Here is a 133,404-nt window from a genome sequence, read left to right on the forward strand (position 1 = left end):
GTAAGAAGGCAGCAATGCGGAAAGATAGCCATGTGAAAGCACCCAAGTACATGGATTAGGGGCACATCAAGATAAACCTCCTGCTAATGGATTCCAGGTTACATGGATTAGGGGCACCCAAGTACCGTGCCTTGGACAAGATTGATGATGTATGAGAGTATTTCAAACCGTTTAAAATGTGCAAATCAAGAAGTTGTATTTTCTTAATAATGTATATATAGATTAGTATATAGATATAAATAATAATAAAATATTGTTTCCTTCCCTAAAAGTTATTTAAAGTTTGTTTAAAATGTTCTCTCATAAGTTCCTAAATTATTGAAATATTACATCTTTTGTCATTCTATTTATTCTCATTAAACTTTATCTTACATGTTTACTAGGTCCTATTAGAGAATTTAACACTTAACAGGTCTGACTTAGACTACCACATAAATATATATATATATATATATATATATATATATTAAGAAAAAAATTTTATGAAAAAATAAGGCTTAAATGTAAAAACACACCCTAGAGTTTGGGTAATTCAAAAATATCCCATGAGGTTATAACTTTTTCTTTTAACTCCTTGAGATTTTTATATTCACCAAATTGACCTTTAGGACTAACTTTCATTAGCTTTTATGAACAAAAAGATCATGTGACCAGTGACACAAATCAATTGTTGAGTCTTCTTAGGGTGTGTTTGGATATCACTTATTTTGCTGAAACTGAAAAATTATTGCTGAAAGTACTGTAGATAAAGGTAAAAGTTAGTTGAAATAGTACAGTAGGGTCATGAATAGTGCCAAAAAGTGCAGTGAGGCCCATGAATAATAGCAAAAATAAGCTGAATAGTGAAATAATTTTAATTTTTATTCCTAACCCAAACGCACACTTAATATGATCATGTGATTTTTCCATTCGTAGTCAACACAAATTCTAAAATTAGCCTCTGGGGTCAAATTGGCAAATATGGAAACCTTAGGGAGTCGTAAAGAAAAACTAAAACCCTATGAAGTGTTTTTGCAACTACCCAAACCCCAAAGGGTGTTTTTGCATTATGATCATAAAGCAAAACAAAACAAAAAAGAAGAAAAAAAAGACACACATGAAGTGATCACTTGTCATGCAGCTATTGGTCACGTGTACAATATGAAAATTTTCTCTAAAGTTTAGGGATGGAAAAAAAGATAGTTACTTTAATAAAATAAAAAAATGTAGAGTTTTTAATAGCCTTGGGACAAAAAAAAAAAAAAAAAAAATTAAAGCTTTTCCTTGTAAATATGATATGATTTAAATTTTTTTTTTTTTTTTTTTTAAAGTAAGTAGTTTTCCAATTTTTGATAAAACTATTACACTTCCTACCCATGAAACATTTCAAAACTCCATGCACTAATAGCATGGTAAATAATACTTCGGACCTTTAGACTCTCTCCAAGTTTATGACACATCTTTTAAAGGATAATTATATAATACTCTCAGAGTACCATAAATACATACTCTCCCCTCTTATATAATTGTGAGTTCCACTAATTAAATTCATAGTGGAACCCACAATTTATGTGAGCGAGAAGAGTATGTATTTATGATACTTCTAGAGTATTCAATAATTTTTCCTCTTTTTAAGTCTATTGAATCAACTATCCAAGTGTCCATGAACAAACATATATTATACCATTTAAACTTATAACATGGCACCACTGCACACATTTGGTGTAATAGTCACTCTACAAGTATAAGTATTTATGGGGTATAAGGGGCAAAAGTTGAGATTTAAATCTCTAGAAAGAAGTTTCACATGCATATACACTAATATAATGTAAGAGTAAAATTTCTATCTTGTATAAATAAAATAAAATAAAATAAAAAACTTATAACATGGCTTCGCAATTATTGCTTTTTAACCAAACTTTCTGTTGTATTCATGGTTTAATACCATATTTATTCAATTTGACTGCTTCGAAGTTCAAAGCCGTGTCTATGACTAAAATATTGGAGTATTAAGAGAAGTATTTCTGAAAGAGAAATATTTCTCTTTCATATATGGCCTGTCCGTAAATCACGACTATGTGACGACTGACAACAAGCCAACATGAGAAACTGGGACAGCCTTTATCAGTAATCACTCGCAAAAGTACAATATTCTGGCTTCGCTGATACGTAATAAAATAAAAGGATAACTAAAAAAAAAAAAAAAAGACTTGAATTAAAATTTAGCTGGGTAACTTATTTGGAAAAGGAAAGGAGCAAGTTATTATTATGATATTATCCAACATTTTTTTTTTTTGCATAGTGTATCATTGAATCTTTAATCAGAGATTAATCACTGTTCACGATAGGTGGACCCATAGTGGAGTAAATCATTAGCCCAAGGAATTTTTTCAAAGTGCAGGTAGCCAAGTTCGAACTAGAGAGCACACCCAGTCAAACTCAGTACAAGCATCTTGAGACCGAATATGTAACTTTATTATTTAATGTGACTTTGAACTATTTAGTGTGACTATATAAAGAATTGAAATTAAAAAAAAAAAAAAGAGGTTATCAACAATTTTTTTTTTTTTTGAAAAATAATTACAACATGTTGCTAACCTTATAGCTCGAACCATTTCCCCCCAAAAACCCCAAGCACTTTGTGCATGAAGAGATGTCAATTTAGCTATAAAGCCTTTGACGGTTATCAACAAATGTGACATTGTTACTATAAAATGTAAATATATAGAGAATATAATCAAAAAAAATATTATACCACTTATAAGCATAATGCAACTACAATATGTGACATTATTACTATCTAATGTAATATTACCGTGTTCGTGACATATAGTTACTATCAGTTTCTTAACTGTTCTATATATCTCCGGTCTTGGTCTGAATATCCTCACCCCTTGATTTTTCTCGGTCTTTCTTTATTTCTCCTTTGAATATTCCTTACCATGGAATTTCATTTCTACTTTGGTATTAACATCTTTTAATTCCTTAATGATATTTTAAAAAGAAAAGAAAAGTCTCCTTAAGAGCACTCATAGCAGTGGTGCTATATAGGTATAATGCTATTTTTTAACTCAAAATATCAAAAATCCTCCACGCAGCAGAGGAGCTAAATCTAAAAAATTTAGCTCCTCAGCTACAGTGCACATTTAAAGATAGATGTGCACTATAGCTCAAAGCTAAAAAAAAAAAAAAAAAAAAAAAAAAATTTATTACACTCTCTCTCCTCTCTCATTAAAATATTCAATTCCTTTTCTCTCTATCTCTCTCTCTCCGGCTTCTCCTCTTTCTTCTTTCTTCCTCAATTTTTTTTTTCTCTCTAGCTCACCAGTCTCTCATCTCCCTCATCCTCAGCTCGCCGGTCAATTTTTTTTTTCTCTCTAGCTCGCCGGCCTTCCTCATCTCCCTCATCCCTCATCTCTCTAGCTTGACTGCCCAGCGCCGACCGAAGCCCAGCCCAACGTCGACCACTCCTCACACTGGGCTGGGCTGGGCTTCGGTGGATTTTTGTGCTCGTGCTCATTCCTTGTGCGCCGACCAAAGCCCATTCCTTTTGTGCTCGTTGTGGATTTTTTTTTTTTTTTTTTTGCTGTGGACTGCCGGTAGTGTGGTGGTGGTGGTGTTTTCCGATCTGTTGTGGGCAAGTGGGCTTGTGTTTGTGTTTGTGGCAATGGGCTTGTGCTCGTGTGGGTTTTTTTTTTTTTTTTTTTTTTTGATGTGGACTGCCAGTAGTGGTGGTGGTGATGGTGGTGGTGGTGGTGGTTGTGCCTGTGGTTGACGGTAGAGGTAGTTGAGGTTGTTGGTGTAATATTTTTTTGGTAGTGGAATATATTATTTTATTGTAGTGGTTATAATATTTTATTGTGATGTTTATATTATTTTATTATGTTGAAAGTTAAAATAGATCCACTGCTGCAGCATGTGTGTAGGTAAAATAGATAAAGTAACTTTTGGTGGAGCTAAATTGCTAAAAATTTAGCTCCACTGCTGTGGATGCTCTAACGAACAGACTTTCAAACGTGTAGTTTCAGCACCTAGTGAAATTCCAAACCAAAGGCAAAAGTGATGCCTATATAATAATTAATAAGAGAGAAGCATCCACCATTTTCAGCACCATTGAAGCTCATGAATCTTCTAACTTTACTCAGCTTCCTCAGCCTGTGTGTTTCTCTATTACCCTCCTTTGCAGTCTCAGAAATTCTATTTCAGGTAACTGTATGCACCCACTTACTATATATATCTTTTCTATGTACAGAGAGAGACGTATATATATCTCATGTATGATGCATTGGATATATGCATCTTCCTAGAGCTATGGTACACTTGGTACATGTGTTGCTATGGCATGTAAATTAATTAATTATGAAAATGACAGGGTTTCAATTGGGATTCAAGTAATAAAGGAGGATGGTACAACTCACTGAAGAATTCTATACCTGACCTCGCTAATGCTGGAATCACTCATGTCTGGCTTCCTCCTGCTTCTCAATCTGCTGCTCCCCAAGGTAATTCTTCTGCAATTTCATTCCCTTAAACTGGGACATAATTTGGTCCCACTTGTAACAAGTGATGCCATATATAATGGTACTACAGTTTTGGTTATCTTTTTTTTCTAGCGTAGGTCTTCCAACTTAGGCTTGGCCTGGTTAATTATTTGTTCATAACTGCAACGAAGTCCTATTAATTCCAATATAATGATATATATTCCAAGTACATGTTGCTGGGTTGGCCTACATGAAGGGTTGCCTATCTGCTTGGTGTTGGCCTTGTTTGGTCCAAGCCCATAAGGACTTATTAATTTATATTTGGCCTCAGTTCTTAAGGCTATTATAAACTAAGTTGTTGGATTTTTTATAACTAAGAGGACACTCAATGGTGAGAGATAAGGTTTTGAGTGTGAGCTTTTCTTGCTCAGGTCATTGAAACAAGTGTCTAACAGGTGTTTAGGAAGTCTTTCAACGAGTTGATTGGAAGATACCATTGTGGTGGAATTGGGTTTTGTAGAATTTCTTGAGGTAATCTCGTATTTCTCCAAGATTGTTGTGTAAGCTCAAGTTGTATAATAGAACTTGAATAGTAGACCATTGTAACTTTTTGACTATAGTGGATTGTTCAAAACTTAACCCGAGGATGTAGGCTTAATGCCAAACCATGTAAATCTCGTGTGCATTTTGTATGCCTTGCCTTCTAATGATTGATGATTTGTCTCTTAGATTCCATATTGCATATCTTGCTAGCTTAACTTTGGTATTTGTTGTGGCTAAGTGAATTCACACTTGGTTGACAATATTGGTTGAGATTTTGCTCTCAAGTGGGTAGTCTTTCCCTACACTTTGTGCGTCTATCACATTCCTGGGGAATGCATGATTGTCTAATTAAGTTTTAAAAAAGGAACAGCCTGAGTATGGATGATGTTTGACATATGGAAAATGGTCATTTTTATCATCTACATGTTTCCCATATTTTGGTCTCAATTAAGAGGACAGATAAGATATGCTCAATCTAAATGTATGTTGTTTCCTTGCTTAATTTATTTTAGGATATCTGCCTGGAAGGCTATATGATCTCGATGCCTCAAAATATGGATCTAAGGATGAATTGAAGTCACTGATTGCGGCTTTCCATGAGAAAGGAATTAAAGTCGTTGCTGACATAGTGATAAACCACAGAAGTGCTGAGAAGCAAGATGGGAGAGGAATATGGTGCATCTTTGAAGGTGGAACTCCAGATGGACGTCTTGATTGGGGACCATCCTTCATTTGCAAGGATGACACAGCCTATTCTGATGGCACAGGGAATCTTGACTCTGGAGGGGACTTTAGTGGTGCACCTGACATTGATCATCTTAATCCACAGGTACAAAAAGAGTTGTCAGAGTGGATGAATTGGTTGAAGACTGAAATTGGATTCGATGGATGGCGTTTTGACTTTGTGAGAGGATATGCCGCCAATATTACAAAGATTTATATGGAACAAACTAAACCAGAATTTGCAGTTGGAGAGAATTGGGATTCCCTTTCCTATGGGAATGATAGCAAACCTAATCCCAACCAAGATGCACACCGTGGTGCGTTAGCTGATTGGATTCAGGCTGCTGGTGGGGCTGTCACTGCCTTTGATTTCACAACCAAAGGGATTCTTCAAGCAGCTGTGGACGGAGAGTGATGGAGGTTAAAGGACTCTAATGGGAAGCCACCAGGGCTGATTGGAATAAAGCCAGAAAATTCTGTGACTTTTATTGATAATCATGATACCTGGTCTCAAAAGACTTGGCCATTCCCCTCTGATAAAGTCATGCTGGGATATGTTTACATTCTCACCCATCCTGGGACCCCAACCATAGTAATTTCTATCGTCTCATTTTTTCTTTTTCTATTAATGTTTATACACCTTTTCATTATATTTGATAAAAAAGAATAAATGTGACTAACTTGATTTTGTCTGATGAGAATTTATAGTTGACCTCAAAGTTTTGGGATTAAGGACCAGATGTTAGTGTTGTTTGTATATACTTTTTCATTCTAAAGATGGCTAATAATCCATCATGGTATTATAACTACTTTGTTGACTAAAAGTGATTTTTTTTATGTTGTCTAGTTCTATGATCACTTCTTTGAATGGGGTCTAAAGGATGAATTAAGCAAATGTATTGCGATTAGATCAAGGAATGGGATCAACACCAAAAGCACTGTGAATATTTTAGCGTCTGAAGCCGATTTATATATGGCTAGGATTATGACAAGATCATTATGAAGATTGGGCCAAAGTTGGATCTTGGAAACCTTGTTCCCTCAAATTTCCATGTTGTTGCCTCTGGCAAAGACTACGCTGCGTGGGAGAAAAAGTGAAGACTAGAAACGACTTTTTACAAAATCAGAATGGTTCATGGAGCCTATTATTGTTAGTTTGTTACTAACACATTTGTCTCTATGATGAGTGTAAAGATCTATATATTGATAGAATAAAATTTTACAGAAGCTTATAATAGATCAATGTTCTACTGTCCACCTTTTCTGCACAATTTCTCAGCCTTTTTACTTTATTATTTATGCAAAAATAACATTAAAGTTGGTAGTATGAACATGGGGAAAAATTTTGTTGGCTGAAATATTTTTCAAATAGTCTATTCATGGTGGAGAAGATAAAAAGAAAATAAGTAGGTCGGATATGAAGTTGATTATCTCAAGCCACAGATACTAAAAAGGAATTGAACAAAAATCTGTTGTAGTAGTCCAGTCTTGGTATGAATGGCTTGGGAGTTAGAATATCCCCATCTAAAAGAACTGCCATAACATTATATGAGCCATCGATAATACTCTTATGTTTCAATCTTCATTTCACTGTCTTGATTACTTACTTGAGACACATTTGAAACCGAGACCTATAGGGTGAGAAGGCACATGTCATCGCACCTAAACTTGACACTCATGTTAAACTTCAAATATGATATCTATAAGACCAAAAAAATCCATATCTATATTTATATAATATCTAAAAGTTGAAGTTTAACATTTATTATTGCTATGTTCCTTTTGAACCACATGAGCGTAACATTTCGGTCTATTTGGTCCATTTCAGGTCACTTTAGTCCACTTTGGTCCATTTCAGTCTAATTTGGTCTATTTAAAAGGATAATTTTTTCTTAATTAAAAATAAAAGGATAAGATTAATTCAAATAAAGACATGAACTACAATATAGCTGAGTAACTTATTTGGAAAGGAAAGGAACAAGGTAATATTATCCAACATGAAAAAAAAAATTTATATATATATATATATATATATCTTACCAGCAAATGTGATGAAGTTGCCTTGACATTATTATATGACATTATATATTATCTAATACTAGCCGCAAATCCATGCGTTGCGCGTGATAATTATTTTTATGGTAGTTTTATTAAAAAAAAAATTTACAATTTAAACTAATCTAATAATGAGTAATGTATTTCGTAATTATATTTTTATTTATTATAGGAACAATCATAAATGTAATATAGGAACAATCCAAAAAACCAAAAAAACGTAAACTAAAAAAAATTAATAAAACTTAACAATGATTAATTGAACCAATATTATGATAAAATTTTATTTTTGATAATCCATTAAGGTTATTTTCTTTGTAGAAATTATAATTTCGGCCACCCAAAACATATTATCAAATAAAAAATTATTAGCAAAATCTAAAAATTAAATTTCCTTACAGGCATTGTTATAAAATAATAATAATTAAAATAAAATTGCAAAAGTTAAAATTTGTCACCTATCCGATTATTTTCGTTTGGCTAACCTTTCATTTTCTTTAAATGAATGGCATTATATAGTACTTCTAATACAACTATTAAAAGTACTTTGTCCACTGCAAAGGATTAGAAAATAAACAAAAATTAGTAAATTTTCATAGTTTAACATCTAAATTGAGCACTATACAAAATCATGCTATGTAACAGAATAAATACCAAATTATCCAAATCATGCTATGTAATAGAATAATATTATATTTTTATATGCTATATTTAATTCTTTAGAACGCGATAGGATAACATTTAACAATCGAAGAGAATAAAAAATAAAAAATAAAACAACAACAACAATTTAAAAAAAAAACTAAATCACATTAACCCAAAATAAAGTTTTAAAGAATATAAAAAATTATCAACCTAAAGTAGATATGCAAGAAAAATTAAAATAATCCACCAAAAAATTGAGAGAGAGAGAGAGAGAGAGAACAATTTTTTTGGTGAGGGAAAACTATGCATAGAATAGAAGAGATAGTGACAAATTTATAGTAAGAGGGTGTGAATAAGAAGAGACAAAAGTTAAGGAAGATGAAGGGAAAGAGGAAGAATGATATTAATGTAGAGGGTAGTAGTGGGGAGATGAAAAGGTAATGGAGGGAGAAAGATTGAATAAGTAATGGGGAGATGAAATGGTAAGAGAGAGAGAAAGGTTGGAAAAGGGTAAATATTAAAAAAATAAATGTTAAAAACAATTATAGAAAAATTGAAAAAAAAAAAAAAAAAAAAAAACCCCTAAAGCTTGAAAGGCTTCAACGTTGATGTTGATTTTTTTTTTTTTTTTTGAAAAGGCTCACACAAAACCCTAAAGTTAAATTGAAAAGGCTTTGGGTTGGGCTTGATAGTAGAACTAAATAAATAAAATGTGGGTTGGATTAATTATACAGATTTATTATAGGGTGATAGTGGAAGTATATAAATAAGTAGTGGGCTTTATTTATAGGGCTGAAAATTGTAAAAATCATTTTAAAATTGTAGGACAAATTATATTTATAAAAAAAAAAAAAATTGACGTGACAGTTGATGTAGCGCAACATGAAAGCAGTAGCATTAAATACTACGCTTCAGCTTTTAGTAATATATAGATATAGATGATGATGACACTACACAATGTAACTATATAAAAAATTTAAAATTTAAAAAATTAGGTTACCAACAACAATTGTGATGTAGTTATTAATACTATACTATTATAAGTAACTTTATTATTGTCAAAGTGATATTTGTACTATCCAATGCAACTATATAAAGAATTTTTTTTTTTTTTTTTTTTTGAGAAAAGGCAAAGCCATGTGATTTTATTAACACGCAAAAACTTAAGAGATTACATCAATGTGAACTAAAAAAGAAATGGTTGGTGGAACAGATTTCATCCACACTAAAAGCAGAAAAGATTTATTTGCTCTCCTAGCTAAGGCATGGGCAACCCCATTGCCCTTTCTTTTGACATGAGAGAAAGAACAGGATTGTAGTAACCCCATTATCGACTTACAGTCTTTAATAATATGACCAAAAATAAAAAGAAGTTTCAATAAATGTAATGTAGTTACCATTATATGTGACATTGTTACTATTCAATGAGACTTTATAAAGAATATTGTAGGGTCACAATTTGGGGCCCAAGCCCAAAAAGTATGGAGTCTTGGTCCAATGAGCCCAATACAATTAATTTGTAGAAAATGGGTTGGAAACTTGGATCTTGGCGGATTAGATAATCGATCGATAAGTTTTGATGGTAAAAAGAGAAAGATGACATAAGTTCACTTGTGAAAGACATCCTTAGATTTTATCCGAGGAGGTTGATTCTTAAATATTGTTCTTAAGGCTTTGTTCCAAGTCTCCCCCTCCATTGCCCACCTTCCTCCTCTATTTTATACTGTTTTCCTCTCATTTCCATCGTCCACGTATAGATTTAGATTGATAGTGCTGACACTTGTCCCATCAGCCCCTCCCTAAAGTCATTGGGAGTGGTTGTAAAGGCTGAAAAGCATGGTTTAGCTAGTTGCAGAGCATTTAATGCAATAGTAGCAGCTTTTTCTTAGATATTTTTATGCCTTCCTTTGTCCTGCTCTTTCTTACTACTTATCCTCTGCCCTGAAATGGCCTGAAGTGTCGTTCTTAATGGTGGACCATTCCCTTTGTCCTCGACCTTGCCTGGCCGAGGAAGAGTTCTCCCTCGGACCGAGCCCTTGGCCTAACATATACATAGATATGGGCTCCCTAGCCTTTCACCCCCACAAATATATATATATATATATATATATATATATATATGCGACGTTGTTACTATCCAATGTAATGTTACAATGACATGTTTTACTAGGCTAACTACTTAAAATGTGTAGGTAAAATTATAATTTTCCTCTTTTGAACACAATTATAAGAATGTCAACTAAGCGTGCATTTGAATTGGGCGTTTGTAAGTAAATGTTGCGTTTGGCATTTTGGAGCCCGGGATCCACACACTGTTCATGGACCAGCAGCCTAGGGAAAAACTCAGCGAGTGTTATACATAGTGTTTTCAGATTTAAAAATTATTTTGTTACAGTGTTTTTAGCAATAAATTTTTATTTTTCAACAAAATAAGTGGTATCCAAACAGACCCTTAAATTTTTAGAAAATATTTGTTCTTCATTTGTCCCTTTGATTTTTGTTCATTTGATCAATATTTCCTTAGCGAGAATTTATCATAGAATTTCTAAAACCCACTATATCCATTTAATTGGATGGAATATATTTACCATATCCTCAACATTTAAACAAAGGTTAACTGGTTTCTTTAAAAAAAAGGGGGTTTCTACCACCAATTTCTTATCTATTCAACATATCTCCGGTCTACGGAATTTCATTTCTACTTTGGTCTTAACATCTTTCCTTAACGATATCAAAAGGGGAAAAAAAAAATCCTTAACGTACAGACCATCAAACGTGTAATTTCAGCACCTATAGTGAAATTCCAAACCAGAAAGTAATGCCTGTATAATAAGAGAGAAGCATCCACCAACTCCAGCACCAATGAAGCCCATGAATCTTCTAACTTCACTCAGTCTCTGTGTTTCTCTATCACCATCCCTTGCAGTCGCAGCAATTCTATTTCAGGTAATTGCATGGACCCACTTACTATATATATCTTTTCTATGTACAGAGAGATGTATCAGATACATGCATCCCCTCTTAGAGTTGGGACACTCAGAAAAATGATGTATATATTCGATAAATAAGATAATTATTGGTACATGTACATGTTGCTGTGGCGTGTGATGAGTTAATTTTTATATGGCAGGGTTTCAACTGGGAATCAAGTAATAAAAGAGGATGGTACAACTCACTGAAGAATTGTATTCCTGACCTCGTTAATGCTGGAATCACTCATGTCTGGCTTCCTCCTCCCTCTCAATCTGTTGCATCCCAGGGTATCTCTTATTTCTTCTTCTGCAATTTCATTTCCTTAAACTGGGACATAAGTTGGTCAAATTTGTTTTGCTATAAGGTTAGTTGATCACATGTAGTAACAAGTGATGCCATATATAATGGTACAAGTTTTGGACCTTTTGGTTATCTTGTTTATTAATTATTAGCTATAGCATCTTGATTAGGGGTTCAAAATTTGGCTTGGCTGGGTTAATTCTTTTTTCATTTCCATAGTACATACCTGCAATGAAGTCCTATTAATTCCAATATAAAATATCTATTCCAAGGACATGCCAAAAATCTGCTTTGTGTAGGCCTAATTGTTTGGTCCAAGCCCGTAATGGCTTATTAATTACTTTTGGCCTGAGTTCTTGAGGCATTTATAAGTTGATGGAATTTCCAGCACATATAGATATACACAAAAGCTAAGTTGTTGGAATTTTTTTTAACTAACAGAACACTCAAGAGTGAGAGCTCTTCTTGCTCTAGCCATTTGAAGCTTATTGAAGCGTCACATAGGTGTTTGTGTTTGGGGTTTCTTTCAACAAGTTGTTAGGAAGATTCCAATGTGGTGAAATTTTTCTTGAGGTAATCTTGTATTTCTCCAAGATTGTTGTGTAAGCTCAAGTTGTGAAATAGAACTTGAATAGAAGCCATTGTAACTATGTCTATGGATGTAGGCTTAGTGCAGAACCATGTAAATTTTGTGTGCATTGTGTATGCCTTCTAATGTTTGATGATTTGCCTTAGATTTTATATTACATATCCTGCTCGCTTAATTTTGGTATTTGTTGTGGCTAAGTAAATTCACACTTGGTTGACAATATTGGTTTAGATTTTGCTCTCACCAAGAAGTGAGTTGTCTTTCCCAATATGCTGTGCCTCTATCACATTCCTGGGGAATGCATGATTGTCTAATCATGGTTATTTTTATCTTCCATATGTTGCCAATTTTTGGGTTCTGATTATAGAACAGCTAAGATATGCTCAATCTAAATGTAGGTTGTTTCCTTGCTTGATTTATTCTAGGATACATGCCCGGAAGGCTATATGATCTTGATGCCTCAAAATATGGATCTAAGGAGGAATTGAAGTCACTGATTGTTGCTCTCCATGAGAAAGGAATTAAAGTCCTTGCTGACATAGTGATAAACCACAGAACTGCTGAGAAGCAAGATGAGAGAGGAATATGGTGCATCTTTGAAGGTGGAACTCCAGATGGACGTCTTGATTGGGGTCCATCCTCCATTTGCAAGGATGATGCAGCCTATTCTGATGGCTCAGGGAATCTTGACACTGGAGAGGACTTTGGTGCTGCACCTGACATTGATCATCTTAATCCACAGGTACAAAAAGAGTTAACAGAGTGGATGAATTGGTTAAAGACTGAAATTGGATATGATGGATGGCGTTTTGATTTTGTGAAAGGATATTCCCCCAGTATAACAAAAATTTATATGGAACAAACTAAACCAGAATTTGCAGTTGGGGAGAATTGGAATTCTCTTTCTTATGGGGATGATCAAAAGCCTAATTTCAACCAGGATGCACACCGTGGTGTGGTAGCTGATTGGATTCAGGCTGCTGGTGGGGCTGTCACTGCATTTGATTTCACAACCAAAGGGATTCTTCAAGCAGCTGTGGAAGGGGAATTATGGCGGTTAAAGGACTCGAATGGAAAGCCACCAGGACTGATTGGAATAAAGCCAGAAAATGCTGTGACATTTATTGAAAATCATGATACTGGGTCTACTCAAAACCATTGGCCATTCCCCTCGGATAAAGTCATGCAGGGATATGCTTACATTCTCACCCATCCTGGCACCCCAACCATAGTAATTTCTATATCCCAATTTTATTTGTTTTTATCTATTTTTTCATTCTAAATGATAGAATAGTGACGTAGGACAGTCCGCACCAAATAGTCTACATGTGGCCAACCGGATTTAGTTTGTTAAGGATTTATAATTGACCCTAAAGGTTTTGGGATTAAGGTTTAGTTTCATTCTATAGATGGCTAATAATCCTTATGGAAATATATATATACTTTTGCTGGCTAAAAGAGATTGTTTTTGTGTTGTGGCAGTTCTATGATCACTTCTTTGATTGGGGTCTAAAGGATGAGATAAGCAAATTGACTGCAATTAGATCAAGAAATGGGATCAACACCAAAAGCACTGTGAATATTTTAGCTTCTGATGCTGATTTATATATGGCTGGGATTGATGACAAGATCATTATGAAGATTGGGCCAAAGATGGATCTTGGAAACCTTGTTCCCTCAAATTTCCAGGTTGCTGCCTCTGGCAATGACTACGCTGTGTGGGAGAAAAAGTGAAGACTAGAAATGATTTTGTATAAAATAAATGCCAGAATGGTTCATGAAGCCTATTATTGTTAATTTGTTACTAATACATTTGTCCCTAATGAGTGTAAAGATCTCTATATGGATAGAATAAAATTTTACAGAAGCTTATTATAGAACAATTTGATCCACCCAGTCACTATTACTTCTGTGCTACAGTCCACTTTTCTGCACAATTTCACAGCCTACTCACTTTATCATTTGTGCAAACATAATATTAAAGTTGTAGCATGAACATGGGGAAAGAAAATTTGGCTAACGATTTATTTTCAGGTAGTCTATTCATGGTGGAGAAGATAAAATGAAAATAAGTAGGTCGAATATGAAGTTGATCATCTCAAGCCCCAGAAAAGTGGAACTAAAAAGAAAGTGAACAAAAATCTGTTGTAGTAGTCCAGTCTTGGTGTCAATGGCTTAGGAGTTAGAACATCCCCATCTCAGAGAACTGCCATAACATTATATGAGCCATTGTTAATTCTCTATGTTTTATCTTCATTTCACTGTCTTGCTTGCTTACTTGAGACCCCATATTTGAACCTGTGACTTGTCGCGATTGGTGGAAGACAATTGTCAAATCTTTATTCTGTAAAAGAGAGGTGTAATGATGTAGCATGGTTGAGGGAGATGATGAGAGACACAGGAATGTCTGTTCAATACTTAGCATCATTGAGATGACTTCATTCGAGTTAATTAATAGAAACTTTTTTTTGAGTTAAGTGAATTTGAATACAAAATTATGGCAAGTTGGCAACCTTGGTCTTTATATATTGATTTTTAAATATTGATATCCTGTATCATATTTGTTTTCCCCAAAATAAGCAGACTTCTTCCTGATTCCATTTTTGAGAGGGCACAACTTGGGCTTGGGCTTGGAAAATACACATCATTCCAACTTAGGGTTTGTTTGGATACCGCTTATTACTAAAAGCTGAAAATTGAAAACACTATAGCAAAATAATTTTTAAATGTGTAAATAGTGCTGTGGGATCCAATTTTAAAGTTAAACTTTAAGATGGTCTCATTAAATATTTTATTAATACTATAATTTTAGTTATTAACCATTTGTTTTTCATTAGTTTTTATGTTAATAAAAACCTTAAATATACTTTTTTTTTCCCCCTTTATACACACACACACAAACATATACAGTGAATCTTTACACATACTTTTAAGAAAACTCTATATATTCTACTTTTTTGGATGTGTAAAATTATAGACTACTACTCCATAATGATAGTGACTAATTAATTTTAGATATTTTTTTTAGTAATCTCATTTATAATGCTTCTTACTATTATCATATATTTACTAATTGATGATTTGCATAACAAAGATGATAAATGAGAGGTAGCATTGTTCATTACATTTTCGAAAGTAATAGTGTATGAAAATTTTATATATATATATATATATATATTTTATAAATAAGGTTAAATGAAATGTCAAAAAATAGATTTTTAAATTTTCTAACTTTATTTCTTATGTAATTTCTACTATTATTAGAGAACATCTCTTTTTTAGTTATGATTAATATGGTTTCCATAGTTAGAGTTTGATTAGTTTTAAATTTAAATTTAGTACTATGATTGTATTTAATTGTTGATTGTTGATTTAATTTTTTAAGTGAATTTAACAGTTTATGTTACTATACTATAAAGTTTTTAATGTTCTCCACACGGTAATCTCTATTTTATTTTTTACTTCTCCTTACATCCTCTTTGTTTTCCAATCAACGATTACTAATTGACTTTTTTTTTTCTTTATCTACTCTTAATTACTTTGTATTGATTTTTTTTATACCACCTCTCTCTCCCCATTGGCAACCTATCGTTTTCCAAAATTTGATGATGATTCTATGACATTAAATATGCATTATTAGTTTTTTTTTTTTTTTAATTTAGTGTTTCTAACTTGATTTGTTTTGTATTTCATTCTTCCTTTGATACATTGGATGTGAGAATGAGTGTTTCCCTAGCATTACTCCACTTAATGTCAACAATTTATTTATTTAATTTAGGCAAAATATTATAATTTAAATTTTTTAAAATAAAAAAGGAGTGAAAATATAAATAATTTAATGATATATATGAGGGATGTGGCTGAATTTAAATGTTAAATAAAATTATATGATAAAAAAATAAAAATAAAATACATAACAATAAACACTAACTTATCTAAATAGTTCTATGTAATATAATAATAGTACATTCTTATATACTATTTTTAATTATTTATAATGCAATATGATAATATTTAACAATCAAAGTCATAAAAAAATAAAAATAAAAAACTTAAAACACAAAACTAAATCCCATCAACTAAAATAGAGTTCTAAAGAATACAAAACTTTATCAAGCTAAAATAGAGATGCAAGAAAAATAAAAATAAAAATCCACCAAAAAATTGAGGGAGAAAGAGTGGGAAATAACCACTTTTTTGTGAGAGAAAATTATGTAAAAAATGGAAGAGTGAATAACAAATTTATACTAAGAGGATGATAATAAAAAGAAACAAAATAAAGGAAGATAAAAGGAAAGAGGAAGAGTGATATCTAAGTAGAATGTTTGTGGAGATGAAAAGGTAAAGAGAAGGAGAAGGGTGGGAGAAAGTGCAAATGTTAAAAAAAAAAAATGAGTACAATTTGATGAGCACAATTTTCTTTTATTTGAATTTAAGAAAAATATTACATTTTTTATTTTTTATAACAAAAAGAGAAAGAAAATATAAATAATTTAATGATAAGGAGGATGTGGTTGGATTTCAATATTGAGTAAAATAGAAGAGAAGAAAAAAATAAGAAAAATTAAAAGATATAACAATAAACACTAAATTATCCAAATTATGCTATGTAATGGAATACTATTTTAATTTTATCTACTATCTTTAATTTTTTATAATGTAATCGGATAAAATTTAACAATTAAAGAGCAAAATAATAATAATAATAATAACTTAAAACACAAAACTAAATCGTATCAACCTAAATTAGAGTTCTTAAAAACACAAAAATTTATCAACCTAAAGCAGAGATGCAATAAAAAATAAAAATCCACCAAAACATTGAGAGAGAGAGAGAGAGAGAGAGAGCCTTTTTGTGAGAAAAAACTATGCAAATAATGGAAAAGAATGACAAATTTATTGTAAGAGGGAAGGGATAAGAAGAGACAAATAAAGGAAGATGAAAGGAAAGATGAATAGTAATATTAAAGTAAAGGGTAGTGGGGAGATGAAAAGATAAGGAAAGAAGAAAGGTTGAAGAAAGTGTAAATATTTAAAAAAATAAGTGAATGTAAAAAAAATTATAGGAAAATTGGAAATAAAAAAGAAATATATATAGATGTTAAAACCGACAAAGATGAATATATAAAGTCAATAATCTATTTATAATATTTTTTGTAAAAAAGAAAGAAATAAATAATAAATAATAATTATGTGATGAATGACATGGCGATGAGATGGCGTAATAGGAGCTCAGTAGCAGTAAATACCACGCTTTAGCTTTTAGTAATATATAGAAATGCATTTTTCCCAAGTTACGGGTCCCATGAGCAGTGCCGATAGACCCATTAAAAAAAACGTAGCTGCTGAGAAACGCGCAAAATACGCTTCCCAAACTCACACTTACACTATTTTAAATAAAGATGAAAATGAAATTCCATAATTTAAGGTAAATATTTTTTTTAATTTGTAAAAAGTTTTAAAAAAAAATTCAAAATTTTACGAATTATAAAATGTTTCTGGTATATAGTTTCTCCTCCACCAAAAATTTTTCTTTATTTATTTATTTTTTTGAGAAAGAAGACATCAGACTTTATTGAACCAGAGAGGCCAAATCAACCTGTACAAGATGATAGATGGTAGGAGGAACTTCTTCCATCCAAATTACACACTTTGCTAAATTTACAGCTAATTTAGCCAAACCATGTGCCACTTTGTTGCCCTCTCTCTTTATATGAGAGTAGGACACTTCTGAGAAATTTCTTGCTAATGAAAAAGCATCCCTGATCAGCAAACCATAAGCAGCCAGCCCCACAACTTTTGTTTTTAGAGCTTGCGTCATTACCAGTGAGTCACCTTCCACTATAACATTATCAAGCCTAATATCAGCAGCAAACTCAAGAGCACAGGCAACAGCCAGAGCCTCAATCTCTACTACTTTGAAAGCTTGGTTCAGCAGTTGGGCTAAAGATGCGATCACTAGGCCATCTCCATTACGAATAACCACACCAATACTTGACTTGTTAGTGTTGGAACAGAGAGCTCCATCATAGTTAATCTTGAAAACATTCTGGGCAGGGGGAGACTAAGAGGTCCGCTGCTGTGTCTGTCGAGGATGAGCCGCAGGTTTAATTGCTTTGAACTCATTGAACCTATCCTTTGCAAACTGAGCCAACTGGGTTGTGGGACAACAAGACTGCTGGGTCCTCAATTGATTCTGTTGAGTCCAAATGACCAAACAAACATTGCAAACAATTCCAGATCTTTGTCATTTTTTATAATCCAGGCCATAAGCTCACCAAAGCATTGGAAAGACATATGAGTTTGAAATCTCCACAAAACCATCGCTCCCCAAACCCCATCAAGCTCAGCATAGCTCCACACCGCGTGAAGAATATCTTCACTACCTCCAGAACATCTATCACAGGAATGGTCATTAATAATTTGCCACCGAGCTAAATTCCTTTTAGTAGGGAGGGAATTTTTACAAGCTCTCCAAATAAGGTGTTTTACTTTGTTTGGGACATCAAGAGACCAGACTGCCTTCCACAAGCCTTTTTCATAATCTGGAGGTTCTTCAAGCCAATTGAAGTCCACCTCTTCTCTCAAAAACTGATACCCCATTTTGCATAAGTACTGCCCCTTTGGAGACAAAGGCCAGAAAAGAGAGTCATCAACCTCAAACTGGGACAGAGGGATCTTTTTAATAAGTTCAACCTCCTGGGGGATAAATATACCATCAATCATCTCTTCATTCCAGCTTCTAGTATCAACATTAATCAAGCACTCAACAGTCGCCTCCTCCATAGACTCCAACACTGGGGTAGAGACTCTAGTTGGATGCTTAATTGGCAGCCAATGGTGCTGCCAAATCTTAATGGATCTGCCATCTCCAACCCTCCAGCACGCTCCCTCTAAGATGACACCCCTTCCTCTAAGAATGCTTCTCCATGCGTAAGAACCCGAAGCCGAGTCCTGAGCATCTAAAATGGAACAATAAGGAAAGAATTTGGCCTTGAAAACCTTATAGAAAAGTGATTCCCTATTATTCAACAGTCTCCAAGCTTGCTTCGCCAAAAGAGCATCATTAAAATGAATTAGGTCTCTAAAGCCCAAGCCACCTACCAGTTTTGATTTGGTAAGAACATCACACCGCATCCAATGGACTTTTCTTCGGTCTCCACGCTGCCCCCACCAAAACTTCTTGACCATAGCTTCGATCTCATGACAAAAGACCCAAAGGGAGCTTAAAACACCCCATAGCAAAGGTCGGAATGGCTTGGATTACTGCCTTGATTAAGACTTCCCTCCCAGCTTGTGACAAAAACTTACCTTCCCAACCTTGCAGCTTTCTTCAAACTCGCTCCTTGATGTAATTGAAACTAGCCTTCTTACCCCTTCCCACTAGAGAAGGAAGCCCAAGGTATTGACCTTTGATAGTATCTTTAGTAGCTTGTAGGGTAGATTTACTAAAGAAAAGTGTTGTTTTTTCCTTATTGATCTTTTGTCCTGATGATTGTTCATACACCCCAAGGAGCTTTAGAATATTGCTGCATTCCTCAAAATTAGCTCTACAAAATAACAAGCTATCTTCTGCAAAAAAAAACAAATGTGTTAGTTTAGGACCTCTTTTGCATAGAGAGAAGCCTCTGAGATTACCCAAGCTAGTTGTATCTTCAATCAAACCATGCAACCCCTCCATGCATAAGAGGAATAGGAAAGAAGAGAGGAGATCACCTTGCCTAATCCCTCTAGATGGTGTAATAAGGCCTTGGGGGGCTCCATTAATCAAAATCAAGTAAGTGACAGATCTCACACAAGCCATAATCAGAGATATCCATTTTGCACAAAAACCCATTTTCAACATGAGGGTTTCCAAATAAGTCCATTCGATCCTATCATAGGCCTTACTCATGTCTAACTTGAGAGCCATAAAACCTGTTTTACCAGAAGTTTGATTTTTCATGCGATGTAATGTTTCAAAAGCCACTAGTATGTTGTCTGTAATAAGCCGGTCTTTTGCAAATGCTAACTGGTGCTCAGTAATAAGGTTAGGCAAAAACTTTTTCAGCCTATTTGCTAGGACTTTTGAAAAGATTTTGTACAAGACATTACACAAACTTATAGGGCGAAATTCAGTTACTAATTCAGGACTATCAACCTTAAGGACGAGTAATGAAAGTATGGTTAATGGGAGAGGGCAAAATACCTGAATTCAACCACATGAGGACAGAGCTAGTCACATCCTTATCCACCACAGGCCAAAAATGTTGATAAAACAACGGAGGCATCTTGCCTGGGCCAAGGGCTTTTAATGGCACCATTTGTTTAATAGCATCCAAGATTTCCCATTCATGAAAAACTCCAACCAGATCAGCATTCATTTCTTCTGTTACTACTTGGGGAATTTTGTCTAGAGCTCCACACTGGCTAGCCGGACAAGAGGAGAAGAGCTCGGTATAATAATTGATAAAGGCCTGACCAATATCCTCTGATTGATTCAGCCACCTCCCAGTAAGGTCTCGGATACTTAGGATTGAATTTTTCTGGAGTCTCTTAGTGGCTTTACTATGAAAAAAATTTGTGTTGCTATCTCCTTTACTCAGCCACAAAACTCTAGATCTTTGGCTCCACGATCTAGATTCTCTATGGATCAAAACATTAACCTCGGCTTTTAATAGCTGAACCTGTGAGTTGTTCCCCGATCTCATTGCTTCCAATTCTGCAGCAGCCAATAACTTCTTCTTATCTGCCAATGTCCTTCTCACGTTTCCAAAGCAATTATTATTCCACCAAGTTAAATCCTGTTCACACTTAGCTACCTTCTTTAGAATTGCACTACTAGGATCTAAACTTTCAGTACTTGTTCAGGCAGCTTCAACAGTTTCCCCACATCTATCATCAGAGAGCCACATTTCTTCGAATCTAAAAACTTTCCTTTTCCCCGGAATCTCCAAGCCAGACAAGTTAATAAATAAAGGTAAATGGTTTGAAGAGTAACAGTGTAGGTGGTGGATTTTTGTACCTGGGAACAGTAAAAACCAATTGTTCGTTGCTAAACCCTTATCCAAGCGTTCCCAAATAGACTGACCAGACTCAAAATGTTTACTCCACGAGTACTTTGGGCCCACAAATCCCAAATCCATAAGCCCACACTCATCAATTACGTCTCTGAATAGTTGCATCTGATTAAAACTTCTTAAAGCTCTGCCCCTCTTTTCTTCTTGTCTGGTAATTTCATTGTAGTCACCAACACACAGCCAAGGAATATTTTGATTGCTGTTCAGACTTCTAAGCTTCGCCCATGCTTCATTCCTTTTTGCTGCATCAGGTTCACCATAAAAGCCTGTGAACCTTCATTCGTCTCTCTCATTTTTATTAATAACAGCATCAATGTAGTATCTATGGGAGCCTACTACCTTCAAGTTTACAGAATTTTTCCAAAACAGGACTAGGCCACCCCCTCTGGTAGTTCTTGGTACCACCCACTTTTGATCAAAATTAATGTAACTAAGTGTCCGGTCTAGCCTTACTTCGTCTGCCATGTCTCGGCTATAAACACGACAGAGGGATCTTTTGCCCGTAATATACTTACAAGCTCTTTTTTTATACGTAGGTTCCCAAGCCCACGACAGTTCCAAGCTAAGAGATTCATTGCATCTAGCGGGGCTGGTGACCAGCTTCCGCCAATATCTTAGTTTGAGGACCATCTACCTTGGAAACCTGGCGCCTCTTGCTTGGTAACTCTGAGAGAATTCTACTATCATACTGGTTTCTTTTCCCCAAGCCAGGAATAAGCCCCTCCTCAGGAAGAGATGGGCTAGTACCTACTGTCTTCACAAGCCGAGTCCACTTCCCTTGGAGAGGTGTATGGGTAGGAGGAGATTTGATATTGGTAATATCACATAACACCTGGGGAGCTAGATTTTCCTTTTGAATTATCATAGTAGGTTCAGAAGGAAACATCGGATTTTTATTACCCGTAAGGCTCTGGGGGCAGCTGTAGTAAGTAGGGGAAGCTGCCTCAGATAAGGAAGTAACTCCCTCCACATTATTAACCGAATCAAATTTCCTAATACCCTTATCAATCTTAGCTAGTTTGGAAAGGAAAAGAGAATCATTAGAGACCATCTCTGCGAAATTTGTGGGATGCAAATTCGGGGGTAAGTTAATTCCAACACTCGCTTCCCCTAAAGACTCGTCTTTTCCTAATGTAGTGACTGAATCAAAATGAGAAGGAGAGTTGGAATTAGAGGTGTTACCTCCCAAATCCGTGACCAAAACGGGCTGGGGCACCACCAAGTCTCCCTTTGGCCTACTAACCTTTCCTGCACTTGGAACCGCCGCCTCCCCATTTTCCTTCCCTAGGGTCTCCTGTTCAAACCACCCAGTACATAAAAAACATTCTTACTCCCCCTTTGATGAGGAGTAGGTCTTAAGAATGAACCAAACTGCTGTTTTTCAGTTGACAGTGATCCCTTACTCTAAATCCACAGTTTGCATTGTTTATCGCCATGGTCTAGGCGACCACACCAGTAACACATATTAGGAAGCCTCTCATACTGAAAGCGAACCCATGATTTTTCACCATTCTCAAGTGTAATCACCCTCCCCCTACACAAAGGGAGAGATATGTCAATATTTACTCGAACCCGAAAGAAATTTCCACCATCATCCACAGTGGACTCAGGGGACCTGTGGACCTCCCCAACTGTGTCACATAGACTTTCCGCCACCATTTTCGACATGAAGCTAAGAGGGATATTGTGCACTTGAACCCAGAACCAAGCTTTATCAAAGATCAAATCTTTAACCTGTGAACCTTCCTCGTATCTTTTCAGGACCACAAGGTGTTTGTCAAAAGTCCAAGGTTGGTTTTGATGGATCCTTTCCACATCTTGGACATTATCAAACTCAAATAGGACTATATGGTTGCCCAGATTGCGAATCTTGAAACCATTTTGTGACCTCCATAACTACTTGAAGGTGCGTACCACGGCCTCCATTACTAGAAAACGAGAGGTGAGAAATTTTGCCGCCACAACAAATGCTCTAGACTTTTGGGTCCGTGGAAGAACAAAGCCAGAATTTTCCTTCTCCGAGAGCGAAAACTTACTCCAATCTTTTGTCAAGTCTTCCATGAGGAGAAAAACGTTTGAAAAGAAGACCGATGAGAAGGAGGAACAGAGAATAGAAAAGAGAAAGAAGAAATTAGTGTTTCCCAAACCCCACAAAACAAAGTAACCCACTAGTCTCGAGATACCCCTTTGGATGCTCGAGAGGATAGAGAGATTAGACCGAACAAATACAACAAGACAAGGAACACAAATCTCCTTCTCAGAAGGGACAAGAACTACTACTGCCTAAAGAAAAGGGAAAAAACCCTTCCCTCTTTACGGCAGAGAGACTTTTTGGTTCAGGAGAGGAGAGTCTTAACAATTTTTCTTTAATTGATGTGTACTAATGCTTAAAAGGCAAAGATGCTACTTTATGTGCTTTCATCAACTTAATTACTTAATTTAACTTTGATTCAAATTCAACTGCAGAAATTGTTGGTCTAAATTAAAATGAAGTGACTTCCTAATAGTTGGTAGCAATGATTTTCAGAACATAATTTTGGATGTTGGCTTAAAATCAGACACTCACACTCACTTCATTTCCCTGCATCTTATGCCACCATGGACTTTTTGTAGCTAACGTCTCTTTCTTGTCCATCATGTAAATTTATCTAACAATAGATCTAATAAAACTACATTTTTCATAATTATTGACATAACATGTTACAATTAGTATGTAATCAAATTAGTATCAATAATAGACATATATAAAAGTGACGTAATTCTAATCACAACAATTTCTTTTTTTAAACATTCCAATGACAACATGACACTTTTAACAATTTGTTAAAAAAACTGTGAAATTTTGTCTAAAATTAGCATTTACCTTCACAATAATAACATAAAAAGAGGATAGCTACCTAGTTTTAGTATTAAAAAAAGAGTTTTTCAACTCCGTCTGTTTTGAATGAATCCTTTCTATTTGGAGAAATATCGTTTGCTAAGCCAAATATTAAAAAATGATAAATAAAAATAATGGTGCGATCACTAAGTTGGCAATAATTATTTGAACCAAACTTAGGTACAATACTTAGATTCCCTTTTTAAAATTCTGTTATGTGGATTTTTTCTTATGCAATGGAAGTATATTTTTTAGTTAAATAGCCACATGGCTAAATTTTAAGAGGGGAACCTAAAGAACAGCACCTAAGGTACTGTACTTAGGGTACATTTGAATACAGCATATTTTGCTGAAAACTAAAAACACTGTAGCAAAATAATTTTTAAATGTGTAAATAGTACCGTGAGACCAATTTTTAATATTTTTTCTAAATAAAGTGGTTGTAAGTCCCGTGAATAGTGCACAATGTCTCCTGCACAGTGTAATCCATGTGCATGAACAGTGCGGGTTACTATTCATAAACCTAAATGCACTGTTCATGTCCCATGAACAGTGCAAGAGGCACGAAAAAAAAAAAAAAAATGCAAACGCGAAATCATCCGTATCCAAACCACACCTTAAGTTTTTTCCTAATTCTTTTATGCGTCTTTTACCGTATGTAAACCTATATGATATAAAATACATAAAAATGGGCGAAGTTTAGGGCCACTATTTTAGTGTGCTAAACCTCTACGTGGTCAAAAGTGATCATGTACTATTATTGTGAGAAGATTGTCAAAATCGGGATCTTAATAGGATCGTAAGAGGTAGGTAGGATCGTGGATCGTAAGATCAGATAGTAGATCGTAAGATCCTACCTAGTTTCAAATTATTGAATAATCACGTAAATTATGAATCTTCCATAAAAAATAAAAAAAAATATTTTGATCATATAATTTAATTTGCATGTCCTACATCGCTACATCTATACTAATGAATATACTAATGAAACAAATATATTTAAGTTTTAACGCAATGTATTTAAAAAGTTCAGTGAATGTTTAATTAGAAATCAACCAAGTACCAAAATACTAGCACACTTTTTCCTTCAACAGTAACTCTTGAACCCTTATCATCACCTAACATTGATAACCAAATGATACAATAGTGATCACACATTCACACTATATAACTTTTATTTATTTATTTATTTTTAAATCTATAAAGGAAGGCATTAGACTTGTTACTTCATTATCTTCATCAAAATCTAAACCATCATCTTTTGGTTGACACCTTTTGCTAACCACTCATCATCCGAAGACAAGTTCTTCAAACCAATTTCTTTGCACTTGATGGTTTAGGTATTTTCTCTTTTATCTTCAAGTTTTACATAACAAATATCAACTCATTCTTTTTTTTCTTTTTTTGTTTAAACAATTTTCTCCTTTTTGAGTGTACTTAAAGTTGTACCAATTTGAATAGAGAATTCTCAACTGGGGGATAATATACCAAAGTCATTTGGTCTTACTACTCCAAATGTACTCCAATTATTTTCACAACCTGAAGAGCTATATGTTAAACTCAATATTCTTATATCAAAATTTCTCAATTCAAGAAAGTCATCTCCATATGAGTCCCACCACTTAGTTGATACATTTATGGAGTACAATATCTTAGTCTTGAGATTACAAATTACAACTTATAAAGATGAACTTAAAAAAATAATAATAATAATAATAATAAAAAAAAAAAAAAACTGATTTTTATGTTTTGGTAGGATCGGTAGGATCCCATATGATCCTGTACGATCCTACATATGATCCTACAATATTTACGATCCTTGTGCGATTTTAAACGTTTTGGTGAAATGAGATTGTAAAATCGTACGATCCTACAATTTAGATCGTGGTTTTAACAACTATTTGTTACAGATCTAATACATTAGAACACTTAACTCAAGCCAAGTCCTACAAGATAATGGTTCCTTTTTTTTTCCCTCCCAAACCTGACCCATAGCTTGACTTGGTTGTCAACCAGCTGTAGTCGGTTACCCATTACCTATCCTTCCTCCATTTTTGACACAATCTTCACCTCTAATCAATAACAAGTCTCTACTCTCTATAAAAATTTCTATGCAAAAATGAATAATATTATTAGTAGGTTAAAAAATTGCACTATATTTATATATAGTATATACTCTTCTTTTTCTTTTTTTTTATCAAATATACTCATTTTAGTTAACCTAATTATATATATATATTAACGCACAGGAACTATATTTTATATTTATTGTATTAGGTTAAAATGTGTTAAAATAAAAAGAATGCAGAAAGATATAAAAAAAAAATACAAAAAACAGAGGCAAAAAAGAAAAGAAAGAAAGAATGCATTGAGAATTATCATGATTTGCTTAATAGCCTATGTCTTCAACCAAAAATTCGGAGTGTTTGGTTCATTATGATGTATCATTGATGTGATGCACGTTATGATGATGTAACATTTAGGTTTTGATTTTTTTTTTTTTAACATTACTATAATTTAAAATTAAAAAATATATCAAATCATCTTAATCTCATCACCTTCTTAAACAATGTAATGTTGTATTCTTGTATTTAGATTACATTAATGTAAGATTACAATAACGTAATATTATGGCATAATGTAATATCACAGCGAACCAAACGCCCAATAATGTAATAACACATCATCTACATCTTTGCTATTCATATAAATTATGTTTTACAATGAACCTAAAGTAGGGGCTACTTCCAGACTAACTCTGTGATTGTAGTATATACACAATATAGCTCACTCGTACATCATCCGGGTGTTCTTTAGGCTAAAGGGCATTATCTTGTAACAAAATGTGCCCTCCTATTAGTAAGGACGATGCCTTAGCATATCTAAATGTAGGCGGAAATCACATTTCCGTCCCTACATTTTCAGGCGATTTCCACTTTGGTCTCTAAATTTTATTTTTATTGTTTTTAGTCCCTATCATGAAAAAAGCTTCATGTTTTGGTCCCTATCGTTACATCAGAGATGGAAAATGCACTCATGGAAAATGGCAGAATTAAAAAATATTAAAATAATGTCCACATGTCAATGCAAGCTCCACGTGGCTTTCCCACCCTTAGTTAGTCACATGGCTCTCACGTGACATTCTTTCTAAACCAAAAAACCTCAAACCAGCAAGCACAATCCAATATTAAGAGAAGTATTTCTCCTTTTCATGTATGATTTGTCTATAAATCACGACTGTGTGACGACAAGCCAATAAGTGAAACTATGACCCCCAGCTTCTACTTATCACTCAGAAAAGTTCAACATTCTGGCTTCACTAATATGTAATAAATAAAAATATAACTTAAAAGTATAATTAATTAGGTGAATATGTGACAAGTTTTTATTGGTGGAGTATGGAGTGGAGTAGGAAAAGTGAGACAGAAGATTTGGCCTCGTTCACGCACAGGTTACTGTTCATAAGCCTAAATGCACTGAAAAAAAACGCAAACATAGGAAAAATCATTTCTATCCAAACGTATACTATGGTTCAATAAATTGATACTGCTAGCAAGTTTTCAAATAGATCTCAAATAAATTGATACTGCTAGCAAGTTTTCAAATAGATCTCAAACTTGGCCAATATCAGTCACACGTTTTGTTTTTTGGGCAAATGATGAATTATTGTGCTGCAAAGTAAGAAGGCAGCAATGCGAAAAGATAGCGATGTGAAAGCACTCAAGTACATGGATTAGGGGCAATTCAAGATAAACCTCCTGCTAAGGGGCACCCAAGTACCGTGTCTTGGACGCGATTGATGATGTGTGTGAGTATTTCAAATCGTTTAAAATGTGCACATCAAGAAGTAGTATTTTCTTAATAATGTATATATAGATTATTATATGGATATAAATAATAATAATAAAATATTGTTTCCTTCCCTAAAAGTTATTTAAAGTTTGTTTAAAATGTTCTCTCATGAGTTAATAAATTATTGAAAAATTACAACTTTTGTCATTCTATTTAGGGTGAGTTTGGTTCAGCTTTTTGTAAAAATGTATAATGAAAAAGTTGAGTTTTCAAAAAGTGCATAATGAAAAAGTGCATTTTCAAAAAGCTAAGTGTTTGGTAAAATCTGTTAAAAAGTGATTTTTGAAAAAATTGAGTGTTTGGCTAGCATTTATAAAAGTGACAGTTTGAAGGGTAAATTACCAAAAGTAACAATGTATATATAAGGGAGTTTATTTCATACTTTTTTTTTTTTTTTTTTTATGTGAGTTTAGTTCATACTTAAAAATCAACTACTTCATCATACTTAAATCAATTTTTCTCTTTCAAAAAAAATTATTTTTTTTTCTCACCAATATTAGCTAATAATAACCTACCACTTAAGATTTATTGTGAAAGTATTATGAAAATATTGTGATAAAAATTGATACTGATTTTAATTTTAACATGCTATTAAAATTATGTTTTTCTCTTTCTAAAAAAATTATTTTTTTTCTCACCAATATTAGCTAATAATAACCTACCACTTAAGATTTATTATGAAAGTATTGTGAAAATATTGTGATAAAAATTGATACTGATTTTAATTTTAACATACTATTAAAATTATTTTTTTCTCTTTCAAAAAAAATTATTTTTTTTTCTCACCAATATTAGCTAATAATAACCTACCACTTAAGATTTATTGTGAAAGTATTATGAAAATATTGTGATAAAAATTGATACTGATTTTAATTTTAACATGCTATTAAAATTATGTTTTTCTCTTTCTAAAAAAATTATTTTTTTTCTCACCAATATTAGCTAATAATAACCTACCACTTAAGATTTATTATGAAAGTATTGTGAAAATATTGTGATAAAAATTGATACTGATTTTAATTTTAACATACTATTAAAATTATTTTTTTCTCTTTCAAAAAAAATTATTTTTTTTTCTCACCAATATTAGCTAATAATAACCTACCACTTAAGATTTATTGTGAAAGTATTATGAAAATATTGTGATAAAAATTGATACTGATTTTAATTTTAACATGCTATTAAAATTATGTTTTTCTCTTTCTAAAAAAATTATTTTTTTTCTCACCAATATTAGCTAATAATAACCTACCACTTAAGATTTATTATGAAAGTATTGTGAAAATATTGTGATAAAAATTGATACTGATTTTAATTTTAACATACTATTAAAATTATTTTTTTCTCTTTCTAAAAAAATTATTTTTTTCTCACCAATATTAGCTAATAATAACCTACCCCTTAAAATTTATTGTGAAAAAATTGTGATAATATTTCATTCTTCTTTTTTCCTTTTTTTCCCCCTCTTTTTTTATCCTCCACACACGGCATTTCTTTCCCTTTTTTTTCCCTCTTTTTTTCTCCTCCACACACATACCCGTTCTCTTTTCTTTTTTATCCTTCTTTCCTCCTTTTTTTCCCCTGCCATTCCTCCAAACTCCAGAACATTCAGAGCTCTCCTTCTTCGTCTTTTTTTTTTTTTCTCCCTTTTCTCTTAGCACTTTGTCTATTGGTTCTTGGTAGTGTTGTTGATACAGGATTGTGGGAGAGAGGCCCATTGCTGGGCAAAGGAGCATTTGGGTCTGTGTTTTTGGCCAAACCCACATCCAAGTTTCGCTCTTTTCCTTCGTTGATGGTAGTGAAGTCAGCGGATCAGTGTTGCTTGGTGTTTTGTTGATCAAATCTCTACCTTCAAAATGTATTTCTCATATCAGATTAGACATAAATAAAATTAAAAAAAAAATACAGATCAGTGCACGTTGAAGAAGACGAAGAAAGAAGAAGAAGAGGAAGAAGATTCATGGATGACTTACCATGGAGAGACTTGTAGTAGCACGGAGAGGGCAGAGCAGAGAAGAGATGAGAGGCGTTGAGCATTTGAGAACTGAAGCCATTTATCAACGGTAATTCGGTATTTTTCGGCGGAGCCCAACGGATACCATTCAAACGCGCATTCGACTTTTTGTTTATGGACCTCCAGAGGTCCATAATTGTCTTGCGTGTTTATGCCTTCGTCCAAAATACAAATTTATATAAAAGTTGCGTTTCTGCTTCACCAAACGATGATTTCTGTCCAGCTTTTAAACAAACACGCGTTTCAGCCCCTAAAAGCTGAAACAAACGGGCACTTATTCTCATTAAGCTTTATCTTACATGTTTAACTAGGTCCTATTAGAGAATTTAACAGGTCTGACTTAGACTACCACATAAATATATATTATATATATATATATATAAAATATATATTAAGAAAAAAAATTATAAAAAAATAAGGCTTAAATGTAAAAACACTCCCTAGAGTTTGTGTAAGTTCAAAAATGTCCCATGAGGTTATAACTTTTTCTTTTAACTCCTTGAGATTTTCATATTCGCCAAATTGACCTTTAGGACTAACTTTCATTAGCTTTTATGGACAAAAAGATTATGTGGCCAGTGACATAAATCAATTGTTGAGTCTTCTTAATATGATCATGTGATTTTTCCATCCGTAGTCAACACAAATTCTAAAATTAGCCTCTAGGGTCAAATTGGTGAATATGGAAACCTTAGGGAGTCATAAAGAAAAACTGAAACCCTATGAAGTGTTTTTGCAACTACCCAAACCCCAAAGGGTGTTTTTGCATTATGATCATAAAGCAAAACAAAACAAAAAAGAAGAAAAAAAGACACGCATGAAGTGATCACTTGTCATGCAACTATTGGTCATGTGTACAATATGAAAATTTTCTTTAAAGTTTAGGGATGGAAAAAATGATAGTTACTTTAAAAAAATATATATGTAAATTTTTTAATAGCCTTGGGACCCAAAATAAATAAATAAATAAATAAAGCATAGACTTTTAGGTATGAAAAAAAGAAAAAAAAATTCATGCAAATTTTATGGTTGAAAACAAAATTTTTTCTTTTTTCCTTGTAAATATGATATGATTTTAATTTTTTTTTTTTTAAGTAAGTAGTTTTACAATTTTTGATAAAATTATTCCACTTCCTACCCATGAAACATTTCAAAACTCCATGTACTGATAGCATGGTAAATAACACTTGGGACCTCTAGACTTTCTCCAAGTTTATGACACATCTTTTAAAGGGTAATTATATAATACTCCCAAATAACCATAAATACATACTCTTCTTTCTTACAAAATTATGAGTTCCATTAATTAAATTCATGGTGGAACCAACAATTTATGTGAGCGGGAAGAGTATGCATTTATGATGCTTCCGGAGTATTCAATAATTTTCCTCTTTTTAAGTCTATTGAATCAACTATCTAAGTGCCCCTGAACAAACATATATTATACCATTTAAACTTATAATATGACACCATTACACACCTTTGGTACGATGGTCGCTCTACAAGTATAAGTGTTTGTGGAGTGTGGAGGGCAAAAATTGAGGTTCAAGTTTCTAAGAAGAAACTTCACACACATATACACTTAGAATAAATTAGAGTAAATTTTCTATCTTGTATAAAAATAAAAAATAAAAAAAAAAAAACTTATAACATGGCTGTTTCTCCAAAAAAAAAAAAAAAAAGGCTCCGCAATTATTGCTTTTTAACCAAACTTTCTGTCCGGTATTCATAGTTTCATAACATATTTCTTCAATTTGACTGCTTCAAAGTTCAAAGCCGTGTCTATGACTAAAATATTGGAGTATTAAGAGAAGATTTTTTCTTTTTGGTTAAGATATTAGAGAAGTATTTCTCTTTCATATTTTGCCTGTCCGTAAATCACGACCGTGTGACATAGACAACAGGCCAACATGAGAAACTAGGACAGCCTTTACCAAAAAAGAAACTATAAGACAGCCTTTATCAGTAATCACGCGCAAAAGTACAACATTCTGGCTTAGCTGATACGTAAGAAAATATGGGTTGTTGTCCATTAACAACGCAGTTATTGACAACTTTTTAATTTTTGACATTTTTTGGTATTTTTCTATTTATCTATTTTGATAATTTTATTCTTTTTTTTAAGTAAGACACAAAAAAGGGAATGTTAACAAGTGTTTTTATTAACAACACTCAAAGCATCCAACTCTATAATTAGTGATCTAATTATAGAGTTGGATGCTTTGAGTGTTGTTTTGTTGATAAATAATAATACTGTTAACTTGTTAATGGAACCAGTATTAACCGATTGCAGGAACCTGCTGAGCGAGATCCCCAACAAGCAAATAGTCCACATATATAGGGAGGCCAACCAGTGTGCTGATGCGTTGGCTAAGCTTGATGCTAGTAGTGTTAACTCTTTTGTAATCTTTTTGAATCCTCCGTCTGTGGTGGAAAGTATATTAGTTGCTGACAAAGCTAGCATAAGATGTAATAGACTTATTAATTTTTAAGTTTAATGAAAGTTCTTTTGCTGACCAAAAAAAAAAAAAAAAAACAAGCGTTTTTGTTAACATTTCCCATAAAATAAAAGGATAACTAAAATAAAATAAAAAAGACATGAATTAAAACTTAGCTGGGTAACTTATTTGGAAAAGGAAAGGAACAAGTTATTATTATGATATTATCCAACATGTAAAACAATATTACCTTGCTAACAAGAATAATGCTAGAGATACAACCTATTTTACAAACTGTTGATGTGATAAATGATTATTGGTAAATAAAAAAGTGATATTAATGGTGGACCTAGATGAAAACCAATAAGAGGTTGACCATATCAACATTTTGTAAAAATGTTGTAAAATAGTTTATAACTATAGTATTACTTTGCTAACAAACGTGATGTAGATATGGAAGTACTAGTATGTAACTTTATTATTTAATATGACTTGGAACTATTTAGGTCATGTTTGATAACAGTTTTTGTTTTCTGTTTTCAAAAACTTGTCTTTGTGGGAATATGAAGAAAAAATCATTTTCTTGTATTTTTGAAATAAAAAACATGTTTGGTTAGTTGAAATTAAAAAGAATAGTTTTTGAAGAAAAAAATAGAAAATACTAAAATATTTTGTTACTAGGATTTGAATTCTAATGCTAACTCATTAAATGAGACAAATCCATTAAATTAAATGCATGTTTTCATTGACTTTTGAAAATTAGAAACTGAAAACAACATTTTACATGTTTTCATTTTCCTTCACAAATTGAGTTTTGAAAACAATTTTTGTTTTCTGTCCATTTTGAGTTGCCAAATAAGTTTTTTAGTCTCAAAAATATAAAATTGTTTTTGAAAACAAAAAATAAGGGAAAAAAAACAGTTACCAAACATACCTTTAGTGTGACTATATAAAGAATTGAAATTAAAAAAAAAAAAAAAGAAAAAGGTTATCAACAAATGTGATGTAGTTACCATCATATGTGACATTGTTACTATACAATGTAACTATATAGAGAATATAAACAAAAAAAATATTATACCACTTATAAGCATAATGCAACTACAATATGTGACGTTGTTACATATTGGGATTGTGCTTGCTAATTTGGGGTTTTTTGGTTTAGAAAGAATGTCACGTGAGGGCCACGTGACTAACTAAGGGTGGGAAAGCCACGTGGACATTATTTTAATATTTTTTTAATTCTGCCGTTTGCCACGTGTGCATTTTCTGTCTCTAATGTAACGGTAGGGACTAAAACGAGAAGCGTTTTTCAAGATAGGGACTAAAAGTGATAAAAATAAAATCTAAGGACCAATGTGGGAATCGCCTGAAAATGTAGAAACAAAAATGTGATTTCTGCCCTAAATGTAAGGGGCCTCTCATTCGCACCTACTTGCTGCTACATCTTTTTTCAAGTAGCAATGATGGCTTCCTCCGCAATTGCAAGAACCCAACCAATTATAATTTAGCTTTGTGTATTATTTCTGGAGAAAAAAGTAGTGTATCAACCACGCTGAATCACGGGTTTAAAGATAATTTTGTCCTCATTAATCCTTTATGGGGCAGATATTATTTTGATAATCTGTCCATTGACTTGTATCAAGTACATAAGACTCTTGGTCCTTATATACATATACATTACACACAAACATATATTTCCCTACCAATTAAAATCAAGCAATATGCGATCATGACTGGTGAATTGTTCTGAATTGCAATATATGCGATAATGCGAGCAGAGAAGTTCCTTGCAAGTTCTTATATACTCATGTAGTAATACTAGTTAATATATAAGAAACAGTTGGTTACAAATTTAAACAAACTTTACTAGCTATTGAGTTTTGTCCAATGATAGCTTTACTCTGCTTAATATATTAGATACATGGGTGATCTCAGTTTCGGAAAGATTTTGTTATCCAACTTGATAAAGTCCTCAGAGTAATAACTACGGTTTGTTTAGTAATGGTTCAAAAAAGTCAGCTGTTCCTACTGCTTGTTTTCATCATATTTTCAGCTATAGCAGCCGAGACTGAAAATCAGGACTGTAAGTTCAGTTCATTTCTGTCTTCTTGTTAGTTTGTGTAACTGTTATATTATTAGTACTTTGAACAACGATTTGTTTTACTCAAGATTCATGTCAGTTTCTGGAATCTGAGCAGTACAAATCGTATGGTTTGTTATTCGGCAGCACTTGACTCTAGGAAATACTTAGTCAACACTAAGATGCATCACCAATAAAGAGGTTCTTTACTTTTGACTATTTGGATTTCTGAAGTAACATAAATTTTGGTATCAAATTTTTTTTTTTTGCCACGTTATGTATATATTTTTTTCATAATTCCATCACAGGGCCTTAGCTAATGTTACACGTCCTTTCAATTTACGGGAATCTTCAATCTATTTTGAACTATATATTAGATAGTCTTGTTTGATAATTTGGAGATTGAGTTATGATGTTTTTAATATCCGTATGCAGATGTTGCTTTGCTTTCTCTCAAGAATATATGGCAGAATACGCCACCCAGTTGGGTGGGTCCGGATCCTTGTGGCAAGGGATGGGAAGGAATTGGGTGCACAAATTCACGTGTGACCTCCATGTAAGCTTTCTGCCTGGTTTTCGCTTTCTAGTTTTTGTTGGCACGTTTGCTTGTTCATGACAATTCTAAATTTTGGTATAAAGCTGACTTTGTATCATTTCAGAATGTTATCAACCACTGGTTTGACAGGCCCGCTTTCTGGAGATTTCGAATTGTTATCTGAATTACAGACTCTGTATGTTTTCTATGTTCACTTTGCCTCTGTTATTTAAGTCTTCAGATTCAATTTCCAACTGATATCCCTGAACCACCATTCAGCTACAAGAAACTGCAGGGCTCAAAAATATAAAAATTCACTACTTAATGTTAGTGAAGTTATGGGGAGTATTACTCATGCCTCCAGCCTCATGGTCATTGAGATGTGGATCTCACTGTGGCCGATTTAGGCGATTATATCACAAAAACAATGATTGGAGATTTTACTTTCTTTTAAAATGCCCTAACTAAATCAAATGAAAATCTCAATTCCTCATGCTTATTTGGTAGTAACTTGATCAGTAAGTTTAGTAATGCATTCCTGACTAGCTTCTTTCACATAGGGATCTATCTTACAACTTCCTGACTAGCTTCTTTCATATAGGGATTTATCTTACAACAAGGGCCTGACAGGACCAATCCCACGATCAATTGGGAATTTGAAGAAACTATTGAACTTGTAAGAAAATATTGATTGTTATTAACAGTCTGTGCTGGAACTCAAGTTGGATGGTAAAGATCTTCCTAATTTACTATGTTTCTTTCTTATTTGCATATCAGAATCCTAGCTGGTTGCAGCTTCTCAGGTCCTATTCCTGACACAATAGGATCTCTAGAGCAGCTACTCTATCTGTAAGGATTCTGACTCTGTAATTTCTTCAGTAATTCAAATGTTTTACTGCAAAGGACAATATGAATCAAATTCCTTACGGATGCTATCTTCCATGTAATATATGACACAACTTTAGATGAAGGGTCTGGGTGAGACGGAGCACAAACTGGAGACAAACCCAGAACAAGGAAGAGATGGAGGATTGGGTGAGATGGGTCAAGGCGATGAGGGAGAGAGAAAAAAAAAATGAGAAGGAAAAAGGAGGAAAGAAGAGAAGCCAAAGAGAGAGAAAAAGAAAGAAAAGATAAAACAAAAATTTTACTAGAGAAGAGAGAGAGTTTAATAAATTTTTTTTTTTTTTTTTTTTAGTTTCTTGCTACAGTGCACAGTCATAAATGGCTGTGTACTGTAGCAAGAAGCTAAAAAATTTTAGCTATAACACCATTACTGTAGCATGTATTTTAAGTATTAGTGGTGCTAAAAATAGCTATATAGCTATTTAGCACCACTATTACTAGTGCTCTAAGTCCTGAAAATTTACCATCTCTATCTGTAATGTACATTTGTGTACACATATACACATAATTCATTCTGAGTTTCTATTGTTAGTGCAGTAAAATGAAAGGACTAACATACTGTGAAATTTGAAACACTTTGTTGCTTTTATTTGCAGATCTCTGAATTCTAATTACTTTAGTGGACATATTCCGCCTTCCATTGGTAATTTATCCAATCTTCTTTGGCTTGATCTAACTGACAACCAGCTTAATGGACCCATTCCAATCTCTGATGGGATCACACCTGGTCTTGATATGCTACTTAATGCCAGGCACTTGTATGTCAACTCTCTTTGTGAAATGAGCTTGATAGAATAAAATTAAGTTATTAAATTCACCATTTCCTAATGGCTTAAGTTTTTGAGAGAATCATTAATTTATTATGGTATCAGAGCAAAAGATATTCAATTTGAACTCCATCTCAACTCTACCTCTCACATGCGTAGGGAATATTAGAATGATGGTTAAATGATTAAATTCACTATTTTATAGTAGTTTTAAGCTTTGGGGACGATCAATAATTTATCAAATTTGATTTAATTTTTTTCATCCAATGACTTTATTTTCTCCAACTATAACAACCATCTAAGATTCTGTCTCTTATCCTCAGTCATCTTGGACAGAATAATCTTTCAGGAACGATCCCACCTCGGCTTTTTAGCTCAGAAATGGTCCTGATACATGTGTAAGATTAGTTATACTTCTAATATCTGGAATCTCTTGGTATAATCAAGTTACATGAAAAGATCTATGCATTATTCGGTTACTTTGATATTGTTAAAATGCATATGTATATAGATAATATATATCTAATAGCCCCACTAAACTTACATTATTTTTCTGTTACATGTTTAATCATTATTCATTAATAGCTTCTTTCACATGTTACACCTTTTTTTTTTCTTTTTTAATTTTTTAGTGAATAGGTATTGTCTCCCAAAATTGCATCTTGATATATTGTGGTAATGTTAACCGTGACTTTCTTTATTTGCAATAGTCTCCCTTAGATGGAGATAACACACACACGCAAGCATGCAGAGTAGATATTTTGCATCATCTTTTGCTTTTCAACAAAAAATATCTTGGAATTTCTACATTACTTTCTATCAACTCATTGATTCTTCTGGCAGGCTTTTGGATGGCAACCAACTGACTGGCAGCATTCCTTCCACCCTTGGACTTGTGCAAGCCTTAGAGGTGCTGTGAGTATCTGTCACACACTCCAGAAAATTCACCAGAGATTTCTATTGGCTATGGATTTTTGATAAGTTATTGTTGTTTAATATTTGTTTTTGGCTATAGGCGCATTGATGGGAATGCATTAAGTGGGCTTGTGCCTTCAAACTTCAACAATCTTACAAATCTTAATCACATGTAAGAAGGAAAAGGAGACATGCCAAATTAAGCTATATATTTGCTTGAGAAAGGTTTCTATGACCTGGTGTGGAAACATTATAAGGCTTGCTTTTTTATGATATATAGTTTTTTTCAGGTTCTTGTCCAACAATAAACTAACTGGTCCTCTGCCCAACCTTACTGGCATGATCTTCCTCAGCTACGTGTAAGTAATAATGACATTACCAACATATGAATATCAATGTTAGTGTGGGCTTAAGTAAATCGTTTGTTAGACTTATCACAAAAATGATCATTTAAGCCTTTACAGGCCACCAAAGAAAATGCTTAGTTGCCTAACAATATCTAGTTCTCTTGGTTTTGAGTTTCATTTGTTGACTGAGATGATTTTGGCAGGGATATCAGCAATAATACCTTTGATGGATCAGACGCTCCTCCATGGTTCCCAACCTTACAATCTTTGACAACATTGTATTCTCCCCCTCCTCTCTCTCTCTCTCTCTCTCTCTCTCTCTCTCTCAATGTGTGTGTCTCTGCTCAAACATGCATTTGTGTGAAACAAAGGTGTTTATTTTTCCAGGATATGAGAAGAAATGTGCTTTTCTTTTTCGACCTCAGGTTTAAATTATTCAATACTGATGTAAAACATGTCTACCTTGCATGGCAGAATAATGGAAAACACACAACTTCAAGGACAATTTCCAGTTGCCCTATTCAGCTTACCCCTTCTACAGACTGTGTGAGTATCAGGCTATCAGATTGTCCAAAGTAGCATTACACTCATTGCAATGGATGTTAAGAAATCCAAATTGAACAAATTAGTAATTCCTTTGTATGAAGCCTAAGGAGGGTAGTTACACTCATTGCAATGGATGATGATTATAAGGCAATTATTCTGACATGTCGTAACAGGGTACTAAAGAAAAACCAGCTCAATGGCTCCTTGGTTATTGGCACCACCCATAGCAACCAACTCAAACTCATCGATTTGCAGTTCAATTTTATTTCTTACTTAGAAGAAAAGGAAGCATACAATGGTACATTGAAGTAAGATGAATTTCCTAGTAACTTTGGCCCATTCTATTTTGGAGTATTAAAAGGACCAACTAGTTTTTTGGAAGTTAAATTTCCAGGATAATGTACTCATTGTTCTATAGCCTATAATAGTTATGTCTCATTAATATGGATACACTGTATTATCTTCTACAGACTGGAGGACAACCCAATCTGTGGGGTGACAGGAAATCTAAGTAGTTACTGCACAGTTTCCCTCTCCAATGCCTCATATTCGACACAAAAAGTTGATTGCGAGCCTGTTCCCTGCAGTTCAAATCAGATTTCAAGCCCCTACTGTAGGTGTGCATATCCATACACAGGAACCCTCTTCTTCGAAACTCTGTCCTTCTCAGACTTAGGGAACAATACTTACTACAACATACTTGAGGAATCTCTCATGCATTCTTTTCACTCCCATCAACTTCCTGTGGATTCAGTCTCTCTGACTCTGAGTAATCCCATTACGGCTTCATCTGAGTATCTTGAAGTGAAGCTAAAAGTCTTTCCTTATGGCCAAGTTAGTTTCAATCTAACGGGAATTTCTAGTATTGGGTTCATGCTTAGCAACCAGACTTTCAAGCCACCCCCACTTTTTGGACCTTTCTATTTTATCGGTGATAAGTATGAGAAATATACAGGTAATTCTATGTTTAAATGATAATAATTTCTGTGTTTTTTAGTAATTATCTTGATGCATCTCTCTTCATGCCAACAGAATCAAAAAAGTCATCAAGAAGTAGTATTGTGATTGAAGTTGTAGTTGGTGGTTCCATTCTGCTGTTGGTAATACTCCTTGCAGGGGTTTATGTTCTCCACACAAAGAAAAGAGCAGAAAGAGCAATTGAACACACCAGTCACTTTTGTAAGATGGGTTTTTGTTTATATTTTGCACTTTTTGGCTAATCATATGAGATTTGTAGGGTTATTTTTCTAATTCATGTCAAATAAAGCAGCACAATTGGACAAGAGCAATAATGGTGGTAGTGTTATTAAGGTAAAAGGTGTGGGATGGTTTTCCCTTAAAGAGCTTGAGAAATACACCAATCATTTTTCAATAGCCAATGAGATTGGATCTGGCGGCTATGGGAAGGTCAGTTTTGATTGTCCCTTAATAGTATATCATATAAATGTATGTCAATATGTATGACCAATCTTTTATATTCTAGTGGTAAAAATATGAAAATTGTTTTCAAATTTCAAATTTGTATTTCTTTTTGCCACTTGTAATCCTTCCTTTATTTTCAACATTTTAATTTTATTTAAGACCAGCTTTTGAACCTTGTTGCTAATTTTCCAAACAATTGATGTCACTAAAAATGTCTTGTTTGTCAACGTTTATACAGGTTTATCAAGGTTCTCTTCCTACTGGGCAACTGATTGCCATTAAACGGGCTAAAAAAGAATCTATGCAGGGAGGGCTTGAGTTCAAAACTGAGATTGAACTTTTATCAAGGGTCCATCATAAGAATCTTGTCAGCCTTATGGGGTTTTGTTTTGAGAAAGGTGAACAAATTCTGGTGTATGAGTATGTTTCAAATGGTAGTCTAAAGGATAGTCTTTCAGGTACTTCTATCCACTTTCCTCCTCCACTCAATAAGAATTACAGTATTTGTTGACACTTCAATTTCTCACGTAATTGATAATCGCATGGAATTATTCAATTCACTGGCATTTGTAGTGATTACCATTAAGTCAATAATTGTTAGGCCATACACCTTGCATCTACCTACAAAAGCAATAGAAAAATCTGATAGTAGCACAACCATAAGAATTTTGTAGTCTACCAGTAATGCTCTCATCCAAAAATGACATGAGAGGAATTAAATAACTTGGCAAACACTGCAATTTGTCTTTAGCCTGACCCTGATCACTTCTCCTGTAGAGAATAAAATGAGTTCTGGTAGACAATCCTGATAAAATTGTGCCAAAGGATTTGGTGACTATATGCTGGGAATTTTGCCACCCAAAACCCTTTTCCTTTGTAACAATATCCATGCATTAGAATTCCACTTGCCAGTCAATATAAGGGTTTAAATGTTTTAAGTGTACCTCATTGTCCAATTGCAAAATTGACATGCTAACATCTAGCTTGACATGCACCAATGAAATATTTGTCAAATTCTCATTCCTATGTCAGTACATAATGAACCACCCTGAAACCTCAAACAAAGTTTTTGAAATCAAAAGATACTGAATCTTAATTCTTTTTTTTTTTTTTCTCTTAGTTGAAAACTAACATATTGTCTACAGGGAAGTCAAGGATCAGGTTAGATTGGATGAGGAGACTTAGAGTGGCCCTTGGTGCAGCCAGAGGTCTGGCCTATCTTCATGAATTTGCCAATCCACCTATTATACATAGGGACATAAAATCAGGCAACATCCTCCTAGATGAGTCATTAAATGCTAAAGTTTCTGATTTTGGACTCTCCAAGCCAATTGATGACAGTGAAGGGAGTCATGTTATCACTCAAGTTAAAGGGACAATGGTTAGTTCAGAATCTTTTTACCTCTACCTCAACAAAAATAATGCATTTGTTATGTTCTTTAATTGATAATATGAGCATTAGAATCTGGTTAGTCCAGAAGCATCTAACAATGAAATTACTGGATTAGGATTTGGACAAAAACTCAACCCAATGCTCTCTGGTCTTGTATAAAAGTATTACTAGATTGTACCAAATTTAGAAATGATTCTCATTCTTTAGCTAGGCATTTGCTCTAATAGTATATGGCTCACCTCAATGGATTGTCCTTGTGAAAAACACATAAAATAATAAAAGGTAAGCAAAGCAACACATAAAATGTGACATGATTTGGTAAACTCCATGTCTACATCCACAGCCAACACCAACCAAAAATATCCACTATCAATGATAATTACCACAGTCCAAACTCTCATAAACCTCACAAATATAAACTAACCTAAATCCCCAATACACCTAAAGGTGCTCTCACACTAACGTACTAGACAAAGCTTAGTCTCTAACTCTCTCTAGGCAAATTGTCTTCTAATTAACTCTTATGCGCGCGCACACGCAAGCGCACACACACACACACAAAAAAAGGCTACGCCATAGCTCTATTTATAAGGACTATGGCACCTCCTGATTATTCTTCTAGATAATATAGGATTCCAAAACCAACTTGGAAAACTCCAAAATTTTTCTTTCATCAGCTGGACTTAAAAAGTCCCAAATTTTGCAAACCCACAACAACAAAAAAGAGATCCCAAAAATATAAAATGAAAATCGACTTTAGTCAGGTATCTTTTCTAAAGTAAAAGTAATAGCAAGATAAACATGGTTAAAGGAACATTTTTGAAGATTTTTCAAGAATGATCAAGTTAAGTTTTCTGAAATTCCAGGTGGAGCTTCTAGGAATGTTTCAAGGAATGAAGTAGATAAATTTTATTGAAGTTTTAGGCCCAGCCATTGGCAAGGGATTTTTTCAAACTCACACACACATACTTCTACTAGTACCTAGAGGCCTTAAACTAATTAGGAAAACAAAGCAGCCGGTAGGAGCTGTTCACCACACCAACTATATACTGCAAAAAATTTATGTAAGCGTTATAGGCAAGGCAAGCATTTCTTGCTGCCTACTATTATTGCCAGAACCACCATATATTTGGAGGGGAAGAAATTTTAATTTAGTGATCCCACAATCTGCCATTGCAAAGTAGGGGTGGTTTCTGTTGGACCATAAGAGTACTAGTATGAGTTTGTGGTAGTTTAGGCATTTTTTATTTCCAATTACTTGAAGAAGAAAAGCTTAAGTTTCAAAATTGTCTTAATATTATCTAAATTTCACAAAAATACATCAAAATCTAGCACTAAGAATGGATTTGATCAACTGCAGGGCTACGTGGATCCAGAATATTACATGACCCATAAGTTGACCGAGAAAAGTGATGTATATAGCTTTGGAGTGGTAATGTTGGAGCTATTAACAGCAAGAAAGCCAATAGAGCATGGGAAATATATTGTGAGAGAGGTTCAGGAGACAATGGATAAGACAAAAGATTTATTCAATCATCCTGAATTTCTTGACCCAGCCATTGGTTTGGGAACAACCCTGAAAGGTTTAAAGAAATTTGTGGATCTAGCAATGAGGTGTGTGAAAGAACTTGGATCCGATAGACCTATGATGGTTGAGGTGGTTAAAGAAATTGAAAACATTATGGAGCTTGCTAGTGTAAATCCCGATGTTGATTCCACATCCACTTCTGCAAGTTATGAGGAGACACGTAAGAGGAGTTCCCTCGATCCAAGCTATACTTATAGTTGAGGCACTTGTTTTATAGTGGATTATACCTTCCAAGATAGAGCCCTATTCCAAATTTCATTCCAATCAAATGATCCACAACTACCAATATAAAGAAATGAAATAGGGTTTTTCCAAATATCGTAAAAGTGAGATTTATTTTTTTTCATTTATTCGAATAAAATATTTTGATCTACTTTGTGTAGAATATCCTGTTAGTATTGCACATCCTAATGCTTGTGTTATAGTAAGTTACCAGAGCCGTGTTTATGATGGTACTTTTTTATTTGTGTGTGGAGGGTGGGGGAGGGGGGGTTGAAACAGAATCTTAGGCTGTCAACCTTGCACAGATTCGAAGGGAAGAGCAAAGAAGACGAAAATTTAAAATATTTTGCAGAATTCCATGTGAGGCAAGTCATCTTATACTACACTTTTGATTTCTATGCTATGTATGCAATTCTACAATACTTTTGCAAAGAGAAAATATGTACAGTTTCCTATTTCAGTTGAGATAATTGTAGAGTTTTTTTTTGTTGTTGTCTTAATTAGCCCCTTTTGTTTTGGTTATGTAGTGAACGGAATCTTTGAAGGTCATGTACTGAAACTATTGCTTTCTTTTTTGCTCTTTAGCATGGTGGCTAAATTGATTGAACCTTGTAATCCTTTGGTCATGGTTGTGGTTGACTTTCCCTGAAACTTATTCATCAATCTTCTAAATCTGTATCCTTACTTCATCACAACTCTGCATAATTTACAAGAGCAACAAAATAGGCCACGAATTGTGATAGACCAAGAATGTATTGACCACTTGTGATGAGTTAAGCAATTAATTTAGCTGAGTTAATTAATTAATCCAATTAACATGCAATAGGCGTGGCAGCACAAACAAATCACCAACTAATGTAAAATGCAGCAAAAAATAAAGTTGACATGGTTATTTGTTTACAAATGGGGAAAACCTTTGAGCAAAAACCCCACTATGTGATTTAAGGTTACCACTCTCAAGAATCCACTATTATCATAATAAGCAGTTACAAGTAAAGGAATCCTAGTACCTTATACCAACTTACAGTTGAATCCTTACCCCAATACCTAATTGGACTTGTTCTGTAGTGACAGTCTCTCATTTTCAATGAATGGCTCCCAGTATGTGACTAACCAATCGATGCACAGATCTAAGTATGTGACTAACCACAAACTTCAGAAGGATGTTGGTTGCAAAGTTCTTCAGTTCATCAACACAATAAAGATCATGAAACTCCTTGGTTACAAAACCCTATGGCGTACAAATGTAGCAGCTTCTTAAAGAGAAAAATGAACTAGGGCATATGTCTCCTATCACAATATGCTTGTGAAAAACATTTGCATTCAAGCTACACTCACTTGCATCAACTGTGATGGCCCTTAAAATAATCCTTACATATGTTTAGGGTTGTGAGAAAAGAAAGCCTAAACATGTATACACTGATTGGTGTGAAATTAGATCTGAAAAACTAATTTTTGTAAATCTCGATAGATAGGTTATCTATCAAGCAGCTGTCGAGCATCGAGCAAAAACTGCCTTTTAAACCTCGATAGATGCTATATGTCGAGCTTTAAAATCCAGCACTTTTTCACTTGTTTCTTGGACAGACTTGCATGGCTTTAACACTTAGACTTGAACTCTTGTTTCTTGAAAAATTAAACACATCCTAAATCTACCTAATTACAAGTAAAGTATATTTTGTCAAAAGAATAGCCAATTCTAGATGACATATATTCCTAACATGATTCACATATATCCTTACAAATTGCAACCTCAGTCATATCAATTGTCAAGTACTATGGTGCTTCTCTATACTCTTTTGTTCAATTAATCTATTTATATTTCTCACCTCTTAAAGTAAGACTTTAAATCTATTTAGATTTTCACTTGCCAAACCAATCAAGATTATAAATAAATAAATAAACATGATTATCATACAAAATGTGTTGGCGGAGCAAATACATTACACATGTACCTTAGGTGCAGGCTCACTTCATTAGTTTCTCCAACAGAGCTGAAATGTACCACTCATTCTTATGAATTCTATGATCAAGCTTCCTGCTAGCATTCCATCTTAGTTTCTTGAATCCAATAGGATCCAACATTGAAATGTAAGTGGTGTTGAGTTGTGACCCTATGCAGAAGAAATGGTCAAGCCAGAATAGCCCCTAGCCTCAACACCCTGTATATGTCATAGTGTGAACTTAAGCATGGTTTTCAGAATCTTGTTGCTTAGAATATGCATGGAATGCACAATATCAAGTGTGTTCTCAAAGAAAGGAAGCCTTTGGGAGAAACTAAAATGGATTGGGATCAATCCTCGGGAGGCAATGAAGCTGTTGAATGGACCATCCAAATTCAATGTGCTAGTGATGATTGTGACATTCCGTTCTCTCATTCTGGCAGCAAATATGGTAGTCCCACCTCCTACATCAAGTCCTATACAGATTGTCCCTTGAGGTTTTGTGTTGAGAATATGATCAATTCCATAATCAAGCCCTCCATTGTCAAAGAGCCACTGACTTGTCTCTCAGCCCTTCAAGTCGAAGCAATCTTTGCAATCAAAGTATCCTGGTGCATTCTTGCGCTCTATGAGGCACCGGTAACTTTTACAAGTGAAGGGATCCCAAATGATGCTGGTGTCAGGTGGGGATGCCCAAAGGCTATCTGGAAATGGTGTTGGCTCTACATAATTGGCAGGGGACTTGGGATGGCATCTCCGGCGTGGAAGTGGTTCACACCCTTTAAGCATGAGCTTTTGGACTAAAACATCATCTCTTGAACACTGGTTTCCAATGTCGTATGTCATATATTGCACCAACTCCTCTGGAAACTTAAAGCAACTTGCTCCAACTGGCGGGTAAACCTCATCAGACCCCATCTGTGGTGAGTACCCCAGTGGAAGTTTGTGAGGGCCAATTGCAAGCATAAGCTCATCAGGTATGCAAATGCTTAAATCAATATCATAACCAAGTTTGATGGACTCGTGTGCTCGATTAGTACTAGATAACTCGTTATGTTGGCATGTAAGCTCAATGAGTAGGGCCTAGCTAAGTAAGTTAGTGGAACTGAGTTTTTGGTGCAGCTTAGCAATTAGAGAATGACTGGCAGCAAATTGGGATTTGGTGGAGTTAAGGTCGTGCAAGAGAGAGGCCTGTAGACAGATAAGTTGAAGTAGAAAGGAGCAGTGAAGATGTATATGGTGAGGAGATTAGTGATTATAACAAGCAAAAGCATCTTGAGCTTGTACTTTTTCTCATGGGATTGTTGTTGTTGATGTGCCTGCTCTCTTTGGCTTTGGCAGTCTTGATCAGCTCCACTTTCGGTTTTCTATTCTCCCTGAACTCTTTGAGTTTAGTTCAGAGAGTAAAAAACAAACCTTTGTGAGAGAGAGAGTGAGAGTGTGAGTGAGTAAGAAGTAAGAACAGCAATAAGGGAATTTGAGACAATGAAGAAAGTCGCCTTGCTTAGAACATAAGGTTCTCTCTATGGAAACTTCTTTTAGTTTTGGACGCTACAGATTTTACAAGTAATCTAATTAACATGCAAAGTTGACAATTTCAACGTCAACTTGCACTTTCTCTCCCTTTTCCTCTCCCTTGTGTGTGTGTGTGTTTGTTTCTCAAAAAAAAAAAAAAAAAAAAAAAAAGGTAATTGTCCTACATTGTTTAAGAGAGTGTATTATGTGTAGTATAACTTGCCCCACATTTTCTTAAAAGTTACTATGGCTTTTGAGTGGAGTTGTGGTGCCTTTATGTTAGAGCCCCTTTTCCTCTCCCTGTGTGTGTGTGTGTGTGTGTTTGTTTCTCAAAAAAAAAAAGCTTGCACTTTCTCTGGATCTTGACCACCTGGATTTTAATTATATTTTTTGCCATGCCATTCCCACGTCAAATTTTTAATTAAGAATGAGCATTGATAATGTGGTTCATATCATATGGTTCTTTTATAATTTTTTTTTTTTTTTTTGGTCTTTTTCATAAATTACAAGCAAATTGCTTCACTTCCAAAGGTTTTGTTATTCTTTTAAAAGAAATTGATTGAAAACAAAACGGCTTATATCAATCAAGTAGAAGATGCTCACATTTAGGCCTCTTGTTTCCATGCTGTAGGGTAGTAAAAGGGCCTTTGATTCTTTTTTTTGTTTGATAGGGCCTTTGATTCTGTTGATTATGTTAATGGGTGTGCAATCAATCTACCAACTTGCTGAAACCGATCCAACCTAACTCAACACCTCAAGTTGATTGTTTATGAATTGACGAGTTCGGTTTTTTTTTTTTTTTTTTTTTTTTTTTTTTTCTAATGATCAGATTGGGTTGTGTTTGGGTTGGCAAGATTTTCATTTTGAACAACCCAACTCAACTCACATTATTAATAGTTTAAAAAATATATGCATCTAAAATTTATTATTTTGACTTATTTTGGATTTTGCAACTTGGTTTTAATTATTTTGACTTATTTTAAATTTATTTATTTATTATTTTGGATTTTGCAACTTGGCTTAGCAAAAGTATTGTAATAACTTTTGCTAAGCCAAATATTAAAAATGATAAATAAAAATAATAATGCGATCACTAAGTTGACAATAATTATTTTGTTGTGAATCATTCAGGGGAAAGATATCAAAATAATTTGTTTCAATCTTAAGTCGAGACAAATCATTTGGCTAAGGTAAACACCAAGTTCAATTTTTACTCCTTGTGAATGATAGTGGATAGTGGTGAAGTTTAGGAGCAAGGAGTACTGACAGGTTTTTTTCTTGCTCAATAGGATAGAAGAACCCAATAGTTCACAGGACATTAATAGCAAACATGGCTGCTCCTACAACTTCAAGATTTTGGGATGTATATTTATAATGAAAAAAATGTTGTATTAAGAATGACAACATAATGTAGTTAATCTTAGTTCTTTTTTTTTTTTTTTTGGATGAATTAGTTGTGTGGTATTTTGGTAATTTTTGGGTTTCGAGGGTATTTTGGTCAATTTTTGGGTTTGGGGGTATTTTGTTCATTTTTTGGTTTTAGGGGTATTTTGGTCATTTTTTGAGTTTTTGGGGTATTTTGGTCATTTTTTGGGTTTCAGGGGTATTTTGGTCATTTTTAGGTTTCGGAGGGTATTTTGGTCATTTTTTGGGTTTTGGGGGTATTTTGGTAATTTTTAGGTTTCGGGGGTATTTTGGTCATTTTTTGGGTTTCGAGGGTATTTTTGGTAATTTTTAAGTTTCGAGGATATTTTGGTCATTTTTTGAAGATTTTAGAGTAATTTGGTCATTTTCACTTTAGTGGCATTTTGGTAATTTTGATAATTGGGTAATTTGGTGGGTTGGCCTTTACCCATAATAATTGGGTTGGGTTGGATTTGGGTTAGAAGCAATTAGTTAAATGAGTTTTAATGGGTAAATGAGTTTTATATACCCAAAAATTATGCTCACCCCAAACCCACCCATTTGCCACCCCTAAATTTCTTGGTAATCGAACACTAATCTAGTCCAAAAATCATAAACCCAGATTTATTACAACCAAATCGTCCAGCACCACAAATCCACTACAGAGCTCAAATGCCACTATGCCAACTTGCAAGTGCATGCTAAAAATACCCATTTTACAACTTTGATCACTCAACACAAACAAACCCAAAGTCAAACCATTGTAGTGTAATGGAGACCCAAAGACATAGACACAATGAGAAAGCTTTGAAAAACAAACCCACATAGCCATGGAAGTGGAGGGGTCATTGAAGAAGAAGATAGCAACGCAGACTTTGAGCTCAAAAAACATACCTAATCCCTTTAACTTTTCGAACCTAACCACAAAATGGTTCACCAACCAATTGCCTTTGTATGGCGTGGAGCACAAAACCCATATTGAGACCACTAATCGAAGACGTCGGAGAAGTCGTGGTCGATCTATGTTGAATCTGGGTTTGGAGGAGCTAGGCCTAGTGGATCTGGATTTCGGGTTTTGTATGAATATGGGATTTGGCTTCTTCAACCATGAATCAGAGAGAACAAAATATTAATGAGAGAGAGATAAGCTTAGAGATGAGATGAAGGAAAATCCACGTAAAAGAAAAATGTATGAAGGAAAAACAAGATAAGATTAGATGGGATGTGGCATATTCTAATTTCCAAGGAAAGGAATTTGTACAATAAAAGAAAAAAAAAATTAAGCGTTGATGTGCCTTTTATTTGCCAACTAAGCGCTGAGTTGGCTATTGAAATTAAGACACATCAATATTTCATTTAATTTTTTAATATTAGACTTGTCAACTGTGTTAACGGTTTGTCACGTAGACATTTTTCGTTAATGATTTAATGGTAAGAACCAAATTAATTGTAAGTTGAAAATAACGGGGACCAAATTGATTGTGATTCCAAAATGTAAGGACCAAAATAGTGTTTTCGCCAATTATTTTGTGTCTTTTATTGTAGGTAAACTTATATGATATACAATGCATAAAAATGGGCAAAGTTTAAGGCCACTGTTTTAGTGTGCTAAACCTCTACCTGGTCAAAAGTGAACACATATTATTATTGTGACAGATCTAATACATTAGAACATTGAACTCAAGCCAAGTCCTACGAGATAGGCTCTATTTGGATTGTTTGCATCTACTGCGTATGAACAGTGCAAATAGGCAAATGAACAGTAATTTTAAAAGTAAACAGTAATAAGAAAATATTTTTTTATTGTTTTCAGTAAAGTAAGCGGTATCTTTTTTTTTTTTTTTTGAGAGATAATTACAACATGTTGCTTTTAGACCTCTAAGTACTTTGTGCATGAGGAGGTCCCAAACCCGACCCATAGCTTGACCTGGTTGTCAACCGGCTGTAGTCGGTTACTCGTAACCTATCCTTCCTCCATTTTTCAATCGAAAAGTGAAAACCCTAAACAGTAACAGGTAACTAACAAGAAGTCAACAAAGCAAACGCTCCAATTTCAAAATTCGAACTTGGCGCTTTTCACTTCCCCATTTTCCCATTTCTCAGATCTCTCATCTCTCTCTCTCTCTCAGCAAGAAAGAATACATGGGTGCCAATCACAGCCGCGAAGATCTGGAACTCTCAGACTCCGATGAATACGAAGAAGAAACTGAGAAAGAAGACGAAGAAGAAGAAGAAGAAGATTACCACGATGCCAAAGATAAGTCCTCAGAGCGCCGACCCAAAACCCCATCTTCCGTGGACGAAGTAGAGGCCAGACTCAAAGCTCTCAAGCTCAAATACCCATCTTCAACCCAAACCCCAAATCTCAAAAACCCAGTCAAGCTCTACCTCCACATCGGTGGAAACACCCCAGTAGCCAAATGGGTCCTCTCCGATAAACTCACTTCTTACTCTCTCATCAAGTCCGCTCAGATTGAGCAGCAAGGTGACGATGAAGATGAAGAAGAAGAAGAAGAAGAGCAAGAAGGTGAAGATTCTTGGTGGGTTTTGAAAGTTGGGTCCAAGATTAGAGTCAGGGTTACTCCAGAGATTCAACTGAAGACTTTCTGTGACCAGCGTCGTGTTGATTTTGTGGCTAATGGTGTTTGGGCAATGAAGTTCTTTACAAACGAGGACTATAAGGGGTTTGTAGCTAAGTTTCAAGACTGTTTGTTTGAGAACACGTATGGGTACGAGTCGAATGAGGAGAACAAGGTTAAGGTTTACGGAAAGGACTTCATTGGGTGGGCGAATCCTCAAGCTGCCGATGATTCGATGTGGGAAGATGCAGAGGATACTCTGTTTAAGAGCCCAGAGCTGAAGACTCCGACCCCGGCCTCTAGTGGGGACCAAGATTTGAGAGAAGAGTTTGAGGAAGCTGCAAATGGCGGTATACAAAGCTTGGCATTGGGTGCATTGGATAACAGTTTTCTAGTTGGCGAATCGGGTATTCAAGTTGTTAAGAATTTCGCTCATGGAATTCAAGGGAAAGGGGTGTGTGTCAATTTTGATTATAAGAAGGGCGGTTCGGGTTTGGTCCATTCCACACCTAAAAAGGCGTTACTAATGAGGGCTGAGACTAATATGCTGCTCATGAGTCCAATGATGGATAGTGGAAAGCCTCACACAACAGGGCTTCATCAGCTTGATATTGAAACCGGAAAGGTTGTTACTGAGTGGAGGTTTGGGAAGGATGGGACTGATATTACAATGAGGGATATTGCTAATGATAGTAAAGGAGCTCAATTGGATCCCACGGGTTCAACCTTTTTGGGATTGGATGATAATAGGCTTTGCAGGTGGGATATGCGTGATCGAAAAGGAATTGTTCAGGATATTGCTAATGCTAGCACTCCTGTGTTGAACTGGACACAAGGGCACCAGTTCTCTAGAGGGACTAATTTTCAGTGCTTTGCGAGTACCGGTGATGGATCAATTGTTGTTGGGTCTCTTGATGGGAAGATTAGATTGTATTCGAGCAGTTCTATGAGACAGGCTAAAACTGCTTTTCCGGGGCTTGGTTCGCCTATTACTCATGTGGATGTTACCTTTGATGGGAAGTGGATTTTGGGCACCACGGATACGTATTTGATCCTTATTTGTACACTCTTTACTGACAAGGATGGAAGGGCTAAGACTGGTTTTGCAGGCCGTATGGGAAATAGGATCTCGGCTCCTAGGTTGTTGAAGCTGAATCCTCTGGATTCACACTTAGCTGGAGTTAATAATAAGTTTCGAAATGCACAGTTTTCATGGGTGAGTATATACTTATTCTATGCTTGCAAGTAAATTTATTAGAAGTTATGACTTTCTTATGGCCATTTAATTTGGAAATAGGTGCTTTAGAATCTCTAAGAACTAGTTGTTTTTGGTGGGATTTAGTGTCACTGTATAGTTTATATTTTGTGTGGTTTACTTTGCTAATGCTCATAAATTCTTTATTGCATCTGATTCAATTGCAATTGCATGGTTTCATAGTCTACTTGAGCAGGGTTTCCTCTGTATAAATGATAACGGATAAGATTTAAATATGTATTACAGCATTGAAAATTCTTGAGAGTCTAGTTGTTAAAAATACTTGATGGAATAGTTGTTATGTTTCTTTTTGTCTCTTGTTTTTCTGTACAAATTGGGATTGAAAACTAGCTGCCTGGCACTAATTGCATGTTTGAGATTTGAATCCTGGCATAAATTATAACTTGGTAAGGTTTGTCCTTTAAGGGTTGGTTAATTCTGTAGGAGACTTAATATTTAGGAAGGGGGGCTATGGAAGTGGTTTTGTTTAGCATGCTTTTGAGTAGTTTTTACCTGATTAAAACTTTCTTCTATTGTTATTATTTTTTTTTTCAACTCAGTGTTAAATCCAGAGCTTATCAGGCTCTTCTTTCAATTTAGTCCAGAAGGAAGTCTCTTAGTAGTTATCATGTTAAACTTAAGAATATTTAAGCTTTATAAGAGTTTTATAGGACTCAAATAGAAAATCATCCAAAATCATCCTGTTAAACCTGGTGCTTATATATATATGGACTTGCATAGAGGGTCTTGATTGTACTTGTAGATGTCAGGAGTGATTTTTGTAGATTGAAGGTTTATCCTTGCACGGTCTCATTTATAAACCTTCTCATAACTTTCTATGTTTAGGTAGTTCATTGCTTGTGTTGTCTTTGTACCTTGGCTTTTAGCCTGTTGGCGCGCGCACACACACACACAATGTTATCCAGTTGGAATTTTCCTTTAAGTTGTGCAAATTGCCTTTATTGCATTTTTCCTGGCCAAAAATTAAGCAGATTGTTACTACTCTTATTACCTTTGTACCTGCTGTTCTATTCACAGCTCAGGGATACTTTGGCTTAATAGTTAGCCAATTAAGTATTTGACTGACCTGGCCAGGATATCTTGCTGCTTGCTTTAATGTGGTCAGCTTTTGCAATGTTTTACTGCTTTTGGTTGATAAGCCTCCCTTTTGAAAAATTTTGTATAGCTTATGTGCTTTGTGATACTTCTTTGCTTCCCCTTGTTGGGGTTAACTCCTATAGAAGCTGATCAATCACTCAAATTCTTATCATTTTTCATTCCTCTTTCCTACTTTTTTTGGTGTTTCTTTGTAATTATAGTGTATGCAGGCTCATTAGCATACAGAATCTTACCATTCACCTTCCAACAATTGTTAAGTAAGTCCTTAGTGTGGCATTTTTTTTGTAAAATGTGGATGGTGTTCCACAGTTGCATCTTTCTTTCTTTTCTTTTCAATAAACCATTTGTTATCTGAAAGTTTGTAGACTGCCCGCCACTTTACTTCAGCAATTTCTGTCTTATTTTTGTTATTTAATGTTGTCTGCCTACTTTTCTGTATGAATAATAGAACTGCTATTCAAGGTCACCTAAAGTTATTAATCTATTTATTTCATATACACTTCATATCTATTTAAAAACTCAGTTATTGATTTATTTTCTTGTGCTTTTCCTTAGTTCCTTGGGTGTAATTTTACAATTTCATATATGATATTGCCTAGGTCACGGAGAATGGGAAGCAGGAGCGCCATTTGGTTGCCACTGTGGGCAAGTTTAGTGTGATATGGAACTTCCAACAGGTGAAGAATGGCTCTCATGAGTGCTACCGCAATCAGGAGGGCCTGAAGAGCTGCTACTGTTACAAGATAGTCCTGAAGGATGACTCCATTGTTGATAGTCGCTTCATGCATGAGAAATTTGCAGTCACTGATTCACCTGAGGCCCCACTGGTCATTGCAACCCCCTTGAAAGTCAGCTCCTTCAGCATATCCAGCAGGCGATGACATGTTCAGTCATGGCCATTTCTTCACTCATCAGCTTTATTAGCCTTACCATTTCAAATGTTTTGTTTTAGAACTTCTTTTCTGTTTTTTAGGATATTGTTTCATTCGGTGATGTTTCATGGTGACATCAATAATGAATGATGTCTAATTGTACTACGGTGTTCTAAATAGAGATTTAATTTCTCTTTCAAATTGTAAGCCGTTTAATTTCTCCTAGCAACTAGTGTGTGTTAGTTCTTAATGAGAAAAATTGCTATCCTTATTGCAGAACTTGAAGCAGACATTGGTTGGCTGAAGTGTTCTCATTTTCAATTTAACTTTATCTCCTTTTCTTCTTTGTATATGCAACTTTTGGTAAAAGATACCATAGAGAACTAACTTATAATCTAATTACTTCCCTTCTAATTAGTTGTCACTGCAATTCTAGGTGCAGGCACTTTGTAGTTTTGAGGAATTTTAATTAGCTTTATCAGGATAAGGCCAAATCTTTTTAAGTAATATGAAGATCTGTACTCAGAAATCCAACGGCTTCAACGATTTGGGATAAGTGGGCCCCTGTTATCATGTTTTTATTGCACGTTGGTTACATACATGTATGATATATGTGGCTTTTTCTGTACCTTGTGTTGTGTATGACTTCAGTTAGAACTAGGAGTTATTGATAGAGAGTGAACAAAAGAAAATGGCGCTTGTAGTGGGCAGAGGATTCCTTGTTCAGCCGTGCTCTTCATCCTTCATTTGTAAGAATGTTTATAAACCCTTGTCAGGTGTAACAAACACATTCTGGCCTACCAGACCAGGAACCACTCGATGCTTAACCCAGACCGTGGCTAGAGCCCAGCTGCGCCCTACATGGTTACCTGGGCTTGACCCTCCACCCTACCTGGATGGAAGGTGAGCTTTCCATATAATTGTACATGTTAATGTTCATTTATGCTGCTTTAAAAAAAGAAAGTGTTGCTTTTGAGCAGGAACCTTTTTTGAATTGTATTTTGTTCTCCAATTTAGTCTGCCTGGAGATTTTGGTTTTGACCCACTTGGGCTTGGAGAGGATCCAGAAAGCTTGAAATGGTATGTGCAGGCAGAGCTGGTTCATGCTCGCTTTGCCATGCTTGGAGTTGCTGGAATTCTTCTTACTGATGTGAGTAGTTCCAAAGTTTCCCTGGCCATTAACCATTTGTGAATCTCAATGTGTTTTGGCTACATAAATGCAAAAGGATCATGATTTGACTTTAAATATGGCAAAGTCTTGAAAATGGAATTTGCAATTGCATCTAGTACTAGTTCGTTCCATGTTATCATTTGAATATGGTGTTTCCAAATGATTTCTTGGATTTCAATAGCATCTATATAATGAGAACCCCACACATCTTATCCAGAAAGCATCTACCTGTAAATTTACTTTTTGTCATTTTATCATATTCTTATACTTTGTTACAGTTACTCCGCGTGACAGGAATCAGCAATATACCAGTTTGGTATGAAGCAGGTGCAGTAAAATTCAAGTTTGCCAACACAGAAACCCTATTCATTGTCCAACTAATATTGATGGGGTAGATTCTCTGCCCTTTATCGACCCCTAAATTGATGGTTTACTGGACTTTTTTTTGCATCCCTCTGGTAAAAAGTAAAAACCTTGCTTAGTGATAAAAGATAATCAAAGAGAATTATAGCATTGGACAAAAACTTAGTAGAGTTTCTTAGGTGTTGCTTTTGTACATTAGGTTACTCAATTAAATTAAATCATGTGACTGCATTGACCAATGAGTCACATTGTTGAATTTAATTGTCATTGGGGAAAATAACACTTTTTATGTTGTATTGGTCAATGTAATTACATGATTGAATTTATCTATAAAATCTAAGATACAACACCTAAGAAACTGTACCTAAACTTATCAATATGGTATTATTTTGAGAACCCATGTCATTGTTGCAAATATTACATTCATTTTAAACATATAATCTTCTTAAAGCCACATGGTTGTATTATTTTTTTTCATCTGCTTTATTTGCACAGGTTTGTTGAAACTAAGAGGTACATGGATTTTGTTAGTCCCGGATCTCAAGCTGAGGGACCTTTCTTCGGGATAGAAGCCGCATTTGAAGGTTTAGAACCAGGGTAATTTTCTCATAAGAAGGTCGCATATTTATGTCAATCACTTCCATAGTTAAATGTTTTAATACTTTAACAAACAGATACCCTGGTGGCCCTTTGCTAAATCCTCTTGGCCTGGCTAAAGATATAACAAAGTCTCGTGACTGGAAACTAAAAGAGATCAAGAATGGTTTGTTTTGCTCATTCTTTCTTATTTACTGCCCTTTTTTTTCCCCTTTTTTTTAATTGGGGGTTTCAATCACTTCTAAGTTTCATTGGTTACTGTCTTTATTGCAGGACGACTTGCAATGGTAGCCATGCTCGGCATCTTTGTGCAAGCTTCTGTGACTCATGTAGGACCAATTGATAACCTTGTGGAGCACCTCTCAAATCCATGGCACAAAACCATTGTTCAGACCCTTGCTAACTCTGGCTCTTAAATGTGAATCAAACTTGGTCTCCCTTGTCCCTATACAATAAAAATGTAAATTTTGTTACAAGTTACAACAATAACTTTTCATTTGTTTAGTTTTAGGTAAGTAAAGGTTCTTGGTCAAGAGTTGAGTAATTCTTTGTCATGGAATAAGAAATTAAGATTGAAATTGTCTAGTCTAATGATAAAAAAACAATTATCATATAGGATTTAAATCTTGTCGTAACTATTAAAAAGAACTTACAAGAAAACTTAGAAAAGAAAGAAAAATAGGGGGTTATGCTTGGTTATAAATATGGTATTGGCATCAAAATTTCCGAGGCCTTGTATATATAGATGTTCTCTTTCTTGCAGCTTTTATTGTAGATAAATGCTTCATATGAGCAATTTGCACTTTCCTATTCACTAAAGAAAATATTGAGGTAAAGAAAAAAAAAAAAGGCAAATTAAGTTACCTTTTAGGAGAAAAGGTAAGAAAAATAAAACAAAAACAAAAAATCCGGCTTGCCGGATTCGAACCAGCGACCTAAGGATGACAGCTAGACCACTACAGTCCTCCGCTCTACCAACTGAGCTAAAGCCGGTCTTGATATAGGATTACGAAAATAATAACTTAATCTATATTATACGCATGATTCCCTGCTAAGGATTCTTTATTATTGGAAAAACTAGGGAAAAATGGAGAGTAAAGTAGATGCATGTATATCTCATTATTTAAAGAATAATGCTACTGTCATAAACTATTTTACAAAATGTTGATATGACTAACCTCTTATTGGTTTTCATCTAGACCCATCATTAATATCTTTTTTTTCATTTATCAATAATCACTCACCACATCAACAGTTTGTAAAATAGTTTATATCTCTAGCATTATTCTTATTTAAATACCTTAAAAATGAAAAGTAAGGAGAGAAGAAATAGGGTTGTAATAAATGATTATCTATAAATAATTCGGGAAAAAGCGTGTTGATGTTGGATGGGCATGAGAAAAAAAGAAGAAGATAACATATAAGAAAAGAGACTAATTACAATATCTATATTAATCTCTGCACTTTAAAAATAAATATATTCCTCACCAAATTCCTCCAAATTCATTACTCTTGCCACTCTCCTGAAATAATAATAATAAGCAAATATTCATTAAACTAGAATATATACCTCACCAAATTCCTCCAAATTTATTACTCTTACTACTCTCCTTTAGAAAAAAGAAAAGGAAAGCAAATCCAACAAATTGAGGACTAAAATCGCAGCCCCTTCCCATTTTTCCTTTGAGACACTGTCTATTACCAAATCACGAGTCTCTCAGTCTCCCTCCGAGGACAGAAGAAGAAAAAAGGTTCTTATAATACTGCTAATTCTTTTTGCTCCGTTTTGCATGTTGAAGAAGAAAAAAAAAAAAAAAGATCATGGAGATATTAAACTAAACCTCTAATGACTAACATTTGAAAATTGAAAAATGCCAATAGTTTCTAGTCCGAATTTCACCAGACATCTAACAACAGGAAAACTTCAAATTTAATATATCCGAGATATCTTTTCAACCCACATATAAATGCCATTTGAGTGAGAAAATCAAATTTTCAATTCTCAAGGGAGGAAATGTAGCTCAAAAACTCAAATTCTTTGACTAGCTCAATCTCAATTCTCACAAACTTTTACAAGAGTGGATAATGGATGTTACAAGCCTATAAATTACATAACCACCTTATTATGTGTCTTCCCCCAACCAAGCACCAACAACAAACTTATTACATCCTCCAAATCCACCATCCACACAATCCTTTCGTTGAGCAAAATATAATCCAATCGACTTATACACATAATAATACCAACATGTACATTCGAGTAATGTTGAACCACCCAAAATAGAGAGGTAAAGCTATAACAGCAAAGACAATATATATACCGGTTTCAGTGACAATTTACGTTGACTTTATTGAATTTGAACTTTTTCTAGCCAAAAACATAAGAACCCGTGGGAAGAAGGCTTTCTTCTTTTTCTTTCCAAGCCTTGAATCTGTGGATGACTCAGTGTCAATGTCAATCCCTTGCATCGGTGGGTTAGACACATAATGAGTAGGAATGGCAGCATCAGGTGCCCGGTCATAGTTCAATGTTTCATTTCTCCCCTCGAAACTTATCCTCGGGCTCTTAGTGGGATTTACTACTAGTGGACCCGATGCATTTGCCTTCCGTCGCTGTTGTTCATGTTCAGCCCTCCATTTTCTTAACTCCTGTTCTACACCCAACTTCCCTTCCTTGGCCTTCTCAGCCTTCTCCAATGCAAATTTTAGCTCTTCCTTTCTATCACCCATCTCCTTATTCACTTCTTCCAACTTTGCTAAGCTTCTTAACTCAGACTCCTTGGCTACCTCAATTTGGGAAATTGCAGTTGCCACCCTAATGTTAGCCTGCTCCTCTGCCTCATGGGCGAGTTTACTGAGCTCATAGTACTCCTCTAGAGAAAGTGTTACTCCGGTAGGTGAATCCACATCGTCGACGCTTCTAGTTGATTCGCTCTCTTGCAATGCTTTTATTGCTGCTAGCGCCAACTTCTCTGAAGCCCTGGCAGCTTCTATCTCCTTTTGAGCTGCGAGTAATCTACTCTCCATGGTACTTGCTCCAGCCTTTGCTTGCTCAGCTTCTTCCTTTGCCTTGCGCAGCTCTTCACGAGCCACTTGAGCAAGTGTCTTTGCCTGATCAGCCTCTTGTGCTGCTTGCTGTAATCGCTTGGGCAGCTCCACCATCTTTTCTCTAGCCTCTCTCTCTTTCATCTGAACTAGAGCTATTTCTGACCTTATCCTGTCTATCTCAGCTTCGAGAGATGCAACTGCTACTGATGCCATTCCTTCTCTTTGCCTTAAGGTGGCAAGAGCCGATTTCTCTGTTTCAAGCTCCGACTTTAAGGACATGGCTGCCACCTTCAAGTAATTTACTTCAGCAATTGCTTTCTCTATGTTAAGCTTCACTTCTTCAAGTTCCTTCTTTGCAGAAGCAACTGCTGCTTGTATATCACCATGAGTTTTCTTTGTTTGATCCTCTAGCTCACCATTTGAGAGTCCTTCACCAGTTTCCTCCTTCAATTTTGATTCCATATAAGCTGCCAATTCAGCTTTCAAATCAAGTAGCAAGGCCGAGGCATTGTCAAGTTTTGATTTGAGATCCTTTGCTGATAGAATTTGTTGGTTAAGTCTCTGAAGCTCCTCTTCTGCTTGCTTCAATTCCTTCTCCCAATAAAGAGAATCTTGTTCTCTGGCCATTGCAGCTCCTATTCTTTGTTCTTCTGTTTCTAGATGGGCAGCATGTGCAGACTCCAATGATTCCTTTGTGGCAATCAGCTCAATAGTCAGTCCTTCCACTGTCCTCTCAACTTCCTTCGATGCTGCAATAGCTTCTTCAGCTTTCTTCGCAGCCACATCTTTCTCAGTCACCAAAGAAGCATATTCCTTACACAGTGCTTCTAATTCCTCTTTAACATATTTTAGGTCTGAAACTGCAGCTGTATACCTGGCTTTAGCCACCTCAAGCTGTGCCTTGGCTGCAACACTAGCCTCATCAGCAATTCCCTGCTCCATCTCTTCCACCCTGAGCTTTGCAAGTTCTGAATCTTGTTTTGCCTGTTGCTCTTCTGTTTGTGCCCTTTCGAGGTTGAGCTTTAGTTCTTCCATAAGTCTCTTAGTGCTGTCCAGCTCCTTTAGCACTTGCATTTTTTCCCCTTCAGCCATCTCTGACTGTCTCTTATACTCGGGAATCTCCTCCTGTACTCTCTCAAGTTCTTCTTCTACAAGCTTGCGTCTCTGCACAGCCAGAGAAGAATAATAGTTATTTTCAGTAGGACCATGTCACAATCTTAAAATGTGAGTCACAATCCACAATTGAATACAATGTTCAGAAGCAAGTCAGGGAACAAATAAAATTACTAACATGTTATGAATCCCAGAAAAGGTTCAAACAGTCACCAAAGAAAGCAAAAACTTGCAGCAAGCAATAATCAGAAATTGAAACCATTACCCTAGAATTGAAAATCTATCCTCTTCTTTTCATTGGTTATTTCTAATTATACTGAAACATCTGACATAACATAGAGAAAGTAAACCTGCAAAAATAATCATTCAGTAAAGTGAAAAAAACAACGTGCAATTTGTTTTCTTGTTAGATCAATTAGCCATTATTTCAGAAATATACATTTTATCTCATACATGTACCACTATCATCATCATCACAATAACACTAACCCTATGACTACATATAATTTTTAGCCATCCATCTGCCAAACTAATTGCACAAGTACTGCTACCATGGCTAAAGACATTACCACACACCAGTAACACCACAACCAAATACACCACCTTAGTTGTTAGGTCAAAATCATACAACTCCATGTCCCAAAACAATTGTGCTTTGCCCCTCTCTGTCTCTCTGCATTGTAGAAGCTGTATAACAATGCTACTCTCCCACATAGCAGCCCTTGGCACAAGATTGACTCGAGAACAAACTTATCAAAAAAAAAGAGAAAAAGGTCGACTCAAGAACAAACTTAATCAGAAGATCCTAAAGCTAAAGGAACCTAACAAGTCACTAAATTGAAAAGCATGGAGTAGTCAGTTGTTCCCTCCCATTTGTCATAATCCTATTAATGTGAAATGTTAACTTTCTTTAAATTTAGCTATTTTTATCAGTTTTTAAATAATGTATTTTTTTCTATAATTAAAAAGTTAGGGGAGGGAATGTTTGAACCTTGGACATCTCCTTTGGAAACGCTAAGAAGTGCCAGTTGAGCTACAAGGCTCCTGGCAGTTTTTCAGTAATGTCTAAATATCATACATGCAGCAGCAGCAGCAACAAAAAAGCTTTAGTTCCAAAACTTTGGGGTTAACTATAGACTAATTAAGGTCAACGATATGTATTCACCAGTCTGGCAAGAAAATCAATAACTGGGATTTTCTATGATGGCAATTACAACAGGGAATTGGATTAGAAAAATCTGTTACAATCACTTTTGTCTTCAGGCCAAAGCATAAATTTGAAATGAAGTCTATATAAATGTAAAGTATCTATTTGTTCCTTTGCGTTCATCATCGCAAACTAAAGTTCTTTTGATTAATAAAATTGCACTACTTGCCTATAAAAAGTAAATAAATGTATAGCGTCCTCATAAATTTTTTAATCAGGTCTCTCCAGCTATACTGATTTCCCCATTACTACTACCATCATCTCTTCATAGCCATGCCACCACTACCACCAACCATTACCATGGTTATTGCCTCTAGCCAAAACCACAACAGTAAATCACACATTTTCCAACTTTTTTGAAACATATCATATACACCATAGTAATCTCCAAAACACTTTAGAATCTCCCCCAAAAACCATAACCAAAAAAAAATCTCCAAAACACTATAGGCATTATCTTTGCAGCTAAAACAAAACAAAACAAAAGGGATGCAAGTTACACTGTGCAACTCTAACTAATATTATACCACCTAATAACTTGTTATTGAATTTATATTTTGAAAATTTCACTGTTGGATTATATGTTCTACGTGTTTTTAACATGATGCCAATTGTTATGCTAATCAGATGCTATATACCATTTGATCTATAAATTCATCTTTTATGCATTATTTTAAATTACAAAAACTTGAATTTAAACAATTGATTAATAACATGACTATTGATCTTTGATTATCTTGAAATTTTACAAGTATAGAGAACATATAAAAATAATGCAATCCAACGGTAGATTTGTCAAACTTTGCATTCAATTAAAAAATATTGAGTGGTGTAACATAGTTTAAAGTTACACTAGGTTTAACTTGAATCCAACCCATACATACATACATACATACATTCATACATGTATGTATATATATATATATATATATATATATAAAGTTGAGCACATTAATTGATAATGATCACAATAACACAGTATATCTACCTCCACAGTTTGGATTCTATGGGCTTTCCAATCAACAATTCCTCCAAATTTGGAAACAGCTTCTTTGACAGATTCAAAAGGTGCTGTAGTATCAATAAGTCCTCTGTTTACATCAACCTGCTCAGCATGTTTAGAAGGATCAATTGTTACTGGTTTTTTAACGGCAATATTGGCAAACTATGCATGATGCAGAGAAAGCTCATCAGATAGCACTACATGATCCACAAAATTTTCCCCCTTACCTCAGGGTATGAATTCTCTTCAGACAGCACTATGTGGTCCTCATTTTGGGATTCATTTACCGCCAGGGATGAATGCTCATCGGACGACACTACAAGGTCTTCATTTTTTGATGCTTTTACCTCAGGAGAGGAAGCAGGTGGTGTAACTTCATCCACATGAACATGAGCACTGTCAATAGAGGAACCATCTTGAGTTTTCTGTTCATCATTGGAATCTATTATCTCTCCAGTTTTAGAATTTTCCAGTGTTATATCTGGTTGGCATGTCTCTGTTTTATCAACCTCATCTGTTGAGGTTGAAGCTGAAGTGTATGTTGGGAGAAGCTGATCTTGTCCCAGAGATGGACCATCAGATGCATCCTGTACAGTTTCTGAAGACTGATCGTTGGGTTCCACTTTTCCATTAGTCGTAACTGGGTTTGTCATGGGAGAGGGCAAGGAAGTTTCAGGAGGAGGCATCTCATGAGCAATTTTCACATCCTGAGGAGGCTTCTCTTCAGTAATTTTAGTATCCTCCATACTAAGAAAGTTTTAAGAAGTGCCACAAGGGTATCTAAAATTCAATTAAACAGAAGCTAAATTAGCAAAAATGAGCATAAAAAAAATGACAAGAAATTTATTGCCTGGTTTGTGCAATTCTTGACAATATTGAAAATTTATAACCATTGCTCGGCTAGAATAATAACAAGCTGGAACTCCTTAAGAAGCAAATTGACGAATTCAAATATAAGATAGATTGGATCAATCATAAATTCACCTTGTTTTCTGCACATACTATTCATCATCATTTACCATTGTATTTCATTTTTTCCATTTAATTCCATTGTTAGGCTGATCAAGGTGGGGAAACTGGGAATGGGATATACATTTCAGCCAAAGGCACAGATAATTGACATGTTTTGAGCATGGAAGTTAAGCCTTGCAGGAAAAACATGGACAATTAAAAGTGTGTGGTGAAGAGAGGTCAAAAAGAAACAGAAGCAGGGTTAAGGATCAGGAAACATTTACTTGTGGCCCTGCTAGAAATGATTCCAGAAAGGATTCCAACTTGTAACCACAGTATAAAGATTCTAAGAAGAGTTGAGCGAGATAATTAGCAAACAAATGCGGAAAGATGGTCATGGTGCAATTGATAAAAATGATTTTGAGATTATTGATGGCCATATCTGCATCAAAACATATTAAATAGGATTTGAATCCATAATTACTAAATAGGATTGATGACATCTTCAGTCTCACCACATAAAAGATAAAAGAAATTCATAGCATTTGACAGTATGCAATCAAGAAATTATTGTAATTAACCTTTATGACTATCTTAGGTAAACAACCTTCTAGTTTCGTACTCCTTGAAGATTCAACAAACCAAGACGGACAACAGATCTTTACTACACTGTTCTTTAATACATGGCCTGGGTTTAATTACAGTGCGTGCCACCGCCATCTAGCAGCATCCTGGATTTATTATTGACAAAGAAAAATTAGATTTTCTCTCATAGTCCCTTTAACATTATTCCAAAACTTCCAAGCAGAAGAGGATGTCCAAGTAACCGATTCATCAACTTAGAGTACCCTTCAACTAAAACTTCTTTAATTTCATCACAAAGGGTCCATCTAACAAAGCATTCATTCAGCTACCATGAGGATGTGTTCATTCATGATCATCAAATTCAGCTGCTTACTTGTCCTTTTCACCAATTGAATGAATATTTTATAAAAAGGGGAAGGGAATACTGACTCACTAACGAACACAACACTGAACAGGATGCTTAACTGGAGAAACTAGCACCAATCCAACCAGTGGAAAGTAATGTTTTAATCACACACAACTTTTGAAATGCATTATCCAATTACAGGACTCATTTATCCAGGTACTCTTATCACATCCTATTTCAATTCAACTAGCACCCAAAAAGGCCGAAAAAGATATCTGTTGTCCACCAAAAGCCGTTAGATTTTCATTTTTGCAAGAATAAGTTAGCTGCTATAACCATTATATAGTAATATGAAGCCGAAGGGTCCTTTATAAAGTTTTGAAACTGCACCAACTTTCTAAATTCTGCATGCTATCTAAATTGCAAGGTCTACCAACCACACCAGCATAAAATGAACCCAACACAAACTATTGCAAGGTCTGTGTACATTTTATAGACAACACCTTGCTTTCGAAAACCATACCAATTAACTATACCTCACAAAGAAACCATGTTCACCCTGAGCTTCAAACTTAACCCTTTAATTTCCACCCCAAATAAGAGTTTAAAGGGCAAGCACAAGATAAGAACTTTTTACATTGATTAACCTCAAGCATAAACAATATTAACAAGTAAAAATAAAATAAAATTCTTATTTATAACAAACTGGTTTAATATTTTTCTCTTCCAATTATATACATGTAAAAAGTAACATTTCAACTCTAAGATTCTCCATAAACATTCATAGAAGACCAAAAAATCTCAAAATCTCTTATAGTAGCTGCAAAAGCTCAATCCATCCAAGCTGTTCTGTCATTAAGCTTCAAAGTTTTCACGAACTTTAGGAAATCAAAAAACCAAGAAAAAAAATAACAATTAAGACTACCAATCAAAGCTTCACAACAATTCTCCAACTACACGAATTACAAAATTTCCAGGATTTCAAATTCCCAGAATTTCCTTTCCACAATTCTTGAACAACCAAAGTGCAAAATCTAACATTTACAGAGCTAATTTGAAACAACAATTACATGTAAAAAATGGAAAAAACAGAGAAAGAAGAAAGAGAAACGTACCGGGATAGAGTAGAAGCGAAATAATGAAAAGTCAAATGGAATTGGATATTAAATATGGCTGAAATTAACAAAAATAATTAGTAGAAGAAAATAATAATAATTATTATTATTATTATGAGAATATAGTTAAGGTGGAAAAATTGAGTGCTAAAATTAGAAAGAGGAAATTACGTGGAGCCTACCTCTTCACACACAGAGTACTAGATCCATTCTGTACGCTCTATCTTTCTCTCATTCAAAATGAAAACACTTATTTGTTTTTTTGTTTTGTTTTTGTTTTTGGTTTGAGAAACGAAATTATTATAGTTATAATTATGTTGTTGTCGCTTTTTTGTTTTCGCGAAGGAAAAAACAGTCTCGTGGTTTTTAATGAAAGTGTTCGTTTTTTGAAAAGGAATCTTACGACACAAAGTTTATTTTTGACTATAATATGAATACCGGAGCGTCGACTACAGCTCAGCTCAGCTCAATTCAGTTGATTTTTTTTTTTTTTTTTTAAATTTAATATAGTTTAGCTTTATATTTATAAAAAATTAAAAGAAAAGAAAAAAGTTGGTATGATAATCAACTATATGAGGTTTAATAAACAAGTAGAATTTCTAAAAAAAAAAAAAAAATGTGTTCGTTTACCAAACCGAATGATCAATTTTTTTGGTAAGTTTGACTGTAAGTTATGAATTTGGCATTCATAGAAAAAGAAGAAGTTATAATTATAGTAAAATTGAACTGAACTTAAATTAGTTAGTGGATAAAATTTAGCTACATATATCTGAAGTCTGAGATGTTGTTGATATTATTTTAGGTAAATCGTAAATTACACTCTTAAATTTGGGGTATTTGGATTTATATCTTAAAATTTTAAAACTTGGATTTTATCCCTTAAAATTTGGAGGTGTTTGAATTTTACACTTTTATATTTTAAAATTTAGATTTTACCTGCTAAATTTTAGAGATATTTATATTTTACTCCCTAAAATTTTGGAGGGTGTTTGGATTTTACATCTTAAAATTTTCATAAATTTAGGGTGTAAATAAGGAGTTTAAATCCAAATTCTAAAATGTCATAATGTAAAATTCAAGCACTCCCAAATTTCAGAGAAAATTTCCAAATTTTAAAATTTTAAGATGTAAAAATAAAATCTAAACAATCTCAAACTTTAGAGATATAATTTACAATTTACCCTATTATTTTTTATTAAAATTACACCATAGCAAATTGTGGAAGAAATAAAAGTGACCCAATAATAAGTTTAATAATTTGGTGTAGATAATTTATACAATCATTTAGTAAGATTTATGGTTAAATTATTTTATTCTAAAAAAATATTAAAAATGACATCACTATCTTTTTCCTTAATTTTCAAATATGTCCTATTATTTGTCCTTCATCAACCTATAGGAGTTGCCATATATTCTATAATAGTTTTTGAAAGAACACAAACAAAAGCAATTTCCAAAATTTCATAAAATAATGAAGGTCCCCTCTAAATTTTTGTAAGATATTACACTTTAAAGTAAAGGAATAAAATATAAATGAAGTCACCGCCCATCATGAACTGCTCCTTCACGCGCTTAATAGAGGGTGTAACATTAATCTTCCCCAAAAGACTATTATAACCTTGTCATATAGTTTTAATTACGCCAGATTTTTATGAATCACGTTCAACTAGTACTGGACAATGTAGTCCAATGACAAATTTAGAAGTAGAGATTTGAGATTTCGTCATTACCGTAAATGACGAAAATACCACTTTCAATGTTGGAGAGTGAGTTTTACCAAAAAAAAATGTTGGAGAGTGAGGTCCAGATCTTATCTCACAACACCGACCTATTGGCCAAATTGGGACCGTTGGATTAATTGTTTTGCGGTGGTTGAATTTTCTGTTTGAAAAGTAACTGAGAGTCTGTGACTTTTTCACGGTTTGTAATGAAATTAAAGGATCCCAAGGTCTTTCTCAAAAAAAAAAAAAAAAAAGGATCCCAAGGTGTTTGAGAAACCAGAAGAAGTTTTGGAAAAAGAAAAAAAAAATCTATTTGTAGAAGGTAAAAAAGCTTGGGATTTGGGGAAGGTAACCTTATGCTAAGCGCTGCATTAAGGGGATTCATTTTAGTACCAAAAAACAAACTAAGAGTTCGTTTGAATTGAACTTATTGTTGCTGAAATTGAAAACTAAAAACTGAAAACACTGTAGCAAAATAATTTTTAAATGTGTGAATAGTACCGTGGGACCCATTTTTAATACTTTTTAATGTATGAACAGGGCTGCTATAGTGACGAACAGTGTGTGAACAGTGATTTTTGTCCCCTGCATAGTGAACCCATATGATGTTACTGTTCACGCACAGGAAAAAAAAATCCAAAAACGCGAACTGGAGAAACGCAGACGTGTAGACACCCACCCCAAACGCTCACTAAATCAAAGGTGTCAAACTTATATATAGGGTCCGTTTGGATACAACTTATTTTTATTGAAAACTAAAAATTGAAAACATTGTAGCAAAATAATTTTTAAATATGTGAATAGTGCCGTGTGACCCATTTTCAATGAAAAAGTGGCTAAAAAGTGAAGTTTGTGGGACCTATGAATAGTGTACAAGTGTACTATTCACAGGATAATAGTCAAAAGTTGCGGCTGAAAAAAAAAAAATAGATACATAGTAAACTGCTATTTCTGAAACTTTACTCTTACTAAATGGTAAACATAAAAAATGTTGTTTAATTGTTCCCATGTACGTAAGTATTATAACACTGTAGCTCACTTGCCTACAAAGAGAGCAATTTGCAGCTTTCAATTCCAAATCTGAATGGAAGATGTACTACCAAACGTTACCTCTGTTTTACAGGTTGATCTTCACAGCCTTCCTTAAATGAAATGTATTGTCTTTCTTCTCAAAAAAAAAAAAAAATGGTAAACATAAAAAATAAAAAAATAAAAAGAAAAAAAAAACGTTATTTAATTGAAAGTAAAAGAGAGCGACTTGAGTGGTAAAATAAAAAAGAGTAAATTGCAAAATGCACTCCTAAAGTTTGGAGGTGATTGGATTTTACATCCTGAAGTTTTAGAATTTGGATTTTACCTCCTAAAGTTTGGTGGTGTTTGGATTTTACATCCCGACGTTTCAGAATTTGGATTTTACCCCCTATATTTTAGGAGTGTTTGGATTTTACTCCCTAAAGTTTTGGGGTATTTGAATCCAAAGACCCCAAACTTTAGGAGGTAAAATCCAAATATTGAAATTTCAGGGTCTAAAATCCAATTATCCCCAAACTTTAGGGGTGTAATTTGCAATTTACCAAATAAAAAATAAATAATCAATATTTAAATTAAGTGGTAAAAGAATAGAATGTTAGATGTTGAGTGTATTATAATGCAATGTGTTAAAATAGATTAGCCTTATCACACGTACTTCGCACGTGCAACAAAACTTATTTTGAATTTATCTATTGTTAGAGAGGTTACACAAGAAGAGATTTTTATAAAACTAAAATTTAGAATTTGAAAGAGAGTAAATTGCTGGGTTTAGTGTATGCTGGGTTTAGTGTATGCTAGATTTTAGGACAAAATGTATCAAATATACGTGAGATATGTTTAGATAGAAAGTGTACTTATTTTTTGGACACAAAGTTTTTTCTTGTTTTTGAATTTTGTTGAATTACAATTTTAATCATATTTTTTATTTTTTAATAATAAAGATTATCTAATTAGATTATGCGTATTTTTGACATTTTTTGAAGTTATAATTAACTTTTTGAATCCTCTTAATATATAGAGATAAAATAGTTTTTTGAGTTGCTATAAACTAAAATTTTTAGCACATTTGATGTGAATGCTCTAAGTAAGACTCTTTTTGCCAAGGGACACAGTCCAATACTTCAATACTTTAAATCCGATGTGATATGTAAATGTATCCAAAATGTGGCATGTACTATAAGTGTGTCAAATGGACTAAAAATTTGCCTTTTGCTAAAAGCTTTGTAGGTTAAGGTTTGAGATTCAAATCTCTCATTCATATATATATATATATATATATATATAACTAAAGCCAAAGTTGAGAGAAAAATTAATTAGATCTCAAATTAGATTTTAATTATAGGCTAATTTTGTGCCATGTGTCCACTAAAGTTTTTTAATATTTGTGTCAAATAAGTTAATGAGTACAAAATACTAAGAGTTCAATACTAAATACTAATGAATATAAAAATAAAAAACCAATCATATATCTACTCAACCAAAGTCACCACACTTTCTATCTTATTCAAATCAGAATAAAAATAATAATAAGTAGTATTAAACTTCAACAGAAATTTTAATATGCATCTAATTATATTTATTTTTTATAATAATTCAATCAATTATGTATCTTTTTATGATTAAAAAGTGTGCTCATTTTTAAATGTATCTATGCGTATGCATGGGTTACATGCTACTATATATATATATATATATATATACAATCTAAGCTGAGAGGAAATCCAATTATATTTTAAATTAAAATTCAATTAGAGTTTAATTTTGCATCATGTGTCTCATTTAATTAAAACTTTTAAATTTTTGTGCCAAGTAAGTTAATTTAGTGTAAAAATTAGATTTCAATTAGAATTTAATTTTGCGCCACGTATCCCATCTAATCTATTTTTAAAAAAAAAAATTTTGTGACAAGTGAATTAATTCAATGTAGAAAACGAGGAGTCCAATATAAATAAACCTAGGTAATATATATTTAAAACCAAAGTTTAGAGAAAATTTGATTAGAATCAAAATTAGATTTTGCCTTTGTTAGTTTTTCATACAAATTAAATTGTTTAAATTTTTGTGGTTATTTTTTTTTTTTTTGAACTAATGAGTATATTTTTTTATACTGTTTCTATTTAGATATTTTGTATATGAAGATCTTGAACGTAACAAACTGTAATTGAGCTAAACGAACTCATGCACATATCCACATTCAATTTAAGAGATACTATTAAACTAATTTATTCTTTTATTTTGTGTTGTATTTAGTAATATTTCACGGACAATGATAGTAAATTAATATTGTATGGTAGTGTCCAATAGTGATTTTCAAAATTATATACATAACAGTAGTGTAATGAAAAACTTAGCATAACCAATATCATTAAAATTGCTAGGGAAAATTATTTTAGTACCTCCAAATGTCCTAGTTGAACTAATGTCTTATATATTTGATAATCTAAATTAACATCAATAGCACCATTATAATTCGTCTTTCCTATGCGTGAGCATGGGTTATATACTACTTCGTATAAATAATAATAATAATAATAAATCAATTTTATTTTATATGAATGAGGGAGTACTAATTTTACAACAGGAGGTGTTAACAACCAATTATCTCTTGTATAAATTCACAATTTAATTGTTAAATTTTAGCACCAGACTATAAAAGTGACAAGAGGTACGTGCAGGTCGCATGGTAATTGTCTAATTTGTCTCTATCATTTTGTAAGAAGGTGTTTGATAGGGTTGAAATTTGAAAATATGACAAGCTAGCTAACGTTGACAAGACAATATTGAATGTATAAAAGAATCTCATAAAATCTCCCCCAGAGAAAAAAGTCTTCTCAAATAATGTGGGTTTTATTCTAAAAATTGAAAATAAAAAATAATATACACATCTTTCTATTTTTGTTTTCTTAAAAGTTCTTTCCATACAAATACAACACCTTTTTTAGCTTTTGTTTAGATTTAGCGATTAAATAAATGGATTTGGAGAAACAATTACTAGTTCAAGATTTATCTTTTGAGAACGAACAAAAAAAAAAAAAAAAAACTCTCATCTGAGACTTTTAGATTGCAGGGTTTTTATTATTTTTTATTATTATGGTTAAAAACCTTTTATTTCCATTTGTTGAAAGAAAGCCCATCCAATATACAAGCCCATATTCAAAACAAGTGCCTTTTCTTTTGCCACCCTTTGGGTTTGATACCTCACAAGTTTCGGGGTTGTGTGCTCCATATTAACCAGCCCAAAACGAAGGAAAGAGAACACTGATGAGGATCTAGGAGGACAATTTCCAACTTGGCCCAATAAAACCAAGAGGCTTTTCACTTTAAAGTTCATTGTGAATTCAAGTGGACTAGATCTCAATTAGTTATAGTCATGGACTTATGGGCCCTACTACTGTACAATAGGCCCAATGTCGCATTGAGATTTCTTCATAGGGATATATGGAGGGTAGAGCATTGTTGGACTTGGACCTATGGGCTACCCTCCAAATTAACCAGCCCAAATTTTGATTCTGAGAGGGGACCATGTATAATATACAAATGATTTTCAGAGAGCACCATTATAAATTTTGAAAAATAAACTCATTTTGTAAAGCAACTAATTTTCAATTGTTTTGCAGTGTTAAATCAGTGCCCTCTTCTAGGAAAAGGCATATGATCTCATATGAGAATTGAGTCGAATCAATAGTAAACATATATTCTCTTCTCAAAATGTACTTACCATTTATTTTCATTGAAGTTTCTCATTTACAAATTGATATATTTATTGCTTAATTTCTTTTCAATTCTTCTAAAGATATCCAAGCTACTCAAAGCTCTCTCTTGTTTAATTCTAAGTTCAACCCTGACTCCCTTTACGAAATGGAGATCTTAAAGTTGTTTCCCCTTTTACCATATATAAGGGCAAACTTAAGTACAATATTTTAAGACATATATATATATATATATATATATTTCAAACTCTCTAGTCAAGAAATAAAAAAAAGTCTTATATGTACTACGTAGCCTTATAGTTATAAAATGGTATGCTATTACTATCATAACATCCAAAATAAATATGCCAAATTTTTGTTGTTATTCTTCAATTCTTCTATGATGTCATATACTCTTTAATTAAGGGTTCCTTGCAATGAACACAATCTAATTAAGATAGAATATATATATACATATATATATATATTTCAAACTCTTTAGTCAAGAAATAAAAAAGTCTTATGCATACTACGTAGCCTTAAAGTTATAAAAGGTTATCCTTTTTTTTTTTTCGGTAAAACATGAACTGCAATAAAAACTAAGAATAAACTATTCTGTTACAAACCATATCAGATCTGTGCCAAATTTTTGTTATCCTATTACTATCATAACATCCTAAATAAATGTGCCAAATTTTTGTTGTTTTATTAAATTCTTCTATAATGTCATATATTCTTTTTTTAGGTTCCTTGCAATGAACACAATCTAAGGTATAGAAAAATAAATAAATATTGATATATTTAAGTTGATTTTAAAAACAAAAACATCATATAACGATTAATTTATTTGTATTTATATTAGTTAATATTCTAGAATTAATTTTGTCTTACTTCTATTTTTATATTGTCCCTTGAACTAAAATTCTCACTCCTCCATTGACGACTCAACTCAAGTTGTCTGACGTCTTTTATGCTTTCTAGCCCATGCTTTCCATAACTTCAACATCTTTTGCTATAAGTTCAACTTTTAGCTTTTAACTTTTATGTACAATTTCTTAAAATTTTAATTTTTTTTTTTGTTCTCACATTTTCAAAATACAAGTATACTTTAATATACATTCAACAAAAAATGTTCAGTACAAAGTTAGACAAACTGCTTAGTTTTGAGCTACACAAATCCGTGATCAATATCACGGAAAATTTCATACATAAGACTGCTCACTGCTCACCTTTCCCTATCAATGTGTCCTTTTAAGTATCATTTTCTTAATAAACTCTCTAGCTACCCAAACCCAATAAAGTATTGTTTTCTTTGGCAGATCGTAGGGTTTCTGGACCTAATAGTAGTTGAGTTATTGAATTTCGAATAAGACTTTATAATATACCAATACTTTATCATATCTCTTATAAAAAAAACAAAAAAAATACTTTATCATATCATTTTCTTCTGGACCATGCATAAACATTATATATAAATTAGTATAGGGCATTTAGTAGGTGTACCTAAGTGGGTTTGCTCAACCAATCCTTTCACAATTTCCACAATAATCTCTAATCCTTGCCTTGTACCCAATCATTTTCTTGGTTCACTGCTCTTTAGGCCCTCTATTATGAATTTATGATAGAGACCAACATTCCGACTGCTAATTAACCTGGAGAAATTCGTTATTAGAGAGAACAATTCAAGGTTTTGGTTAAAATAATTGACTTTTTGTGGACTACTTAACCTTGACACAAAACACAGATAGAGTACTAATTCATGAATCACTCTGCTTTCTCGCTCAATGGATATTTACTTCCATATTGATTTAGACACTGCATTTGAATTTCATAATTCCAACCTATTGAAACTGATGGTTAGATTCAGAATCCATTCTTTTTTATCACAATATACTAGGTTGTCAATGGAGCCATTCTCAAGAAATTGATAGCAATAAATGGAAATTAAGTGTGGCCATTTATGTAAATGACTTGATCATAACCAAACTGCATCAAATGTTTATGTTTTTTTTTACATCAAGTGAGAGAGTAATGAAAATACTTTATCATATCATTTTCTTCTGGACCATGCATGAACATCAGATATAAATTAGGGCATTTAGTAGGTGTACCTAAGTGGGTTTGCTCAACTAATCCTTTCACAGTTTCCACAATAATCTCTAATCCTTGCCTTGTACCCAATCATTTTCTTGGTTCACTGCTCTTTAGGCCCTCTATTATGAATTTATGATAGAGACTAACAATCCGACTACTAATTAACCTGGAGAAATTCGTTATTAGAGAGAATAAGTCAAAGTTTTGGATAAAATAATGGGCAAAATATCATTTTCGTCTCTAAACTTCCATAAAAGTTCGTTTTTCAATCCTAAACTTTTGAAAGTTCTTTTTTTGTCCATAAACTTTGCAAAATGTTTTATTTTTCATCATTTTGTTTATGTCTGTTAGTTTATGTCTTATGTGGCTTAATGGATGGCTAACGTGGTATTTGAATTGGACCAAACTAATTTATTTTTTAATCATAAACACATGGTGCAAAATGATTGGCACAAGTGGATTAAGATTTTGTTGTGAGACATTTGCCCCCACACCCACTCATCGCAATCCAATCTAAAAAATCCCCAAATATTGAAAGGTTAAAACAGTGAAATTCTAGCTAGTTCCACGAGAAATTATATAGTCGTCTGGTAGACCACGTCACTTGTCCATCATTCCACTAAAAGGCTCCTACTTGTTTAAAATTGCTGAGTCAATAATCAGTTTTTTACTTAAATTTTTTTTTAACCCTGCAATTTTAAACGGATGTGACTCTTTTAGTAGAATGGTAAACCACAACATTTGTCTATCATTTGGACTAAAATAATTTCCCCAGTCCCACAGCCCTAATCGGCAACCCCAACCTAGTGACGGAGTACTGGCGACACAGTGTTCAAAGGTAGCCTCCCTCTGTTGTTGAAGCTAACAGATTCTGAAGCAACACAAAAGAGAAGACAGTTTCCTTTACTTCTTCGAAAGTCTCTTGAGGAAGGAAACTCTTTTGCTTGATCGAAATTTCACTAGGGATTTTAGAGATTGACTTGCCTGGTTTGGTTTGGAGTAAAAGAGAGATTTTTGAAGGATTCTTTGGCATCTTTGGGTTGGCCGGAGGTTGCTCTTTCAGGTTTATTAGAAAATTTTGTTTCGGCCCTCTTTGTTTTTATCTTGGGGTTGAGGTTTTTCTTTTTTCTTTACTTGAAATTTACCTTGATTCTTGTCTTGTTTAAAAGATTAGCCCATGATACGCCAAAATTTTGATATGGGTGCATGGTTTGATATTGAATCGGTGTTGCTTTGTTTTGAAAGAGGACAAAATTTTGTTTTTCTTTTTACGAAGTTTAGTGAAGTTATTCCTGAATTGGTGTTTGATTTTTGGCAAAATTCTTGCTGTATTGTTTGAAATTTGTTGGAGAGCTAAGCTCTGTATCCATATACCCATGTCTTGGTTGAAATTTTCATATGGATTTTTCTATAATTGGTGGTTGGAGTTGCCTTTGAACACTCCGTCAGCAGTACTTCGTCTCCAGGTTGGGGTCGCCGTTTGGGTTGCTGATTTAGGCTGTGGGACAAGGCAGTGGCGTTGGGGTTTCAGGCTACTTTCAGCCTTTCAAATTTTGAAAATTTTGGGACTAGATTGAGGATTAGATTGGGTTAGGGGCGTGAGGGGCAAATTTGTCTCACCAATTTTTTTTTTTAAACCCATGTGAGCCAATTATTGTGCACCACGTGTTTATAATTTTAAAAATAAATTAGTTTGGTCTAGGTTGGATACCGTGTCAGCACTCCGTTAAGCCACGTAGGATATAAACTAGCAGACTTAAATAAAATGATGAAAAGCAAAACATTTTGTAAAGTTTAGGGACGAAAAAAGAACTTTTAAAAGTTTAGGGGTGAAAATTAAACTTTTATGAAAGTTCAGGGATGAAAATGATATTTTACCCTAAAATAATTGACTTTTTGTGGACTACTTATCCTTGACACAAAACGTAGATATATGACTATTTCATGAATCACTTTGCTTTCTCGCTCAATGGATATTTACTTCCATTTTGATTTAGACACCGCATTTGAATTTCAAAATTCCAACTTATTAAAATTGATGGTTAGATTCAGAGTCCATTCTTTTTATCACAATATACTGGGGGTATGTTTGGTACACTGAATGTGAATTAAACAGGAATGATAATCTTTATTACCGGGAATAAAATGTGTTGTAATTGAATAACTAAACTTATTCATTAATTTGGTTGTGAGTTATAACATTAGAATAAAACTTATGATCTATTTTAGGAAATATCTCATTCATACAATTATTTTTCCTAGAAAATAATATATTTTAAATTTTAGAGAGATGAGTTATTTTTTGATGATTTTTTATTTCCATAATTGTTAGGTGAATATAGAAATTTTATTTATTTGAAAATGTATTGATATTAGAAATTATTACATCTAATGAGGAATAACTATTACAACCCTTTTAGAGAGAAGTAGTTATTCTTCATTTTAAAGAATAACTATTCATAAGGAATGACTATTCCCTATAATAAAAATATAACAAAACTATTGAATAGCTAAATCATAGGAATAGCTGTTACATTACAGTGTCTATTACAGTTTACCAAACGTGCCCTAAGTTGTCAATGGAGCCATTCTCAAGAAATTGATAGCCATAAATGGAAATTAAGCGTGGCCATTTATGTAAATGACTTGATCTTACCTAAACTGCATCAAATGTTTATGTTTTTTCTTACAAGAAGTGAGAGTAAGAATTTAACATCAAGTTTTCTCAATGAGAGAGATCGGATGGGATGGCATGTCATTGCGCTGCAAGGATTTTGGTATATCTGCGTCAAATCAAATGTTAAAATTTGAATTGTATAGTTACTTAAATTTTTGGCAAAGATGACAATATTTGAGTTATTTGACACGACTCACAAACACGACACATTTTTTTAAAGCGAATTAGTGTGTAGTATAAAATTCTTTTATTAAAACATGTTGTCCCATTTTGATATGATTAATAAGCAGATTAATTCCATATTAGCTTATTTAACTTGTAATCAATCCAAAATGACCTGATCCACATGAATAAATATCATTTTTGTCAAACATGAATTTGAATTTTATATATAAAGCTAAATAATTAAAAACTTTTGATAGTTATATTAACAAATCATTTATTTTATGATTTTTTTAATGGATTGAAATAGGTGGTCTATGTGTTAACCCATATGTGTTTATTGAACAAATTGTAATGATTCGTACTTATTACAAACTCAACAAAATAATGATTTTAAGTTGGTTACATGGGTCCATGATGGGTATTCTAATGTATACTCATCTCAACACGACATAGCCACTGGCCCACTAGCGTGAAGCCGTGAAGACACAAGAATTTATTTTAATTACAAAATGGCACTGTCTTCCAAAAGTTGATTGGAAAATTGAGCATTTTTTATTGTATTCCTTATTTTGCACGGGAATTCTAGCATTTTGCCTTTATTTTTAAAATTTTTTAGCAATATGTTCATGTTTTGAAATTATTTAGGTTTATGTCTCTGTTTTGAAACTCGATTTTGAAAAAATCGAGTTTCAATGTAAAACTCAATTTGTAGAAAATCAAGTATGGGGCGATTAAACTTAAAAAAAAAAAAAAATTGGAACTTGAGTTTCATGAACTTGAGTTCCACAATTTGCCCTTATTTAAAAAAAAAATTAGCAATATGTTCCTGTTTTAAAACTATTTAGGTTTATGTCCTTATTTTGAAACTTGATTTTCTCAAAATTAAGTTTTAATGTAAAACTCGATTTGTAAAAAATCGAGTATAGAGCGATCAAACTTAAAAAAGAAAAAGAAAAAGGAACTCGAGCTCCATGAACTTGAGTTCCACAATTTTTATTTATTTATTTATTTTTTTTTAAGTTTCATTTGGCAAAACTTGATTTTAAACCAATCGAGTTTTACATTAAAACTCGATTTTATTAAAACAGAGACATGGACCTAAATAGTTTCAAAACATGGACATATTGCTAAATTTTTTTTAAAATATGGGCAAAAGGATAGAATTCCCCATTTTGCACGAGTACAAACTACAAAGTACTGGTTTTTTTTTTTTTTCCCTTCTTCTTCCTAAAAATCCCAAATTTATGACTTATGATGACTAATATTGCACCTAGCTCAAGACGTGAACCTTGGGGCTAGGAATATTCCTAGAACAAAAGTTGAGAGAGAGAGAGAGAGAGAGAGAGAGAGAGAGAGAGAGAGAGAGAGAGAGAGTATAAAATGCCATAAATCCCTGCAAAAATAAATATAACGACTAAGAACTCCCAATGTCTCATATGCATTCTCTCGTGACAATCTATTCACACATAAATTAAGTGAAACAAAAAAAAGGAAAATCAAATAAAAAAATAAAAATGAGACATAAATCCCTGCAAAAATAAATATAACGACTAAGAACTCCCAATGTCTCATATGCATTCTCTCGTGACAATCTATTCACACATAAATTAAGTGAAACAAAAAAAAGGAAAATCAAATAAAAAAATAAAAATGAGAGAGAATTATTACAAAATTCTATGTAATCAAATGCTTTCGTCTAGGATCTGTAATTTTAATCCCCCAATGCTTATCAGCCAAACCCATCTTTCTAGCTTTCATTCTATCCCAATCCAACTCAATCCTCCTTTGTTCCGTTAACCCACAAAACTTTTGCAACCCTTCATCCATATCATCGTGAAATTTCCACCACCTTTGGTGTGCCACATCGCTTGCATAAACACGTTGGTCCCCAATGTCCCAGTTACAATCATAGTCCCTGTAACAAAGCCATGGCTTCAACCCTAAATAATGTATAGAATAAACTTGTGGTGGGTCAGCTCCAAACAAATGGTTCTTCACGGTCGCTTCCAACGTTGTGTTAGCCCAAAAGTTCTTCAAGTAGTTCACTCTCCTCGGCAAACGATGCCACCACACGAAGACCTCGTTAAGGAAACCTTGGTCACCACCATTGTACGAAATTATGTCCTTTGTACGGTCTATGAAAACTCGAAACGTGCAATTCGAAGGCTCAATGACCATGATGCCGGAATTGAAGATCGAAACATCGTTGCCAGTGGCTGTCATTTGAGGAAAATGGAATAACAAGTCAAGGTTACGTAGTACGAGGATGTCTGAATCGATGAATATGACTTTGTCATAGTCAGTGAGTTGCCAAAGTCGGAACTTGCTGTAGTTGTACTCATTGTACGTGCCATTTTCGGCTCTAGGGTTTCTGATTCGTTCGATGATTCGGAGAGTCCACCCGGCAGCGACGAGGGCATTGCGTTTGGATATAGAGATGGAGTTGTCTATGAGCATGAGTAGGTCACGCTTGGTTCCAGTTTTGATGAGGCTTTGGGCTAAGGTTATGGCACCACAAACATAGGCTTCTGTGGAATGAAGAACAGTGGCATAGGCTTCTTTTTTTGGTGTTATTGTAGAGCTTTGGATCTTGGAGAGGTCGTAGATTTCGTGGATACCTGTGTATTAATGATTTTTTCATCGATTAAACATCGAAACAAGTAGGATTGTAGTTTTATCAATCGAATAAAAATATTATGTTTCATTTTAATTGATGAAGTATAAAGTGAAATATAAAAAGGAGATACAAGACTATGTTATACTATTATATTTTATACATGAGTTATTTTGATACGTTACTTTAAGAATAATGTTATATTTTACTAAATGTCATTTATAATGAGAATCTTATAGCTAAAATTTGACTGTGAAAAAGCACATTTATTATGGAGTAGGGAATTTTTTTCACAACTATGTTTGTGTGAACTAGCCATGTAGGTATGGAAATGATGCATTAAAAAATAATTAATAATTTTTTATCCTAAAAAAAAATTAATAATGACTTGATTGACCAATGTCTCTCTCTCTCTCCTTTTTTGTTTTTTGTTTTTTTTGGCCGAGTCAATTTGTCTAATGTTAATGATGAAAGATTCATGTCATCATTTATGGACATAATTTTATATCATCTAGAAGAAATGTTAATTCAAAAGTTATTTAGAGGATATGGTATTATGAACTATTTAGATCGGACTTCTTCTTCATTAGGGGTAAAAAAATGTGACGGTGAATTTGAGGATAGGGAATTTGAAAAAAAATTCAGATTCCTTGATTTCTAAGCTATATTGAAAGAAAATGTCAGCAAAAGATGTCTCCCAATCTTAAAAGAGAATGTACATTTCATGAAAGCTACTTTTTCGGCATCTAAAAGAAGTATGAAGGTTTCTTAGAAACACAGCTAAAGCACAACTACCCCAGCCAAAAAGATGTCATCAAAGCAATCAACTAATTTTGTTTGTTCTTTAATTTGTCCACATCAATTTTTCGGCCAACCAACCCTAATTAATAGCTAATACTTACCCAAATCACATTAAAAAATGAGACTATTAGAAAACCAAAAAAAGCATAGAGATGCTTTGACTTCGGTTAATTAACAGCCAAATGACTCTGTTATTTCTTATATTCTTGTAGAATTGAAAGCGTACGCTTGCATAAGAAAGCGCCTGTAGCTCAGTGGATAGAGCGTCTGTTTCCTAAGCAGAAGGTCATAGGTTCGACCCCTATCTGGCGCGATTTATTTTTTTTATACCTCAAAGTTTTTGCATATGCTATGTCTAATTTTATTGTGACATATATGATATACGCAATGCAGCTATAGAGCAAAAAAAACTGGGAAAACCATAATTGAAACAAACTAATCAAACAAGGACTTGAAGCTTTTTACGTACCTTGTCCCCATAGGGGTAGAGCTAATTTGCAAGACCCAATAGGCAATGAAACTTTCTGCTCCAACCTCCCCATCTCTGGCTCAAAAAACCACCAATCACCTTCTTGTTTTACCAAATCCTCACATCTAAACAACTCCATCATTGGCCTACACTTGCTCAATAGCCCAACCTTTGTCCTACTATACCAATCCTTCTTCCCTTTTTTTACAGCCAAATTTGCCACAATAAGATGGACTTGGAGTCTGAACACCTCTCTTGCCCAGCCCTCTTCTGGAAACTTGCATGGCAGTATAGCTACTATCATGTCCAAATTGTCATAGATTCTATGATCTGGCATTGGTATCTCGGGACATGTTGCCACGTCTGTGTCTTCCTCTTCATCTATCCATTCAGGGAACAAATCTTTCCATTCAAATAACTCTGAGACCCTTTCAAATTTGATTGGTATAGTTTCACTGTGTGTGCTCCATTTACTCACATCTCTGTGATCCATGTTGACCATTCCAATCTTCATTCCTTTCCCCATTTTATTCAAGAAGTTTGGCATTTCTAGCTCACTCAGGTTTCCCTTGGGCTTTTGTGAATTGGCTTGAGTCTCCTCCAACACCACCTTCATTTTAAGAGTGTCCACCTAAAAATTCAAGTTCAACAAAATGGGTCATCCAAAAAAAAAAAAAAAAAAAAAAAAGTCTGAGAAAAAAAGGAAAAAAAAAAAAAAAATCTCTAACAAAATGATGATGTATTATTACAAGGAATAAGATCCTCATTCAAAATTTCAAATGAAACACATGCAACTTTTACTATCTCATGATGCCAGTAGATGAGGCAGAAATTTTTTAAAAAAAATCATGTTTGCTTTCTCATGGTTTTGAAATGCAAATGAATGGGGGAAAGAGAAGAAAAACTTGTGCAGGCTCACCTTACCTTGTGATGGCACTCGCGCAATGAACACCTAACAAGCGAGCCTGCATTCTCAAAATAGAGTGAAGAATTTGGCCGGAGAAGAAGAGCTGCGTAAACAACCAGAAATAAAGCAAGGAAGACCAAATTGATCTTAACCAAAGCCTTTGGAGTGGCCTTCATAAGCTTTGGAAGACCAAGTCCTTCCATCAGTTTATTCAAATTCTTTCAACTCCTTCAAAGGGGACCCTGTTTATATATATATAACTATTTGCTCCACTTTCACATTAAAAATGTAGGTGCTGATTATTAATTTATTATTATTATGATTAGGATTGAATGAAGAATTTGGAGGCAGTGGTTAGAGAGCTTAGAGAGTGATACTAGAGTAAATCTCAAATTAAGAAAGTCTGGACCATTTATAGAGCTCCATGTGTGTTCCTATTGGTTTTCTTTACTTTAAGACAAAAAAAAGTTGGGAGTAATTGAGTAAATTATAACTTTGCACATTTTTATTTCTAGACAATCATTTGAAGTCCAATTCTACCCTCATAACTTTGCACCTTTCTCCCACACTACCTTCTACCAACCCCTATAATGTTTTATTTTTATATGTCAATATAAATTAAAAAAAAAAAATGGACTTGATCAATAATGTGTGTTTTTTTTGGCTGAATGTTTCATCTATATTCTTCTTTTTTTTTAATACATTTTTTTATTAATGATTCTAGGCAATTGTCAATCGATTAGTTAGAGGATAGAGCATAGGTAGAAAGGTAAATTGGAACTTTCTCGAGAAACTTAGGTATGTGCGTATGCTAGGAATCTAGAAGGAAGACGCTAAGCGGCCCTCCAACAACTATTTGGTTGCCCCGTCAACTTCATACACGCAAGGAAATGTCGTTTTTATTCGTTAGGAAATTGCGTCTCTTCACCAATATCTTAATTTTCTAATCATTTCTTCCTTTTGCTGATCTTTATTCATCATTGATATGATTTTCATTTTAGGTTAGATTTCAATTCATTACATGTAACAACTCACCCAAAATGATTTCTAAACCATGTTTTGCGCGGCATTTTGCCCAAGTTATGGTAAACTATCACAATGGTGTTCTTGGTGGTCAGCCTCCTGATATTGACGAACTCAAAAGTGAATGCATGTATGTATCCACAAGTACCATGCAGAAGTTTGTGAACAACCTATGGAGTAAATTTCTTACATGAGGGTTCAGGTAAAACAGGGCCCATCCTAAGGAGTTTAACAATATTGTTCCTTGATATCCCTCGAGTGAGAATTGACAATACTTGAAGTGGTCATCTCAATGCAAGCTGCCAAGCTCTCTGTTCAGCACCATAATAAGCAAATTGAGCATCTATTCTGCCATGTGACATGGAAATCTAGCTTCCTTAATATGAGCCATGTTCATTAAGCAAAACAGGGAACATTTTTTAAGCCACTTTGGGCAATCCGCTAATCTAACTTCCCACCTCATTAGCATTAAAAGTATATTAGTTTGATGTATCACATGCTGGGCAGTTGCCAGATGCAAAAATATTAAGTTTTGGCAACATGATAACTGATGTGAAAATACTGTTCCATTTAAAGGAAATGCAGCTTGGCACAGGGCAAGCCTGACTGGATATTTATGTCATTGTCAAACAGCAAAAACATTGTAATACTACTCATTCGGTTCATTATTAAATATTAGCTAAGCCCTCTTGCTCAATGTCTTCAATGACATAAGGGTCACCACACAACACAGTAGTCATGTTCGATGGCCATCCATTCCATAAGCTCAAAAAGGCTCTAAAACATATAGAGAATGAATTTATCAATATGACAAAACTGTACACATAGACTACAACCAGTTCCATAATTTGAGTGTAAACATTGTGATTTCCCTGAGCTCCTTTACTGGATCTCATGTTAGCTGTTCCATTCTCATAATTTTTTGAATGGATACCCACTTTGTAGCTTTGATCTCCTACAAACCATTATCCGCATGTCAAGGAACTTATTTTGTTAACTTGAAATACACACATGCCAAACAGAGGGGTTACTGATAGACATAATGGCTGACCTGCTTTATTATGAACCTGAAAACTTGCAATGTGTTCACAAATGGTCAGTTGGAGTCACACATCACATTCATCTTACTTTAAGCACTTCTTGAATGTGTTGAGAGTGGCTCTTGCCAGGTGGAATAAAAATCAAATCTTCCCAACCCAAGTTCTTTTCACTCACCTGCATCAGTCAGGCATCAATTCAGTATTACTATTTAATTCCAGGTAAGTAAGCATTCAATTTCCATAGGAAATGTCTTGTTACCTCCATTTTTCTCAAAACATCTTCCAAGCTACCAACCTGTTGAAATCATTTTAATCAAGTAAATAGAATACAATAATGTAAAAGAATAAGTACCAAAAATCAACATTGCATTGTTGGTTGAAACGTGAGTAGTAAATCACAAAATATGAATTATATCCTGTGTAGAAATATGAGCTAAAGCCACTATTGCCTTGTCGCAATTGCTGAAATATACAGCAGGGTAATAGTTTTTATTTTATTTTTTTTGATAAGTAAATAGTTTTTATTTATTTCCCCCAATGCAATTTCTCCTTTTATCCATTTTCTCTCTTTGGTATAGGAGAGCTTGATTTTTAATCTATAAACTTCCCATATCCATCATTATTATTTATTTATTTTTGATAATGTAAGGAAACTTTATAAAGTAGAGACTTATAAGAGCTTCAAGCAAATAACTTCTCCGATAACTGTGGATTTCATGTAGAAAATTTGAACATTTATTTGGTTTTACCCTGAATATTAAAACCTTAACAGAGTCAGAGGATCAAACTGTAAAACTCACCCTTTATGTCAGTGATCTATTATCATATGATCATCCTGACATTAATACCCCAACTTTGTAAAAGACATTCCCAAAATGCTCCAGGCCCCAAAATCAATGCGGAATTCATAAAACTTCATGAAGTTGAAAATGAACATTAATATTTGGAGATACCTGGTGAGTTACTGAGTTATAAACTAGCAAACAATAATTTATTGTCCAATATTTCATGAAATCTGGGCCAAAGATTTGCAAATAATTGGAAACCTTAACCTACTTTTTGCACAAATCATTATTTGGAATAAAGGCAACTTTCAAATCAAACCCAACAAGTTATTCCTGTGACATGTCACCAACTATAAATTGGATTCTTGCACAACACAATTATTGGAACAAAACCAATTCAGGACAAATGAAAACAGCCATGTCTGTTGGTACCCAAAACAGAGTAAAAGAATGAAATGTGATTATGTTGGTAAACTCGGAAAAGGTGCTAAAATTGGAGCATGTTACAAAGACAGAAAAATGAAGGATGACTTGGAATACATTGAAATTTTATTTTAAGTTTCAGAAGGGTATTTCACATTATTATTTCATATGTTTTCAGTAAAAAAACATTCCCATTAACGCCATAAATAGTTCTATAAGAGAAGAGAGGCAAAAGAATGGTGGGATGTCATACCATAATATGTTGGGAAAGTGCAGGTCCTCTTGATGCCCTAGAGACCTTTGACAGTTCTTTTTCTATATCCTCCTGTATACAAACAAGCGAAGGACAGCTACTTGTAAATCATGTACTCATATCTGCATCTTACAACACAACAGCATAACCAAGGAGCTCAATGGGCCCAACCAACCTTTGTAAAATATACAGGGCAGTAACGCTTGTTTTTCTTCTTCACAACCAGAAGGTCTGACTGTAGGCACAGGCAGATAATTAGAAAAAACTGAGGAAGGACAACTAAGACCCAAAATTTTCTCCCACCAGTGCACTCATGCAAGAAAATTTGGTCACTTAAATGATCCCTAGCATGCAAAGGCTGAGAACAGCCTTGCTACAGTTTTAGTGTTCTACTGATTTGGCATGTGTAGGTTCCATTTAGTAAGGTAGTCTCCGGAGTATAGAAATTTTATATGTAGTCAATAATTTTGTATATGATATACATTGTCAATGTAATAATACTAAAAAACGTCCATATTACTTGTTTAACTATAGATGAATCTATTTGAACATATGGAAGACAAGGCTGAGACAAAAAACCAACCAGCGCTCAGAACAAAAGTGTTATTTAAATCTTGATTTCTTCTTCTTATTTTCTCCTTCATTTCAGTTCCTTTCTCTCCAAAGTATTTCATTTGAGTAGTGGACACAAATTTGAAAGCCATTCATATGATGCATAAAAGAGCTGGTGTTACTTAAGCACTCATTCTAATGTATTTCTGCTTTTACAATTGGGCATAGATTCCAAAGTAGATTAACAAACCTGAAAAACAGGAACTCCATCAAACCCGCTCCTCCCATCAGCAGATTTGATCTATTATACATGACACATAATTGCGAGTCAATCTTAAAGGTTAGCTGAATATAATTATACAATAATGGCATACAATTATACAGCACATTCATAAAAAGCAATTATGATTTCTCTCACAACATCCTTCTCTATGGTTTTCGACTCCTTACATTTTTTTTTTTTTTTTGGTATTGACACCCCACTTTTTAATTCATTTAGTTTATAGTTGGTAATTATGCATGCACCCAGTGCGTCTTGAACCCACAAACTCACCCTTCACCTTGCTGTTATTAAGGCATGAGGTGAATTATCATTCTTTTTCCTTTTTTTTTTTTTTTTTTTGGGGGGGGGGTGGGGGTGTGGGGTGTCATTTTGCCCGTTAAATCTTCACATTCTTGTTAAGTTGGCACTTCCATCCATTGCTGTCTATATAGATGCCGAAAAATCTAGTAAAACGATGTTGCATCATATATTGTGATTCTTACAATTCTGTAGACAACAATGGACAATTCACCCAAAACTTAAGATGGTGTAATTTCGATTTTTTAACATTGACTTATAAACTTATTTATTCCTTTTTACACGTTGCACTTGAACTACATTCATTTTCTTCTTAAACAAAAAACAAGTTGCTGATATGCCTCAAACTTCTAAACATACTAGACCCAATAGAGAAAAAACTAACCTCTAGTGCATTCTTTATTTGAACTGGATCAGGCAAAAACCGAAATGCAATTCCTTCAACCTTTAACAAATACACCTATAACTTGTAGAAAAAGGAATTTGAGTTACATTACAGAATAGAATTGAATAATGAATCAAACTCCAAAGGAATACATTACCTGGTCAAGTGTAATTGGAACCACCTTTGCATCACTGCGTAATTGTCTCTTTCGCGTCCTAACCTGAAATTCACAACCGTAAAGTAAAATAACACACAAATTTCCAATTTTATTTTTACTCGGGAAACAAACAGGAGAGAGAGGGAGAGAGAAAATTACTGAACTTGAGCAAGGAAGGCCTCGGCGTCTTCCTGGCGAAAGCAAAGCAAGCCAATGGACTTAACGCCATTAGGATCGGAGATGAGCACGAACTCATTGTTCGAATTGCTGACCGTGTACACCGCCGTGCCGGCTAGGGTTTTGGCCACGTGTTCGGAGCTCAATCCGGCGGCTACGGCTTGCTTGGGCTGCGAAATCGAAGCGAACGGAAGAGGCGGAGGATGCGCCGGGCGGACACGCCTGTTTGGCGGTGGCCAGTGCGCGGCGGTTAGGGTTCCGGCGAGTCGCTTGGTGTCGTCGAAGCGAGCGGCGATGTCGGCGCCGAGGCGGAGGCAGTGTTGGTGGATGAAGGTGGAGAGTGAGAGGAGCGGATTTGTGGGCCCTACAAAGGGTTCGGGTTTTTGGGGCTCCATGTGGATATTGGATTTGGCTCCGAAAGGGAAACGGAACAGTGATGAGTGAGTTGAGTGATAGTCAGAGTGTGAGTGTTTTGGTTGGTGAGGTGTTTGACTGTTTGTTTGTGCTTGATGGGACAGGCTCCTCTCCAGTTTTAATATCTCCTGTTGTCTCCTGTTTTTACACGGATGACTGACAGTTGGCAAGTAAAAGATCCAAGGGCTAAAAAAAACTCACTTCTCTTTCTTCCTCCAACATCTCTTTCCATGGCAATTTTAGATTTTCTATCCATTTGTCTTTCTCTCACATCTCATTCTTCACTTTGTTGTTCCTCGCCCTTCTCTCTCTATCATTAAAACTATTGCTTGAGCCTTTCTCTCAATTCCCTTTTTCTCTACAAAATTACAGTCCCTATCTCTTATCTCTTCAGATCTGTCATTACTTTTTGCTTTTGTTTTTGTGGATGGGCTGGGTTTTAAGGGATTTGGGTTCTAATGGAGATGAGAGTGTTGTTTGGGCAAAGTCTCATTCATGATGGGTCTTCAAGGATTTCAAGGATTTTGATGTTGCTTTGATTCTCATGACGGAAAAGATTTGGTTTTGGGTGCTCATCATTTTAATCGCAGTTGATGGGTTTTATCAAAATTTGGGTTCTGCAACTTTTTAATCCATATATGTTGTCTTGTACAGCCCCTCTTTTGCTAAGAAATCACTGGGCACACAAGAAAATGACTTGAAGAAAACCAACCAAACATAGAATAGTCTCTAGTGAAAAGATTTGAAGGAAAGCATTTTCTTGATTTTTTTCTCAAGATCAGATCTTCCTTTTTTCCATTCTTCTCCGGAAAGCTATGGTCTTGATGCCTTTGTTGATCAGGTGGTTGTAATGATGTTGGAGAGAGGAAAAAAAAAAGACAAATGGAGAGAAAATCAAAAATTTTTGTGGAAACTGGAAACAGAGGCTGGAGGAAGAAAGAGATATGGTCTTTTTCGCCCTTGGATCTTTTACTTGCCAAGTGTCAGTCATCCGTATAAAAACGGGAGACAACAGGAGATATTAAAACTGGAGAGGAGCCTGTCCCGTGCTTGATAACAAATTTGAGCGCGTTAGAAAATGGAAGGATTACAGGACCTTTTTTACATTGGGCCTAATATCAGTCTTCGGAAGCCCAAATTGAGTCACTCTATTTATTAGTCTGCATCTAACTTCATTAAAAGGCCAGCCTATATTGCTCACCAGCCCAATTAAAAAAAAAAAGAATGGATAAATTGAATTCTATAGTTTCATTTTTTTCAAATTGATCCTAAAATTCTAAAATTTATTAGTCTGCATCTATCTTTTCTTTCTCTTTCTAAGTTTATCCTCAATATCTTGCTAGATTCAAATTTAGTAAATGGGGTTTGTGTGATCATTATTGAATGTTAATGAGGATATTCAACATGCAACTTTTGACCACAAAGTAGCACTAGTAGCTAGGGAATTTATATCTATCCATTTATCTATCTATAATCCATAATATAGAGAGAGTTTGGATCCAACTTATTCCCTGCGTTTGCGTTTTTGTGTTTCTTTTTTTTTTTTTTTTTCCCTGCCGTAGTTTTTGACTTTTCAACATGTTCACTGTACACTTTTCATCAACTTGTATACTGTTCACAGCAAAATAAATGGTGAAGTGCACACCACTGGGTTCATTTACTGTTCATGGACCCACAAACTTCACTTTTTTACAATTTTTTCATTAAAAATGGGTCCCACGGTACTATTTACACATTTAAAAATTATTTTGCTACAGTGTTTTCAGTTTTCAGCAAAATAAGTTCTATCCAAACAGACCCATAGTAAAAAATATGGATCCCAATATTGGTGAATGTACTTCGATTTTATTCGGTCTAATTTGGCCCTATTTGGTCTTTTTTTTTTATTAACTCTAATTTGGTCCTATTCCGTCCATTCTATTCACTTTGGTCCTATTTGGTCCACTTCGGCCTTATTCAGTCCATATTGGTTTTATTCGGTTCACTTTGGTCCTATTCTGTCCATTTGTTTTTATTCAGTCTACTTTGGTCCTATTCTGTCCATTTGGTTTTATTCAGTCCCATTTGCTCCAATTCGGTCTTATTCGGTCCCATTCTGTCCACTTTGGTCATTTGGTTCTATTTGGTCTAAGTCGGTCCGCTTCCGTCCAATTTGGTCCACATATATATATATATATATATATATACATACATACATACGCACATATATAGTCATACCAATAAGAAATTATATGGTCGTTTTATCTTTAACAACAGAAGGCAAATAATTTTCCAAAAAAAAAAAAGAGAAGGCAGATAAGATCTTGAGTACCACTTGGGAATTGCTTTTGAGTTTGGCCAAATTGTTGGGCAGTGGTTTCTAACTTTCTACTTATCTTTTGACAATTTTGATCCTTTCCACAAAATATCCCCTCAATAATTTTCTTCTTTCAAAGTCATTTGGGGGCTAGACTAGAATATAGTGTTGCTATTATACTATATAATGAGATCACTTTAATAATTTTATATGCAGAATCTTACTTTTTCCCCATATTAATGCATAATAAACTGTTTAAGGTTTGTATTTTATATTTATTCCTACCACTTTAACATAGCAGATGATCAAGAGCAATGGATTGCAACAAATGCAAGGTATTTTTTAAGTATCAAGGATTCAAGATGCGTATGTGGACTGTGCTAGATATGCAAGGGTTTTTTTTTTTTTTTTTGACTCTCTAGCATTACTCATATAAAGTGATAAAACTAATGATATTGTAGACAAGGGCTTTCGGCCTACATGTGTTTTCTTAGATAGCTCTACCAGTAAGAAAAAAATATGGTCATTTTATTTTATTTAAAGCTATATCGCGATGGGTCATTAAATATAAGATAAGAATTTTTTTGAGAAAGAAATATAAGATAAGAATTAAGAATTTAAGAAGTCCCTTTTTACCGAAAAATAAAAGGCACAAATGGACAAAAAAAAGTGGATTAATGATTTGTGTAAAGAGCTAATGATAATCATGCACATGAATATTCTTTGTTAGGCACAATTATATTAGATTAATTTGAACGTGATGAGCTGCTCCTTCTAGAAAACTTTTGGTCCTAAATATCTCTTATATTAATAAGAACTTGAATAATTTTTTCTTTAATCTCCAAACACTTTGTGCATGAAGAAGTATCAAACTTCTTGAAAACTTTTTGGTCCTGAATATCTCTTACTAAAAAATAAAAGGCACAAACGGACAAAAAAGTGGATTAATGATTTGTGTAAAGAGCTAAAATAATCATGCACATGAATATTCTTTGTTAGGCACAATTATATTAGATTAATTCAAACATGATGAGCTGCTCTTTCTCGAAAACTTTTGGTCCTAAATATCTCTTATATTAATAAGAATTTGAATAGTTTTTCCTTTAATCTCCTTGTATATGAAAATGTGTCAAACTTCTCGAAAACTTTTTGGTCCTGAATATCTCTTATATTAATAAGAATTTGAATCCTTTTTCCTCTAATCTTCAAACACTTTGTACATGAAAATGTGTCAATTAAATTATAAGACTTTTAACAATACATAATTAAAATGAAGAAGGAAAAGATACAAGCACAAAGAATTCCCCTATTATGCTCATTTTTCCAAGTTTTTCCCAACCTTGCGAAGGCCAAATATCTTCATGATTTCTATCTTTCTTTAGTAAATTTTTTTAAATGTATTTTCACGTTTTCACTTCAAATATTGACACGCATGTATGAAAAGAAATCAACTTAAGTTATGGCTAAGGATGAAAGGAAAAGTTCAGCCAAAAAAGAAAAAGAAAAAAAAGGAAAAGAGGACCATGGATATGAATTTATCCTTCGTTTGAAATTACAAGTGTCTTCCTTTAACAGCAATCGCATGGAAGGAAAAGAAATGATAACAACAAAAAATATTGTCGTTGTCACAACAAATTAATTCCTGCCAATAATTAAAAAAAAAAATGATACTACGACTATATAATATGGTAGGTTTTTATTTAGCTTACTAGAAACCTAGTGATTTGATACTTTATAACCCAAGGGACCGAGGAAATCTTTGATATTATTGTCTTAAAATACTTTATAATCTTAAGATAAAAATCCTTGCATAGTTGCACCGATTCACAGAAAGCCAACGTGGATTTTTATTTAGTCTTATCCACTAAAAAGAGATACAAATATCCTATCTAGAAAAAAGGGATAAAATAGTACTTTAGGAAGAAAAAAAAAAGGTTACTTGTTACTCTTATCTTTCTCTCATTTCTCATATCTAACAATCTCAGTATATAAGAAATTCTCACTTGGTTTCTTCCACATAACAAGTTTTTGCCTCATCACCAAAACACACCCATATAACATATACCAACAAAATGCCTGTGTGGAGCCCTAGAAGTACAAGCTATCCCTTGTCTGAAGAGCAACTTAAGGGTCTTCTAAAGAGATATGATACAAATGGAGATGGTAAGCTAAGCAAGAATGAGCTAAAGGCTGCTTTTCGTAGCCTTGGCTTGCATTTTAGTGGATGGAGAGCTGGACAAGCACTTCGTCATGCAGATGCTAATGGAGATGGATATGTTAGCGAAGATGAGATGAAAGAGTTGGTCAAGTATGCTATGAAATGGGGTTTTACTATAAACTAGCTAGATATATATATATATATATATATATATATATATATATATTTGTTATATAGCTACATATAGTTTTTTTTGGGGTCATGTAGCTATATATATATAGTTAACAAAAGAAAGAAATGGTTGTAAACATCCACCTTTCTTGTATATTAGAAAAGATTCAATTACTAGTTTGTTCTGTAAAGAAATGAACATAGTACAAATTATAATATATGGTACTTCTGTATGGTAGAGAAAAATTAATGTCAGGCCTGGCCCAAGTTGAGAAGAAATGTTAGAACTTTTATTTTTACCCGATATCCTTTTATAAATGTCAGGCCTCACCTACGCTGAGCAATAATAGAGGTACAAAGGCCCGATCAAGATCTGGATCAATGAGACAGCAGCTAGATTAAGAAGTGCATAGAGGCTCAAAAATCAAACCAGTGCTCGGCCTTAATTAGAAAGTAGAAACCACTGTTTTGGTGCACGAGTCACATTTGCACTATACACCAAAATGATTATTCATAATATTGATATGATTAGGTTTATCGTGATTGTTTAAACAATTTAATTTGATGTAATAAACACTTGAAACAAGACTCATCTCATGTCCATACAATTTTTCACTAATTCAATCCAATCGAATTCAATTCACTCGATTTTGGATATTGCACAGGAGGTCAATCATTTAAGAAAAAGAAGCGGGGCTGCACGGAATCTCTCTTTTGGATATAGTTATCTAACTCTAGGTATGAAACGAGGTCACAAGGGTTTGGAAACTTTGGATTCTCGCAAAAGTCGATTTTAGCTTTATTCGTGGGGGAGAGTGGTTCAGTTGCTGACAATGTGGAATTTGTACTTTAAATTGATAGAAGCCCTTCCTAAAGAAAGTAAATTGCATGAGAAACTATATGTCCCTAGCTAATGACAATTTCCGGCTTATTAGTAATTGGTCTGTGATTATTCTTTCGGCCTGAGACACCATTTAGTTTTTCATCGGTGTGATTTGAACTCCATAGTCCATACCTCTTATTCAACGAAAAAAAAACCTTACTAGTTAAGCTAATTGAAATTCATTCATCCATACTCTATTTTATTTTAAGATGTTCCTAAATATTATTATTATTATTATTATTTTTTATATAATTGGATAATTACAATATAATAGGTAGAGAGTAAGTTAAACATCATCCTATTAAAAAAGGCAATTAACATTGATAATTTTCGTAACATATTCAAAATAATTAAAGTGAAGTACCAACCTTGTAGAGAAAGATTTATCTATTTTATCCACTCTCTAGTTGGCCAACTATGGAATGAAAGAGGCAACTAACCTTAACATATTCAATTCATTGCAAGGAAAAGTATAGGATTGCAGAACCAGAAAACCTACCAATAATTACTTAAAAATTCCTTCTACCTTCAAGTTTCAAGTTCTTAAAGAAAACAAAAAAAAGCCAAGGTCATGACTTATCAAAAAACCAAAAAAACAAAAAAAAAAAAGTTCTTGAGTTCAAAGTAAATTGGTAGCAGCATTATGTGAACGTTTGGATATAGCTGAATTTTTTTTTTTTTTTTTTTTTTTTTTTTTTTTCTTTTTTTTCCAGCTGCATCTAGTGTTTGGCAATGGGTCTCGTGAACAGTGCACGAGATCCACAAATCTCTTTTTTCAACAAAACTTTCATTAAAAATAGGTCGTATGGCACTATTCACACATTTAAAAGTTATTTTGCTACAGTGTTTTCAGTTTTCAATAATAAGCAGTATCCAAACAGACCCTATAACTGGTATGTCAACTTGTTAATGAAGAAGAAGCATTGGACCTTTATGTATAGAATCTTTCTCTTGCACTATTCACACATTTAAAAGTTATTTTGCTACAGTGTTTTCAGTTTTCGGCAATAAGCAGTATCCAAATAGACCCTATGACTGGTATATCGACCCGTTAATGAAGAAGAAGCATTGGACCTTCATGTATAGAATCTTTCTCTTGCATGAGTCCTTAAAATATGGTTGATTGATTTATGATTTACAATTAATGTGTGATGCACAAGAGGCCCAATGTACTGTAAAGCCCAACTATGACTAACTCTAACTCTTATAATTTCTAGAGTCCAAATCCTCTGCACCATTTTATACATATATATCTTGTATAGGGTTTTTTCATAACCCACTTGATCATATAATAATGGCCTATTTGGGATTCACTTATTTTGCTGAAACTAAATTATTTTTGTTGAAAGTATGGTAGATAAAGGTAAAAATTAACTGAAATAGTACAGTGAGAACCATGAATAGTAGCAAAAATAAGCTGAATAGTAAAATAAGCTGGCTTTTTAATTTTTGCCAAACACACACTAAATATGTGGCCGTCAAGGTTTTCTTTTCGATCTTCCTTTGTAGACATAAAGCATCAAGCTGAACCATTATATTCTTTCTCACTCTTATGCGTCTCAACATCAATTTTGTATTATTGTATTTAAACTCTGTGAGAGTGCTTTTTTCTGCAACACTCAGGCCCAAGGATCCCAGGCCGAATAGTTGTAGTTTGGTGGACCGGGCTTTGATTCACCGCAGCTAAAGGGCTATTTAAGAATCAAGTGATGCACAGGGTATGCTTCCTACAATACATATAAACTAACAAACAAGGATATTTGTATTGAACAACAAATCAAAATAGCAAAGTAATGCAGAGAACAAACTAATAAAAGCACAAAATAATGGTTAGGGATCCTCAAATCAGTAGAGAATATTTCATTGAATTTTCTTTATTATGATTACAGTACGCTCACTAAGACATGATACAAGGTTCAAGCAAGCTCAAAAATTACAGTCTTGGATGGTTATTCTAACCTTTAAAACTTGCAAAGTTTGATTCTTTTTTAATCCGAGTATGTGCTATAGTAGCTTTCTCTAGGATACCGGGAAGTAATTTTACTAATTTTTCTCTAAGTTTTTCTTCTCGACAGAATTTTATCAATGATTCTCCCATCCCAAATTTCTCTGCCTTTCTTCGCAATCCTTTTCCCCTTTTTATAGTGATATTCTGGAGTCCCAGGAGAACTATTGATTCCTCTGTTTTGCCCTTTGGGTACTATAGTATGTATTGTGCCCATCGCCCAATAGATTCAGTTTCCCTGTTCTTCATCCTTTTCTTCCTTTTAGTTTTGTTTCTTTGAAAGTCCATGGCTGACTACCTATTTCGGAATATGCTGAGGTCACGCTCTTCTCGATCCAACTTTTGGCCGTCCTTCTTCTTTATCTTTTTTCTTAAACGGGCGGAATCCCACTTTGCCGGTTTGAAAGTCTTCCACTGCAACTCCCTTTTTTATACTTCTTCATTCTGGTTCCCCGAGGTGCTACCCACTTGTGCTATGAGAGGTCACTGATTCTTTCCTCTTTTTCTTGCTGGGTCGTTTGACGCTTGAGAAGGACGTGGCCTCTCCTCTGTTTCTTGTGTTTCTTTTTGTCTTTTTCTTTTGAACTGTCTTAATCTTTTCTTGACTGTGCTTACACACCTGGGGGATCTCGAGCCTTTTGGCAGTCTTTGAGGATCTCAGCTCAGCTGTCTTCTTCAATCCTCTGACATGGGCTTCTTTTCCTTTTCTTTCTTCTTTTCTCATAAGCTTCTAGGCTTCCCCTTTTTTCTTCTTGATGTTTTTTGGGGCTTCAAGCCTCTTGGGTTTACCATTTCTTCTCTTTTTCGTGGCCCCTTGCACTTATTTCTTTGGGCTTGGGTATTGTAACTTTTTAGACCTCAACATTTAGCCCCCCGAGCTCGTGGGTTGCCTAAAGCCCAAGCGTGAGTAATTCATGGTTTCTTAAATTCTGTAGGATTTTCTTTTAATTACCCCTGGGTTCCTTTCTTTCTTATTTAGGATTCAGGCCTTTCCTGCTACTTTTTGGTTATCTTAGTCTTTTCTACGTGTCGTGTTCCTCCATTTTGCAATTTCCCCTTTGCACAGGACGTGGCAGTTCAGTATTTGGAGTAAAATTTCCTTTACCCACCTTTTTCGTTCCCCGTAACTTCCATTAATAACTGCTAATTAATCTCTTCTTCAAAATTAAATATTTTGGCAATTGGCGCGTCTTTCTATACACTGTCTTCTCCAACTGCTCTTTGTGCTTTTATTGTGGCCGTTTCACATTATCTCTTTGTTTCCCTGAGTCTTTCATTTTTAGGTCTATTTTCTCTCTTTTCAAACAGTCTACTATTCCCGTTTTCCCTTTTCCATTCTTTCAATCCCCCTTTCTTCTCATCACTCCCATTACTTTAATGGCTTCTTCTTCTTCCCGAAAAAGAAGAGAGCGCACCCCAAGCCCTTTTGAGAGTGAAGGTTCTTCTGGTTTTGCTCCAAGCGAATCTCATGTAGTCACTGAGCGTCCGGCTTTTCCTTTACGAGACCCCTGGTACTCTCCCAGCCTATTTTTTCCTCAAGTGTCTCATGGCGAGGCTCTTCTGTCCTCTCATGCTTGGGTGTTTTCTGGTTAGGCGGGTTTTGCTGGTTCCGCCCAGGTTCCAGACCTTAGAGAGATTTTTGATTTTCAGATTAGGCAGGGACTTCGGGAGGCGGTGCCTATCTTTTTTGATTTTGTTCCAAGGAAAATCCAAGGTTGGCCCATCTGGGTGGATAAGGAACTATCTGATGAGGAGTTCGTGGGTTGTCTGGAGCGCGCAGGTATCCTAAAAGTGGTGGCGATTTCCAGGAATCTTGAGGGTTTTAGAGACGCTAAGGGGCTCAGGCATCTGGTACGCCGTTGGTGCCCTTCTCTTCATACTTTTTTCTTTTCTGTTGGTGAGTTCACAATTACCCTGGAGGATGTGGTCAATAACTTCCTTCTCCCGGTATTTGGGGATGAGAGTCCTTTTGACATTAGTCTTTTTGAAGAGGATCTCGTGGTAGAAAATAAGTTGTTTAGTCATTTTGGTGGTCGCACTGCCTCTCCCGGGGGTAAGCCTGCCAGAATGGGGAGATGGGTTATGACCCTTTCCCGTGAGAAGAATAAAGAAGTCAGGTGGGCTGGTTTCCTAGCATTCTGGCTTAGCAAATTTCTGTTCAGTGAGTTCCCGGGGTACGGGGTTAAGTCTACCTTCTTTCCGTTAGCGATTAAGCTGGCTTGAGGTGCTCAGTACCCTTTAGCTCCTCTGTTTTTGGGCCATGTTTATTCTCAGTTAGATCAGCTTTATGGAGATGAGGCCGAGGGTGATTCTTGTTATGTGATTACTTCGTCTCTTCACTGTGCTATTCTCCAGATATTTATGTGGGACCGTTCTTTAGCCACTTTGGCTAAGTGCAGGAATTTGAAGTTTGTGAAGGATAAATTCCAAGGATCCCCCGATATAGTTAAGGGTCTTTGTGGTAATTCGACTGATACTTTCCCCATCATCTTTCGTTGGATTAGTTTGAAAGGTGGTGATCTCAACCTTGTTGAGTCATTTGATCAAGCAGGAAATTTACACTGGAGATCTCCTCGTGAGTTGGTCCTGGCTTTGCCTGTGACTCTGTGTTGTCTTCTTTTTTAACTTCTACAGGGGATACTTTTGATCTGCGTCGTGGTGATGAGGGCAGTTTGGCTTATCTTGCTTGCATTAGCCCCTCTTGGCTTCCTGTGCCTTCTTCGAGCAGCCCAAGATATACTCATTATTCGGCACACCGGGTGCTTCGGCAGTTCGGTTTCGACCAGGATATTCCCCCAGTTTTTAAGGATATAGTACCGTCTCTCCCCTCTTTGGATCCTTTCTTGAGGTTGCAGGCCTTCTCCTATTGGTCATGGAGGAGCCCCCAGTTTGTAGTGCCTAACTCCCAGAGAGGAGTTTTTGCTTCTAACGGCTATACTGGCTACTGGAGAAGAATACAAAAGTCTTTTGTTGATTACATTGGCTCTGGCACAATTAGGGAAACCCCTAATCTTAGTGTTTCCTCTGCTCCAACATCCAATAGACGCTTATCCCTGCCCACTGCTGGGATTGTTTCCGCTGCTGTAAGTAGTAAGACGGGGTTCGCAGAATGGCATGCCTCCAGGGGAGGTTGGGTAACATATGCACAAGATTTTCCCACAACTTGGTTGGGTTGTGGTCTTATTATTGGTACTTCCTCCGGGGTACCTATTAAGAAGGGTGCGATGGAGACAATAGGTGCTGCTACCCCCGCGGGTAAAGGCAAGGAGATTAGGCCGGAAAAAATGAAAATAGTTGATGTTGAAGAAAGTACAGAAGGCATGAAGGCTGGTCCCGAGACAAAAAAGAGAAAGACTGGGAAATCCCAGACACAGTTGGTATCCCAGGAAGACAAGGAAGTCGGGCAACCTTTGGCTTCGAGGACCCAGAAGAAGACCAAGGTAGAGTCTTCTTTTTCCCAGGTTCTTATGACTTCTTCAGTCCATAGGCCTTTAGGATCCTCTGATTTTGTATCCCAGCCCCCCTCAGGACCCTCTGGACATACTCGTAGTAAGCAAAAGACCCTCAAAGAATCTATAGAGAGAGAGAGAAGGGCAAGACCTCTTTCCTTCTTCTCTCTTTTACATTTGTTACTATTATTGAAGTTACTTCCTCCTTTTAGCTAATGAGCGATTGTTTCCTTTGCAGTCCAAATGCAAGTTGGACTTCAAGAAGGGCAGAAGTCAGTCGTCTGGTGATGATGTGGTATGGACTTCTCTTGTTCATGCCTCTCCGTTTGCTCTGGTACTGTGTGTTTGTGTCACCCTGTTGTCTTCACTTATTATTGTTTGCCTTCCCCCCCCCCCCTTTTTTTTTAGATGGAGGTGTCCCCTCCTATGGCTGGTAGGGTTCTGGAGGAAGAAATGGTTATAGCCCTTTCTGTTGCATTTCCTAGTATAGAGGAGGAGCCCCCTAGTGGTGGCATGGCTGAGGAGACTAGGCAACCGATGCAGGGTGTCCAAACTACTCAGGATCCCGAAGCTTCCAAGCTCCCTGCATCTCAAAGTCCACAGCTTGAGGGAACTCCCAGTCTCATCAGAACCGTGTTTCCTTAGACATTGTCAACTAAAGAGACTTTGGGTGGTATGCCTTTATCCAAACAAACAGGTGAGCTGTATTTCCCTTTATAATAGTGTTTTATCTCTATTTCTCTTTTGTTCCCCTTTTTTCTCCCCTTCCCCCTTTTTTTTTGAGTTTCTTCTTTCCTTTCTCCTTTTAGGTCAAGCTAGTGTGAGGTCTGTTCCCAGTGTTGCCTCTTCTTTGGAATCAGAGAATTCTGAAGGTGAGTGTAGATTGTTCCCATTGTGTTTCCTTTTTCTTCCTTTCTTCCCCTACACCTTTTTCCCCGCTTTCTTCTTCTATGGCGAAGCCCCTTGCATCTCTACCTTCCTTTAGCCGTTTCGCCACAGTTTCCTCACCCTTTCTTCGACTTGCTTTATGTCCTTTCCCAGAATCTTCCAAGAAATCAGAGGAGCAGGAGGAAGAGGCTCTGCCTCAGGAAGCTGATAATGGTTTGCTCTTTTTTTTTTTGTGAGTGTTGATACAGGTGCTAGGGATTCTGAGTCTGTTATTCCTGAGGGAGTTGTGAGATCTGTTCAGATTGCTGATCTTCAAACAAAACAAAAGGCTGAAGGTTCTCCAGTTTCTGCAGGTGGGGATACAGTGACGGGAGATGTTCCAGGAGTGGTTGCTTTAGATCTTGATTCAAGGCTTTCCACTTTCTTAGCTCGTTTTGATCTTATGGAGTTCAACAGCCTTCCTGCTAGCCACTTTTATTCCTTTGGGTCTTTTTATGGCAGCTTCTTGCGTTTCTCTGTCCCTGTTGAAGGTTTGCTGTTGTTAGAAAGTTTGCTTAAGAGTCATGGGGACTTCACCAGCGGTTTTAGGGGAGGTGTTTTTCTGGGTAATATCTTGATGGAATTGCTGTGTGTTGTGCTGGTTTCTTTGAGAGATTCTTCTGTAGACTCTTTATCTGAAGAAAAGCTTTTGGAGTGGAGAGGGGTGGTATAGGACCTTCTAGAGGCCAAGTTCAACCTGTCCTTTTTGCTGGATCATCTGCACCTACTGGTCCGCGTGCTGTTTCAGAGGCAAGCTTCCAGGAGCATAGATGCTGAGATTGCTGCTACTGAGGAGACTTTGGCCTGTGCTCACAAAGCTTTGCAAGATTTGAAGGTCAAAAGGCAGAGAATTCTTTCTTCTTCAGCTGTGCCTGTTATTTCTCCAGATGGCTCCCTGTTGGCCGGCCTTATTTCTTAGCCTTTTCCCTCTTCCTTTTTAAATCCGTATAAACAATTTGGGGTTGTATAAGTCTCTATATTTTTTTGAACACTACTTTTTTTTTGCATAGATCTGTGTTTGTGTTTCAAGACTGCTTCTAATTTCTTTCAATAGCATGTGGATTTGCTTTTCTCTTTGATACATTGCTTTTCTTTCTTTTTTTTTTTTTTTGCTACTTACTAAGTCCTAGGCCATGGTTCCTACAAGCTTCACTGTAGGTTCTGGATCAGGTACCCGGTGGTTACTTTGTTGTGCAAGTACTGAACTGGGTACACTGGATATCCTCTCCCTTTTATATATATATATATATATATATACATATTTTTATAGATATGGTCCCAGTTCATGAACTTGACAGGTCCCCCTTTTGTCATGTGTCAGGCTAGGTATCCTGGGCTCTTACTTTTGCCTGTGATCCTAGACCATGCGCTTGAAACCATCTGTGGGGAATTTAGAATCATCTGTAAAGTGGACCCTGGGTCATGTATCAAAAGGTATTATATATACTTTTTTTTTTTTTTTTGTCTTGACCCAAATATCCTCCCCCAATTCTGTCCAAATCTGGACTTTGCAATATTAAAGATTGAAGGAAAGAGAACTTCATTAAAATCATAGGTTCCTGAACAAAATCATTTAGACAAGAATTCATAACAAAAGTGAAGAAAACGATAAAAGAAAAACACTTAGCGAGTTGTGAAGTTGGCCAAAGGATCCTAGCATGCTGAGATCCTTTCTTCCTTATGCATAGTATTGTTTCAGCTATTTCTCGTTTATGGGTTCTGTCAGGACTGTCCCATCTTCTTTTGTAAGGTAGTAATACCCACTTTCATGGGCTGTCCTGATGATGTAAGGTCCTTCCCATTTTGGGGTGAATTTGGAGGGCCCTGGTAGGTTCCTCCTTACGTGTTCCACCATTCTTAGTACCAACTGCCCTTCAGTGAAAGTTCTTGGGCGTACTGCTTGTGTATATGCTCTAGTCATTCTTTGCTGGTACCTCTGGCTTCTCTTCTTGGCTAGTTCTCTTTCTTCTTCTACCCCTTCCAGATCTGCCAATCTCCTTTCATTGTTTGCATCCTTGTTTTCTTCTTGGCTTTCTTCAAGGACCACTCTTGGTGTAGGAATAACTAATTCCACAGGGTTGATAGCTTCAGTTCCATAGACTAGGGAAAATGGTGAAAATCCCGTGGCTGTTTTTACAGAGCTCCTATATGCCCATAGTACATTTGCCAAATGGTCACTCCATTTCCCTCCATACTTGTGCTTCATCTTTTTAAGGATCTTCAACATCACCCTATTGGTGGCCTCAGCCTGACCGTTTCCTTGTGGGTAGTATGGGGTAGACCTTCCATGTTTGATGTGATATGCCTTAGTTAACCCCTTCATGTCTTTGTTTATGAATAGGGTCCCATTGTCACTGATCAATTTTCTGGGGATCCCGAACCTTGTAATGATGTGGTCTCGAAAAAAATTTGCTACGGCTGTTCCAGTGGTCTTTTTTAAAGGGATGACCTCTACCCATTTTGTAAAGTACTCTGTGGTTGCCAAGATCCATATGTAACCATTGGATGAAGGGTTTATAGGCCCTATGAGATTGAGCCCCCAAGTGTGAAAAGGCCATGGTGTTGTCATATCCTGCAAAACATTTGGGTGAGTGTGGATCACATCTCCAAGGACTTGACAGGCGTGGCAGGTTTTGACTAGCTCCTCAGAGTCCCTTTTCATCGTTGGCCAGTAATATCCCAACAGTAATAACTGCTTGTGAAGCCTTCTTTTTCCCGGGTGACTTCCACAATCACCAAAATGGATTTCCCTAACTACTTCTCTAGCTTCCTTTGGCCCCAGGCATCTTAGGGGATCCCCACTGTATCCCCTTTTGAATAAGATCCCGTTCTGCAAGAAATACCTGTCTGCAGTTTCTTGAACTGGTGGGCTAGTGTCCTATCAGTTGGCAAGATCCCTTGAGCCAAGTATTCTATGAAGAAAACTCGCCAATCTTCTACAACAAACATAGCATAGCTTTCTTCCTTATCTATCGCAAGTCGACACTCCTGACATTTTTCCTATATAGTTGCTGCCTCTTTGTTCATATTTGGCCAGTAGTATCCCATGCGTTGCATTCTTTTATATAGGCTGATCTTTTCTGCGATTCCACAGGCTTGGATATGTAATTCTTCCAGCTTCAGCTTTCCTTCCTTCTCGTTGATACATCTGGACAAGATTCCCCCTAACAGTCTTCTATACAATTCCCTTTCTATCTGAGTGTAATCTTTTAGTTCTTTGATGTTCCCCTCGGGTTCTGCCTTTTTCATTTTTTCTTTGACTTCGCTCCTCCAATCCCACTGCTTGGACTTTCCGGGGTACATCCCTTGGAGGATCCTTACAATAGAATGTTCCTACTTTCCTATCTTTACCAGCGTGTCCCTTCCTTTGAATGGTATTTGGGATTCTAGAGTGGCGAGCGCATCAGCAAACCTGTTTTCACTTCTTTGAGTGTACTCTATGCTAAAAGTTTGGAATTCCAGCTCCAGCCTTTATGCCCAAGTTTTGTAGGCTGCTAAACTTTGTTCTCGTAACGCAAAATCACCTTTCACTTGGGAAACTACAAGATTGGAGTCTCCTAACACTCTCATATGCTTTACTCCTATACTGAGTGCTATAGTCAGCCCGGTCAAGTATGCCTCATATTCAGCTGCGTTATTAGAGCATGAGAAACCAAGCTTGAAAGACAAGGGTATGGTGCCCCCATTCTCACAGCTTAGTATGATTCCCACCCCATTTGAAGTTGTCGTAGCTGACCCGTCGAATCTCATTGTCCATTTCTTTCCTGGGATCTCTGTTACTGCCACCTCACTAGGGATTTCTTCACTTAGTGGGCTTTCTTCCTTTCCTGGGAACTGAGCCAGTAGATCTGCTATGGCTTGGCTTTTGACAGCCTTTGGGGTTTTGATGCCTATGTTATATTGAGAGAGCAGGACTAGCCATTATGCTATCCTTCCCGTGAGAAGGAGCTGGTGTAGGAGTGCCTTTATAGGGTGGGACTTAGTCACCAAAAGGATTTGGTGAGCTGAGAAATACCTTTTCAACCTCTGGGACGCGTAGATGATTACTAGGCAGGCTTTCTCTATTTTGGGGTACCTGGTCTCGGTATCTTTAAGTGTCCTGCTTACGTAATAAACAGGTTACTCGTTCTCCTGGTCATCTTCCTGTGCTAACAAAGCTCCTATTGCCTGGGAGTTGATGCTAAGTACAGTAACAGAGGTCACCCACGCACTGGCGCCTAGAGGGTGGACAAATGATTCATAATGTGCTGAATCCTCTAGAAAGCCTCCTGTTGTTCCGTTCCCCAGGTAAACTCAGTTCCCATTTTCAACAGTTTTGTTAGGATCTAAAGTTTAGGATTTTATGTATTTAGAACTCTAATTTGTATTGTTGGAAAACTATGATCAAAACAATGTGTTTAGAAGTGTTTAAAGTTAGCTCAAAGTTGTATGTCAATGTAAAGTTGGAATCGAGTTTAAAGCAGGAAGCACTGTGGCTTTCGGCCTGGCTCGATCGATCGAAGCTTAGGCTCAACCGATCGAAGCTCGGGCAGATTGCTTTTCTGCAGATTCGTCCAACTCAGCCCTACTTGTTTTAAAACGTTTTTAAGGTTTCTTATTTGTCCTAAGTATAAAAGGCAAACCCTAGCCACGTTTTAGTGTGGCTCATATTTGCGGTTTGTGTAAATCTCTTATGAGATCTAGAGGAGCTTTCCTTTACACAAACTTAGGGTTTTCAAGGAGGAGATATTTTCTACACCTTGATGATCAATTCAGTTGCTGCCATTAAAACTTAAAGAATACACAAGCGGGGGTGCTTGTAGCTGGTGGGAATCTAAGAAAGAAGGAGTCCGTGGATTCGGAGTTTGCACGTGGTCGTATCAGTAAGTTCTACTAGTTGGTAGCATTAGGAAGTCAAGCGGGGGTGCTTGTAAGTCCTTTTGTATAAACTTCGATTCTTTCAAGATAGTGGATTCAGGTTTACCTTGAGGATAGCTAGGTCAAATCCTCCCCAGGTTTTTACCGATTTGGATTCCTGGGTGATCATATCTTGTGTTATTTATTTTCCGCTGCTTTGCATGATTTGATCTTTATTATTGTGATAACCTAGACTTGTTTAATTGGACTAAGTAACAACTTGACTAATTACCTAGGTTTAATCAATTGTTTAAGGGGTCTAAAAACTGACAAGTGGTATCAGAGCGGGTTACTCTTTTGTTTTAGATCTTTTGATCTAAGAGCTGATCCTTGACCCCTGTTGTCATGGATAATTTGAAGTGTCTTTCTGATCATGTTTCTGCTGATGCTTCTGTTGATTTTATTGATGCCTGTGAAACTCTTCGCAAGGAATTATTGAAATCTATGAAAACTGCTAAGAAATTCAAGGAAGAGTTAAAATTGGCTAATCTTGAAAAAGAGGAATTGGTTGTTAGATTAGATGAATCTAATAAAAAGAATGAATTTTTGAGAAATCAAATTTCCTTTCAAGATGAGAAGATGAAAAGCTTGGAACAAGAGTTAGTTGAATCTAAAGCTAAAATTGAAAATTTGACTAGTACCAAGCCTGCTGTTGATAACAGAAGTATTTCTGCTTCTCTTAAGCCTAAAACTGAGAAAGTTTATATCCCTCCTTTTAAGAGGAATAATAAAGAAGAGGCTTATTTTGCTAGGTTAAACAAAGGTAAAAGTTCTGATGTTGACGCTGATGTTTTTAAACCTAAGTCTAAACCTACTGTTAGAGAGCACAATAATTCTGTTTTTGTGCCTACTTGTCACATTTGTGGTGTTGTTGGTCATATTAGACCAAATTGTTCTTTGTTGAGGCAAAAACCAAAATCTGAGACTAGATTTGTTGTTAGGAATACTGATATTCCTAAATTTGTTCATGTTTGTCACTTTTGTGGTGTCCATGGTCACATTCGTCCTAATTGTCATAAATTGAAATTTAAGCATTCAGTGTTTCAATCTAGGATATGTGATGATATTTCTCCTGCCATAAGTCCATATAAATTGTTTCATATTTTTTTGAAAAATTTGAGCTTGTTGGCTTGTGAAAGGAATTTGCAGGATTTCAGTCTTTCTCAGAAGATTAGTGTAATCCCTCAAATACACTCTGCTTCACATGGATTTTCACCTACAAAGCCGAAGACTCGTGTTAGATGGGTGAGAAAAGATTCTCTAAGGTGAGTGTTGCTGACTTGTCCCTGATTTAATTCTTTCAATTGTTTGTGGACATGTTTTGTTTTTGTTTTTGGTTGTTTTTTTTAAATAAAAAAAAAATCCAAAAACATTGAAAATTTTTCAAAAAGACAAAAATATTTTATTTTGAATCTTGTTTTATTTTTCTTGAGGATTACATGATTATGATATCTCTCTTGATTTAGAACATGCTTGACATTGTGGAGAAACTTGAATAGTATGTGTTTTATAAGAGCTAAGCTATTTTTGATTTTATGTGAGTATGTACTAGTTTGTACATGTACTCAAGGGTTAATTAAGAAATTGATATTTCTTGTTGGTGTACCCTCTATAGCTTAGTTAAGCACTGTCATGCATTGCATTTGCATTGTTCATTTAGCATAATATGTGCTTTTTTGTTTTTGGTCATGTAGTTTTTAAAAACCAAAAAGATTTTTGTGTTTTGTATTTCACATCTTAGATTTATAATCAAGATTTTTATGTATTTAAAACTCTAATTTGTATTGTTGGCAAACCATGATCAAAACAATGTGTTTAGAAGTGTTTAAAGTTAGCTCAAAGTTGTATGTCAATGTAAATTTGGAATCGAGTTTAAAGCAGGAAGCACTGTGGCTTTCGGCCTGGCTTGATCGATCGAAGTTTAGGCTCGACCGATCGAAGCTCGGGCAGATTGCTTTTCTGTAGATTCGCCCAACTCAGCCCTACTTGTTTTAAAACGTTTTTAGGGTTTCTTATTTGTCCTAAGTATAAAAGGTAAACCCTAGCCACGTTTTAGTATGGCTCATATTTGCGGTTTGTGTAAATCTCTTGTGAGATCTAGAGGAGCTTTCCTTTACACAAACTTAGGGTTTTCAAGGAGGAGATATTTTCTACACCTTGATGATCAATTCAGTTGTTGCTATTAAAGCTTAAAGAATACACCAGTGGGGGTGTTTGTAGCTGGTGAGAATCCAAGAAAGAAGGAGTCCGTGGATTCGGAGTTTGCACGTGGTCGTGTCAGTAAGTTCTACTGGTTGGTAGCATTAGGAAGTCAAGCGGGGGTGCTTGTAAGTCCTTTTGTATGAACTTCGATTCTTTCAAGATAGTGGATTCAGGTTTACCTTGAGGATAGCTAGGTCAAATCCTCCCCAAGTTTTTACCGGTTTGGTTTCCTGGGTGATCATATCTTGTGTTATTTATTTTCCGCTGCTTTGCATGATTTGATCTTTATTATTGTGATAACCTAGACTTGTTTAATTGGACTAAGTAACAACTTGGCTAATTACCTAGGTTTAATCAATTGTTTAAGGGGTCTAAAAACTGACAAGTTTGGATAAACCTGTTGTAATTGAAGCTAACCCAGGCACAAATCTCCTAATATAGGAGACCCTTCCTAGGAAGCTTTTGAGCTCCCTCACAGTAGTCGGCTTTTTCATTGTGGCGATGGTTGTGGTGATGGTTGTGGCCTTGGCTGGATCTACACTTATGCCTTTGTGATGTACTAGAAACCCAAGGAACTTTCTAGCAGACACCCCGAAGGCGCATTTCATGGGGTTCATGCGTAGTTTGTACTTCCTGCAGTTTTCAAAAACTTTCTCAAGTACTCGAAGGTGTCCTGTTCTAGTCTTTGATTTGACCACAATGTTATCTACATAATCTTCCATCTCCTCATGTATCATGTCATGAAAGATAGCTGTCATGGTTCGTTGGTATGTAGCCCTCGCATTTTTGAGGCCAAAGGGCATTACGGTGTAATAAAAGTTTCCGATTGGAGTTTTGAATGCCGTTTTCTCTGCATCTTTGGCAGCCATGCGAATTTGGTTGTACCCACTGTACCCATCCATAAGCGAGAACATAGAGCTTCCTGCAGCTGAATCTACAAGGAGGTCGATATTAGGCAGGGGGAACTCATCTTTTGGGCATGCCTTGTTCAGGTTGCGAAAGTCCACACAGCAACGGATCTAACCATTTTTCTTCTTCACAGGTACTATGTTGGAAAGCCATTTGGGGTGTTGGATGGGTTTGATAAAACCAGTTGTTAGTAGCTTTTTGACTTCTTGAATTATCTGAGCTTCTACCTCAGTGTGAAAGACCCTAGCCGGCTGAACTATTGGTCTTATTCCTGGGTCCACATTAAAAGAATGAACTACCAATCCTGGGTTTAAACCAGGCATTTCATCATAGGTCCACGCGAACACATCTCTGTATTTCTGGAGTAAGGCCACCAATTGTTCCCTTTCTTGTGCCATCAGTTGACTGCTAATAAATATAGGCTTTTGGGATCCCAGCTTGGTTCCTAAATTTATTTCCTTTAATTCTTCCTCAGGCTGAATTTGGGCTTCCTTGACTGGTTATTCTAGAATTTCTTCTTGGGCCATCATGCAACTTGATGGTTTGGGACCTTTCTGTGTGATGCATTCAGGTCCCGCGCACCTTCACAAACGATAAATCAACCTTCCTTCGGGTTCTTGCACCACCACACACTCTCGGGATCCTGAAGAGCTGAGCTCCCTTTTTTACCTTTTTCTTTCCAGAAGGTTTCTTAGGTCACGGATGCCCTTTCCTCCTTCTTCTTCTAGGATAGGTGCCCTTGGAGTACCTGGTGCGGGGCTCTCATCATTTGGCTCTAACTCATCATAAAACATCGTTTCTACAAAGTTCACTTCTCCCTGGCTGAAAGGGTTACGGTTGGCAGGGATTCTCATGGGCCTCCCATTCAATCTCCCTTTAATGCACTGATGGTACGTAGATGGAATAAGGCGGTGTTTATGGAGTCATGGGCTTCCCAACAATACATGGTAAGATACCTCTGCATTAATCACATGAAACCTTGTCAGGTCCACTATTGGCCCTACCCTCAAGGCCAGCTGTACGTACCCTTCTGTTGATTCCACCTACCCCCCAAATCCTGTTATCTCCATGGGAGCCCTCAAGATCCTTCTGTCAACCAGGCCCACAGCTTCTAGGGTACTCAAGGCTGTGAGATTGAGTGATGCCCCTGTGTCTACCAATGCTCTTCTGATTTGGACACCATTTATGGTGGCCATTAGATAAAGGGGCCTACCGTGGTCAGGATGCTCAACTTCCATGTCCTCGTCATTAAAGGTTATTGCATTGGTTGTCTCCAGGAAAGCTCGACTAGCATGTGATTCTACTGTGAAGCATTCCATTCCTGAATCTGCTGCTATACTCATGAGAGACTCCGTGGCCACCCTTCTTACTTCTGGTTTAAATCCTAGTTGGTTGAATAGTGACCTGAACTTGAGATTCTTCTGGAGGGTCTTGACTGTGCTCGGGTGGAAGGATCCTTCGGATTCTCCTGCTAATTCTGCCGGATTCCCGTGGATTACTATTGCTACCATCCCTTTCCCTTTGTGGTTAGGCAAGGGGTTCTTCTGCACTTCTGGCTCCTTCTGAGTGAGTTCTAGGGTTCCTTCTTTTAGCTTTTTGTGGAAGAGTCTACGGAAGGTCCAGCAATCCTTGGTGGAATGCTTGCCATAATTATGGATCCTGCAAAACAAAGGGTTCTTCCTTTCTTCTTCAGTTGGCGGCCTGGACACAGTAAATGGCCTAACAACTCCATCTTCGATCCATTTGTCCAAGACATGGTTTAACTCCTCAATTGTGCATGGGATTACTGGTGGTTCCTCGAATACCTTCTCGTCGAGCCTCTTACTTTTCTCTCCCACTGATGCTATCATGGCTTGGGATACTGGTATCTTTTTTGTCCTCATAGTCTGTGTTGTCCTTCTAGTTCTTTGTAACAGGTCAGGAAACTGCACGATGCATAAAATTTCGAGGTTGAGCCTGTAATCAAAAAGCATGTTGGATATACATGTTTCTACGAGCTCCTTTTCTTTGTGGTCCCCATAGCAATCTAGGGACACATCTTCAAATCTTTTGATGAACTGGACGGGATCCTCTCCAAGTCTCTGCCTTACCATCTGAAGGTTCTGGAAAGTGATCTTGTCTTCACCGGGGTAATACTTGGCATAGAACCTCTCCATCATTTCATCCCAAGTTTTGATGGACCCGGGTCTTAGCGTGGTGTACCAAGTGTATGCTCTATCCACTAAGGATTTAGCAAATTCCCTTAGACATAGTTCTTTGTCTCCTGCATAGGGACCCATAGTGTGAATAAACCTACTCACGTGGTCCACAGCACTTCCATTTCTTCCGTCGAAAGGATGGAACTTTGGGGGTTCATACCCCTTGGGGTATGGCTTACCAAGAAGTTCTGGAGGGAACGGGGGATCCCGAGAGAATTGCTTAGGGATCCCCGAAAGTTTTTCCCTTTCTTGCTCCAAGAGGGCACTGACATCTGCCAGTGTTAAGTATTGGGGGTTGGTTCTCCCTCCCACTGCTGACCCTCCTTCTGGTTGCATTCTGTCTTGGTTACCAATAGGAGGGACATTGTCCCTGATTTCCTGTGTCCTGCCTTCTTTGAGAAGGCGAACTTCTTGCTCTAGATCCTTCAACATTGCTGTCATCCGAGCCATGGGGTCTGGTTCCTGCCTTGTGTGCCTTTGTCCTGACATAACCTCCTGCTTTACCAGGGGTACCTCGCCTCTCTATCTGGAAGCTACCTCGTTTTCTCCCACATGCTCAGAGGCCGCAGGTGGCACATTAGTTCCTTTGCTGTTCCTTTGTCTTAAAGGCATGCTCTGCGAAGGGATTGCTTCTTCCCTCTTCTTTACCCAGTCCCCAGCGGAGTCGCCAAAATGTGAGAGTGCTTTTTTCTGCAACACTCAGGCCCAAGGATCCCGGGCCGAATAGTTGTAGTTTGGTGGACCGGGCTTTGATTCACCACAGCTAAAGGGCTATTTAAGAATCAAGTGGTGCACAGGGCATACTTCCTACAATACATATAAACTAACAAACAAGGATATTTGTATTGAACAATAAATCAAAACAGCAAAGTAATGCAGAGAACAAAATAATAAAAGTACAAAATAATGGTTAGGGATCCTCAAATCAGTAGAGAATATTTCATTGAATTTTCTTTATTATGACTACAGTACGCTCACTAAGACATGATACAAGGTTCAAGCAAGCTCAAAAATTACTGTCTTAGATGGTTATTCTAACCTTTAAGACTTACAAAGTATGATTCTTTTTGAATCCGAGTATGTGCTATAATGGCTTTCTCTAGGATACCGGGAAGTAATTTTACTAATTTTTCTCTGAGTTTTTCTTCTCGACAGAATTTTATCAATGATTCTCCCGTCCCAAATTTCTCTGCCTTTCTTCGCAATCCTTTCCCCCTTTTTATAGTGATATTCTGGAGTCTCAGGAGAACTATTGATTCCCCTGTTTTGCCCTCTGGGTACCAGAGTATGTATTGTGCCCATCGCCCAGTAGATTCAGTTTCCCTGTTCTTCATCATTTCCTTCCTTTTAGTTTTGTTTCTTTGAAAGTCCATGACTGACTACCTATTTCGGAATATGCTGAGGTCACGCTCTTCTCGATCCAACTTTTGGCCGTCCTTCTTCTTTATCTTTTTTCTCAAACGGGCGGAATCCCATTCTGCCGGTTTGAAAGTCTTCCGCTGCTACTCCCTTTTTTATACTTCTTCATTCTAGTTCCTCGAGGTGCTACCCACTTGCGCTATGAGAGGTCGCTGATTCTTTCCTCTTTTTCTTGCTGGGTCGTTTGACGCTTAAGAAGGACATGGCCTCTCTTCTGTTTCTTGTGTTTCTTTTTGTCTTTTTCTTTTGAATTGTCTTAATCTTTTCTTGACTGTGCTTACACGCTTGGGAGATACCGAGCCTTTTGGCAGTCTCTGGGGATCCCGACTTAGCTGTCTTCTTCAATCCTCTGACATGGGCTTCTTTTCCTTTTCTTTCTTCTTTTCTCATAAGCTTCTGGGCTTCCCCTTTTTTCTTCTTGATGTTTTTTTGGGCTTCAAGCCTCTTGGGCTTACCATTTCTTCTCTTTTTCATGGCCCTTGCGCTTATTTCTTTGGGCTTGGGTATCACACATTTCAACCCCCAGAACCTATCCACTTAGCAGTCCCTATATTGTGGCTAAAAAAATGCAGACGTCACTGTCGGAAAAGTGCACATTAGAGCCTAAGATTAAAAGGAATGAGTTAAAGAAAACTTTCATGGATTACGATACCAACAAAGATAGGCAACTTTCATGGGATGAGTTGAAGTCGGCATTCGAATACCTCAAGTCGAAGTTTCCTGGTATTAGAACTGAGTTAGCATTCCGTAAATGCGATAAGGACGAGAATGGGTACATCGATTATGGAAAGGAGATGGATTCCCTCGTTGCCTACGCGGAAAAATGTGGGTTTACTATAACTTAGATCTTTATAGGGGATCTCTGTATTTTAGTGTGTGAAGAGTGTGTTATCTTTGTATATTTGAGAGCGTTTACCTTAAACCCACTTCCTTTTATGTGACAAAAATGAGGTGACTTTTGCAGCCCTTATGTACAAAGAGTAGAACGATCACAATCTGATTGTCTACTATGTAACCCTTCACACTTCATAAACCTAAATAAAACTTGTTCTCTCTCTCTCTCTTACTTGTTATCCTTAATTCTTTTGTAGTTTGTTTTTAGGTATAATTATTTTTTTGTACAACTTATTTTTCAAACGAATAAAACAATGAAAATAATTAAATAAGATAGACCAAACTTGTTGGCACCTTTAAAAGGGTGCTTATGTGACTACGGGAGCTAAACAGTGTTAAAGTGAATAAAACTAGTTATGTGAGATGCACATAACCAGGTTCGAAGCTGAATTTTGTCCTGTTATATATGACTATGAATATCGAACCTCAATCTCCCTACAAGCTTGTCGTAATGGAATTAACTTTCTTCTTCCACTAACGTCTTATCAGCTAAAAAAAAAATTTACGGTCCCAATACAAGTTTAATATAATCTTAAGAACTATGGAATATATCATTCATTAAAAAAGAAAAAGAAAAAGAAAAATAAAAAAGAAGCATATTATATATGGAAATCCACCAAACCCATCTAAAAATGAAATTGGAAAGTTCACCAGAACCAGATCCACTGGATCCCAAGACAGTAGAGAAAAATAAAAGAAAGCTAAGCCGGTGAAGCATGCGATAATATTTGAGTTCACATGTTAAACAAATTAAGAGAGAATCCTCCACGGAAAAATACTGAACAACTTTAGCATTCTTAATGCAATTTGAGGGAATTAATTAATACTTAAACAAATACTTCAAATATCTACTATTGAGGTCTTAAAATAACATATAAGGATAACACTTAACTCTAGTATTTTTGACTATAAAATTTGACCTAATTATATTATATTAGTTTTTTAAGTTCTTTATTTTTCCTTTATGTGCATGGTACTTTTATTTACATTTGCATGTATATAACTAATAATCTCTCCTCAAATGCAAATTATTAACTCTTTGTAGGCTCAAAGATCTCTTTCTTAATTTTTAGGCACAAACAAGTCCTAATAGTTCTCTCTTATGTGCGAGTTTTTCTTTCAACATGCCTCATCCATAAGCTCTAATAAACCATTCATGCGGAAACCACATGTCAATCTTACACACTCATCCATGAGAATCCCACAAGTCCACAACCACTAGAACCTCACACATCATTGGCAATATTACATTGTTGGGAATTTTTTTTTCGAGATCATTTAATTCGTGAGTTTTGTGGGTTTACACACATTTGTGGGGGCTTCAAAGACATGCATCTTGTCTCCAAAAGACTTAATATAACATATAGAAATACTATGTAATCCAAAAGTTTAAATCTATGTGTGATTTGAATTCCACTCTTATTCAATGACAAAAAACCTTACTAGTTGAGCTAACTGAAATTCACTCATCTGTACTCTATTTTATTTTAAAATGTTTCAATATATATATATATATATATATAATTTTTTTTTTTATAATTGAATAATTACAATATTAGGGAGATGAGATTCAAATCTTTGTTCACCTAATAAAGAGAGCAAGTTAAACATCATCCTCTTTAAAAAGGCAATTAACATTGATAATTTTCGTAACTTATTAAAAAAAAAATTAAAGTGAAGTACCAACCTTGTAGAGAAAGATTTATCTATTTTATGATTTTATCCACTCTCGAGTTGGCCAACTATGGAATCAAAGAGGCAACTAACCTTAACATATTCAATTCATTGCAAGGAAAAGTGTAGGATTGCAGAACCAGAAAACCTAACAATAATTACTTAAAAATTGCTTCTCACATCAAGTTTCAAGTTCTAAAAAAAAAAAAAAAAAAAACCAAAAAAAAGAAGTTCTTGAGTTCAAAGTAAATTAGTAGCAGCATTATCATTGGTATGTCTGGCATGTCGGCCCGTTAATGAAGAAGAAGAATTGGGCCTTTATGTACATAATCTTTCTCTTGTATGAGTGTTTGAGATGAGGATTACGACCGTTAAACATATGGGTGATTGATTATTTATGGCTTACAATGTGTGATGCACAAGAGGCTCAATGTATTGTAAAGCCCAATTATGGCTAACTCTAAGGGTGTGTTTGTTAGGAGGTGAAATATGGTGGATGAAAAACTTTGGAAAGAAAATGAGGAGGAAAAATATTTTGGAGGGTGTTTGGTTGAGAAAGGGAGGGAGGAAATGATGGTGGGGCCTACCTGAGCCAACAAAAAAGTTCTTTCCAAAATAGAGAGAAAACTTGGTGGGGAAAAATCTTATATATGTAGGACAAAAATGCACATGTGCAAGTTGCACATGCGCTTCTTCAATATGTTTTTTTTTTTTCTACAAATGATTTTTATTTTTTTAATAAATTTGGGTGATTGTATGCTTTTTGGTTGTTTGTCATTTTTTGTTTCAATTGGACATCATTTTTTAGAGAAAAATTGCAAAACAATCTATTTTTGGGAAAAAATTAGGCGCATGGCATGCGTTCAAAGTTATTTAGTAAGTTAGACTCTTTTTGAAAGTCGAGTTTGGCAAACTCAACTTTGGGCTGGAAAACGAACACTATAGTGGAGTTTGTCAAAAAAACGCCACTATAGGTACCCTATAGTGGCGTTTTCTATAAACGCTGCTATAGGCACTAAAAAAACGCCACTATAGTGTTCGTTTTCCAGCCCAAAGTCAAGTTTGCCAAACTCGACTTTCTAAAATAGTCCAACTTCCTAAATAACTTTGAATGCATGCCACGTGCCTAATTTTTCCCCAAAAGTAGACTGTTTCGCAATTTTTGCCTCATTTTTTAATAAGGGTATGTGAGTAAATTCATATAAACTTACTTTTTCCATCTCTCTATTTTTTCACTTCTAACCAAACAAAAATGAGGGAAATTAAAATTTTTTTTATCCTCCAACTTCTCTATCCTCTCGCCATTTTCTATCTTCCCACTTTTTTACTCCTCCAACCAAACAGGCCCTAACTCCTATAATTTCTATACATATATATCTTATTTAGGGTTTTTCATAACCCACTTAATCAAATAATAAATATGTAGCGGTCAAGGCTTTTCTCTACTATCTTTCTTTGTAGACATAAACCATCAAGCTAAACCATTATATTCTTTCTTGCTATTATGCATCTCAACATCAATTTTTTATTATTGTATTTAAGCTCAACAATAGCCAAAATTATTTATTTTCTTTCCCCCCCCCTTGCTAATTAAGGTCTAATTCCTAAAGAAAGACTCTTACATGAGAAACGATATTCTTGTCCCTAATGATCACTCTCTGGCTTATCGATCACAAATTGCTATCCATTCCACGGCTTTGAATCTTGCCGGCCAAGTGAGAGAGGAGAGATATAAAGGAAGATGCCAAATAGTCCATTTAACCATGCCAACCATTGTGCCCCTTCTATTAATTTCTCACTCGATTCCTTGGTCTAAGTCAAAAAAGTTAATAAGGAATCCACAGCATAGAAAAGTGATGGCCATATTTTATCTACTATCCAGTGAGGGGCCCCTGAGAGCTGAATGACACACCTTCTTTACCTCATATTAAGGGTGTGTTTGGATACCGCTTATTTGTTGAAAACTAAAAACTTATTGCTGAAAATATTATAGTAAAATAATTTTTAAATGTGTGAATAGTGCTGTGGGACCCATATTTACATAAAAATTTGTGTTTTGCTGAGTTTGATGATACGTAAACAGTACCCATGGAACCCACTAAAAAAATGCTAAACGCGCGGATTGGGCAAAACACCCAATTCAAACACACACTAAATTCAACTTGTTTTATGGAAAATCTCCAATAGAATCTAACTTTCAACCATCAAACCATGCAGATCGCTAGGTTAAAATTAGATTAATGATATGGGTATTAGAAGTTTTACAATTAAAATATCATCACCAAAAAGCTAATTTAAATATATATATTTATTATATTATTTAAATAAAATCAATATTATTTATTGCACAAAAATTGATTGATATCTTGACCTAATAATAAAAAACAATTATTATCATGAAGCGGATACCATAGATTAAAATTTTATCATTTTTTAAATATATGTAATCACGTTAGTTTATAAGCTTTTAGAAAACAATTTGATAATAATTTCAGAATTTTCCTAAAATTATTCCGAGTCATTGGTAGATAATTTCGTATATAAATATTACTATTGGATATGGAGTATAGAATCCTCTTGTAGTTGCTATGGAAAAGTTGAGAGAGCAAGAGAGCTCTATAAATAGTGTTGCATTCTTATATAATCTCACAATATAGCAACTGAAGTTTTAGTGCTTGTTGCAATCACACATTTCAACCCCAGAACCTATCCACTCAGCAGTCCCTATATTATAGCTAACAAAATGGTGAGGTCACCGGTAGTAATGTCGACTAAAGGCGTTGAGATATCCCTCACTCGAGAGCAGTTAAAGCAAACTTTCATGAATTACGATGCCAACAAAGATGGGAAACTTTCATGGGATGAGTTGAAGTCGGCATTCGAAAACCTCAAGTCGCGGTTTCCTATTATTAGAACTGAGTTAGCATTCCATAAATGCGATAAGGACGAGACTGGATACATCGATTATGGAAAGGAGATGGATTCCCTCGTTGCCTACGCGGAAGAATGTGGGTTTACTATAACTTAGATCTTTATAGGAGCTCTCTGTATTTTAGTGTGTAAAGTGTGTTATCTTTGTATATTTGAGAGCGTTTACCTTAAAGCCACTTCCTTTTCTGTGACAAAAATGAGGTGACTTTTGCAGCCCTTATGTACAAAGAGTAGAACGATCACAATCTGATTGTCTACTATGTAACCCTTCACACTTCATAAACCTAAATAAAACTTGTTCTCTCTCTCTCTCTTACTTGTTATCCTTAATTCTTTTGTAGTTTATTTTTAGGTATAATTATCTTTTTGTACAACTTATTTTTCAAACGAATAAAACAATGAAAATAATAAAATAAGATAGACCAAACTAGTTGGCACCTTTAAAAGGGTGCTTAATCAAGGTTTTTAAACTTGGATCAGACCGTACGGTCCGACTGGGTTAACTGTGAACCTCTCACAAACACGATTCTTTTAGTCTTAAGAATCGGTCTATGCCAAAAGAGTAGGGAACCGATTGCACAGTTCTGAGAACTGTGATTAGACCGCTTCTCACGGTTTCCTACTTCCCTTTGAATTTGAACCCAAAAAAAAAAAAAAAAAAAAAAAAAAAACACAGAAAAACAAGCTTTAAATTCTGCTCCCTTCAGAGTACATCACACAGCTCCCTTCAAAGTATTTACACGCTTACAACCATTGTTGAAGGCTGAAGCTTCAACCATCGTGAGATGCTATCAGACTTGAGATCGCATTGCCATCTTCCTATTCTTCTTCTCTATTTCGCTCGCACTCCCTCTTTGTGTTTTTGACAATGCTGTTTCTTAATTTTTCCCTCCAGAGTCTTCTTCTGTTTTTGGTAAATGAAGTCCTCTTTTTGCTGTTACTTTATTGTCAACCACCAACTTATGGTTTACCGTCAACCACTTCTTTTTTTTGAAACAAGTCAAACAAATGTCAATCACTTCAAGTTCTAGGCTCTAGCTTTTGTATTTATCCTATAGTTTTTTTTTTTTTAAATTTTTTATTATTATTTTAAATTCATAAATGGTGGACTATTCAAATGGGCTTGGGCATAAAAAAAAAATTGTTTGGGTTGTCAAATGGGCTTAGCCATGGGCAGACATTAATTTATCTCTTTACCATTTTATTGGGTCTCATAAAATAAAAATAAAAATTATTGGGTACTCAAATGAGCTTTGTAATGACTTAAGAGCTCTAATAAAAAATTTAAATATATATATGTATGTATATAATTATTTATCTTTATTTTTAGTTAAATTTTCAATTTTTACTAATTTAATATATTTATTTATGTAAGGACTGAAATTGGATTGGACCCAATATAGGATTGGGTTTTAGCCCAAGAAGCCCAAACAATAAATTTATAGAGCGTGGATGAAAGAACTAGATCTACTCCATAAGAAAAATGATAAAATTTGCTAATTTAAGGCTACTAAACACAAGTAAGATAAGAAAGTCTATCCTCGGAATGGCCTGAGGAGCTTATACTATATTGTCTTCTTTATCAACAAAGTTTTACAAGAGTTTACAGTCTTATCATAAAAATTGCTTGATTTCTTCTCCCATCCTCTTTTTAATACATCTTCCCATGCTATATACTACAATCTTGGTGTCATCCCTATCATACACGTGTAGGTTAGATTCGGGGAACTTCTCCCTGTCCCATCCAACACCTCCCAGAACCATCAACTAATAGCTGTAAGGCTGTTGACCACTGTTTAGGTATCACCTCCACATTAATGCGGCCAAAGAGTTGGTTGGGAGGCATTTAATGCGGAGGTAGTAGCATTTTAAAGATATTTGTTGCCCTTCTCCTTTCTTACCCTTTGTCCAACGTCCAACCCTTAGTTGTGATGTAACTTCGAAGAAGGTCCATGATGATATGGCACTCTTACTGACCTCGGACCCTTGTTGCTGAGAAGGCTTTTCCCCTCGGACATTCGTTGGACTTATCTTTTATTATCTCTACTCTTCTCTTTACTCCGTTCCCCTTATAATCTCATCTGGACATCCTCGGATGGTCTAATGTCCTCGGATTGGGCCATAGACCTAGTTAGTACAGCCTTAACAGTACCTCCTGATTAATTGGCCCCTGCCATAGTCCCTCAAAATCTTGCTTTTCGACTCCTCGAGAGGAAAGGATGATTTTGACGTCCTCAGCCCATCTCGTTTATGGTCCTATTTTGTATTCCTAACCTCCTATGTGTCTTTTTACCTGCTCAAGGCACACTCCTGACGCTTCGGCGTCCAGAGCGTGCCATCATTAAATTTTGGCGGCGCCCTTGTCCCCCACGTTCAACGATAGGATGTAAATTGTACGGCAGAAGATTTTTCTCGTTTTACGAGCAGGAACTTTCCCGCTTGTAACTTCTGCGCCACTATAAATAGTTTTTCAAATCAATTCTTTCTCTTACTTTCAGCAATCACACAGTCTTAGAGCTCATACACTGAACTTGTTTCTCTCCTTCATCTCCCTCTGCGTCTACAAATACTAGAAGCTTTTCCGAGGACCCTTTTTCAAACCTGTAAGTCTTCTTAAACCCTTTTAGCTTTCATTTTAAACTTGTTAATTTTTCTTCAAAACTTCTTAGAAAAATGGGTAAGTTCAAATGTTTGGTTGAGTCCGAGGAGGGTATGGAAAGTTTTAGGGCTAAGTATAGGTTCCCACCAACAGTAGGCATGAGGTACGCTTCCCAGGGGGAGTGGGTCGGTACTAGGAAAACAGGAGAGGTGGTCATTCTCATGATTGCCTTCATAGAGGGAGGGATGACCATTCCCATGGGTACTATTACTAGGAATTACCTTAGGTTTTTTACGTTATCTCCTCCAAATATGTTTAGGGTCTTGGGGAGAATAGAAGCTTTAATCGAGAGAATGAACCTAAACCTGACTCACCACGATGTGAATTGGGCATACAATCTACATAATTTGAAGGGGCAGGGATATTATCTCAAGTCGAGGCATCCCGAAGTAAGGCTAATCCAGTGCATCCCCACTTCAAACAATAATCTAAAGGAGGATTTCCTAATCTTTTCTGGGGAATGACACGATGGCCTACCCTGTCCAACTGAGGAGGGAGAACTAGGTGGGGGTATAGCCGTAGATTTATGATTTTGGTTTGCATTTCTCTTCTGTTTCCCAGCATCCCTGTCTCTAACGAAACTTAATTCTAATTCAATGATTTTGCAGATAAGTGAGCCACTAAACCCAAGCTCAGCTTAGTTAACAAAGCGAGCTTAGACAAGATCTTGCAAGCCAAGGTGTACGTGAACGAAGTTGACAGTCAACTCCGAGCAGCCCATTTAATTCTTGGGTACACACCTCTTTCGCTCGTATTCCAAGCCCCTAAGTACGTAATCAAAGCCCGCAACCCTCGGCTCCACCATATCAGCGTTGCCTACCAAGGGTTTGTTATTCCAGAGGGTGTCCCAATTCCTGGAGGTACTCCTCGTGCTCAACCACTTTTTGTGGCCACTCCTTCAATAGGAGCATCCTTATCCCAGCTAGTTCTTGAGGAAAAGGAAGAAAGAAAAGAAGAAGAAGAAGAAGAAGAAGAAGAAGAAAAAGGTTCGGAGGGTATTGTGGACCTAACAGACTCCTTGGACGAATTTGAAGTATTCAACCAGCCGCCATCTCCCGAGAGTGTATCAGAAGAAATGGGTATCCAGAAGAAGCCTCAGAAAAGTTTGATGGAGCTGATAGAGGATCAACCCGGGAGAGGTGCATCGGGGAAGTCTACTCAAACTAAACTTCCTCCTCCTCCTCCTAAATCTCCTCTCCCTCCTCCACAACCATCTTTGCCCTCCAGACTCGAACCTGTTGATCCAAAGAGGAAAAGAGAGCAGAAAGGCAAAGACGTGGTGGAGCTAGGGAGATCTCGTCCAACTTGTGAAGACGAGGCTCAACGAGCTGCGAAGCAGCAAAAAGTCAGCCATGCGTCACAATGGGGAATGGAGAGATCGGACACTCAACCTCTAGATTCACAGACTTGGCTCCCAGCACCCATGCACGACGATGAGCCCTTGAGGGATGATGCATCACTCAGGGACTTCAACGGGGGAAATGGGTGCCATGTTGCCTCGGCCGTGGAGGAGGCCTTGTTACTTCCAAAGGATATGTCCGAGCTACGGAGTATGAGGAAGAATGAGGTCTTCCTTAATTGTAAAAGATATTTGGGCATGGTATGATGTTAACCCCCCTTTTTTTTTTACTTATAATTATTATATATAGATATATACTTTTTATTGGCTATGGCACTAACCCTTTTCTTTTAGGTTGTCCAAGCCACTTTCAGGCTTAAGGAAATTACCAATTTGTGCTACTAGCAATTGGAAGATGAAAGAAAAGGACGGACGGCAGCTGGGCAAACGCTTACCATTGCTGAAAATAGCAATGCTGAATTGAAGAAAAAGCTGGCCGAGGAGAAGCATGCTCGCCGTAGTGCTGACTCGGCCTTGGATGGCGGCAAGCCGAGGACTAGAGGAAACGCCTGCGTGAGACCACTGATCAACTGACTGCCTCCAGGAAATAGTTGGTAGCTCTCAAGAAAAAATTGGAAGAAGCCCAAAGGCTTAAGGATCAGGCCGAAAAAGCAAAGGCTGAGGCGGAGAAAGTGAGAGTAGAGGTCGAGAAGGCGAGAGAAGAGGCTAAACAGCATGGCTACGACATCGGCGTAGCCGAGATCGAGGACACCCTTCGGGCAGAGGTCCCTGTCATATGTCGTGCCTATTGTGCTTAGACTTGGGAGGAAGCTCTCAACTGAGCTGGGGTTGAGGCTTCTTCTGAGCTGAGAAGGCCAGAGAACATCTTTTTCCCCCAAGCCATACGAGCTTCAAACCTCCCTTCCAACCAGGGGGAGGCGGTCTCTACAGTTGCTGCCATCGCCGAGGAAGCCCAGACTCAAGATCCTCTTCCTTCCAATCAACCGGAGCAATCCAAAGAGCCTGAAGTTCCTAAAGACACCTCTTCGGATAAGGCTGCAGAGGTTCCTTAGGACGGGGCAGCTTCTCAAAGTTTTGAGCAAGATCTAGCTTCAACCACCATACCCGTTGGGGAAGTCCCCAAGGAGAAAGAGAAAATTGTTCCTCCTGAGGCAGCTGATAAAGCCTCCAAGGGCAAGCTCCAAATAAAGTTAAAATCATAACTTTTATTTTTACACAGGGTAGTTGCTGTTAATGTAATGAAATTTTTTTTTTTTTTTTTTTTTTTTTTTTTTTTGTTTAGGACAAGTTTTAATGAGATGTAGATTTCATCTTTCTAAATTTACATGTGTTATCACTATTTTATCTTTTATTTATGCAATTGTCACTTTGTTTGCTCTATGTTCATGCATAACCATAGGCCATAAAAGAATGAAGTTTACTGATATGAGAGAAAACATAGTTTTATATCTTTCAACTGAGCATCCAAGTAAATCATGACTGTTGAATCCACAGTACTATCAAGACATGTTCTTAATTTATCAATTCTCATAAGTTTCCAACTTTGAGAAAATATCAAAACGTTTAAATAACAGGCAAGTCCAGGACACTTCAAAATGCTTCGTGTGATGCTTATGGATTTTAATTTGGCTTACAAATCTGAACATAATCCAGTGTGAGGGGTATTAATTTCCATTAAGTTTATGATCCGAGGTATTTGACATAACTGAATTTCTGTTTAATACTTCAACAGATGTCATAGGGTATTAATTTCCACTAAGTTTGTGGTCTGAGGAACCTGACATAACTTAGTTTCTATCCACTAAGTTTGTGGTCCGAGAAACCTGACATAACCTAGTTTCTGTTTAATACTTCAATAGATGTCATAGGGTATTAATTTTCACTAAGTTTGTGGTTCGAGGAACTTGACATAACTTAGTTTCTGTTTAATACTTCAATAGATGTCATAGGGTATTAATTTCCACTAAGTTTGTGGTCCGAGGAACCTGACATAACTTAGTTTATGTTTAATACTTCAACAAATGTCATAGGATATTAATTTCCACTAAATTTGTGGTTCGAGGAACCTGACATAACTTAGTTTCTGTTTAATACTTTAACAGATGTCATAGTGTATTAATTTCCACTAAGTTTGTGGTCCGAGGAACTTGTCATAACTTAGTTTCCGTTTAATACTTTAACAGATGTCATAGTGTATTAATTTCTACTAAGTTTGTGGTCCGAGGAACCTGACATAACTTAGTTTCTGTTTAATACTTCAACAGATGTCATAGAATATTAATTTCCACTAAATTTGTGGTTCGAGGAACCTAACATAACTTAGTTTCTGTTTAATACTTCAATAGATGAGGAAAAACATGATATATGATCGGAATAAATTAAAGGGAAACTAAACAGGACTATTTTTATTAATAATAATACCTCCTTAGATTGTTTACATTCCAAGGGTAGAGTACAGTTTTTTCATCTAGATCCTCCAAATAGTATGCACCTATTCCTGCCACTGAAGCGATCCGATACAGTCCTTCCCAATTAGGCCCCAATTTTCCCCAGGCTGGATTCTTGGTGGTTCCCAAAACTTTCCTCAGTACCAAATCTCCTATGGCCAACGGCCTCAGCTTTACATTGGTATCATAACCTTGCTTGAGCTTATACTGGTAGTAAGCCAGTTAGACCATTGCACTCTCCTTTCGCTCTTCGATCAAGTCCAGACTTTTTTCCAACAACGTATCATTACCGTCCGAGGTAAATGCATTAATTCTCAATGTTGGGAAACCTGTTTCCAGAGGGATTACGGCCTCGGCTCCATATGTAATTGAGAAGGGGGTCTCTCCTGTTGACCGTCGAGGCGTTGTTCGATACGTCCAAAGGACATGTGGTAATTCCTCCACCCATTTTCCCTTTGTGTCGTCCAACCTCTTTTTAAGTCCATTCACTATAACTTTGTTGACAGTTTCAGCTTGCCCATTTCCTTGAGGATAGGCCGGAGTGGAATATCTATTCTTTATTCCCAGGTCAGAACAGTATTGCCTGAAGGCTTTGTTATCGAACTGAAGGCCATTGTCCGAGATAAGGGTATAGCGAACCCCGAATCGAGTAACGATACTCTTCCAGATAAATCTTTTGACATTTACATCTCTGATATTAGCCAAAGGTTCAGTTTTGATCCACTTAGTAAAATAACCCGTGCCGACCAGCAGATACTTTTTGTTTCCTAGTATTTTAGGGAAAGGACCTACAATATCTAAACCCCATTGAACAAAGGGCCAAGGGCTGGAAAGAGGATTAAGAACTTCTCCAAGCTGGTGGATGTTTGGAGTGAATCTCTGACACTGGTCACATTTTCTAACATAGTCTTATGCTTCTTTCTGCATATTTGGCCACCAGTATCCTTGAGTAATAGCCCGGTGAGATAGGGATCTTCCCCCCGTGTGACTTCCGCAAATTCCTTCATGTAGTTCCTTTAGGAGTGACTCTGATGTCTTGGGATGTACACAACGCAGATATGGCCCAGAAAAAGAACTTTTATAAAACTTTTTGTCCTCGAACAACCAGAACCGATGAGCTTTCCTTCGTATTTTCTCAGCTTCTGCTTTCTCCTCGGGCAATATATCCCTTTCGAGGAATAGCAGTATAGGGTCCATCCAGCTCGGCCCTAAATTGACTTGATGGATCTGGAGCAAATCCTTCCTCGTTGGGGTAGGGATGCATAAATCCTCGATAATTATCACTCGGGGCAAATTCCGTGCCGAGGAAGTGGCAAGGGTAGCCAAGGAATTTGCATGGGTATTTCCACCTCTGGGGATATGTGATAAGTCAAAGGATTCAAATTTCGTTTGTATACGCCTAACTTGACCCAAATATTCTTGCATTCTTGTATCACGGGCTTCCAGTTCCCCTTTTATCTGGCCTACGACTAGTCTTGAATCTGAGAACATCTCCACTGCCTTTCCACCCATTTTCTGGACCATAGCCATTCCCATCAACAAAGCTTCATATTCCGCTTCGTTGTTTGTAGCCGAGAATCCCACTTTTCAATGGTGATCTTTTCAGGGGATACTAGAACTAGCCCCACTCCTGCTCCCCGTTGGTTTGCTGCTCCATCCACATATACTTTCCAGGATGAGGAGTCTTGTGTGGAGATTAGGCCAACCGATTTTTCATCCATGCCATATTGCTTCCTCTCTGCTTATTCTGGAAGTTCAGCAAACTCGGCTACCAGATCAGCGGGGACCTGGCCTTTCACAGAGGTACGAGGCATATATTTGATGTCGAAATCCTATAGAATCGTGCCCCATTTAGCAATCTTCCTAGTATAATCCGCGCTCTGAAGTATGAATTTGAGCGGTAATTGGGTTAGAACAACCACGGTGTGCACTTGGAAATAATGGGGGAGTTTTCGTGTAGCATGCACAACTGCCAAAATGGCATTTTCCAGGGATAAATAATGTACCTCGGCTTCATGAAGTGACTTACTTACGTAATAGATGGGTCTTTGGATGCCACTGTTCTTTTGTGTCAAAACAAAACTTACTACATGAGAGGCTACCGCCATGTAGGTAAACAGAACCTCGTCCACCTCCGGACTGGACATAATAGGCGGTCGAGATAGGTATACTTTCAGCTGCTGAAATGCTACAGTACACTCCTCGGTCCACTCAAATCCTTTCCAATTATGTAGTAAAAGGAAAAAGGGTCTGCACCTATCAGCTGACCTGGAGATAAACCGATTTAAAGCCGCAGTCATCCCTGTTAGTTTCTACACCTCCTTAGGATTCCAAGGTGCTTGTAAGCCATTAATGGCCTTAATCTGATTTGGGTTCACTTCAATTCCCCTGTGAGTCACCATGTAGCTCAAGAACTTTCCAGAGCCTACACCAAATGAACATTTTGAAGCATTTAGACATAACTTGTGCTTTCTCAGAATTCTAAAAATGTTTGCAAGATCTCCCACATGCTCAGACACCACTTTGCTCTTTACAACCATATCATCGATATAGACTTCAATGTTCCTGCCTAATTGTGATTCAAACATCTTAGTCATTATTCGTTGATAAGTAGACCCTGCATTTTTCAAACCAAAGGGCATCACTTTGTAGTGATAGTTTCCAATGGGAGTAACAAAAGCTGTCTTTTCTTGATCGTCCAAAGCTAACGGTATTTGGTGATATCCTTGGAAGGCATCCAAAAAGCTCATCCGAGGATGACCTACTATTACATCCACCAACTGGTCTATCCGAGGCATAGGGAAAGGGTCCTTGGGACAGGCCTTATTGAGGTTTGTGAAGTCTACGCACACTCGCCATTTCCCAGTCTTCTTTTTCACCACCACTGTGTTGGCTAACCATTGGGGATAAAAAACTTCCTTGATAGCCCCTGCCTGCTTGAGCTTGGCCACTTCATTTTTGACAGCCTTGATGTGCTCTTTTGACGGACGCCGAGGTGGCTGTCTCTTCAGAGTGATGGAAGGATTAACATTTAGATGATGACAGATGAAACTTGGGTCTATACCCGAGGCTTCATACGCGCTCCACGCGAACACATCAACATTTTCTCTGAGGAATTCAACCAATTTCTCCCTTTCTTGCAAAGGTAGTTTAGCTACAACCTGAAAGAACTTCTTCGGATCGTCGCCAACGATTACCCTTTCCAAATCTTCGCATTGCACCTCGTCGGCTGGTCCATTGAAGGGCAATGACAGGATTTCTAATTTCTATAAACCATTATCAGCGGTGGCCGAGGTCTCCGCCTCAGGCCGATGTTGGATAGCCGCTACCAGGCATTGTTGGGTTGCAGTTTGATTTCCTACAATCTCCAAAACCTGGTCTCTGGATGGGCACTTCATCTTCTGGTGAAGAGTAGAGAAGACGGCCCCTAGGGTATGAAGCCAGGGTCTGCCCATAATGGCCGTGTAGGGAGAGAAAACATCTATGACGATGAAGTCCACCTCCACCACATCTGTGTCGGTTTGCACAGGTAATCTAATCTGACCTTTTGGGATGACTATTTTACCCTCAAAACTCACCAGAGGAGAACTGTAGGCTGTTAAATTCTCAGGTTTCAAATTTAGCTCCCTATACAAGTCAAGGTACATTATGTCAGTGGCACTGCCTTGGTCAATCATCACCCTTTTCACATCATACCCACCAATTCTCAACGTAACCACTAGGTCATCATCATGGGGCTATATGGTTCCAACTTTTTCCTCATCTGAAAAACCTAACACTAATGGGATGCCCATCTTGGCTCTCTTAGGCATTGAATTAGACTCCTCGGTTGGACAACGGGATACTGACATTACCCTGGAAGGACAAGATCCAGTCCTCCCCGGGGCAGCAAAAATAACGTTTATTGTGCCAAGGTGGAGTCTTGAAGAAGCATCTCCTCGAAGCTCCGAGCCCGTTTGGCTTGCTCGACCACTGGAATGATGCAAGAGTTGTTTCAACTTCCCTTCTCGGACTAACTAGTCCAAATGGTCCCATAAATTTCTGCTATCCTTAGTTGTGTGTCTATGATCCTGATGATAGTGACAATAAAGGTTCTAGTTACGTCTCATAGGATCTCCTGCCATTTTATTTGGCCATTTAAAGAACGGCTCATTCTTAATCTTCTCCAATACCTGTTGCACTATCTCTCGAAACACAGCGTTAATCACCTGGGTATTGGCGGATCTTGACTGCCCAACAAAGTCTTTCCGAGGTCGGTTATTATTGTATCGGTCCGACCTGAAATCCCTCATCTCTTAAGGGATCACCTTAGTCTTTCCTTTCCCCTGCAGTTGGTCTTCTTCTACTCTTCTGTACTTGTCAATCCGATCCATCAGTTGGCGTACACTAGTAACAGGTTTACCAGTTAGAGATTTTCTCAAATCATGCTTGGTTGGAAGACCAGCCTTAAAAGTGCTAATGGCCACATCATTGTACTCTCCCTCTATTTCGTTAAACATCTCCCAGTATCTATCTGAATAAGCTTTCAGAGTTTCACCCTCCCGCATGGACATAGACAATAATGATCCCAAAGGCCGAGGAACCCTGCTACAAGTAATAAAGCAAGCACCAAAAGCCCGGGTGAGTTTCCGAAAGGAGTCAATAGAGTTCGCCTTTAAACCGTTGAACCACCTCATCGCCACTGGGCCCAAGCTAGATGGAAAGACCTTACACATCAAGGCCTCATCTTTGGAGTGAACGACCATCCTTTGACTGAAATGGCTGACATGTTCTTCTGGGTCTGTTCGACCAGTATAAATGGTGAACGTAGGTTGATGAAATCACCGAGGAAGGCTTGCATCTTCTATGTTTCGTGTGAAGGGTGACTTAGAAACTTGACTCAGCGCCTTATTCATGGCATCGTTCCCCAAGCCTTTGCAAGGCGAGCTTTGTATCTACGTCTATGGTGGTGCTTCTCTTTGTAGGAAAATGTCTCGCTGGGCGGAGTTCTAGATCTCCTCCTATAACTAGAACCATCTGTCTCTTCAGAGGACAGTTTGGTGCTAGGCGATGAACGTCTTCGCCGAGCATGTCGCAATTCCCTCCTTAACTCGTCGATTTCACGTTGCATGTCTCTGTCATTCTTTGCATGGGAAACATGGCTCTTCCCTCAAGATTGACTTTTACTGAGTTGTGTGCACACTTCCTTCACGGCCTCCTCTCCGTTCAAGGCTCCTGCGCGGATTGCCATGCTGAGAACCCCTTGATTTTGTTTGATGTAGATCAACGTCTACCTGGTGTGGTCCTGCTGCTGCCTGGTGTGGACCTGCCTCCTCCATCGTGAACGTTGTAACCGAATCTCCTTTAGAATAGATCAAGCCTTCCCACAAACGGCGCCAATTGTAAGGATTGAAATTGGATTGGACCCAATATAGGATTGGGTTTTAGCCCAAGAAGTCCAAACAATAAATTTATAGAGCGTGGATGAAAGAACTAGATCTACTCTATAAGAAAAACGATAAAATTTGCTAATTTAAGGCTACTAAACAGAAGTAAGATAAGAAAGTCTATCCTCGGAATGGGTTGAGGAGCTTATACTATTTTGTCTTCTTTATCAACAAAGTTTTACAAGAGTTTACAGTCTTATCGTAAAAATCGCTTGATTTCTTCTCCCATCCTCTTTTTAATACATCTTCCCATGCTATATACTACAATCTTGGTGTCATACCTACCATACACGTGTAGGTTAGATTCGGGAAACTTCTTCCTGTCCCATCCAACACTTCCCAGAACCATCAACTAATAGCTGTAAGGCTACTTGACCACTGTTCATGCATCACCTCCACATTAATGCGGCCAGAGAGTTGGTTGGGAGGTATTTAATACAGAGGTAGCAGCTTTTTAAAGATATTTGTTGCCCTTCTCCTTTCTTACCCTTTGTCCAACGTCCAACCCTTAGTTGCGATGTAACTTCGAAGAAGGTCCATGATGATATGACACTTTTACTGACCTCGGACCTTTGTTGCCGAGAAGGCTTTTCTCCTCGGACATTCATTGGACTTATCTTCTATTATCTTTACTCTTCTCTTTACTCCGTTTCCCTTATAATCTCATCTGGACATCCTCGGATGGTCTAATGTCCTCGGATTGGGCCATAGGCCCAGTTAGTACAGCCTTAACAGTACCTCTTGATTAATTGGCCCCCACAATCTATATTTTAAATAATTATTAAATTAATTATAAAAAGGGTTTGTGGGCCCTACAAAGGGTTTGGGTTTTTGGGGCTCCATGTGGATATTGGATTTGGCTTCGAAAGGGAAACGAAACAGTAATGAGTGAGTTAAGTGATAGTCAAAGTGTCAGTGTTTTGGTTGGTGTTTGATAACAAATTTGAGCGTGTTAGAAAATGGAAGGATTACAGGACCCTTTTTACATTGGGCCTAATATCAGTCTTCGGAAGCCCAAATTGAGTCACTTTATTTATTAGTCTACACCTAACTTCATTAAAAGGCCAGCCTATATTGCTCACTAGCCCAATTAAAAAAAAAAAAAAAAGAATGGATAAATTGAATTCTATAGTTTCATTAGTTTCAAATTGATCCTAAAATTCTAAAATTTATTAGTCTACATCTATCTTTTCTTTCTAAGTTTATCCTCAATATCTTGCTAGATTCAAAATTAGTAAATGGGGTTTGTGTGATCATTAATGAATGTTAACGAGGATATTCAATATGAACTTTTGACCGCAAGTAGCACTAGTAGCTAGGGAATTTATATCTATCCATTTATCTACCTATAATCCATAATATAGTAAAAAAGATGGATCCCAACGTAAATACACTTTTAGTCCCTATTTTGGCTTTTTTCTATTTTGGTCCCTACATTTTCAGTTTACCACTTTTAGTCCCTAAATCAATTAATGCGTAATATTTAAGTCCTTACTGTCACTCTTAACTAACAGAAAAAGCTGACGTGATTGACGGCACATTAAAATAATAATTTAAAAATCAATTTTGGTGTTAAAAAATGCCAAATCAGCATCTAAATTAAAAACAAAATTAAAAATGCTGCCAGATCAGCACCTAGTTTTAACTAAATGAAAAAAAAATTAAAAACAAAAAATCACATGAATTGAGATCTAAGAGTGACTTGATCAAGAATAATAAGAACACAAACCAAAAAAAAAAAAAAAAACAACAACAACAACAACAACAACAACCATTCAAGACCGAATTCTACATCAAATAGCTAATCCACATGATTTTCACAAATCAAACCCATAAACCCAGTAAACAAACCAATCTCCAACAAACCCATAAACCTATATTTTCTTAGGAAACATACACAAAATAAACCCAAAAAATTTAGTATCGGATCTAGGTATGTTGTTTGAATTGTGTTAAGGCTCTGCAACTGAAATAGCAAATTTAGCCTAAGTCCAAGTCTGTGGTTGAGGCGTTGAGCCATACAAGCATGTACAGCCAATTAAAAAAATGTTCGAGTTCCACCTACTACTATTGTAGCAGTGGCCTCCTAGTCTTCTCTTCGCAATATGCTGCAGCAATACCATTTGCTTGATCAACAATCCAACGGCTCCAAATCGCTCAAACACGTCACCCATTTCCAAACCCCTCCTCCCAAATCTCCCAAATCTCCAACTCCAAAATACTCTATACTTCGGAGCTAAAGCTTAACGAAGCAGCCAGCCGTGACTCCTCTCCGGACATAAAAAAATCTCAGATCCTTTTCTTCAATCTCATACACACACGCAAAAACAGAGTCTAGCTCCGATTCCGGTGAGCCAAAATGATGCCGTCGGAGCTCTAACCTCGCTCCTTCCGCCCTTACATCTTTTCCTCCATTAGCGCTCCTTCTTTCTCCTCCTCCTTCAACAATGGCTCCCCTTCTTCGTACTCCTCTCCCGATTCTAACCCTAATCAAAGATTCCCCACCACCCCCTCTTCCAGATCGCTAAAAAACTCTCAATTCTCAGCAACATCCTTCGCTTACAACGCTCGATGGAATGGTTGTTTGTGATGTGCATGAAATATATACAATAAAGTACTCACATATCTACATATTTAGCCTTACTTTTATGTTATTTTGTGACTGATTATATATCTTCTTTGTGTTGTAGGTAACAAGGGCTTTACAAGCAAAGTGGGGCTAGGCCAATTGAATCAAGCCAACTTACATCCAGCCAAGCATGAATTCAAGAAAATACCAACCCAATTAAATTTAAGTCCAATTGGATTAAGGAATCAAAAGAAATTTGCAACAAATCCAAGTCCAATTCGGATTAGGATTCCAGACTGCACATCAGTTAGTATTTTTGGCATAACTTTCAGCTCAGATGTCAAATCAATATGATTCAAGTTAGGCTGAAACGTTAACTTAAAGGGATACAACTTTGTAGTTTACCAAAAATCCAAATTCTGATGCTAAATGGGCCAAAACTGTCGGTTAAGTGAAGCCTAAAAATCTGGGATTTTCTCCAAACGGGAATTCAACTTGTAATAGGATTCCTTGACCTATTTAAAGGCTCTTTAGGGCAAAATTCAGGGGGGCGGAAGCTAGTGCTAGGGCTGAGGGCTGAGAGCTGAATGTATAGAGAGTGCGGCTACTTCTTTGGTTTTCTTCCATGACAGTTAGTTTTATTTTATTTGTCTAGTTTAATGTTTAGTATTTTATTTTTGTGTTTTCTTTCAATTATTATGAGTAACTAAATTTATAATTAGGGTTGAGGATGAAACCTTGTTAAGGATTATCAGTAATATTTATGTGATTTGATTTTTCCCATAATAATTGTTCTTTAATGATTTAAATTGTTCTTGCTTCATATCAATTGACTAAGATGGGATTCTAGATATGAGTTCAATCATGTTTTTCTCATGATTTAGGATTTGTCTTAATTAATTGAATGCTTGGTTTATTAATTCTTGATTATAAAATTGGATATCGCTTGTGATTTGTCTGTCAATGGATACAATTTATGATTTGATTTTTAGAATTGGATATATCTTGTGATTTGTTTGGCTACAGATACAATTGATGATTTGGTTTTATACTTAAGAAGCGAAGAAGAACATGCTTTAGATTCTTAAACATAAGTTTTAATGATGATATTTTCCATGATAGCAAGATTGATTTCTAGATTATCATGTAATGAGTTGGGAAAAATTAATGATCATAAATATATACTGATATGACTTACAAGGCAGATTCCAAAACCTTAATTCCTTTCCCTTGATTGTTTACATCTTTTCATTGCTTTATATATTTTGCTTGGTTTAACTATTTGCTTAATTTTATTATTTGCTTAGTTTATTTTATTGTAACCAACCAATTTTTATTTAAACTAGATTAGGATTAATTTGGTTAAGGTTTAATTAATTTTCCTACGTTCATACAAGTCCTTGTAGGTTCGACCTCGTTCTTGTCCAACTATACTTCGGTACGGTTCGTACACTTGCGAGTATTTTAAAATTTCACAACAGTTTGAATTAACATTCAAAATTGAAGTGGGTTTTTCTTTTTGATCTGGGTAGTCTCGGATTTGAGCGATTACTTCGACAGGGTGTTCTTGTGGGTGTGGGGTTTCTTTGGTTGGTGTGTTTGGATTCGAAGATGGGTTTGGTTTGTTTGCATTGTTGTAATGCAAACGAAGCTTGGATTGTGGTGTTTTGATCTGTGTCGGGTGGGCTTGATTTACTGTTGAAGATGGCGTGGAAGCCATTAGAATGAGAACCAAGAAGAAATTTCAAGATTGAGTTTAAAGAAGACTCCAAGAGAGACAAATAATTCTGTTTGTATGTAACATCTTGGCTTGTGTTCTTGTTCAAGACACAAGATCCAATCATGTGATTTTTTGTTTTTAATTTTTTTATTTAATTAAAATTAAAAAATTAATTTTTTTAAATTTAAATGCTGAGGTGAAATTTTTTAATGCCAAAATATATTTTTTAAATATTATTTTAATGTGCTATTAGTCACATCAACTTTTTTATTAGTTGGGTAACGGTAAGGACGCATTAATTGGTTTAGGAACTAAAAATGATAAAATGAAAATGTAGGGACTAAAATGGAAAAAAGCCAACGTAAGGATTAGAAGTAAAAGTGCATTTACGCCATCCCAAAATTGGTGAATGCACTTCGATTTTATTCGGTCTAATTTGGCCTTATTCGGTCTAATTTGGTCCTATTCGGTCCACTTCGGTCTTATTCGGTCCACATTGGTTTTATTTGGTTCACTGTGGTCCTATTTTGTCCATTTGTTCTTATTCAGTCTACTTTGGTCCTATTCGGTCCATTTGGTTTTATTCAGTCCTATTCTGTCCACTTTGGTCATTTGGTTCTATTTGGTCTAAGTCGGTCCGCTTCGGTCCAATTTGGTCCACATATATATATATATATATATATATATACACACATACATACCAATAAGCAATTATATGGTCATTTTATCTGCTTATCAAAAAAGAAAAAAAGAAAAAATGGTCATTTTATCTTTAACAACAGAAGGCAAATAATTTTCCAAAAAAAAAAAAAAA

At 35.7% G+C, this 133,404-nt stretch overlaps 8 protein-coding genes, 2 non-coding genes and 1 pseudogene across 18 annotated transcripts; 6 read left to right on the top strand and 5 right to left on the bottom strand.

The window, feature by feature from the left end:
* Window positions 1-4,101: 4,101 nt before the first annotated feature.
* On the top strand, window positions 4,102-6,825 carry LOC115978300 (annotated as a pseudogene).
* Window positions 6,826-11,055: 4,230 nt separating this feature from the next.
* Window positions 11,056-14,176, top strand: LOC115974182 (alpha-amylase-like). The gene is made up of 4 exons (XM_031094418.1): window positions 11,056-11,372; window positions 11,557-11,686; window positions 12,714-13,519; window positions 13,771-14,176. The coding sequence occupies exons 1-4, from the start codon at window positions 11,289-11,291 to the stop codon at window positions 14,020-14,022; spliced, it is 1,272 nt and encodes a 423-aa protein (XP_030950278.1). The 5' UTR covers window positions 11,056-11,288; the 3' UTR covers window positions 14,023-14,176.
* A 20,105-nt stretch (window positions 14,177-34,281) lies between these two features.
* Window positions 34,282-43,816, top strand: LOC115974183 (probable leucine-rich repeat receptor-like protein kinase At5g49770). 5 transcript variants are annotated; one of them, XM_031094423.1, is made up of 20 exons: window positions 34,530-34,615; window positions 34,713-34,813; window positions 35,048-35,168; window positions 35,272-35,343; window positions 35,749-35,823; window positions 35,925-35,996; window positions 36,650-36,811; window positions 37,144-37,218; window positions 37,664-37,735; window positions 37,836-37,907; window positions 38,026-38,094; window positions 38,286-38,360; window positions 38,557-38,628; window positions 38,802-38,936; window positions 39,099-39,583; window positions 39,661-39,807; window positions 39,896-40,035; window positions 40,289-40,508; window positions 41,196-41,431; window positions 42,804-43,815. In XM_031094423.1, the coding sequence occupies exons 4-20, from the start codon at window positions 35,273-35,275 to the stop codon at window positions 43,230-43,232; spliced, it is 2,607 nt and encodes an 868-aa protein (XP_030950283.1). In that variant the 5' UTR covers window positions 34,530-34,615; window positions 34,713-34,813; window positions 35,048-35,168; window position 35,272; the 3' UTR covers window positions 43,233-43,815. The 5 variants fall into 5 exon arrangements, with proteins under 5 accessions (XP_030950281.1, XP_030950279.1, XP_030950280.1 ...); XM_031094422.1 differs by having other exon boundaries at window positions 34,565-34,615; window positions 34,731-34,813; XM_031094419.1 differs by lacking the exon at window positions 34,713-34,813 and having other exon boundaries at window positions 34,283-34,615.
* Window positions 43,817-50,124: 6,308 nt separating this feature from the next.
* LOC115974184 (protein CYPRO4) lies at window positions 50,125-54,266 on the top strand. The gene is made up of 2 exons (XM_031094425.1): window positions 50,125-51,910; window positions 53,668-54,266. Exons 1-2 carry the CDS (start codon window positions 50,258-50,260, stop codon window positions 53,947-53,949), a joined length of 1,935 nt encoding a protein of 644 aa, XP_030950285.1. The 5' UTR covers window positions 50,125-50,257; the 3' UTR covers window positions 53,950-54,266.
* Window positions 54,267-54,565: 299 nt separating this feature from the next.
* On the top strand, window positions 54,566-56,656 carry LOC115974185 (photosystem I chlorophyll a/b-binding protein 5, chloroplastic). The gene is made up of 6 exons (XM_031094426.1): window positions 54,566-54,843; window positions 54,958-55,090; window positions 55,390-55,502; window positions 55,970-56,071; window positions 56,149-56,237; window positions 56,345-56,656. The coding sequence occupies exons 1-6, from the start codon at window positions 54,632-54,634 to the stop codon at window positions 56,485-56,487; spliced, it is 792 nt and encodes a 263-aa protein (XP_030950286.1). The 5' UTR covers window positions 54,566-54,631; the 3' UTR covers window positions 56,488-56,656.
* Window positions 56,657-56,978: 322 nt separating this feature from the next.
* On the bottom strand, window positions 56,979-57,064 carry TRNAY-GUA. The gene is given in 2 exon segments: window positions 56,979-57,014; window positions 57,028-57,064. It is a non-coding gene; the product is annotated as a tRNA-Tyr (tRNA).
* Window positions 57,065-57,984: 920 nt separating this feature from the next.
* LOC115974186 (protein WEAK CHLOROPLAST MOVEMENT UNDER BLUE LIGHT 1-like) lies at window positions 57,985-65,746 on the bottom strand. 2 transcript variants are annotated; one of them, XM_031094428.1, is made up of 6 exons: window positions 65,622-65,746; window positions 65,440-65,497; window positions 64,001-64,124; window positions 62,670-63,222; window positions 62,428-62,544; window positions 57,985-60,283 (listed from the first exon to the last, which is right to left on the bottom strand). In XM_031094428.1, exons 4-6 carry the CDS (start codon window positions 63,186-63,188, stop codon window positions 58,409-58,411), a joined length of 2,511 nt encoding a protein of 836 aa, XP_030950288.1. In that variant the 5' UTR covers window positions 63,189-63,222; window positions 64,001-64,124; window positions 65,440-65,497; window positions 65,622-65,746; the 3' UTR covers window positions 57,985-58,408. The 2 variants fall into 2 exon arrangements, with proteins under 2 accessions (XP_030950288.1, XP_030950287.1); XM_031094427.1 differs by lacking the exon at window positions 64,001-64,124.
* Window positions 65,747-78,211: 12,465 nt separating this feature from the next.
* Window positions 78,212-81,983, bottom strand: LOC115974187 (UDP-glucuronate:xylan alpha-glucuronosyltransferase 2-like). Of its 2 annotated transcripts, none has more exons than XM_031094429.1 (3): window positions 81,626-81,983; window positions 80,702-81,332; window positions 78,212-79,435 (listed from the first exon to the last, which is right to left on the bottom strand). In XM_031094429.1, exons 1-3 carry the CDS (start codon window positions 81,809-81,811, stop codon window positions 78,492-78,494), a joined length of 1,761 nt encoding a protein of 586 aa, XP_030950289.1. In that variant the 5' UTR covers window positions 81,812-81,983; the 3' UTR covers window positions 78,212-78,491. The 2 variants fall into 2 exon arrangements, with proteins under 2 accessions (XP_030950289.1, XP_030950290.1); XM_031094430.1 differs by having other exon boundaries at window positions 81,621-81,712.
* On the top strand, window positions 80,473-80,545 carry TRNAR-CCU. The gene has a single exon. It is a non-coding gene; the product is annotated as a tRNA-Arg (tRNA).
* A 1,225-nt stretch (window positions 81,984-83,208) lies between the features above and the next one.
* Window positions 83,209-87,497, bottom strand: LOC115974188 (protein TIC 22, chloroplastic-like). Of its 3 annotated transcripts, XR_004087846.1 has the most exons (9): window positions 86,971-87,497; window positions 86,807-86,869; window positions 86,650-86,724; window positions 85,935-85,985; window positions 85,308-85,367; window positions 85,133-85,204; window positions 83,931-83,966; window positions 83,683-83,846; window positions 83,209-83,586 (listed from the first exon to the last, which is right to left on the bottom strand). XR_004087846.1 is itself a non-coding variant. In XM_031094431.1 (8 exons), exons 1-8 carry the CDS (start codon window positions 87,376-87,378, stop codon window positions 83,751-83,753), a joined length of 861 nt encoding a protein of 286 aa, XP_030950291.1. In that variant the 5' UTR covers window positions 87,379-87,497; the 3' UTR covers window positions 83,209-83,750. The 3 variants fall into 3 exon arrangements, 1 of the variants encoding a protein (XP_030950291.1); XR_004087847.1 differs by lacking the exon at window positions 85,308-85,367; XM_031094431.1 differs by having other exon boundaries at window positions 83,209-83,846.
* Window positions 87,498-127,170: 39,673 nt separating this feature from the next.
* LOC115957883 lies at window positions 127,171-127,620 on the bottom strand. The gene has a single exon (XM_031076228.1). It carries the CDS (start codon window positions 127,618-127,620, stop codon window positions 127,171-127,173), a length of 450 nt encoding a protein of 149 aa, XP_030932088.1.
* Window positions 127,621-133,404: the final 5,784 nt, after the last annotated feature.

The sequence above is a fragment of the Quercus lobata genome, chromosome 2 (genome assembly GCF_001633185.2).
Source record: "Quercus lobata isolate SW786 chromosome 2, ValleyOak3.0 Primary Assembly, whole genome shotgun sequence".
NCBI classification, from domain to species: domain Eukaryota; kingdom Viridiplantae; phylum Streptophyta; class Magnoliopsida; order Fagales; family Fagaceae; genus Quercus; species Quercus lobata.

Excerpts from the sequence above, each read along its gene's own strand:
- LOC115974187 (XM_031094429.1), bottom strand. The coding sequence starts at position 81,811 with ATGGAAGGACTTGGTCTTCCAAAGCTTATGAAGGCCACTCCAAAGGCT. Across the intron at positions 81,333-81,625 it reads TGCGCGAGTGCCATCACAAG|GTGGACACTCTTAAAATGAA; the intron begins GTAAGGTGAGCC and ends TTGAATTTTTAG. Across the intron at positions 79,436-80,701 it reads TCTACCCCTATGGGGACAAG|GTATCCACGAAATCTACGAC; the intron begins GTACGTAAAAAG and ends ATTAATACACAG.
- LOC115974183 (XM_031094419.1), top strand. The coding sequence starts at position 34,534 with ATGGTTCAAAAAAGTCAGCTGTTCCTACTGCTTGTTTTCATCATATTT. Across the intron at positions 34,616-35,047 it reads CGAGACTGAAAATCAGGACT|ATGTTGCTTTGCTTTCTCTC; the intron begins GTAAGTTCAGTT and ends ATCCGTATGCAG. Across the intron at positions 37,736-37,835 it reads GTGCAAGCCTTAGAGGTGCT|GCGCATTGATGGGAATGCAT; the intron begins GTGAGTATCTGT and ends TTTTGGCTATAG.
- LOC115957883 (XM_031076228.1), bottom strand. The coding sequence starts at position 127,620 with ATGGTCGTTCACTCCAAAGATGAGGCCTTGATGTGTAAGGTCTTTCCA.
- LOC115974182 (XM_031094418.1), top strand. The coding sequence starts at position 11,289 with ATGAAGCCCATGAATCTTCTAACTTCACTCAGTCTCTGTGTTTCTCTA. Across the intron at positions 11,373-11,556 it reads TCGCAGCAATTCTATTTCAG|GGTTTCAACTGGGAATCAAG; the intron begins GTAATTGCATGG and ends TTTATATGGCAG. Across the intron at positions 11,687-12,713 it reads TCAATCTGTTGCATCCCAGG|GATACATGCCCGGAAGGCTA; the intron begins GTATCTCTTATT and ends GATTTATTCTAG.
- LOC115974185 (XM_031094426.1), top strand. The coding sequence starts at position 54,632 with ATGGCGCTTGTAGTGGGCAGAGGATTCCTTGTTCAGCCGTGCTCTTCA. Across the intron at positions 54,844-54,957 it reads CCACCCTACCTGGATGGAAG|TCTGCCTGGAGATTTTGGTT; the intron begins GTGAGCTTTCCA and ends TCTCCAATTTAG. Across the intron at positions 56,238-56,344 it reads ACTAAAAGAGATCAAGAATG|GACGACTTGCAATGGTAGCC; the intron begins GTTTGTTTTGCT and ends TCTTTATTGCAG.
- LOC115974186 (XM_031094427.1), bottom strand. The coding sequence starts at position 63,188 with ATGGAGGATACTAAAATTACTGAAGAGAAGCCTCCTCAGGATGTGAAA. Across the intron at positions 62,545-62,669 it reads AAGAGAATTCATACCCTGAG|GTTGATGTAAACAGAGGACT; the intron begins GTAAGGGGGAAA and ends CATGCTGAGCAG. Across the intron at positions 60,284-62,427 it reads ATAGAATCCAAACTGTGGAG|AGACGCAAGCTTGTAGAAGA; the intron begins GTAGATATACTG and ends CTGGCTGTGCAG.
- LOC115974184 (XM_031094425.1), top strand. The coding sequence starts at position 50,258 with ATGGGTGCCAATCACAGCCGCGAAGATCTGGAACTCTCAGACTCCGAT. Across the intron at positions 51,911-53,667 it reads GAAATGCACAGTTTTCATGG|GTCACGGAGAATGGGAAGCA; the intron begins GTGAGTATATAC and ends GATATTGCCTAG.
- LOC115974188 (XM_031094431.1), bottom strand. The coding sequence starts at position 87,378 with ATGGAGCCCCAAAAACCCGAACCCTTTGTAGGGCCCACAAATCCGCTC. Across the intron at positions 86,870-86,970 it reads CCGAGGCCTTCCTTGCTCAA|GTTAGGACGCGAAAGAGACA; the intron begins GTTCAGTAATTT and ends TGTGAATTTCAG. Across the intron at positions 85,205-85,307 it reads GCCCTGTATATTTTACAAAG|GAGGATATAGAAAAAGAACT; the intron begins GTTGGTTGGGCC and ends GTTTGTATACAG.